At 37.4% G+C, this 141,489-nt stretch overlaps 1 protein-coding gene across 2 annotated transcripts; it reads right to left on the bottom strand.

Annotated features, from left to right (window-relative positions):
- Positions 1 to 19,834: 19,834 nt before the first annotated feature.
- On the bottom strand, positions 19,835 to 91,214 carry LOC307113843 (cadherin-10; the record flags this gene model as incomplete). Of its 2 annotated transcripts, none has more annotated exons than XM_079795801.1 (11): positions 19,835 to 20,325; positions 22,890 to 23,141; positions 24,570 to 24,678; positions 30,837 to 30,958; positions 36,202 to 36,338; positions 40,463 to 40,716; positions 42,083 to 42,270; positions 60,457 to 60,624; positions 61,067 to 61,186; positions 62,394 to 62,688; positions 90,984 to 91,214. In XM_079795801.1, the coding sequence occupies 11 exons, from the start codon at positions 91,212 to 91,214 to the stop codon at positions 19,835 to 19,837; spliced, it is 2,367 nt and encodes a 788-aa protein (XP_079651927.1). The 2 variants fall into 2 exon arrangements, with proteins under 2 accessions (XP_079651927.1, XP_079651928.1); XM_079795802.1 differs by having other exon boundaries at positions 19,835 to 20,319.
- Between the last annotated feature and the right edge of the window lie 50,275 nt (positions 91,215 to 141,489).

The following is a 141,489-nucleotide window of genomic DNA, read 5'->3' as shown; positions in this document are numbered from 1 at the left end:
ATTTAGAAAAAAAACACTTTGCAGCAACATCTAGACTGGTATTTGAGCAAGCAGCTGGGCACCATAGCCTAGATAAGTGGACACTATAATTACCATCACAGTAGGGTCCATGCAACCTAGATTGAGTCTGGGTCAATGATAATCTGTGAAATGTCCTAGAGCCAGTGGAAGGTGAGCTTGGCATTCTAGCCCCTGGATATCTGACTCCATACTCAGCATGTGTCACCCACATGCCACACCATCTCCTAATAGAAGTAGATATGGAGAAGAGAGGATCCCTGTGAGAGCTATATCTGCTGGTGTGAATGAGAAAGAAGAGTGTACGTGAACTTGTCTCCTATAGTCTGTTTTGAATGAACGAGTGGCTGGTAGAGAAATTCTGAAAAAGAATGATTGTGGAGGATGAACAAATGGTATATTTTGGATCAGGTAAATTTAATCATGCAAGACATTCAGCAAAGATCAACATGCTACCTACCCCCTGAGTGAAAATCTTTGATGAAATAATAATCTTTGTTTCTTGCCTCCTTCCTTTTCAAATATCACCCCTGCAGTGTGAAAAGTCTTTCCACATTTATCCACTCATAACACTTAACTTCTCCCCCAAGTTGAGATGGTGAAGTGTCTTGCTTTTGAAGCCTCTGTGAGTTTCCAGGACACACTTTAAATTGTCACACTCCACAGTGATCTCCTTGAGAGGAGGGCGCAGTTAACCAAGGGCCTGGTTACCAGAACTGGGCAATATATTTTTGCTGAATGAAGATCCATCTCCCTCATTTTATTAATGTAAATATACACAGGGTTGGTCAGGAGTATAAACTATTATGACAGATTTATGGATCTTTTTAACTAGCCAGCTTAAGTCTGAAACGATAGGTGGACTACTATGTAAAACAGAGCTGACTTTGTAAAATGTTGTCCCTGGACTCATTGACTCCAAATTACATATCATTCTTAAGCCTATATATTCAGATGGTTAGATAGGCTAGGAAAAAAAATGCTATTAATACATGCCAATGCTAATTATTATGTAACTTGAACTAAGTCTAAAAATAATTAAAGTGGGAAAAGAATCAGTATGTATTACATTACTGAATGAATTCTGCTTTATAGAAGATTTTATTTTACCTTATATTGAAATAGAAAAACAAATTAGCCTTTGGTATTTCCCTTTATGGGGGGCATCTAACCCATGTGTTTTTTCATTTGATTTCTTTAATTCGGAAAAATCAGGTGACTCTCTAATATTTTCATGTAGTTATATAATACTAGAGGCACGGTGCATGAAATTTGTGCATGCAGGGGAGGTCCCCTCAGCCCAGCCTGAATCCTCTCGCAATCCAGGGCCCCTTGGGGGGTGTCCGACTGCTGGAGGTTGGACATCCCTCTCACAATTTGGGACCATTGGCTCATAACCGCTCACCTGCCTGCCTGCCTAATTGCCCCTAACCACTCTGCCTGCCTGCCTGATTGCCCCTAACCACCTCTGCCTCAGCCCCTGCACCTGGAACCCAGGCTTGCCTCCTCCAACCAGCCACAGGCCACCAGGACCCGGGCTTCCTTCCCTCTGGCCGGCCACAGGCACCCAGGAACCTGGGCAGCTTCACCCAGGCAGGCACCAGGGACCCTGGGTGGCTTCACCCGAGCCCCAGCTTTGTCAGGAAAGATGTCTAGAATGATGTCTGGAAGTCATCCAGTCATTCCGGTCTAATTAGCATATTACCCTTTTATTAGTATAGATTGTTTTATAATTCAAAATTTTATGATCAAATTAGAGGCTAGGTGCACGAAATTCATGCACGGAGGGGGGTCTCTCTGTCTGGCCTGCACCCTCTAGCAATCCAGGACCCCTCAGGGGATGTCCGACTGCCGGTTTAGTCGGACATCCCTCTCCTAATCCGGTACTGCTGGCTCCTAATCACTCACTTGCCTGGCTGCCTAATTACCCCTAACCACTCTGCCTTCCTGCCTGACCACCCCTAACCGCCTCTGCCTCAGCCCCCGCCATGGCGGCTTCATCCAGAAGGATGTTGAGAATAACTTCCGGAAGGTCTTTTGGCTGTCCAGTCTAATTAGCATACTATGCTTTTATTATATAGACTAGAGGCATGGTGCACGAAATTCATGCACGGGGGCGGGGGAGTGTCCCTCAGTCCAGCCTGCACCCTCTCCAATCTGGGACCCCTGGAGGGATGTCCAACTGCCCGTTTAGGCCCGATCCCACTAAACGGGCAGTCGGACATCCTTCTCACAATCCAGGACTGCTGGCTCCCAACTGCTTGCCTGCCTGCCTTCCTGATTGCCCCTAACCACTTCTGCCTGCCAGCCTGATCACCCCCTAACCACTCCCATGCCATCCTGATTGATGTCTAACTGCTCCCCTGCCAGCCTGTTTGCTCCCAACTTCCCTCCTCTGCTGGCCTGGTCACCCCTAACTGTTCTCCCCTGCAGGGTTGATCGCCTCCAACTGCCCTCCCTTGCAGGCCTGGTCCCTCTCAACTGCCCTCCCTTGCAGGCCTGGTGCCTCCCAACTGCCCTCCCCTGCTGGCCATCTTGTGGTGACCATCTTGTGGTGGCCATCTTGTGTCCACATGGGGGCAGGATCTTTGACCACATGGGGGCAGCAATATTGTGCGTTGGAGTGATGATCAATCTGCATATTACTCTTTTATTAGATAGGATAGAGGCCTGGTGCACGGGTGGGGGCCAGCTGGTTTGCCCTGAAGGGTGTCCCAGATCAGGGTGGGGGTTCCCTTGGGGTGTGGGGTGGCCTGAGAGAGAGGCCTGTGGTGGTTTGCAGGCCAACCACACCCCCTGGCGACCCAAGCGGAGGCCCTGGTATCTGGAATTTATTTACCTTCTACAATTGAAACTTTGTAGCCTTGAGTGGTGGCTTAGGCTGGCCAGGGCAGGCGGAAAGCTTGGCTTCTTCTATCGCCTTGGAAACCCAAGCCTCCATCCTACTTTCTCCATGGCTGTAACCATCTTGGTTGGGTTAATTTTCATGCTCGCTCTGATTGGCTTATGGGCATGGCTTGTGGGTGTGGCTTGTGGGTGTAGTAGAGTTAGGGTCAATTTGCATATTACTCTTTTATTAGGTAGGATAATGAATTTCAATTAATAACTAAAATTTAGTTGATTATGGCAACTTTAGAAGTACATACTCTACTCTAACTCTATAGTACATGAATTTTCTCTGAAGGAAGACAAAGTCCACATGAAAACTGATTCTTATATTCATGCTTAAGGCCCTGAAATTCCACCTGCCTCTGTGGCATTGGGCCACATCACGAGGAGGTCAGATTCTTTCAGGGGTACATAGGTGTCCAGCAAAATTGTGCTTTGCAGCTTGCATACTCAGTAAACCCACGAATGACTGAATGCAATATGTCTCCTCCCAGGTAGAGCCACTTTCTTAATCATGTTTATATCTGTACTAGAGGCCTGATGCAGGAAATTTGTGCATGGGGGAGGGGATCCCTCAGCCCAGTCTGCCCCCTCTCCAATCCAGGACCCCTTGGGGGATGTCTGACTGCCTCTCGCAATCTGAGACTGCTGGCTCCTAACCGTTCTCCTGCCTGCCTGCCTGATCACCCCTAACCACTCTGCCTGCCTGCCTGATTGGCCCTAACTGCTCCCCTGCTGGCCTGATTGCCCCTAACCACCTCTACCTCGCCCCACACCCAGGACCCAAGATTCCCTTCTCCAGCCAGTTGCAGGCACCCAGGGCCTGGGCTGTCTTCACCTGGGCTGCAGCCACAGGTGCCCAGACCCAGGGGCGTGTGGCTTGTCTCTCTCCCGGACCGCAGCCTGGCTGGATCCCATTCCTCTCTCGCGAGCTCATTTGTGCCTGGCTGGACCCCTTTTCTCTCTCCCCAGTGTTGAGTGTCTGAGCCATTACAGTGTAAGGGCTTGAGGGTGTGACAACCATTTGCATATTAGCTCTTTATTATATAGGATATGGTTTCAGGCCAAAAATAAATGGATAAGCAGTGCCTTTGAGCAATGAAGACACATTGGGTGTATGCATAGGATTATCTCCTATAAAGGCTTTAAATTTGAATAATGTTGGCATATAAAACTCCATAAAAGAGCCCAACCAGGGGTGGCTCAGCAGTTGAGCTTTGACCCAGGAACCAAGAGTCACCGGTTTGATTCCCAGTCAGGGAACATGCCCAGGTTGTGGGCTCAATCCCCAGGAGGGGGTGTTCAGGAGCCAGTGGATCAATGATTCTCTCTCATAATTGATGTATCTATCTCTCTCTCCATCTCCCTTATTCTCTCTGAAATTAATAAAAACATACTTTAAAAAATAAAAAAAATAAATTCCAAGAAAGAGTGATAGAATGCTCACTAACTTTCATTAAAAAATCAATTGTAAATAATAAAAATGCACAGATATGCATTTATTAAACTAGTTACATTTGACCTAATCTGTTGTTCTAGATAAAATGTTTTGTTATTCTCCTATTCTTTCACTGATTCATTGTGTAGCATGAGTATTCTTGATTTTAAACCTTTAAGTAAACATAGAATTGCTAATCCAATAACAGTCTGTGAAATACAAATTATAATCTATTCAGATCACAACTCACATTTTTTCTATTATATCAAGTTGCCTGGATAAATTACAATTTATAATTAAGTTATTTTACCCACTTAATCCTAAACATGTTTCTTTTATTAATTTATCTTATTTTTAATATGCATGTGGGTATTTGGATTAGCATGCCTTATTCTGAATCCCCTGTTAGTTTTAAAACTTCAGGAGATTAGTGTTAGCATCTAGGAGAATGATCTCAAAGAGTGTTTCCAAGAAATATCCCAGATCCAGCCCCTTCTCCCTGTCTCAGCTACAGTCTTGGGCATTTTAACATGCCTTACATACTTTGTTGACAATGCCCTCATTTCTTTCTCTCTTGTATTTTCATAACATCACTCAACAAGCATTTAGTGAGTGCCCACTAGATGTCAGACAATCTCCTAATAATTTCAAAAGAACATTCTTCCCTGATAATGTCATATATGTGGGAGAAACGGGGCAAAAAAGAACACAGTGACAAAGAAGAAGTAATTTTCTATTTGCTCTTTGAAAATCATATTGAAATAGTCTACTTCCTGAACACTTCCCAATTGAAGCAGATTTTATAATTAATTTTATTTTAACACTTTTTTTTTTCAACGGTCTGAGAAACAAATTAGCACAGTAAGGTAATTGCTCTTTTAAAGATTCATTTTTCGGAGTTGCATTGTTTCTACAGAATAAACTATTTTGAAGAATTTTGTACATAATATTTTTATTCATTTATTCATAAAACATTGTTGAAATATATACTACACGGTGGATCTCATGAACAATTTCTGTGAAGAAGACACAAATAAAAATGGTGCCCATCTTCAAGGAATTTATACTTAGCAAGAGGTAAATTAATATCAAAATCATATTCAGAAATGCAAGTTGGAATATGAATTCCACATACTCAATAGGTAAAGACAGAATTTAGGTGACAATATAAAACTTAATACTCCATTGTACTTTTGGTTAATTTTCACATAAAAAATCAATGACATGAACAAGATTTTATTAATTTTAATTAAGCATATGTAGTCTTAAAATGCTCAGATTCAAGAAAATTTTGTTGAGTGTGCTAATATTGTATTGCAAAGAAAGTCCATTTCTTTCTCTTATTCAATCAATGTTAATTTGACAATATTTAGGCACGCTCCTAACTGAAAAGGCACCTCAAAAAACTAAAAGGTGCCTGGCTGATGTGGGTAAATGGTTGAGTATCCTCCTATGAATCAGGAGGTTGCGGTTTGATTCCAGGTCAGGGCACATGCCTGGGTTGCGCAGATATCAAATGTGAAGAAACCACTTCTGGAACACGGACAACAGATAATTGCTGCAAACGTGGGCAGAAGATTGGAGCGTGCCAGGTTGAGTCCATGCACGCAAGACGCAGCATTGGACTTGGGAACATTTGTTGTCAAGGAGACTAATGGGGAGCATAGATTTGAAACAGTTAGACCACTTGAGTTCCTCCAATTTCTGCTCAGAATCAGCACTAGTGGCACTTCATCTTGAGCTGGAGCAGGGAGTGTCAGCCCTGAGAATGAAGACACAGAGACATGTTCTTGGGAGCTAATTATAACCAGGAGCGAGGGAGCAGCTCATATCCCCAAGAAACAATCCTGGTATGGACCTCTCGGTGCTGGCGGTACATTCTGTCCATTTTATACCACATTGGGGAACAGACCACAGGAAATTAGAAGTGGAATAGGATTTAATAGTAATGATGATGATAATAACAGTTTAAACAAGTCACCCAAATATTGGAAAACACTTTTGCACTGAGACAAAAGCAACAAACTAAACCAGGAGAATTAAACAGAATGAAGATAGAAAATAGGAGATTTTAGAATGAATATAATCTAAAAATCTTCAGAAAGATCTCTCTCGATATTGCAGGTATAAAAAGAATCAACCAACAACATTGGAGATTGAATTTTTATTTTCAAAATAATGTAAATTTCCATTATGGTAGCATATTGTATCAGTTAAAATAACGGTCTCCTTTTAATGGAGAAAATGAATATGTTCCTTTATAAACTAGTTGTCTTTAACTTAGTTTCTTTATTTTTTAAGATTTTTGCATTGATTTTTTTTTTTTTTTTTTTTTTTTTTTTTTAGAGAGAGAGAGGAAGGGAGAGTGATATCTATTGAGAGAGGACATAAATTGGCTGCCTCCTGCACGCCCGCCCCCCATTGAAATTGGATGCCTCAATACCCCAAATACTCAGACTTAGAGGGGATTTTAGAAAGAGTTTGGCCTTTGCTATGTTGTTGTATATTTAAAAATTTCAAAGCACTTACATAATTTAATTTGTAATATAGATGCTGTGTGCTGGTGACTGATAAAGAAAAATTACTAGTCTTGTTAAATACAGGAGTGGTTAGAGCATAGATTCAGGTGTTAAATTTACAGTGTCAAATCTTATTGTACAATTATCCATGTGGCCTTGGGTACTTCCCTCACTGAGATGTTATGGGAATTAAATGAGTCCACATATATGAATGACTTAGATAATGTGTTCAAAATTCAAAATCAATGGTGTAATTTACTGCATTAACAGAATAAAGAATAAAATCAATATTATCATCTTCATGAATGTGGGAAAAGCATTTGCCAAATTCAAAACCTAGTCACGATAAACACCTTCAGTGACCTAGGTCTACAAGCTAACATCCTTAATATGATAAATGATATCCATGAAAAAGCAATAGCTCACATAATACTTAGTGGATGCAACAGAAACTGAGAAACACAGCAGCGATGAAAATGTACTATAGGTTAATTAGTGTGGGGATTATACTTGCATATGTCAGCAGTGGTGAAGGTGGTCTCTGCAGAGATAACCTCTGGCCAGAGACAGTACTCTGCGCCCCCAGCTCTGGTCAAGCTTTTAGGAATGAATTCGAACAAGAGACTACAAATGGCAGCAAAAGCAGACAAGGATTTATTTGTGGGAAAGAGATACACGCAGAGAGGACCTGAGCAGGCCAGTCAAAACCGAACCGAGTGCCCTGAGCCGGCAGCTCAGATGCCTGAGACCAAACGAGTGCCCCAATATTCTGGAGTGTAGAGGATGTATACCCCTAGGCTGGAGTGCCCCTAGGCAAGGAGCGAGTCATCCCCTCCTTCATGTCTCAAAAAAATGTATCTTTAAGTTATAAGGCTCCTTCATCTAGATCTCCTGCCATGGGTTAGACTACATCCCGGAGGGCTCTGCATCTCTCCTGCTCACATGGGGGCCTGCCACCTCCATTGTCTAGTTTCAGTTTGTCGTGTCTCACACTTCAGGCCCCAGCTGCCTCTCCCAGCCTCTCCCAGATCATTTTTTTAAATCTGCTTACACATATATTTGGTAAAACCCAAAATGTGGGAGTGGACAAGAAGCCACCCAATAACGATAGAGGACAGGCTCAGGAAATGATGTTATTTGTGTCTTTGTTCCTTTGCAAAATTGACCAAGAGTAAACTTAGCCTATTTGTTGGCTCACTGAAGACAAGAAAGCATAGCCAATGCCATATAACAAAGAATAGGAGCTCTCTGGAGCCCGTTTGGATAAGTAGGTACCAGCAATGAGTAAAGTAAGTATGTCTGTGTGTTCCCTCCAGTTACTCCCAATCTACCTACCAGCATGCACCATTTTCACGCTGCTTGTCAATTACAACAGACAATTGCAGTCTATGGGTTATGTAGTACCTGGAATAGCAGTGATGATAAATTATCATCCCTCACTGACAGGGTGTTTTCCAGTTTGTTAGACATCTTATTTGTAGTTCACAAAACCATTTAGTGGGCCGCAATGAGTGTGCTTAAGTAAAATGAAAGTGAATTGAAACAGCAAGTGTATCACATGAGTGACCATGAGTATTTTTTTTCATGAAATATTTATGTTTTACTTTTCAAATGTGTGTGTGTATGTTTTTTAAAAATATATTTTTGTTGATTTTTTACAGAGAGGAAGGGAGAAGGATAGAGAGTTAGAAACATTGATGAGAGAGAAACATCAATCAGCTGCCTCCTGCACACCTCCTACTGGGGATGTGCCCGCAACCAAGGTACATGCCCTTCACCGGAATTGAACCTGGGACCTTTCAGTCCGCAGGCTGACGCTCTATCCACTGAGCCCAACCGGTCAGGGCAATGTGTGTGTATGTTAATTTGACTTGTGTAAAATGTTTACCGCATAAGAACACAGATGTTGGTCTGTTTTGCTCAATCTTGATACCCAGAAAGTCAGATTGCATCAATACCTGGTATTTTATAGGCACTCAATGAACATTTTTTTTAGTAAATACAAGTATTGCTACTTTATTAAAATATTTTATGAAAATATGTTTTCCATAGTAAATTGCAATAAAACAAAAGTTTCAAAATAGTGCTGTAATTTTAATTAAAAGAACACAAGACAGGGCTTACCCTTGTACCCCTCTTCTAGCTCCAGTTAGGTATTATTAGCTAAAGAAAAATCCACGAACATTAGAAATGAACACATGAGTAAGAAAGACAATCACAGTGAAAGATGCTGAGGAAAGTAAGCCACCAATAAAAAAAACAAAAAAAACACAGAAGTAACATGTGTGCATGTCTATGTGTGCGGGTGTGTGCATGTATTTGTGTGTATAATATTAAAAAAAGTAAAAAGAGAATATTCAAAATATGAAACGGGAACAAAAAGCAATTTAGAAATAAAAAGCAATTAAAGGTATTAAGCATAAAAGTACAGTTGTTGAGTGATCATCTAGTTCAAAGCCCTCTTATTCAAAGAGGAAATTGTGACTGGAAACTGAGATGGGAAATAATTGTGGCATGATCTTTTGATTAACATATGAAAATAGGAATTTGCATATGGCATTTTGTTTTGCCTTTTTGCTACTTCTGATATATTTTAATGATAGCAATTCTTTTTAGTTCTAAAGAAACATATTTGCTTTCCTAAATAATTTTAGTTTTACTGTAGCCAGTCTCAACAAGTACTTAGATGTTAAATAAATAAAAGGTGACAGTAGCCCAGCCAGTATGCTCAGTGGTTAAGCATCAACCCAGGAACCAGGAGGCCACCAGTTCAATTCCCCGTTAGGGCATATGCCACATGCCCGGGTTGTGGGCTCAATTCCCACTAAGGGGCATATAGGAGGCAGCCTATTGATGATGTTTCTCTCTCATTGAGCTTTCTATCTCTCTCTCCCTCTCCCTTCCTCTCTCTCTAAAAAAGCAATAAAAAAACATATATTTTTAAAGTGACAGTACAGTAGGTTTTATCACATTAAAGCCCCTGCTAAAATCCATCTTTACTAGCACTGTGCATTATTGAGAAATAGGAAAATGTTAGCCCTTTAGTGGTAAAGAATGATACACAAGAGAACTTTGGCTCTGAAGGAAATAGTGTTTGCTTGAATCTGATTCTCTCCCCATATTCTCCCCCAAACGCATAAGAGCAATGAGTAATGAAACACACACACACACACACACACACACACACACACACACACCATTCCTTGTAGTATTCTAAGAAACAGAATACTACAAAAATGTTATTACCTGTAATTAGAGATATAGTTGGAGTTCTTAAAGAAAACAAAACAAACAGAGTGAATATATAAAGCTATGATGCAAAAAAAAAAAAAAAAAAAAGCTTTAGAAATTATTTTTTAAAACCTTAAATAAATCTATTGAAATTGTCCACCATGGACCACGATGGGTTGAGTCTTGCTTGTAGTGGACCACAAGGGAATGCCCTTGAGCTGGAAATTGCTTACTCATTCTCTCCCAGGTGGGAACTCTACCTCCTAGAATACTAGATCTAACTATCCTCCAGAGATGCCATACTTGCTAGCAGAAGGCCCATATTACATCAGACCTTAGGGGAGTGACAGCACTCACTGATTGGGAATACAGCATGGGGACACCACAGCTCTAGTCAAAGTGGTGGCAAATAGTTGCCCTCTTTGCTTCCAAACAAAGGCTCCCAGGTGGGAACATGCGCCCTAGAAGACAGATCCTGTTCAAAAGGGCTAAATTGGTTTAATCGGACCGCTGCTGCCCTCTGTTGGAACTGGTAGGTACACAACCACCATCACTGATACTTTCTCTGGAGTCCTGCTAGCTGCTCCTTCCAGAAATGCTGGATGCTACCTTGTAACTTCCTTCTTCTTTTTTTAAAAAAATATATTTTATTGATTTTTTACAGAGAGGAAGGGAGAAGGATAGAGAGTTAGAAACATCGATGAGAGAGAAACATTGATCAGCTGCCTCCTGCACACCTCCTACTGGGGATGTGCCTGCAACCAAGGTAACATGCCCTTGACCAGAATCAAACCTGGGACCTTTCAGTTAGCAGGCCGACGCTCTAGCCACTGAGCCAAACCGATTAGGGCTGTAACTTCCTTCTTGACCAAGTGTGTGCTCATCTCCTTTGGCCGACCAGATTTAAATCAAGCTACCCATTTCACCTCCCAAATTGTTCATTCGTGGGCTCCAGAACATGGAACCTTGTGGAATTTCCTCCTTGATTATCAGCTCCAAGCAGCCAGACTTAGAGACCCAATGGTCTACTCAAAGATATTGTCCTCAAGCTTTTAAACAATAAGTTGTCCCCACAAATGGATAGATATTTTACCCCAAGCTTTAATATTACTTAATTGCTGGTCCTTGGGTCTTCAAATCCCCCACACCAACCACCAGTCTCTTCCAAGGACACCCTTGCTAGGATACCCAAATGCACCCAAAAGGGAGCCCGCACTCCTTTGACATTAGAGAGAACAGAATCCACATCCTCTCCCCAGATAAATGCTCCCTTGACCATTTTGATATGTTTTTTAATCATCTCGCCATCTTCCACACTTGCAACCAGATAGAGGGTGGATTATGCAATGTGACCCACGTATATTAGAGAGTTTGAGGAGACAAGCCCCTACCAAATTGCTTAGAGATAAGAATTATACAGATTGTATTGGCCCAGGCAATGGCCCATACTAGTTGTAAAGCTAAGGACAAATTAAAAGGTTCATTCTCCATAATAACTCTGTTAGTAGAAATCGCCTCACTATCATTACTCCCAAAGATATCAAGATTTCTTATTTTATCTTTATCAATAGTAGGTTTGGCTTTAAGAGCACTAATCTTAGAGCTGTGTCCATTATGTCAAAAGAATAGAAACTTGGGCAATTTTATGTAATTCTTAGTTGTATTTTATTAATATGTAATATGGAGATAATAAAAGTACTCGCCTCACAGAGTCTTCGTGACAATTAAATGTGTTAGTATATGTAAGACACTGAACAATCCCTGGCATAAAATGACCACATACATTTTAATTACTATCATCATCATCATCATCATCATCATCATCATCATCTTTATCATATTGTTACTACTATCATAAATTAGCTACAACCTTATAATTCCATGTATAAGTTTCCTAAGAACTCACATTAAAGGTATTGTTAATCATGACATTTTCTGTCCTTCAGTTTACCATGTAAAAGATGCATGATTATTTTTTTAGTAATTTGGAGAATAACCTTTGTGTCTGTTTTATTCTGACTTTTCACTAACATTGAAAAATTTATACCAATGATTATCAAGCACAAAATTAATTGTGTTCAGTATTCTACATTAGTAATGCACTGAGATTTTAGCTTCACAGATAGAAAAATTGAGATAATATGGTTATCTTTAAGTCACTTAAATTATTCACTTTGACAATAAATAAACCAAACATTGGATTTTACTTTTTCTATTTCTGGCTCAAAAATAAGGTTCATAGAAGAGTGCATCAAATGTGCATTTCCTTCTGTCACCTCCATGCTGTCTGTTCAGGCTATCACTTTTGGAAAGATGATGTAAGAAAGTTTCAATATACAGCTGGCATAATTGCGCATAGCTGCTGTCAAGAATTCCTAGGCAGACACCGTCATCTTAAAAGGTTACTGTGACATTTCTAGAATATGCTTTTTCAAATATGAATGAAACATGTTGCCTTTTTGGTTGAGGGTAGGGAAGGCATGGATTCTGACATTTTCCACAGTGCCAAAATTAGAAAACAAAGTATTAGAATGCCAAGATTAATCAATCACTCAACAAGTATTTATGTAATACCTACTTAGGTGTCCAATATGTTGTTTAGAACTAGAATTTTATTAAGTCTAAGTGTTTAACCAAATGTAACCTAAAATTCAAAGAGTTGCTTTAATATAAATTGCACAGATCTGCCAAGAGAATGTTCCACATGCTGGAACTACTTAAGTACCTATGCCCTTTTGAGTGAATATTTCCTATGCTCAGTTATTACAAATGTAGACTCATATTCTGCCTATAATAAAATTTAACTCTTTAAAGAAAAAGAAATTTACAAGTTATATAATTAAGACATATACATATATCAAATCATTATGTTGTATATTTTAAACCTGTGGAATGTTTTATGGCAGATATCTTAATAAAATTAGAAAAATATATTTTCAAACAAATAATAACTTTCTAATGTTTGCATCATCTCTTGTAAAAAAAAAAAAAAAAAAAAAAGGAGAATATGCCAGAGTCCATCACTAAGTTTGGCTGTTTTACAAAGATACATTGACATGAGCAAAATCATTTAGGAGAGATTTATTTTAAGCTATATTATTGTGGAGATAATGGAAATAAACATAAATTGTAGCACAGTGGCATGGATTTTACACGTTGATAAAAAGAAATTCATTTAAAATCCTTTTGAATGTAAAAGAAGAGAGGGAAAGATCATGACAAGAGTCTTAGGAATGCTGCTAAATATTTCACACTGTGTAGGAGGTTTGTTCAGATAAATGTGGGAATTAAGTTGTGCTGTCCTTCCTGTGGTGTTGTAAATGTCATGTTCCAAATTCAGGAAAATTTCACAGCTGGAAAAGACTTTTTGCATGCTGACTACTAGTTTTCTATTATGCTCTTGTTGATCATTAATCCTTCCCTAAATACATCCTTTAATAAAGAATGTCCATTGTGCTACTTTATACATATGCTACAATAATCCCATTTATAGTAATAGTAGGTAATAAGGTTGTACAGAGTATCTATATTTTGCTTTTTTGTTTTGTTTTTGTTTACTAATTAAAATTGTGAAAAGTCCCCTTTCACCTCTTCTTGTGCTTAGTTGATTTCCAGATCTAAAATTGAAATATAGAGTCAATCATGGAGGTAAATACTGTTTTTAAAACCTTAAAGAAATAATGAGAATATCAGAAAAATTGGATGCAAATTGTAGTATGTATAATAAATGTTTGAGTGAACTAGATAATATATGTAGTTTGGCTGACTTTTTTTGAAAAAAATACTATATTTGTAGCCTTAAAGAAATAACGAAAGTGCTTTGATATATATATATATATATATATATATATATATATATATATATCAAAGCACTTTCGTTATTTCTTTTATATATATATATATATATATATATATATATATATATATATATATATACCTAATAAAAGAGTAACATGCTAATTGACCATACCTTCGTGATGCCAATCAGCCAATCAGGAGTGAGTATGCAAATTAACCCAACAAAGATGGCCAGTTAATTTGCATACACAGGCGCCAAGCGGCTGTGGGGCGGGGTGGGACTCTTGAGTCGCCATGGTGACGATGCAGGTGTTCTGCACCACCCCAGCCGCTCTGGGCCTCTGGGAAGCATGGGAAGGTAGAAAGGCGGGTCCGGGCCAGAGTGGAAAGGCGGCTCCAGCCAGAGTGAAGGCGGTGACGGCAGCCAGGGGAAGGAAGGCCCATTCTTGCATGAATCTTCCTGCATCGGGCCTCTAGTGTGTGTGTGTATATATATATATATATATATATATATATATATACATATGTGTATATATATATACACACACATATATATGTGTGTATATATACATGTATATATATACATATATGTATACATATATATGTAATTTTTAATTTTTAAACCATAAAAATTTACCTTTGGCTCTAAGTAAGTACCTTGTCTCATTCACATCAATTCTCTCAGCTCCTTTTATTGGTTTTGATGTGGGTTTGTGGTTCAAGGTTTGTCTAGAGTCCACCTTTAGGTAAATTTGAAGGCTGTCCTCTTTGCATATCCTGTATAATAAAAGGCTAATATTCAAATTGTCCCCTTGACCAGAAGTTCAACTGGGAGTTTTACCAGGGGGTGGGGCTGGCCAGCCAACCACCTGTGGCCCCTCCCCCTGGCTGGCCACGCCCCAGATTGACCCCCACCCCTGATCCGGGGTAAGGCCGGTCCACCAACTGCCCAGCCTGGGCCAGCCGGACTCCACCCATGTATGAATTCGTGCACTGGGCCTCTAGTTAATAATAATCTCAACAAATGAGATTCCTTTAAGATAATCAGTAAAATACAAATCTAACGTTTTATACACAGTAATTATGGCATGTAGAAAACAAACAAAAAATATAAGAAATAAATTGAAAAACTGAACATCAGAGTTTTCTTTTGGGGCAATCTGGTCTTCTCTTCCATCATAATCTTCCTCAAAACTTTCCCTGATCAATACTCCCTTTATCTGACCCTTTTATAGCATTATTTAGGTCCCAAAATCATGACCCCAGAACTCAACCACACCAGAACAAAACCCAAAAAGGCTCCCTACAGCATTTATTTTATTTTATGTAAATTTCAACTGTCATAATCTCTGGCACATTGCAAATAACCCAAACACATTTTCAATATAGCTTCATTTAAAATAATGTTTTGACTTTCTCAGATTTGTGTGTTTTTTAAGATTTATCTCTACTCTTCTAAAACAATTGACCAAAATAATTGTTAGCTAAATAACAACTAGATGAATGTTCATTTATCCTGTACTTGCCCTGAAGAAAAAGGTTTCCCAGAAATTGATTTAAAAAATAATCACTAAGATATATCCTATAATTTTGAGTAGTTTACAATCAAATGGAAGTAGAAATATCATATGCATATAATATGTATATACACATATATATTTAAAATTAAGCATAATATATGATAAATCCAAAGATATAATATTAATTGAAGTTTCTAATAAATGTCTATTGAGTACCTAAATAGATAGACATAATTCTGTTTATTGGGCATTACAATGAACAAAATTGACAAAATATATGCTCTCATGAAATTTACAGCCTGTTTGATGGAGACAGAAAATAATAATTGTAAGTCAAAAACATGTTGAAAAGTGGTACTGTTAGGGAGCAAAATGCAGTCTAAGAGCATGGGGAAGTCTAGGGAAATACTATAACTCTAAGTAGGGTGGACAGGGTAGACTTCTATTAAAAATAGCATTTGATAAAGAACTTGAAGGAAGTAAGGCCACATGCTGGAGAAAGGGATGGTCAATGTAAACAAATGAGGGCAGAAAGGAACAGTAATGAGCCAGAGGCTGGAGCCCAGTAAACAACTCGCAGAAGAGGTCAAATGAGTATGGAAAGACTTTAAGGACATTCTAAGGATTTTGTCTTCTATCCTGAGTAAAATGAGAAAGGAATAGCATTTAAAACCAGGGGACAATCAAATGAGAAATTCATTTTGAAAATATTTATTTGACCTCAATGCTGATAGTGGAGGGTAAGTGAGGCAAGGGGACAGGAGAGAGACCAGTTAAAGAAGTTAATTGCTCCTAATTAGGGAGGAAAAAAAAGTACTGTATCAATGTCTTGGGCCAGGGAATGGAAATGGTGAGAAGTAGAGAGATTCTGTGTTTAATTTTTAAATGAAACAAATCTAACTTCTCAGATGTAGGATTTGCAAGAAGAAGTAGGATCCAGAACAAGTCTTGGACTTGAACACAGCTTTGGAAGAAAAGGGGAAATACTGGGCTCTCTAGTGTGCTCTGATCAAAATAAACGACTAGGTGCTACTATTCTACACTATTGACAACCTGCAGGCTGACCTGGTGATTAAAGTGGAAGCCTGAACCCTCTCTGTGGGCCAATACTGCACTCTTTCAAAGCACTGAACGGTCCAGCAGATTGGCCAGGGGATAAAAGGAGATCAAGAGCCTACTTTATTTCAACCTTAGGGACAGGCTGCAATTCTAGCAGATCTGGAGATGTGAGTCTGGGAGGTTCCCTTTATGGCCACCAATAGCTGCCGCTTGCCCAAGCAGTCCTGCAGCGCCACCCAGTGGTGCCCTCCCAAGTCCACACACAAGGCAGCAGGTGGTGGTAAGTCAGTGCCAGGCAACAGATGGGCATCAGGGTGCGTGGTCGCTGGTGAAGGCATTGCATATAGACACTTAGGTAAATGTATTGGTAAGTGAACCCAGATAGTAGATATACCGAATTCTTAATCCTAAATTATAAGTTTATTTTAGACTATTCTATATATCTAATTACTCATAGTGTATATGTTGAAGTCTAACCAAAAATATCTGGAACTCTTGCATTTGTGTGACAGTATCCACTTGACATACCAGTATATAAAGAAACCTCAGCCTAAAAGGACAAATTTATAATTACGTAAATTTTCCTTAATATTGTGTTGAAACTAGAACCATTGAAAATTGAGTAACTTAATCATCATTTCTACTGACCAAAGGTTTATAAATCATTTTATTCACTTATCTGAATATTTAAAACATACAAAAGGATGAGAATAATTTTTGTGTTTAAAAAGTAATAATAATGAAAGTTAGATGATTTGTTATAATTTCTGAGTGTTTTTATAACAATTTTGCCCTTTTTTTCATTTTTCCTAATAAGGAATTACATACTTATATATAATTTATTATTATATCTGTAGGGCTTAGAACACCCTTTGAATTTTATGATAGAAGCTCAAAATATCTGATGAAAAGGAATAAATGGATGAATACATAAAAAGGTCCACAGTGGTCTGATGAATTCAATAACATGACACAGAGATAGTTTCCCCACTTCCCATATGAAAGGAAAAAAATTGGACATAGAATAATCTACATATTGGACATTTCTTTGGGAGAACATCATGTAAGAAAGACTATTGAGGAAGTTTAAGCAGGTCATTCATTACAGGCATACTTTTTTTAATTTCAGGGTCTCTATGAAATTAATTATATACTACCTTCATTAAAAAATATATTAGGTACTTGTTACTGAGGACAGTTTCAGTATATTACAAAATGATTTCCATACAATGTAATTGTAATATTATGAAGTAAGTCTGCTAATCAATCTCCTTAAGGAGAATTTTTGGAATCATGGTTTGGACAGTGACAGAGATAATTTCTACAATTCATGAAATTTCTAAAAATGAATGACAAATAAAATAAATAACAGAGTAAGTTAATGTCAGTGTGAATTATATGATGATAATTAAGATATTCAAATAAGAGCTTTAATTACTGACATCTAATATCAATTAAAATAGCTAATGCTGGAAACATAAAAACTAATTTTCAATCAAATGAGTATGATATTTTGAATCATAACTAATGTGAAATGCTCATAATATATACCCTCTTTCATCTTTTTCATTTTTTGCTGACTTTATTTGAATGGATACTACTAGGATATTGAGGGTTTTATATTCCTTCAGTTCAGTATATAGAATCAAACCTTTATTTTTCCTTAAAGTTTGAACTTTTTACAGCCAGCCTTCTGGGTACATAAACAGGTTCTTAGAATATAGGAAATAAACCAACTTAGGCTTTATTATGATCTAAAGTGCCGCTTAGACTTAAAGTGTGACTGTAATAGGTTTTCTTTCATAATTAGATTACTATGCAAACTCACACGTCTATAGTCAGATGGATGTGTGCGTTTTCAGCCTGGAAGTTAGGAGAAAGAAAATCATTCAAGGAGATGGAAATAATTAATTCTGCATTAAGGATATGTCAATATTGCACTCTGACTCACTCCAGAAGCATAGCATTCTCACTAATTAGAGAGAACACGAATCCTTGGTATTGTTTACAATATACTTAGCAGGAATGAGACTTCTTAATGCGACTTCTTAGTGTAGGTCCAGCAAAGTGGTCCCAAATGATTTATAAATAAACTTATTTGGAGCTTGTGAAAGGAGGGATAAGTTAGAATCCGTTGGCCTTAAGATCTCAGGATCTCTGAATAATTGACTGCCAGTTTGGCTTTTGTTGTTGTTATTGTTTGCTTTGTATTAAATCATTCATTGACACAAAAATAGACTTTTTTGCAAGTAAATAAATATGCAATGTATTTTTGAAAATTTTATATAATTGCAATGCTCTATCTTACTGGAATATTCAGCATTATTACTCTCATCACTAGGCATTTTCAAAGTCACCATGGGAGGTGAATATATTTTCCATTAAAGGATTATTTCAGTCTGAAACCCATCTGAACTCTATTGCCTATGAATCTCAACAGCAAAAATGTCATACAAAAATAAATGTTTTAATCTTTCAGACATTATTTTAGTGGATAAGTACAAAACAAAGTAACTGCATTGCTGTCATTTTGGAATATTTAGCATAAGGATGTCCATGTTCTAAATTTGCTTACATGGGAATTTTTTAAATGGTCTAAAAATGATTATTACTTTTAATTCACATATTGTGGCATAACAAAACTCAATGGAAAAAGGATCCTTACATACATTGTATTAATTTGATCAGAGCTCAAAACAGCAAGGATAATGACTTTGTGTTCTTACCTGTGTTCCATGTAATTTTGTACCAAGATATTTAGCCCCTGGGAAACCTTTTCTTCCTAGGGAAAAAAGAAGCTGGAGACAATGTAGTTGTAAAAACTGGTTTATTTTTTAAAAATAAATACAAAAATATAAATATAAAACATTAGCAGATAGAATTTGATGAAATGAAATTGCACAAACGTTTTGTATACCAGGTTGCATATCACACCTACTAACACCACATGTACATTTAATTTAATGTACAGAACAGGATATACCTTGAAATTTGTCTTCACCTCTTTTAAAAGCTTCATTTGCAAGGGCAGGGCATGTATCTAACAGAAGCGGCTTGTTTGTGAGGTTGCTTAAGGGAGAACTATCCTGTTCACGGTTCTGAAATTATCTTTTATTTCTAAAATGGACACCACTGAATTTCCATAGCTTTGGCTCTTGGAAGTGATTAAATAAAATGCCGTATATATTCCATGAGACATCCTACAGGAAAGAATTAATGTGATTAACGAACAAATTTAAAAAGTAAATGGGGGAAAATTGTGCTGAGTGGCCGGAAAATTCTCCTGGATGTCAAATATTGTGAAGTGGAGACGGTGTTGGCCGAGTGACTTCCTCTCGTTGGAACAGAAGAGATACCCTAGGTTAGGAGTCTTTGTCGCTTTCCCCGCCACCATACATCTCTGCCAGCTTATTGAACCGAGGGCCCCACTCCCGGAGGAAATCATAGTTTTGGTCTCCATCCGTGGTACCTGATTCCAAGGAACTCAGAGATTCCGCCACGGAATCGTTCCCTTCGTAGGCATAGGTTGCAAGTGAGTCGTAGGGAGGCGCGGTGGGGTCGAGATCATGCTCTTTCAGCCTTTCATTAATGAAATCCCGGACATCCGTGTTATCTGGCGCGGTGGGAGTCCTTCGGGGTATGAATAAAGTCTCCGGAATAATATCCCGCCGCAGCTTCTTTTCCTCGATGGCTGCGGGGTTCCTCAGGGTGCCGATATCAAAGGCCTGGGTGTCCTCCTCTCCGCCCCCCTCGTCGTTATAGCTCACGATGTTGTCTCTGATGTCTTCTTTAGACAAGATCAGAGGTTCTTTTTTCCGCTGTCTTTTCAGAGCGGCAAACAGTACTACTATAACTGGGAGAGAGAAAAAAAGATACATTAAAGATCCACCTATAAAGAAAGAATGGTAGGAATAAAAAGGAGTTTAAGTAATGGATTTTCCAGGACAGGTTAGAATTTAAGATTAATTTTGTACTTTTGATCAATTTTTTTTGTGTGTGTGTGGGGGGGTAATTGACAGATTTAGCTAGGATAGGTAGAGTTTAATTGTCTAACTTATTTTTAAAACAATTTCCCAAATACAGTGGCTTATTTTATTTTTCTAAGAACTGTTTAAAGATAGTTCTTGATTGTAGAGGCATTATTTATACTTTGCATTATATAGTGACATAGATGTTATATTTCTAAAATTGACACAAATTAAATTCAGCTTAAAATGAAACAATTAAGAAGGGCAAAAATATGTCCACGTTTTTCACATCCTTATACATTATAAAAAAGGCAGCATTGCCCGGCCAGTGTGGCTCAGTAGTTGAGCATCGATCCATGAACCAGAAGGTCATGGTTCGAATCCCAGTCAGGGCACATGCCTGGGGTTGTGGGCTTGATCCCCAGTAGGGGGCATGCAGGAGGCAGCCAATTGATGATTCTCCCTCATCACTGAAGTTTCTCTCTCTCTCTCTCTCTCTCTCTCTCTCTCTCTCTCTTTCCTCTCTCTGAAACCAATAAAAACATTTTTTTTTTTTTAAGGCAGCATTTTTCACAAGAAACGGAGTACTGGTTTCTGTTAAATAGCTTTACTGATGGATTTGCATAGATTTTTTTCTAACATTGTAAAAAAAGACCTTAATTACTAGGAGGGGGGCGGGGAATGGCCACATTACTTAGACATCATTAGTTTAGAAATTATGAAGTTTTCCATGGAAATATGTATCACACATGAGATAAAAAATAATTGTTGGATCACATGATGGCAAAGAGAGAATTAATATATTGAATTAACTACAAAAACCTTGGCTAGATGCATCTTAAGTGTAGTCCACAAGTAGAAATGTGTATCACTCAATGTGTATCCCTAATTCCAGAACAAGGTATGAATAATAATAATAATTTAAATCATAATAGTAATAATGGCATAAAAGTAGAATATAGATAATATCAAATTCCATCTGGTTGTATTAGTTTCCCATCCTCAATTTGGTCATGATCTTTTAAAATGAAGATTTGAAGAAACAGAGGTAAATTCAATTAGATGAGGAAAGGAAGGATACATATGTTACCAGGCATATGTATGAAGAAATATCTTTGATTTTGGCTTCTTATAACAAAGATTTAAAGAATATGGAATTTATTAGTTATGAATTGAATGCGTCCTCTCCAAATGCATTTTAAAGCCTAAATCCTCAATGTGATGGGATTTGGAGGTGGGGTGTTTGGGAGGTAACTGAGTCACAGGAGTGAAGCCCTCATGGGTGGGATTAAACACAGACGAGATCATTGCTATCTGCCAGTGCCTTGAACTTGGATTTCAGTCTTCAGAACTGTGAGGACTAAATTTCTGTGATTTAAGCTATCAGTCTGCGGTGTTTTGTTATAGCAGTCCAAACTGACAAAGACAATTAGACAATTATATTATTTTTGAAGTGGTATTAAGTTATATTTTCTCTTGTTGACATAGAATGGTCAGACTACTTGCCTTTAAGCTTATGTAAAAGGGCAAACAAGAGACTTTTCTAATGCAACAAAAAAGAAAAACTTAATCCATTGATAAACGTTTTTGACCTTCAAAGTGATTAAAAAATTAGGACACTTCCTGGAGAACAAAAATATTTATTCTTCAAGTTTGAGAGAAACTATGACATTTATTTTGCCTAAATTTATGCATTCATACACACACATAAATTTTGATTTAAAAATTTTAAACTTCAGGTTGTTTATCAACCAAATAATCTTACCCAGCCAAAAAAGAAAAAAAAAAAAGAAAAAAAAAGGTTCTAATAATGAGGATAACGAAACTTACTAAGATTGGCTCCAAAATCCAACTTCATTTCACTGCTTCTTAAAACATCAGATACAGTGTTTTTGATTAGGGACACAGAAATACTCACATAGTTTTCAGATAATGCAATTACAGAGTAATTTAAACCTGATTGTTAATTCAAAAGCAGTTAAAAATCAATTTGCTTTAGGTTATAAAATCCAGTATCGTTTTTTTATGGACAAGTGAACCAGGTAAAAAGGACTATTTGAACATTATTTCAGTGAAAAGGTAAGATAGTGAGACCCCCATCCAGCCATTAAAAAAAAAAAAAAGTGGAAATAAACTTTAGATGTACTGAAAAATTATACATAGAGTGACTAACCACTAGCCTTGCCTTGGTTCAGCCACTCAGAAACTGTGTAACCTTAGAAAACGTTTTGAACATCTCTAATTTTCAGTTTCATTATTTAAAAAAAAACCAAAAAAACAAAGGACGGTGATAACTCTGATCAGATAACATATATTAATGTAAGCAACATTCCATGGGTAATTCCTATCTAAAACATTGGGGTTAGTTTGGGGAATGTATTTTAATAGCAACATTGCTTGCTTGCAGGTATATTAAAGCAAGCAGTCGCATTTCCCTGCAGCCTCTTACCCAGCAGGATGATGATGCAGAGCAGGATGGCGACCAGGGCGCCGGTGCTGAGGCCGGCGGGGAGCAGCAGGGCTTCGGCGCTGCAGGACTGCATGTTGCCCTGGCCGTCGCATGCGCACACGCGGATGGTCAGCGTGCCCGTGCTGCTCTGAATTGGGTAATCATTGTCGGATATCACCACCGGCAAGAGATAGGTGCTTATTTCATGTCTATTGAATCCATTTTTTCTGGTTAAAATTCTGGCAGTATTATCTAAAGTAAATGTTAAAATATTACAAAATGACTTGGAACAGTAAAAACAGATCGTCCTAATCACCATGGTTTTGACATATAAATAAACCAGTGTTTACGGGAAATATAAAACTAACATCAATTTCCCTATAAATTGTATACAATGCAATTAAAATACAGATAAGATAAAGTAGATAGCTTGAGGAATCCAACACTATGATTGTCAATATATTAGATTTTCAACTAATGCTCAGATGTTTTCAAAACGGTGTATTTTTGTAAGTGAATCATTTATCAAGACTACATAGATAATAGCATAGTTTTCAGAAACAAATATTATGCATACCAAGCAAACAAGAAATCTTAGTAAATGTTTCTTACTTACAAATGAGCATATGTGTCTACACACACACACACATACACACACACACACACACACACACACACAACACATTAATGCAATACTCATACAGAAATAAGATTGGGTAAAATTTCAGAGCAGTTGCATTTTTAAAATTAATAATGTAGTCAATAAGTTTATGAGTATGAGTCCCAATCAATATTTTTCAATTTTGTTTTCCACCCATTAAAATGAATATGCTACATAACTCAAAATATTGGTGTAGCTCAAAGACAATTGATGTCTAGTGTCTAATAGAAAAAGTAAGTAGTGGGATGCTGGCCTTTCTTAAATCCCTCCCTTTTCCTGTAATTAGTTTGACAGACTTATGAAAGAAAGAAAAGTTCTAATTACATACTTGTTTAGACTGGACCAATTGCCATACATATTCTCAAAAAAAAAGCTGTACAACTTTTTTTGTAAAAATAGTAACCATTAGCATATCCTCTTCTTCTAAAATGTTTCTAACGTTTTTGAGAATGCAAAAAATAATTTCAGTATTTTTGACCACAGAGACATTATAAAATTCACGTGTCATGCAGGAGAATAGTATATCTTGCTCTTGCAATTACACTTTTGCATTCAATCCCTTCACAATGCCAGGCTGGTGTGACTCAGTGGTTGAGCATTGGCCTATAAACCAGGAGGTCATGGTTCGACTCCTGGTCAGGGCTCTATTAACATATGAGATGTGCAGGAGGAAGCTGATCAATGACAACTTAATGTTATTTCTCTTTCTTCTCACTCCTCTTGTTGTGTCCTGCCCTTTTTATTAAGGGAACTGATTACTTCCAGTCTTTCTATTGTTTTCAAGATTTAATATTTTAATTAAGACTCATATAGAGACTTTTTCACATATTTCATTTGTATAAAATTTAAGAGAGTAAGGAAATTACCATAGCATTTCATTAAATATCTGATAAAAACAAAATTTTGTAATCCAGGTCAATAAGCTAATACATCATGTATATGGTTACTGTTACTTTGGGTGAAATTTTTTGTTAATGTCACCCTAAATCACAATGAACACATTATGTTCTACAATTTACCTTCATTGTCCTGTACTGTGAAGTTTGGATTGACAGCAGCTAAACTGAAGAAAAATTTCTGTCCACCTAAAGGGTCGTCTTTGTCTACTGCACTAATAGTCTGTATGAGCTGCAAAAAAAGAGAAAAATGCATATTTCTCAAACTTCCATGTGTATTATATGCCTTATACTACATAATTTTTGATATCCAATTTTGTCTAAAATATTTTAAAGACAATTGACTTTCTCATGCATTTGTCTTTATTTGAATTATTTCATCATTTTTATTATTATTTTGATTTTTAACAAAGTCTCTATCTTTTTTCTCTCTCCCTCTTTCTCTCAAATTTTCTTAAGTATTATCCATTCTTTCAAAATAACATATGGTAATATTATATTCTTGGCAATGTTATTAATTTAGACATAGGATTTGAAGTATGTAGGTTATTTCATATATATTTAAACATTGATCTGGAAGGATATATCTAATGTAGTAACATATTTTAAAATTTATTTTGATTATGACTTTCCTCCTCATCAAAGTAAAGCAAAAGCTATTAAAAATGTAGAGAATTTATAGACAACAGATACATACTTTTTAAAAAAAAAGAAACACAAACATTTTATTATCTACTTTAACAATAACAGTTCACTACATCTGTACTGTCCATAATATTGTATATTTTTAAAATCCAACATATACATACTATGGGAAATGGTTATTTTATAAGGGTCAACTCTGGTTTTTCTGCTATAAGAGACAACAAAAGAAGCTACTTGCTAACAAAGTAGAAAATTTTCCACCTTAAATTACGATCAGATCATTGCTTTGAACATGATTTATACTAAAAAGTAGATGAGGAAAAATTGACATAAATGAAATAACATATCAAGAAATATAGTAGATGAATAAAAAGTCACTAAGATTAATAGGTTAACACACAGAAAATGTGAAAGTAGAGCTAATGATCTTTTAAAATGAAAACTATGATGTCTCACATTTATGGACCAAAATAATATATTTTGGAGAAAAGAAAAACAGCCACATTTTTACATGTATCTGTAAGAAATTGTAAACATTTACTTAAGAATTCTAAATTAAAATGTATTCTTGTAATAAAAGATAGTAGCATTGTAGATTTTAAAACCAGTGGTTCACTGGTACATCTTCATTAAATGCTATGAAGGAAATAAGTGAAGCTCATATTAACAACACAAATAAGATAGAATCACATGTCAGAAATCTATATCAAATTACAATATATTTTTATGACCCCAATACTTCTCTATGGCAGATGGAATCACTTACTTCCTTTTCACAATTATTTTTTCCTTTGCGACACAACTTGGCTTCTAGTGTCCAACTTCTCCATATCCAGCATTTACTTTCAAATCTAGTCCTCCTTTACTTTACCAGTCATACATTAAAAAAATCACAATATTTTGTTTTGGTATATTACCATAAAGTATTGTGATAGAAATCAGAAGTTGGCAACAAGAAGTAGGTAAAACTATTTTCTGTTTCTCTATCTAACACTCACTACTTTATTTCTACTGATGATAAATTCATTTTGATCCACTTTCAAAAAACGAGGTTGCCACAATTAGAGGAAAAATTCTAATGATGTCTAGTATTCATTTTAAGCACTTGAAAAATAGACACAGATAAGTCTCTTATATTTTATGTCCTTACCGGTTATATAACTTGTTTATATTTTCACTGGGCTATCCTATCTAATAAAAGAGTAATATGCAAATTGACCATCACTCCAACACACAAGATGGCTGCCCCCATGTGATCAAAGATGGCTTCCCTCATGTGGACACAAGATGGCCACCACAAGATGGCCAGCAGGGGAGGAGGCTGGCAGAGGAGGGAAGTTGGGGGCGACTGGGCCTGCAGGGAAGGTCAGTTGTGGGGGATCCAGGCCTGCAGGGGAGAGCAGTTGGGGGAGATCAGGACTGCAGGGGAGGGCAGTTAGGGGCAAACAGGCTGGCAGGGGAGCAGTTAGGCATCAATCAGGCTGGCAGGGGAGTGGTTAGGGGGTGATCAGGCTGGCAGGCAGAATCAGTTAGGGGCAATCAGGAAGGCAGGCAGGAGAGCAGTTGGGAGCCAGCAGTACGGTAGGATCGGGCCTAAATGGGCAGTCAGACATCCCTCAAGGGGTCCCAGATTGGAGAGGGTGCAGGCTGGGCTGAGGGCTGAGGGACACCCCCCCGTGCACGAATTTCATGCACCGGGCCTCTAGTTCTAAAATAACCTTAAATCAACTTGCAAGGTGTTGAAGTGATCAAACTATAATGGAGTGTGGGATGATGAATGGATTTTAAGATGTTTAAAGTTAGAAAACTGATCACTAAATTTTAATGCGGAAAGACTGATAGTTTTGTTATCTGTGGAACTGGGATTCTTGGGGTGCCACTGGAATGAGAAGCTCTTGAGGCCCCCATGGAGATATTGTAGAAAGCTTTATTTCTAAGGAATTACACCCCTGAATTTCCAAGGTCTCATTTCCCTCAGGTCCACCATAGAAGTATAGCTGTGGCTTCAGCAGAACTACATCAAAACCAGTGTCTTGAGTTTCCACTCCGTGTTGGAGCAAGGTCTAGTCCAGCATCTGACTAGGTTAGTTTGTGTTCCCCACTGCAGTCCATCAGTCCATTGCTTGTGGGGTCTGCATGGCCGTGGGTCATGGGCAAGTGCAAGAGAGCCACAAGCGCGCCAACGGCCAAGAGCCACACAGAGTCTAGGGGGTTATTTTGGGGGCTTTCATTGGCCCTGCCCCCTCTAGCCAATGATCTGTTTCCAGGTATGACTGACAGGCATTTTCCCTGCATCCCCAACTTCACTGCACATGCGTCTATCTTCCCCTTTGTCCAGTCCCTTCCCCCAGTGATCTGCAGGGAATGTGCAGGTGGTTCCCCGAGGAGTGTGAAATTGCAGCTTCCTGGTGAAGCTGCCCAAATGGCCATGCTTATAATGTCTGGCCTCCCTTTGCCCTTTTGTTATTATTAATAACAAGCTAATTACAATGGTATCAATTTCTGTTGATGGGAAAAAAAACCTCCCTTTGTTCTAGTATAAAGACACTTTTTCAGTTGTTAGGGAAGTAACTAAACATTGTTTAAACTATATATGTATGATATTTTGGGTTTGAGAGGGCCTGGCATTTAGATACTATGGATGGGTAATATAAGCAGCACTCCTCCCTTGGAATTCTCCTATGAGATTGAAATGCTATTTCCTTCACATAGAGATTAAAAATTGTTCAAATATGTTTAACTGAATGAAATTGTGAGGAAAAATTATAAAAAAAGAAAAGCAGCAGGTCCTCTCTTCTCCTCTTCTCCTAAGGTTCCTACTCTCTCTGAGATGGAAAATCAAGTGGTCTAGTTCAGAAAAAAAGAAGGGAATATTAATGCTACATCAATGAGCAATATCATTTCCCAGGCTGGAGGGGGTTAGGTATTCTCTACCCTTACAGCAAAGAATAGGCAAGAAAGTGGCTGCAGGTGGCAATTAGCCTTATTTTTGTCTTCTCATTTTGTTCAAACAATAAATGAATGGAATTATATCCCATGTTGTTGTTCCAAATGCTCCTCTTAAGGAACACTTAGTTTAGAGGAGTATTGAGTGGATTGAAATACTCCATAAATACAGAAGTCCTAACATAGCTCTTACTTCTTTGGAAGAGAAAAGACAAAGTTAACAAATGAATTTCAAGAAAGGATCAGTGAAGAAGGACTTTACCAAATAACCACTTTGATTTTTCCAGGCTGGGATGTCATAACTTAGAATTCCATCATTGGATATTTAACAGTTTAGTTTAAGCAACAATTTTTAAGCCTATGCGACCAAAAAGACATCTGATAAACTGGTGTTATTAAAAACTAGAGGCCCAGTGCACAATTAAATCATGCGCGTGTTGGGTCCCCTAGGCCTAACCTGCCATCAGGTCCATGTCTGCCGCCCCGCGAAGCCTCGCATGCTCCGTGGACGCTGCCGACAGCCCGCGACACTCCAGAAGTCCCTCCCACCACAGCTGCTGCAGGACCCAGAAGTCTGGCCCACTGCAGCCGCTGTGGGACCCATCAATGCACCTCCTGGTGAGTACTGTAGTTGGTCGAGATGCTGTGACGGCAGCATGACCACAGGTCTTTTATGATATAGACTAGAGGCCCAGTGCATGAAAATTCTGCACTCGGGGGGTCTCTCAGCCCAGCCTACATGCTCTCACAATCCGGAACCCCTCAGGTAAGGTCCAGTCCCATCACAGCATGGCTCTGGTTCCCCGGGCCTGCGGGCCAAGGGGGGGAGGGACCCAGAGGCCAGTCCGATAGCAGCATGGCTCCCTTCCCACAGCTCCCTCCCACCGCCGCGCTGCAGACGGCCAGGGCCCACAGCTCCCTCCTGCCACCGTGGGCAGCTGGGACCCAGGACTGACTCCCACCATGGGCTGCTGGGACCCAGGACTGACTTCCGCCACACCAGCCGGAACCCTAGCCTGGTGTTCGGTCATCCATCTGGACGTTTAGGTTGTGACGGACCTTGGCTCTTTATATATTAGGATAACTGCCATGAGCCCTGGCCGGTGTGGCTCAGTTGGTTGGGTGTCATCCCATGCACCAACAGGTTGCCAGTTCAATTTCTGGTTGGGGCACCTATCAGGATTGTGGGTTCAAACCCCAGTAGGGTGTGTGTAGGAGGCAGCTGACTGATGTTTCAGTCCCACATCGATGTTTCTCTCTCTGTGTCAACTGTCCCTTTCTATCCATCTCTCTAAAAATCAATTGTAAAAAATCTTAAAAATAGAACAATATAAATAACTTCTATGAGAGACTATTGCACATGCAGCCAATTAGACAAAATTTATTAATCATGTTCCTGTCATGTGCATAAAAATTGGCTAACTTACTTTTTATTAAAGTCATCTTCGATTTGATTATATTTTCCTTCTGTATACAAATTGCTTTTTAAAAGTCTGAAAATATAACGTCACTGAGCTAGATAAAGTTAAAAAATGAAAAAAGAAAACATAAGGAAAATAAACAACCACAATCTCTCGATCTGTATAGTTTGAATACATTTGTAAATAAGTATTTATAATGAATCAAATATTCTGAAAAGATATCTCTTGAAAATCAAATAAAATAACCATAGAGGAAGCAATGTATGCAGCAATTACAAAGTGGGTATTTTATCTATTAGAGAAAAAGCTTCAACTTATATCATGCTGAGCCTGGCAAGCAGAGAACTATTTGGAATGTATTTTTAGGGCACACACTGTTTCATTAAGAAGTAGGTCGGAAGTAGCTAAGTCACTTAAATATTTCAAATTAAACATTTCCATAATACTTTCAAATTAAAAAAAATGAATCATATTGAACAAATTTTAGCATTTCAAACAATAGACAGGCGATTGAATTCCTGTTACAATCTTCAGAAGGAAGTATCTCAGTTATTCCACAAAGTAATTTACATAAAAAATATAACAATGGCATTGATGTCTATAAAGAGCATCAGATGATGTCAAAACACCATACAGTTTTATCATGGCTTCTCTTTCTTTAGTGAAACAAATTTGACTCCCAATTATTTATAACATGCAGCTTCCTTCTGTGAAGCTAGCACTTAAACCAATTAAGAGCATTTCTTCCAGCCATATACGCTGGAGCTTTTCAAAGAACAAAATGAGTCCACTGAGGACAAGGCATAAAGAGTTATAAACAAAGCTGATGCAGGAAGAATGTTTTAAAGGGTGAAAACGAAGTCATTAAGCAGTTTATGTGTTGTTATAATGATGAAATGCAAGTGTAAAGGTAAGGAGAAAATTCCACAGCCCCACTTCAAAACCATGTTTGCAGACATTGGGAAAAGTTGATGAAATGTTTTGCCAATCCCATGCATTTGTCTGTGTTTTTCCCAACATTTATTCCCCATCTCTCTATCAGTTATCAATATTTATCTAATGGAACAGCAGAGTTTTTCCTTTGTTTGCTTTTTAATCTTTTTTTTTGTTTTTGAACTTTTAAGAATCTAAAGTTATTTATTCTTACACTTTAACTTTTGTGGCAACGATAACATCTTATATACATTAGAAATTTACTGTTATTTATAACATCTTCAACCTTAAAAACATCAGCATTTGTTTGTTTTTAATTGTATTACTGGCACTTTAAATGAGTGTTTTTTATCTCCACTTTCTCATTCCTCTCAAGATTGGGAAAAGAAAACATTTAATCATGCCGTTAAAAATCTTCCTATGCTTAAACCCTGGGATTACTCACCTGTCCTGGTCTGGCATTTTCACATACAAAAGTGTCATAGAAGACAGCAAATTGTGGGGCATTGTCATTAACATCCAAGATTCTCACAAAAACAGCTACACGGGTCATCTCTTTGGGATTGTCTAGAAAAGGGAAAGAAAACATTTGTTTAGAAAGACACAGTTTGCATTAGATTTATTTATATAAGCATCTGTGGATACTAAGTGCTCACACACAAATAAGCATCGTGGCAATTCTACTAACATAATGAGCAAATGCAATAAAGACAATTACTAAGAGCCTAATTATATAGTCATGAATTCAGTTATTATTGGGCTCAAGTGTACTATTATTTTGGGAAATATTTTTAAAAGCACAATGCAGTGTAATTGAGTTCATATTATATTTGTGGCTTGCCATCCAAATATATATATCAAGAACAAATATTTAATAAAGCTTTATTAGACATCATTATATTACTTAATCTTTCCTGATTTTTTTCCTGATTTTTTTTTTAGTTCAAGAAGCAGTTTCTAATAAATTAGTAACTCCCCCAAAGTTATTAACTCCTAAGTGGTAGCTGTTACATTACAACTTACCTGTCTACTTTTATCACTAAAATGTATTCCAATAGCTACTCTCAACTCTCCTTTTGAAAATTTCGATATATAGCTACTAATTTTACAAATTAGATAGAAATTTACAATGAAATTTATTTTATTAATATAATTATTACCAGTACTGTTTCAACAATCTAGGCACAATTCTGTATAACAAAATTAGCTCGGTAGTAACATACAGTATTGTAATTATTATTATTTTGCTACAAATGCTAAAATCAAGAGCATCAACATTTTCACATAAGAAACATGCATTTGAAAATTGTTCCAAAAAATTTAAAAAATAGAATTTTACAATAGAAATGTCTATTAAGCTTAGCCTTGGTTAATAACCTAATATCAATCATAATTACATTATCTTCACTATAGATTTTTCCTAGGTACTTGTACTGATATCTGAGAGCGTTTTGACATTTTAAATTCAGGTTATATTCATCAGCCTTCATGATATCAAAATCTCAGTCTTTGGATATGGTTCAAATTCTGTGTGAACTTTGGTGAACTCAAGCTGAAGATCAGTATAAAAGGAGAAAGGAGATAATTAGCTTAAAACAAAGCAAAACAAACATGCAAAGAGCAGATGAGCTGAGGGACAGCAGCAATCTTATTTAATGGCCTCTACCAACACGCATTATGAGCGAAATTTATCTGACTTTCTAATTTTATTTAAATAATTTTTAGGTACAAGGGTAAATATATTGTCACAGGCAAATAGGGAGTGTGTCACTATTCAAAAGAATGTATTTCTTCTTCCTTCTCTCCATGTAATTATAATGTTGCTAAAATAAAGAGATCAGCACTTTTAAAAATTATTGGGTAAGAACTGATTACTCAGCAGGGACATTTACAAGGCTGAAATAGTATGAAGGCAGGCAGGCAGAATGCTAAGTCCATGTTGAAGTTTATGTACTTTTCCTTCTTATTTCAAGAGAACTTTTCAAAGGCCTGCCCTCTTTAACACGCAGTCTAACCTCAGTCTTCTTAACCCATATGTGTTCAGTTCTCAGGTTCTGGTTTCATCTAATCTATTGCTGCATATTTTACTTCTCATTGTGTCGGGTGATTAAAGAGTTCAGATCCTGGGGCCCAACAGAGAGTTGCTTTGATTCCCATGTCCACCACTCATTTTCTGTGTGACCCTGGTTAATTTATTCCATCTCTCTAATGCCTCAGTTGACTCAACATGAATCAAAATAGAACTTCTAGTAGAGTTTTTTTAAAAAATTAGATGAGTTAATGCATGAAACTTCTGATCAGAGTTTCAGTTTTTTGGTATTGACTATTATTATTAAGATCATCTCTATTATCACAGTCATATCTTCTTCATTTCCTTACATTACTTAAGAACTTATATTCTTTCTCCATACAAAGCATCCACACAATAAAACCAGTTAAATAGCTTTCCTACAATTCATGTGGGTCTGAAGAGGGGAAAAATGAAGAGAGGAGAAAAATGCTTTTCCACTACTTTCCACCCTCTCCTGCTTCTAGACCATTTGTTAACACCCAGAGGCACAGGGCTCACCTGCACATGAATGCTCAACTCCCTAAAGTTTCTTGGAGAAGAATGGGAAGGGGTGATTCTTCCATGTTTTCTAGAACATGCTCGTTAAACTACTTACATAGTTAGTGGGCATAGGAATATTTTTCTTTCAAAGTCTTGACCTAAAAATAAGTCTTTTGTGGGTAGCAATTCACTTTCTAACTATGCCACAGAGTCTAGAGAAAGAGACAGTCTCATATCTAAAAAGCTGCACTATTATGTCAGTTTCCTCTCTAACAATGCAGGTGTGGACAAAGGTAGCTTTACAGTTGCCATACAAATAAGTCACACAATAATTAATTAATAAAAAAAATACAGGGATAAACTCGGTGTTCTATGTGCTCACAACTGTGAGCCTACTTTCCCCACCCCCTGGAGGTAGAGATTCTTTGGGCTTTTTACAAATAACTCAAGGCTTTTCCAATGAAAAGCTAAATCCACAGGGGGAAAATGTGCTTTGTAAAGCCTCAAGCCTGCAGTCGCCTATTCTAAAAAACAGTGCTTGCACTGATCCTCTTACTGGCGTATGCTGCAGCCTATGTATAAGTAAAAGTATAAAGCATTCCGAGGAGGCAGCACACTGAAGAGTAGTGGCATGTATTTACCACCTGAGTCTTTCAGTCATCAAGGCAAAGTCTGTTGTAGCAAGACTGTATCAGCAGTCAAGAATCTTAAAATTATGTCCAAAGATGAATCTGTGCCTATGTGTCCACAGGCTTTTCCATACCTCTCAGAAGGGGAAATCAAGTCATTATCGAGAAATCTCAGGCTTTAGAGAGATTTTTTCTATCTGTTTAGGGCAAGACTTTCCACTAATAAGGAACTTGGTATAGGTAAGAAGTCAGTCCTTCAGCATAAATTTTGCTCCACTGTCCTCAGAATATATTGCAATGATTATAGTTAAAATTTCTATAAGATTTAGTAATTTTAACTATAATCATTGCAATATATTGATGGAGGAACTCATGGGTCTCTACAGTGATGTGTCCTACGATCCCTGATTGTGACCTTAATTTTAGGATTTTTATTCTTCACATGGCAACTAAAATGTTTGTTTTTTTTTTTTTAAAGAAAAAGCAGGTAAGTTATTCATGGTATACTGCACTAAATAATTACCTGAAGTAGCACTTGCCATATGATGGGATATACTGCTGGGACTGCAGAATTAAACGGTTACAGGAAGGGCCTGAAAACACATTGGTAAGAAGTACATTTATATGTCATTCTGCCCTGCTTAGGGCTTGGTGTATGACACGGTTACCATAAACCCAGTGTTTAAAATCTAGTGAAAGCAATTTCCTGTGCGCTGTTTCCCTCTTACCCTCATTCCCATTAATAACCGGAACAGCATAATGGGCCTTTGACTACTTGTGGTTTGGCAGGTAGACATTCCCAGCAGTTTCTCCATAGATTGATTCATTTAAGGGAAAGAAATAAGTTTAGTTTTTAAAAAGAAGAACATAATTGGCTTAGCCTTTTACAGAATCATAATTACTTCAACTAGCTTTGGAAGTTAAATTTCTCAAAGTATCTGAAATGGAAAATGCAATTTCTAGCTCACTGGCATGAAGAAGGATCCTGAAGCAACAGAGAGACAAACAAACATGGATCTACAATGACCAGATTGAATCCTATCAGGCGCTTCTAACCATGGAGTCATGGAGACAAATATAGAAATAAAAGTTTTCTTTAAAGAAAAACTAAAAAATCAACACACACACACACACACACACACACACACACACACACTTCTGTTAGCCTTAAAAGGAGCAGCCATTTATAACTCACTTTGGAAACAATGGATCATTATGTTAACCCATATTTCTGAGCCAGATTCAAGGAGGGAGCTGAATCTATTATCTTGATGTTTTGTACTCATTGCTGATGATCTATCTGGCCTAGTTCCACGTTTCTGAGACACTTGGTATTCAGCCCCAAGGTTCTGCCTTCCAAATCCTGGAACGGATATTTAAAATACCTTGACCTTGGTATGTGTTTGTGGATTCAGCGTGCTATTTCAGATATGGAATTTATAGGCTCAATATTTTACACTGATTAGGACCCTCATTAGTGTGGCTTTTGAAGAAGTTAAGGTGTTGCTCTCTTCCATGTACATCATAGTACAGGAATCAGAAACCATGAGCAGGTTTGCATGTGTGGACAGAGCTGGTTTCATGGGCATGCACAATTGTTCAGGGTCTCACACTCAGAAGGGCCACAAACTTGTTTTAATGCTCTGCTGTTTCCATGTTTAATTTCTTAATATTTTTTTTATTTTTTAAATTACTTTAGAGTGAGAGGAAAGATATATATAGAGAAACATTAATCGGTTCCCTCCTGCACATGCCCGACCCGGGATGGAACCTGTAACCTGTATATGTGCCCTGACCAGGAATTGAACCTGCAACCTTTTGGTGTACAGAACAACGCTCCAACCAACTGAGCCACAGGGGCCAGGGGAAATTTCTTAATCATTTTTAACAAGAGGTCTGACAGTTTCATTTTATAACAGGCTCCCCAAATTATGTAGCCAGTCCTGTATATGGGCAAGAATTTTTGCTCTTAGAGACAGATGTGGTTTTGAAACCTGGCTCTGCCTGCTATTATTGGATGAAATTTTGTAAATTTGGTTAAAGAATTAAGTATTTGATCTAGAAACAAAATGACTGGTTTAAAATCCCAGTTTTACTACTCTGGCATTAGGCAAGTTACTAAAACCCTTGGAAATGTATTTCCTTCTCTGCTGAATAAGGTCAACAAAAATAGTAAGAGAAAATTAATTTAAAATTCTTAGACTAATACCCGGCACAGAGTGTTTGTTAGTATTATTACAATTGCTTTGGTGTCCTTATTTGTAAAAGAAAAGTGATAGTATCTACCTGCATGTTTGTTGTTAAAATTAAATTATATACATCCAACATCTAGCACAGATTCTAATTCATAGTATGCATGAAACACATCAAATACATATTATTTCCCCAACAGAGACTATCATTAGTTCCCAATTATAGATTTTTAGTTAGTTAATATAAAATGCCAATTTATCTAGACCCACAGCTATTATTATATGTAAAAATGATTGACAAAATTATAGGCATTCAGAAACTTTTTAAAAACTTAGATTAAAATATAAATCATGTTTGTAACAAAAATAAATTATGTTCAATATGAAATTGAAACTAAAAATATATATTAAATATTGTACCCATAAAATTTATCTTACTGATTTCAGCAGCTATAATGGTAAGATTGTGCCATTGAGATAGTTCACGGTCAAGTGGCTTTGATATATAAAGGGATCCATTTCCAGAATGTATATTGAAGATCCTGTCAAGGTCAGTATGACGATCCAAGGAAAATCTGAACATAGAGGGCCAAGAAAAATAGGTGGCAGTGTTATTGATGGTTTGTAGGATAAAATGGTAAAATGCAAAGACACACATGTAGGGATATATAATAATTTGAGGAATGTACATAGTATTGATCTAGAACACAGATTATTTTATCAATTTAACACACACACACACACACACACACACACCTCTTCCCAATGCATGCATTGGCAAATTGTTCTGCATTCTAGTTCTATTCTTCTAAATTTTGTTATTATCATTATCTATTTGCATATTCAACTGGCCTTGAGGTATTTTCTGACAAAGCAGCTGGTATTGCATATGGTAACATTATCAACTGACTTTACCTAGTTATTGAGAATTCTGTTGAGGAATTATCATAAGGAGCCAATGCAACAGATCATTCCCAGAAGCAAAATCATTTTCTTAGTCAGAAAATTGGAGACAATATTAGTTTCCTCACAGTAGTAGTTCAACAATTTATGATGTTGTGTTTTTTGTGGTTTTTTTTCTAGTTCATGGTCTGATTACCTATGTAGCTTCAGTTTCTTGACCAAATGTATCATTGAAAGATGTATATATATGAATCAGAGATGTTTTGAAAACAGAGAAGTTTGGGATAGAAGTTTTTTATACATTTATATCAAATGAAGCCTTAGTATATGTATTCTGCAAATTGATTAAAGGCACTGTGTTGGATATCATTCTAGAGCCAAAGAGCAGGTTTATCAATCAGGTTGATGTACTTTGGATAATTGCATTATTTTTTTGGTTTGTAGGTCAAGGTTTCAAACAGCTTTACCGCTCATCAGTTGCTGCCACTTCACAAACGTAGTGGCTTACAAATATTTCATAGTTCTTGAATTAACAAGCATAATCCCTGAGTTATATTTGATACTGCATATTTAAAAAAGGCAAAACAAAGATGACAAGACCAGGAGTAATATTGAGTTATGGTATATCTTTTCCTACACCATTACTGTCATTTATTTTAAGGAAAAAGTTAATGAAATATTGTTTTAAAGTGTGTTCTGTAAGTAATAATACAAATAATTAAATGGTGCCATAAAACTCATCCCTCGTAGTGTCTCAAAATTGTATAATATTTACCCAAATCAATGAAAATGTATTTAAATCAGTTCTAAATAGAACATACCAGTAATTTATAAATCTCCTTAGTAAACTCTAGCTTTTTTCTATTAACATAATATGAATTCAGTTTCATATTCAAACTACACATCATACCACTTACAAATAAAGCAAAGCATTGTATCACTTTATCTGGAATAATTCACAAATTCTATCCCAAGTTGACAAAATTCTTTTACTTCTGAAAGACAACATACATTACATCTTCCTTGGAATGTTCCATTATTATCTGAAGTAGAATCTATTTGCCCTCACCTATCACAAAGTACCTTTCACCACTCATCCCTGCCATTTACCACACTGCAGTAGGAATTCATTTCATCTCACATCTCATACAGGAAATCAAACATGAAAACACCACGCATCTTACTTGGCATCTAGTGGGCACTGAGTGAATGTTATTTCTCATACTAAGTCATCTTCCTTAACAGACTAAGAACTCCTTGAGAAAGACATTAATATCTGATATGGTGATCCAAAAATATTAGTTGCATTCTTTGGCATAAATGGCAAATTATAGGGTTCCTTACTTCTATAGAAATATGACATGAAGTTGCAATATGTAAATCAATATAAAACATCATTTTGTTCACCAAATCTATGAATGCATATTTTGTCTTATTTTTTGTAATTTAGTTTAAAGGAATAATGACAAAATTTAGAGGGCTATGTAAAATTATCTTGACGATACAGAGACCCTGATTCTCCTTCAAACTAGATATAATTATATTTTTCAATTACCTATTGGCAAATTGTGTGTTCATTTTCCTTTTCCTTTTTAAAACCATTTTCAAAACACATTTTAAGTAGATCCTGTGATTATTGCTTCAAGATCCACAATATATGACAATTTATAACATATTCAATATTATTCATCCTGTAATTACATTGCATTAATATAGCTACTTTATTTCTTTAAAAATACTTTTAACCTCAATGGTCTTTCAAGGATGTTCACATTTTGAACATGCATTTTCTAAATCATGGTGGCATAAATTCACATTTTGAACATGCATTTTCAAGGATGTTCACATTTTGAACATGCATTTTCTAAATCATGGTGTCATAAATTAAAATATATAACAACCTTCATGGTATAGACTCTGTCATTAATAATCAGTTATTAATTCTATTGCACATAGGATACATAAATGGATTCTTTTCTCCTGGTCCTAATACTTGCATCCTGGTTAAATATTTTATTTTTTTGTTTCAAAAATCCACAGCCATATTTTGACATAAAAATAATTATCAGTCAACAAGAGGATGAAAAATCCATTTCATTGTGTGGAGAAATCTCTTTATGTTTGCCAGTTAACAATGCAACTAGATTTAAATTGAACTCTCTTAAAATATTATATTTCTGGTTTTTTAAAGGTCATTTTAAAATCAGGAACATAGAGCACAGCCTGTTAAAGTCATTTGGGAGCTATGCCAAGAAAATGCTGGGTAAGTATTTAAAGAGGAAGATTAAATGTGTACATTGGTTATTTAAAAGTTTCAAAGGGAAAAAAATTAAAAATGCAGCCATTTCAATGAAGATAAATGGATTGGAGAAGAGGCATTTATGGGAAGGTGATGCTGGCAGATGGGAGCGCTACATGATTACTATGTACATGTTTCTTCTGACAATATGTAACCTGAGATGCTGTATGTGAATAGAAGAAAATATTTGGCTAAAATTATATAAATCAAATAGTAATGTTAATATATAAAGTATGTCTTCACTGAAGATTTGCAGAGACAGGTGGCACATAAAATCAGAGGCTCAAGGACAACAGGGGGGTGGGGGCATTTGTGGGGAGGGGTGTGGGATTGGAATGGGGGGATGAGGACAAATATGTGATACCTTAATCAATAAAGAAATTAAAATAAATAAATAAATAAATAAATAAATAAATAAATAAAATCAGAGGCTCTCTCGATTGCACTGCTGCAAACTTAGAAGACAGAGGACAGTGCACGTGGAAACCACCAGCCATGTGAACTCCTGCGTGATGGGTCCGCATGGAACAAGGGGCAAGCAAAATCTGCCTGCTGAGAATTAGGGAAACACAGGAAGTCCAAAATACATGACAGACTAACAGTTTAAAGTGAACAGTCATTTTAATGCTGAGTGTTATATATAGACATCTGTACTTCTCTAAAATGATACAAAACATAGTGAAAACTTTGAGTCTTTCATATTTTTCTGCATTTATCATGTCTCATATGTTTTCCGGCTGCCATTTACTCTTATCTTCCTAGAATGTTCTAATATTTGTCGATGAAGCCAAACAACAACCAAAAACACTTCTGCTTTGATGGCAGGAGTATGGGGGAATTTCTAACACCACAATGTAACAGCATTGAAACACTGCTATAATTATATATATATATATTTAAATATATTTTATTGATTTTTTACAGAGAGGAAGTGAGAGTTAGAAACATCGATGAGAGAGAAACATCAATCAGTTGCCTCCTGCACACCCCCTACTGGGGATGTGTCTGCAACCAAGATACATGCCCTTGACCAGAATTTAACCTTAACCTGGGACCCTTGAGTCTGCAGGTCGACGCTCTATCCACTGAGCCAAACTGGTTAGGGCTATAATGATATTTTTAAGTGTTACTGCTCCTCTCAATTTCACATATTCTTTAAGATTTTGAAAGCACAAATAACGTGATTTAGTTGCATTGTAAATGTACAGATGAAATAGAAAAATTGTGCCCTTTTTCTATACCAAGGATCAGAGCAACAAATACCTTATAGAGACAAGCAGATGATACAAGACATGTTTTGGTCTCAAGGGCATGATTAGAACTGAAGGGAACTATGAAAGTTGTGCATGCCCTGCCCCAAAACAGAGACAACTTTATGTACAACTTATTGAGAGGCCCTCTTATCTTTCAGTGCATTAAATGCTTTCAATAGAACTTCATGACCTCTATATTTACTTCAGTTCTGTTCCTGTTCGTCTTAAACATACACATAATTACCTAATGGCGCTAGAAGTCGAATCTGGGTCCCTTGCCATTACAGTCCCAATGATTGTGCCCACTTCGATATCTTCATGAACCTCAAACAGATAGGAGGATCTGCTAAAAACGGGAGGCTCGTCCACATCTTCTATAGAGATTTTGACAATCGTTGTATCTTTAAACGGTCCTAGGTAATAAAATCGTGGATCCACGTGGGTATTTTCTGCTTCCACCTTCAGAGTGTAAAGTCTTCGGCTCTCATAGTCAAGTGGCTGTTTAATAAAAATAAACCATAAAATTCGAGTGAGGGAAAATGGAGTAGATGTTCCTTCCAAGTTACAGTATGATTTTTAAAGCATGATTGAATTCTAAGCTGTCCATTAACTGTCAATAAATAAAAGTCATTTAAATATATTAACATATCAATAGGATTCAATTTTACTTTTTAATATATTCAATGTGTGTTACCTTAGAGCATAGGAAAATGAAATTTTAAATCTTGGAAAAATTAGAAAGGATTAAACCTAAGGTGGTGACAAAATTGGGCTGAAAGATTGTGTGTGTGTGGGGGGGGGGCGGGGGGAGGGTTGAGGTGTTGGCCATTGCTAATTTTTTCTAAGAAAAAATTCAGTTATCTTTTTAAATTTATGTAGTGATATTTCTATTCAGTTTAATGGGCTCCTGGTACTTTAAGAAATTTTGAAGACTAATATAAAACTTTCAACAGTTATATGAGATTCCACCTGCATGACTATTACTTCCCAGTCATGAAAAGTAACAAGAAAGTTGCTTTCCGCTTTGCTATTACTGTCCATTTAAAAGTGGTTGTGTACCTTGGGCTGTGCAATAGAATGTCAGGGTAGTTTTGCGATTAACCAGTGCTAAGGTGGTCACTTTATGCATAGAGTGCTTAGGATGTTACATTGAATCTAAATTTTATTGTGTCTTATTTTTTCTTATAATGATGGTATGGACTCTAATAAAACAACAACAACTAGTTACCTTTAAACCATATTAATAAACATATTTTGGCAGAAAAGTTTAATTTATGTAGCAGATGGGAAAATGTGAACAACTAAATTATCCTCCAATCCATGCTATTTATTTTTATTAGCAGCTAATTATTACTGCATACATCTGGATAGAAGGTATGCTACTTTTTGTTCCTCTAACTGTGATAATATATTGAAATCACTAGCTAGTAACTGTTTTATTTAAGAAAATGTTATTATGGAAGGCTTTTATTAATGTGGCTCAGAAATATAACCACACACACAGGATGAGGCAGAAATAATATTACAGTTGTGACTATGTGAAACTCAGAGTTTATTCTTGTATTACTATTTATTAATTATTGTGTTATTTCCCCATATGAACAACTGTAAACCTACTTTTGCCCCACCCTGTATATTAACATGGCTTGTAAATTTTATGAAATCTCAGGTTTCTTGTTTCATTAAAAAAAATTTGGTCAAAATGTCCAAGGTCTTTGGCTTTATGTTTCTCAGACTATGCACAATATAAATTACACTTAAACATGATGGTGAGATTTCTGAATGGATAATGCATGAGTGGAGACTACATATTGAAATCTCTACTTTCTACGGTCGGGTGTTTATGTATGCTGATGGTGTGCACCTTTTTCACAGTTATGATGCCTTCCTGTGTGTCCTTCTCAGTTATGATGTCAAACATGTCAGTCCCATCACCATCAATAATTCGGTATTCAACTTCAGCATTTTTTCCAGTGTCAGCATCAGTTGCTTTTACACTTCCAACAGCTGTGCCAACTGGGGAGGATTCAAGTACTCGAAGATGGATGGTGTCTGCAAAGAATAAAGAAAATGAGAGAAAGAGAGAGAGAGAGAGAGAGAGAGAGAGAGAGAAAGGGGTTTCTCAATAGAATATTCAAAGGTACATGTGTTATGAGAGAACATTATAAATCTTAAACACAGCATGATGTTAACTGATTAATAAGTTGAATACACATAATAAAATTATATTAAATTAAAGTCTAAGGACAGAAAAGTAGAACTGTGGGGTATTTGTTCATGCATATTATGAATAGCGAGTACCAACCTCTAATCATATTAGCAATTTGTCTTTTTTTGCATTGGCAAAAATAACTAGACATCAGCTTTGAGTGAAGATATGTACATATGTGTGTTTATGTAGTTATAACAAACTACAGAATAAGCAGTGAATGTTTGTTAGTTGTTGTTCCTCTGTTGTATTTAGTTACATACTACTCAGCTTGCTGGCAGCAGAACATTACAAAATTCCAAGAAATAAACCATAATCAGGAAAAATCCTGGTTCTTTATTATTTCTATTTGTGACAGAAGAAACAAAGGTTACTCTGTGGGAGAAATACAAAGTGCCCTTCACAGTATCAATATAAAAACACTAAATTGTGACAAACTCCCCTACATTCCAGAGCAAAACAAGAATTTATCTAGATGAAACCGGTTTGGCTCAGTGGATAGAGCGTCGGTCTGCGGACTGAAAGGTCCCAGGTTCGATTCCGGTCAAGGGCATGTACATTGGTTGCGGGCACATCCCCAGTAGGGGTTGTGCAGGAGGCAGCTGGTTGATGTTTCTCTCTCATTGGGGTTTCTAGCTCTCTATCCCTCTCCCTTCCTCTCTGTAAAAAATTAATAAAATATATTTTAAAAAAAAGAATTTATCTAATCCCCTCTTGCATATAGATGTGTTTCCAGCTTGAACAACCTCTACTGCTAATGAGATTTATATTTTAGCTCTTGATCTTGAACTATGTTACTGACAGATTAATAGACCTGAAGCACCTCTGATTATAGCAGCTTCTTGCTCATAAGCCTTAAGCAATTCTCCTTAATATACATAATAAAGTCCAGAATGCTTAAATACGCAGGCTCTGGCCTGAGTATATCTTTTTTAATGTATTTTTTCCTTCATCACATCCAAGAAAGGTTTTCTTCAAACTGGACTTTTCTAAGTGTTCTTGTCAAAACTTGATTTCCTACATCCCCCTTTACATTTTTTGCATGCTACTTCCCTCATGTAAAATCACCACCCACCCCCCGCCCATTACCTGCATAATGCAATTAAACAAACCTGATAAAATGGCACTGTTATTGGCTGAGTGTTTGGGGCCCTCAAAATTTATATGTTGAACCTTGATTCCCTAGATTGTGCGTGCAGGGTTTTTATACACATCATTCACACCTTCTGTACTATGTTTATTTACTTTGCTACACATTCCATTTATTTATGATGTATTTGGTGTGGTTGATCACTTATTGGAAAATAAAACATTGATGTGGCTGTATTTCACATATACTCTAGATTTGAGACTAGAGAATCATGGTACTGCAGATTTTAACATAAACCAGATTTTACAAGATACTGATGCCAAAATTTCTGGTTGGGTCTCAATTTGTTGTCTTACAAAATTGAAGAATTTTTGAACAGTGAGTATATTAAAAAATTGTAGTAAAGGTAGTAAATCTTGTTTCATATATGCAAATATGTCAAAATGCCAAAAAGGAAGGTAACTATTTGTATTAGAAATAAGAAATCTAATTATGTCTTTGATATAAAAAAGTAAATAACAGTAAGTTATTTTCTATTAATATGTTAATTGATCTTTGCTTTAGAATTAAAATATCTGTATCTTTCAAAAGGAATTTAGAGTGCTATGATTTATAATAATAGTATTTAAAACTTTTCAGTGTAAGAGAAAATCTTATACTGTAATAGAAGTATTTCAGTAGGAAGACTATGATACTAGAACCGATTACAACCTGTTCTTGTAAATCAGCTGTACATTTTGTTTTAATTGTTGTCACTCAGAAAGGCTTAGAATCCCACTTCAATAGCATGAATCAAAACCCTGATGCCTTGTAATTAATAGTGTTTTTCTATAACATAAACCAAGTCTTTTTAGAGATTTGTTCTTTCTAAATTTGAGGAATGAAAAGGAAATTGAGATCAGGATTTTTTGAGAGAGAAATTAGGTGCTCTATCAGAGATTGATTGAATCATAAGAAGTACAAAGAAACCAATCTTCTTGCCTCTACTGGTCAGCAGTTTGAAACTTGATCATTTATAAGATCATTTAGTTGATTAGAATACGTTAAGTTAGACTTGGTTTCTGGCAGTGCAAGCTAGATAATTCAGTTCAGCTTTATAGCTTGAAAACAGTTCTGTGGATCATAGATAGAGACAGAGATGCAAGGTATTAAAAATAAGTACAAACTCCAAATTAAAAAGAAAGGAGAACCCAGAGACACAGACAGAGAGAGAGAGAACAAAAGAAAAAAAGGAAACATTTCATTGTTTAATTAACTAGATATCACTCTATTGTCTCTGAGAATTTGTTCTCCCACTTTTTATTTTTAGCTTGGACTTTTTTGGACTCTACTTATATTTTTAGGCACATGCTTAAATTCTGAAAATCTGCCTGCTTATTATAGTTCTGGCCAAGGATCCAAACTTATCACTTCAGACTACCTTCATCCCAAAGTTTATTTCATTTTCATTGGAGTAAGCTTTATCCATGTTAATTTCCAGTACCTTCTGAGACTCAACCAGGGAAGTGATGATGCTACTTTGGTTCATATGTACTTTATAAGCCTAAAGTGTAGAACAGTTCTCTTCCTCAGTAATTTGTTGGAAGGGACACACACACACACATACACACACAGCAGTTGAGTTGTGTGTGTTAATATATGCATATCCATATATTTAATTTCCCCAGAAACATTAATAAACGTGTTTTCAAAGTATCCATAATTTCCAGAAAAGCCATGATTGATCCATTCATCAAAATAATATAGATTTAGTTCTTTTATTAAGTAATTTAAAAATCTGTATTATAACTATACTAGAAGCCTGATGCATGAAGATTCGTGATAGAATGGGCTTTCCTTTCCCTGTCTGCCAGCACTGCCTTTCCACTCCAGCCCAGCCCCTTTCCATCAGGCCCCAGAGCCACCTCTTTCTGCTCCGGCCCCGCCTTCCCACGCTGCCCAGAGGCCCTGAGAGACCGGGGGAGGGGGGGTGGGTCAGAACGCCTGCATCATTGCCATGGCGATGATGCAAGCGCCCCACCCACCCCATCACTCGGTTGTATGCAAATTAACCGCCATCTTTGTTGGGGTAATTTGCATATAACTCCTGATTGGCTGGTGGCGTAGCAGAGGTATGGTCAATTTACATGTTTGTCTATTATTAGGTAAGATATGTTGTATACACATCTACAATACACACATTCATGATTGTTTTGATTGTATGGTAACTTTAGTAATTAATCTATTCAACACATATTTATTCAGTGCCCAAGATACATAATTCAAGAATGCTTTCTCTGGAATTACGTTTATGCTCACATACCAATTTGGTGACAAGATTTATTGGGTCTATCTATTTTAAAGTTAAAAAGTACATTTCTATATTTTAAACGGATGAAAGAGCTACTTTTACTTATTTCCAAGACTAGTCTGTTGAAGACAACCATCCTACTTTGTCAAGCAAAATGCAATTACTTTAATTAAGAGCCTGCAAGGGTGTTTACTGTGTAGGGCAAGCAGCAGGGGGGTATCCAGAAAGGAGACGAATTGCTATGCACACACTGACAAAGGGAAAGTAGTGCCTGTCACCCACCTTAGTTTTTATCTTACAGTTGATGGAGCTTTAATTATGTGGTGTGCTTGCCGTTTTCCTATCAACTCCAATTTACAGTTATTTTAAATCCATTCCCAGGTGTCAGAATGAATCATCTGCTTCTCTTGTAATGCTTAGGGCAGATAAATATTTCTTCCTGATGACTATGTCTTTAGTTTGGTTATCAACGTAAGTACAAAGGCATAAATATGAGGAGGAGGAGAGAGGTAACTGCCATTTCTGTGAAACGTGCGGAAAGTTATATTTAGAAGTAAACGTCTAAAAAAAAAGTAATATTGCAACAGCTTCCAGGGCCTGGACAAAATACATGGCTCTTTAAATAAGTGCACTTGGAGACTGCTGCTGACAACTTCACGCGTCGGACTTTTCATTAAAATTTTTATTTTTGAATAAAAAATTTCAAACAATTTTGATATCTTTTAGGCCATTTAGGAATCAAGACTAAGTATTCCAGATCACCTGTTCTAGCCAAAATTTTATCAATAGGACCTTTTCACTTCAATGTTAAAAACACTGCAGATTTAGTACCAGAACTAAAAGTAATTGATTGCTCAATGTAAGAGGCTTCGGAGGAAAAACATGATAGGCTTCGTGAGAGATGGGAGAGGGTGAGTTCCTCAGGAAGACAAAAGAGATGCCAGGAAACATCAGAGAGGGCAACAAGGGCAATGCCAGGTTTGAGGTTGGCTACAAATAACTGCCCTTTTGTTTTACTGACAAACAACAATGAGGTTCAAAGGGAGATAATGTGTCTTTTTCCTTTGTTCCTGCCCTTGTTTCTATCCACATTTGCATAAGAAGCCTGCTTTTCCAGAGTTGAGATTTAAAAAAAAAAATCAAAAACAAACAAAAAAAACACACATATATGAATCAACACAGTAATTTAACATTAGTTTAATTTTTTAATTTGTTTTATGTGTAATCTTATTGTAACATCGCTATGCTGCATAATAATCTCAAACAACACTTGCTTTAAGAAAAATGACACAATTATGCACGTTTATAAAGCATTCCATTGTATAATGTTTAAAATATGTTTTTTAATGAGCTTAACAGGAAGACATTAAAAACAAGATAAAGCTCCTTGGAGGGAACTGGGAGTAGTTAAGGAAATTATGCAACGCTAAATGGGCATTTAGGAGAAAGGAGAGGAGAGCTCAAAGTCACACCGGAGACTGACAGCGGAGGAGGCTCTGGAACTGAAGACTCTCACCGGAGAAGACGGAAACCTCAATTTGTGAGCAGGGGAGACGTGATCACCAACTTAGCTTTGGGCGTTTAATTTAAATTAGAGCAAAACGAGATGCTGCACTATGTCTCAGTGTCCTGTTCGTGCCACTGAGGGAAGTGACAAACCAAAGCTTCTAGAAAAGCTGCCACTGGTCCCCAGAGCCTAGGGGATCCATCCCAGTATATTTCTTTGAAATTGTCTCCAAGTTGATTGGCTTCCATGGATACACACAATTGCAATGTGTAGAAACATAACAAGTGCATAGACTTGGGGGAGGTTAACATAACCTTAAATTAGTCATTCATAAACATATTACGATGTATCAGGTACTCAATCTGTTTGCAATGTGTCTCCAAGCAGGCATCGTGAAGACCGTAAAAGCAGTCTAATTGAGTCTAACCATATTTGCACAGCTAGCTTTTATATCTATATATCTCTATCTACCCAGGGTTGGTTTATTTCCAAAGTTTGTTCCAGAGGAAGATATACACATAGAAACTTTTGAATCCCATTATTCAAAATGCCCAGTAGTCTAGTCTAAGGCAGCTTCCCACTAGAATAACTGGACAGTCCCAAGTGGATTTTTATATAATTTCCATGCAACTCTATTTCTCTAAGGGAATTTTACAAGGTGGGGTAAAAAGTAGGTCAACAGTTGTGAGTATGCCAAACAGAGTTTATCATTTTATTATAGTTTATTGATTATTGTATGATTTTCCATACAAACAGCTGTAAACCTAGTTTGCCCCACCCTGTATATTTCATCACCCTGGTGAGATTGTATATTTCCCCAGTTACGTCACTCTAAACATTTAGCCTGATATCATACATGTCTGTTTTCACTTACATGTCTCGTGTGCACCTCATTTCACGATCTAGACATTTAAACCCCACTACCTTTCCGCAGGCATCTCAATTCAAAATGTTCAAGTCAAACTGAAATCCCTGTCTCTCTCTCTTCATACAAGCATTCCTGGTAGAAAGCTAGAAAGTATCTTTTGCTCTCCTCTCTCCCTCAAACCTTTTGTTGACCTAATTACGATGCCTTGTGTATCATCCACTTAAGTATTTCTCAAATCCCTGCTCTCCTCAGCATTAGTGCAGACTCTTTCAACTCCTGCTCTCCCGATCCAAGCAGTGTGCGGGTCAGAATAACTAGCTGTTGCCAGAATACTTAGTCAAAAAGAAGAAACATGCCTTGTCTCTCTTAAAAATGGTTCCTTAGATAATATATGTGGCACTTTATGTTTGTATCCCACGCATGTCATGATGCCAACACTGCCTACATTTCCATCCTCACCACTCCCCACCCCTGCTTCAAACCCTGGGGTCCAGCTGTACCAAGTTGCACACATTTCCCAGAATGCCGCCTTTGTTCATCCTCTCCTCCCAAAAAACATACTCTCCCTTCATGCGCCTTGCTGCCTCCCTGGAAAACTCTCAAATAATTTTGTTTTTTTCCTGATCTCCCTGAACTGAAAAGCTTATCATTTTATGATATGGGTTTTAATTGATAATTTTAGCACATATATTATTGCATCAGTCTCCATTTATATGTGTGTACATACGTTTATCTATACTTATAATAGGGTAATATGCCAATTGGTCTGGATGCCTTCATGTAACGACCAATCAGCAGGAGGGTGGGGCAGCGAGCTACAAGTGATGCAGAGCTACAGGAGGGTGGGGCAGCAAGCTACAAGTGATGCAGAGCTACAGGAGGGTGGGGCAGCAAGCTACATTCGGCGGAGAGCTACGAGTGTGGCAGTGGGTGGAGCAGCCAGCTGAGGCAAGCAGCAGCTAGCTACTTACAAACGGATTTGTGCGCAGGGCCACTAGTATACATATGTGCACACATATATTTACGCATAATATATACACAACCTATATCTAAATATAAAAAAAACAAACACAAGTAAAATAAAAGACAATGCATGTGAGAGAAACTAACAACTACAATGTAACAAATTAAAGGTGAGTGTGTGTGTGTGTGTGAGAGAGAGAGAAAGAGAGAGAGAGAGAAAGAGAGAGAGAGAGAGAGAAAGACAGGTTGTGTCTGCATAACTTTTCAAAATCCAAACCACTTATGGATGTATCCTGTATTTTATTTCTTACTTTAAGATTATTAGTTTACTATTATTTCCTAGCATAGTTCCTGTCATGTATTAGGGCTTCAGTCAATGTTTAATGTATCAGGGAATGCTTTAATAAAATTATTTATTGCTAATTCTTACAAATTACAGGCATTGAAACCATGGCAAAAAATCCTCCTGATATTTGAGGGTATTTTGATGGTTACAGTAAAAATCATAGCTATATGAAACAATATGAATTACAGAACAGTACTTTTCAATACATCGATTTTTTTCCTAGTTATAAAAAAGGGAAAAGGAGACATTTTTAATTTAAGTTCCTGCTTTTCATGCTAAAGCATCTTCCTTGGGAAATACCTGACTGTTGCCCTAGCTTAAATGTGCTTGATAATTTTGAAATATGCAGATAAGCCTGGGGCTCACATTACCTCGGAATCCCTGCTGAGGAGAGGTTGACTCTATTTACAGAGTGAAAATCGGGACTTATTAAATCAGATCTCTCTTGTACTAGACAGGGATTAAGGTAGTCTCACAACTCACTGAATGTACGTGTCTTAAATCCCTATGTATATCATTTAGACATTTTCTTGAAAAAACCTTTTCTCATGCAAATTTGTTTATTTATATGCCCAAACTTGTTTACTTAAATGATCCCAGCAAAGAAGGCAGTTGTGTTTGGTCCTGAGGTATTGTAAAAGCACCAACCAGCCAAGGTTTGATTTTCCTGTGTTTGTATCAAAATTCAGACAGCCCTGCCAGTGTGGCTAAGTTGTTTGGAGCATTGGCCACACACCAAGAGGTGTCCAGTTCGATTCCTGGTCAGGGCGCATGTGGGAGGCAACTGATGGATATTTCTCACATCTCTCTCTCTCTCTCTCTCTCTCTCTCTCTCTCTTTCTCTCTCTCCCTTCTGCTCTCTAAAATGAATTTTAAAAAATGAATAGACATTTTAAGAATTTAGTATGCCCACCTGAAGTTGTTCCTATAATACATATGTACAAGTAATGAATCATGAAATTAACTAACTTTGATGCACCAATTTCTTTCTTGGTGTGATGGTCAGAAGTACAGATTTTTGAGGCAAAGCAACTGAGTCCCCAACCTTTTATTTATTTCCTACTTTTAAACCATGAACAAGTGACTTAAGTTTCTCTGATTCAATTTTTTAAATTTTAACTAACAAAAATATATCTACTTCATACAAATGTTGTGAAAGTTAAATTAATTAATATTTGTATTATATTTTATAGTGTTTAATATGTACTGTAACACTGTTTTATTTTATTTATATTTAGGCAAACTATAAAATCCATATTTATGTAATTTAAAGCACTAAATAAAGTTAGTAGCCAATCAAGGTAACTCACATAAAAGAAACAAACATATATATGAAATATCTTTTAAGCTCTGAGTGATTCTGGAATAGCTCACTTTTGCTTCTGAATGGCTGTAGTTATGTATAATCTTCAGAGATAATTTGGTGCAAAAATGTAAAGACATGATATGAAAATACTAAGGAAATTGGGATCTGAGTTAATGTATCTGCACACCCAAAACATCCCATCATCTATTTTTTATCTTAATAAAAATTTGCCTAAAAGTAATTCTGTATTACTTCAATCAAATGGTAAAGAACTGATTTTTTATACTATTCTCAATAACTGAAAAAATATATAGTAGACAGCAATATATTTATTCTTTTGAGTGTACTTGGGGTAGATCTGGAAGCTTAACAATAAATATCATATCAAATTCATATAAATTTCCCTGGCTGGCATAGTTCAGGGGTTGAGCATCAACCTATGAACCTGGAAGTCATGGTTTGATTCTGGTCAAGGCAAATGCCTGCGTTGTGGACTCAGTCCCCAGTAGGGGGAGTGCAGGAGGCAACCGATCAATGATTCTCTCTCATCACTGATGTTTCTATCTCTCTCTCCCTCTCCCTTACTCTCTGAAATCAATAATATATATATATATATATATATATATATATATATATATATATATATATATATATACTAGATGCTCAGTTCATGAATTTGTGCACCAGTGGGGTCCCTTGGCCTGGACTATGGGATTGGGCCGAAACCAGCTCTCTGACATCCCATGAAGGGTCTCAGATTGCAAGAGGGCACAGGCCAAGCCAAGGGACCCCACCGGTGCACTATCAGGGCTGGGGAGGGATGCAGGAGGTTGGCCAGCCGGGGAGGGCTCCAGGGCGTGTCCAGCCTGTCTTGCTCAGTCCTGATCTGCTGGAACCCAGCAGCAAGCTAACCTACCAGTCGTACTGTCTGCCCCCTGGTGGTCAGTGCACATCATAGTAACTGGTTGACCGGTCAACTATCTGCCCCCTGGTGGTCAGTGCACATTATAGCGAGTGGTTTAGCATCCTTAGCATATCATTAGCATATTACACTTTGATTGGTTGAACAGATGACCAGACAACTGAACACTTAGCATATTAGGCTTTTATTATATAGGATATACATTCTTATAAATTTGATATTACCTAATACAATCTATCCTAGAACACATTTTGAGATGGGCAAAGATAAATAAATACAAATATGATTGTCAATCAATCATATATTTTGTCTGCAATTCATATATTTTCCCCCTCATAAAGGCTCAGCTCAGCTGACATTATATAAGTGTACTTATTACTTGACCCTGACTGCCACTTGTCCACCTAAGCTGTGTGTGAACATGTCTGTGACAATGTTAATAGATCAGGGACATGATTCTGAGAGCTTTGTTTCTCAGGAGCCCATATCAACTATTAAAAAAAATGAGAAAATTAATCGACTCTCTTTGTCATCTGTCTCTGTGATAGGATGTGTTGGAAAGCAGCTACTGTATTTTCCGGTGTATAAGACGACTGGGCGTATAAGATTTTCCTGGGTTAAAAAGTCGTTTTATACGCTGGAAAATACGGTAGTCCAATATATCTAATCCATTATATATAATCCCATTAATATAGTCCAATATACCGTATTTTCCAGCGTATAAAACGACTTTTTAACCCAGGAAAATCTTATATGCCCAGTCGTCTTATACGCCGGAAAGTATGGTAAATGTGAATAAAGAGCTGTGGTCTCCTTGAACTACGTTCTAGAATTGTCTCATTTGTGGGTTGGGCCTTTTGTCCTGGGTGTAAGCTGCTTACTCTTCTTCCTTCTTGAGTCCTGGTAAAATATTGCCCCATCCAAGAACTAGAGCCAAGTCCTAGGCACCAGCTGGCTGGCTGGGACACTGACCATCTGCTTTTGTAAACTCTTTTTCTCTAGACCTGGACTTCCTTTCTGATATCTATTGTTTGTTTGTATGTGGGTTTGCTTGTTTAATAGATTTGAGAGTCTTATCACAGCATTATATGCTCTATTAAGGCAAAGATGCTCGGACTAGCCTGCTAGCCTGGCTTCTGCAGATGAGATGACCTTTAATCACTGCATCTGATCTGGATGAAAATCAGTACCTTACTTTTTTTCCAGAAATGCTTAAAAAAAAAAAGCCATTTGGGCACAAATCCTGTTATCCAGTTGGTTTTGCCAAACCCTACAATGATCAGGTTCCAGTAATTTAACATTTTATAACTTTTGCCACGAAGACTATTTTTGTTTCTGATTTTAGAGGAAGAAGGAAGAAAATGAAAATGAGGTGAATGAGACAAATATCCAAGAAGGAGTACCAGGTGGTTAGATTTAAGGTAAGGGACTAGAAAGTTTTTTCTATCTTAGGACAATGAAATACATCAAAATTCAGGGACCATTGGATGTTCGTCTGGTTGGAGAGCAGGGAAATTTGCCTTGGACTCCTCATGCATAGAAGCACTCATTTGTTCAAACATGGTAAGTGCATTCATTTTTTTGGCTTCTAAGTTTATAGGCCTCTCTAGACTATTAAGGTACTTTTATTTACTCTTTGGTTGGCCATACAAGAATAACAACATGGCCTCATAGCGAGGGAAACAATAATCTTGGAAACATGACACACATTCCTTCAAAAGGAGAGGGGAAGGGGAGGAAATCCATGTATGGAGAACTTATGATATGTTATAATTACTAACGAATACATTTTATTATTTTTTTATTTTTAAATACATTTTATTGATTTCAGAGAGGAAGTAAGAGGGAGAGAGAGAGATGGAAACATCAATGATGAGAGAGAATAATTGATCGGCTGCCTCCTGCATGCCCCCTACTGGGGATTGAGCCCACAATCCAGTCATGTGCCCTGACCAGAAATCGAACCTGTGAGCTCCTGCTTCATAGGTCGACCCCCAACCATTGAGCCACGCCGATTGGGCTGAATACATTTTATATATGAAATCATGTCTCTTATTTGTAACCCTATGAGACAAAAACTGCATATGTAGCAACTGAGGTCTAGAGAAGATAAATTGCCTACTTTTATGCATTTTCAGTTTCTGAAATCATTCAGGCTTCCTTAGAGTATTATCCTGTATTCATTCTTCTTAAAATAACACCCCTGCCATTCTCTAGTCATGTTCCCTGCTTTATGTCCTTCACAGCACTTACCACCCTGCTAGACCTCATAAATACATTTTGGTTATCACTTTTTGTCTACACCTTCAATGGGTAGCTCAGGTCCTTGCTGGCCACTGTAGCCTAATTCCTGCTTAAAGCCTGGGACATAGGAGGCTCTCAAAATTATCCAGATGAGAGGATTAGAAAACTGTGGTACATCTACACAATGGAATACTACGCTGCTATAAAAAAGAAGGAATTCTTACCATTTGCAATAGCATGGATGGAACTAGAGAGCATTATGCTAAGCGAAATAAGTCAGTCAGAGAAAGATAAATATCACATGATCTCACTCATTTGTGGAATATAATGAACAACATAAACTGACGAATAAAAATAGAATCAGAGACATAGAAGCATCAAACGGACTGTCTAACCTATGAGGGAAGGCGGTGGGTGAAGGGGAAAGAGACCAACCGAAGGACTTGTATGCATGCATATGAGCATAACCAATAGACACAGACAATAGCGGGATGAGGCATGTGCTGGGGGGTGAGAGTGGCTGGGGAGAGGTCAATGGGGAAAAAAGGAGATTCATGTAATATTTTAAACAATAAAGAATTTAGTTTCAAAAACAATTATCTAGTGACCCATCCCTACTTCAGAACTCCCTCTACTCCTTTTCTATTCTATTTTCATGTACATCTCAGCTTCTTAACGGATAGAGATTATTTGTTCAGTCCTCTTTCTGACTTTCTTTTATTCCTCAACTTGTTATCCTCCAGCTTCTTCCAAAATGATTCCAACTAAAACTAACTGGGAAAGATCATTCACAACTGCCCGCATTATGTCAATTCCAATAGCTGCTTCCCGGTGCTCATTGTATTGTATCTTCTGTCCTTTCCATCCCGTTATTCTCTTTATTATTAGAATTATCAAATTACAAAAATATATAAAAATAGAAACTACAGAAAAGCAATCATTAAAGTCATCTACTATTTCATCATCAAAGGTAATCATTATGATCACTTTGAAGCACGTTCCTCTTTTTCCTGTGCAGAATATGCCCATTGATAAATAGGTAACTTTGCTAATTTCCAACTTGATGACCTCTCCTTCTCTTCCTATTCTTCTGGCTTATAGTAGGTATAAGCATAGTTTTAAGAAAGGATTTAGGTCAAGTGATAGGTTCTCCAAAAATAGCTTCCACTATAAAAGGCACTCAGTCCCCCAACCCCCACCCCCGATATTCGGACCAGTGCTGCTCCTCTGTACGCCCATTACACTGTGCATAGTTCCATGATCACACTTGTCATTCATATTCAAACACCCTCCTAGACAGTGACCCACCCGTAACCAGGAATCAAGAATTATTCATCTTCATATGATTCACTGGAAATAAAGTGCTTGCCCCTGGAGGGTAAGCAACAGATTTTGTTTCCTTGTTGTTTTTAAAATTAAATTATAGCACTTGAAGTAACTCAGGATTTTGAAATAATTTCAGCAGAGATCTCTTTTTTTTTGAGTGAAAAATGTATACCTAGCGAAAAGGCAGAAAATACTTTTGGAACTCAGTTTTCAGGTGTACCCCTAACTTTGAGTCCATTGCCTTTATTTTAGAACCATACTATGGTGCACGTGTCATATTAACGTTCGCCTCTAAAACCACAAAATCCTCATGATAACTTAGATCGGGCACACAGTTAGGTTTGTTAATACTAATGAGATTGTACAATTGTCAATGTTCCTGTGAGTTTCTCACATACTAGTCCCTCCACTTGGAGAAAGTGCCCATCTCTTTGAATGGCTAGATCTATTTTATCTTAAAGTATTTTGATGAAATAGTACCTCTTCAATAAGACATTTCCTTAGCTTACCCCCCTACTATCACACACACATTCTTCCTTTATCCAGAACTGAGCCAATACCTTGTATGTATACAGTGTCTCTATTTATGTATGATCTGCCTCCCATGCTTTAATGAAACATATCATAGGGACAAAATAAAACAGTGGGTGTTTTAGGCAAAATTCATACATCTAGCTTCTAAAGTAGCATTCTCGATAAATGTTGTTAGATAAAAGAGTTCATGATTTCACTTGAACAGCTCCTCATATAACATATCAGAGTTTCTCACTCTTGGCACTATTCACATTTGAGGCCCAGTAATTCTTCGTTTTGTGAATTCTAAGGACATTTGCAGTATTTCTGGCTTACACCCACTAGATGCCAGTAGTACCCACCAATTCAGAGAAGCAAAAATGTCTCAAGACATGGTAAAACGTTCTCTGGAAGGCAAACAAGAGAAGGATTGTTATAGATCCATGCAATAAAATTAGCTAAACAATGAAGGCGGAAATACAGTGTTTGCTCCTGGAAGGTAAGCAATAGATTTTCTGAGTTTTCTTCTGCCCTTTTGCCTTCCAAATGACAGATTTTTATCCTCCACAGATGTAGCATATTGGGAAATGTTGAATTTGGATCAAACAATGTACATGGAAGTTTAAGTTCTGACACCACTTTTATAACATTGAGTAATAATAATAACAGATCAGTACTTGCCAAATCAACATTACCGAGTACGTGAATACACTAGTGACAGTCACTGAGTCCAGTTCTTCAGAGACATTCAATTATTTCATTTTATAGCACTTCATGGAATATGCATTGCTACTTCGTTTTCCTTAACTGGCCAAGGTGAAAAAGGTACTGGGTGGAGAAGACAGCATTGGGACTCACACAGGATGACTCTATAGTCTGCTCCTAAGCTGTCCCAGTTCACAGCCACTAGCCAAGCCACCAGGCCTCATGTAGCTATTGACTGGAAATGTGCTAAGTCTGAATTGAGACTTGATTTAACTAGAAAATACTCGATATAAGGGTTTCAAAGGAACATGGGAGAAAATAATGTAAAATGTCTGAATAGGTTTTACATTGATGATATGTTTAAAGGATAACATTGGGTTAATAAAATATATCCTATGTAATAAAAGGGTAATATGCAGATTGACCCTAACATTGGAATGACTGGTAACGACCGGTCGCTATGATGCACACTGACCACCAGGGGGCAGACGCTCAGCACAGGAGCTGCCCTCTGGTGGTCAGTGCGCTCCCACAGGGGGAGCTCCGTTCATCCACAAGCCAGGCAGATGGCTGCGAGTGCAGCAGTGGTGGCAGGTGCCTCTCCCACCTCCTCAGCAGCGCTAAGGATGTCCAACTGCCAGCTTAGGCCCGCTCTCCCAGGGAGCAGGTGTAAGCTAGCAGGTGGACATCCCCCAAGGGATCCCGGACTGCGAGAGGATATAGGCCGGGCTAGGGACTCCTCCGAGTGCACACATTTAAATGCACTGGGGCTCTAGGGATTAAATACATGTCCTCTGATTTAATTTTTAAAATATGGCTGACAGAAAATGTAAAATGACATATGTAGCACACATTCTTGGTTTGCAATATATTTCTATGAAGCAACACCGATTTGTTTTCTTTATCATCTCTACTTGGAACCTCCTTTACTTTTGTACATTGGGTATAAGAAAAATATCAATGGGTCTATACAAGTTAGTTGTGAGATTTCAGTGATGTTCCATTTGAAAGGCTTCATAAACTGTAGAAGCCTCTCCAAACTTTGGCTAGTTAATGCAATGACATTAGAAGATAAAAACTAGCCATAGCTGGTTTTGCTCAGTGGATAGAGCATCAGCCTGCGGACTGAAGGGTCCCAGGTTCGATTCCAGTCAAAGGCACATGCCCTGGTTGTGGGCTCGATCCCCAGTAGGGAGTGTGCAAGAGGCAGCCAATCAATGATTCTCTCTCATCATTGATGTTCCTATCTCTCTCTCCCTCTCCTTTCCTCTCTGAATTCAATAAAAATATTTTTTTTAAAAAAGTTAAAAACTAGTGTTTTGGGTGTTAGATGACTTAAATTATCAAGTAACAATCTGAATGCCATTACTGAGTGTTTCCAATAGTAACATATTCATTGAAGAAAAGACAATTGAGAAAATAAATTTCAAAAATTATGTTTCCATCTATGATTAAAAAGTAATGAGACAAGATACAGGATACTCTAAAATTTCTCTAAATGAATTGATTTGTACGTCTGGAGTTGGACATTGATGTCAACCACCTCTGCCATTAGCTGCAATGCAGCCCTTACTGTCTCATTTGTAGAATGGAGGTCATAATACTCACCTGAATGAGTTGGTATGATTACATAAAGTAGATCAGTAAGTAAATTGGTATGGGATCCAATAAAAATGCTATTGAAAAAATATGTTATACTTTATTATTATTAACATTATTATTATTTCAGGGCTTGTATGATATGCCTACCAGATACCAATCATAAATTCTGACTTAAAAGAAAACAATTATTGCCCTAACCAGTTTGGCTCAGTGGATAGAGTGTTGGCCTGCGGACTGAAGGGTCCCAGGTTCGATTCTGGTCAAGGGCATGTACCTTGGTTGCGGGTACATTCCCAGTAGGGGGTGTGCAGGAGTCAGCTGATCAATGTTTCTCTCTCATAGATGTTTCTAACTCTCTACCCCTCTCCCTTCCTCTCTGTAAAACATCAATAAAATATATTTTAAATAAAAGAAAACAATTATTGAATTAATAAAGATGTTATAACACATACAAGTATTTTCTTCAGGCATTATTAACTTTCAAATGTTCATTTTTATTTAATTAGAATCTTTAATTTGCTTATTGAATGCACCATTTTCTAATGGACTGCCTTAAAGACACATGTGTATACATGTTCCTCTTCACTTAAAATATAGTACTCCTTTTAATGGTCAGTTACTATTATTTTTAAATATTTTAAAATTGATTTTAGAGAGAAAAAGGAAAGGAGAGAGAGAGATAAAAACATCAATGAGAGACAGATGCCTCTTGCGCGCCCCCTACTGGGGATTGAGCTTGCAACCCTGGCAGGTTCCCTGACCGGGAATTGAACTGGTGAACTCTTGGTTCATGGGTTGATACTAAACCACTGAGCAACACTGGCCAGGCTGGTCAGTTATTATTAATAAGATATTTTTCAGAAATATTTTTGATCATTGTAGAATACACAATTTGACAGTTTTTTGTTTTTTGTTTTTTCCTTCTGAACTTGTCTGGCCATTATTCTGGTGACAGGCTTGTACTAAAGGACAATCAGAAATAAATATAAAATGTGAAATTTAAATTTTATGTAACTAGGCACCTCTTTAGACCTATTCTGAAAGAACTATACAGGATTATAATTGGTTTCCTATTCCCTGTCAATGTTAAATGTAACTTGGAGCTGAAACCTGATTATTTAAAAACAGTATAAGTAAACACCCTCCTCCCTATATTTTGGGCCAGACACTACAATAGCAGACCTGACTGTCATGTACCTGAAATAGCTTACAAAAGAATCATCACAAATACATAAGCATATGATCAGTCTGCCCAATACAATTCTACTTGAATTTCATATTTCCACAAATGTGATTTAAAAAAAAACCCACAACTCAATTCCAATCATGCACTATCAATTATCAAAGTTAGAGAAAAATAGTACAGAAAAGAGGAAAAATGCTTTTAAAGAGCCAAAATAATACAGTGAATCCTTAGACTATAATCGTTCTGTACAATGGACGTTAGTGTAAAAATATAAATATCACAAGAAGCTGTACTTTAAAACTTTATCACAAAGGGTCACCTAAAATTAGGGGATCAATTCAGAAGTTAATACACAGTAAATGCTAAAAATTAAGTACATAGATCTTACTAAAGCCTCCATTTTTATGCGACATTTCTAACAATGCAGAATCTCATCTTGAGTATAGGACCTTTTAGACGGGCAGGAAATTGGCTAAGTATTGGCAGTGTCCATTGAGGCCTAATAAACATCATCTCTACTTGCAGGTCTACCAAATTTGTATAAGACAAGAGAATAAAACCTGTGTTATAATGTCAGAAGCTAATGATTCTTAAACCATTCATGACCTATTCTGAGAATTTGAAGGTTAATTCTATAACACAAAATAAATCTATAAATAGATAGGAATACAAAATGTTTTATTTATGATTGCCATTCCAAATGCAGAGAGATTAAATGCAAATCTGACACAGTAATATCCAAATGCAAATCTGATTAGTGCTCCCTATGTAGCCCTTTCTAATATGTCAAATTAGATTTTTTATTGAAAAAAAAAAAGTACCCTCAAGTTAGCATCCTCCTTATTAAATTCTAAGTGGAAATAAACAGACTTGTTGTAGAATTATCTCTTACTTTGTTGCCCAATAAAACATTATTTTCTTTTTGCTAACTGGAAGAAATAGTTTTAGATTACAATTATAGATGAAGAGTATATATTATATATATATATTTATATATATATATATATATATATATATATATATATATATAGAGAGAGAGAGAGAGAGAGAGAGAGAGAGAGAGAGAGAGAGAGAGAATGAGAATTTGTGGGGGTTTTTTCTGATCTTTTTTTTTTACTCTAAAGCTTCTACCCTGCAGAAAGACCATTAAAGGCAGCTTACTCTGGGGGAAGCGAGGTGGATTGTCATTGACATCTGTCAGTGTGATGTTCACCGTGGTGGTCCCCGATAAGCCTCCCATCTGGCCGCCCATGTCCTTGGCCTGGATAACCACTTGATATTGCTCCCTGTTTTCTCTGTTCATGTTTGGCAAAGCAGTCCTGATGATACCTTGAAGAAAATATAAAAACATTTGTTACCTTCACTGAAATCTCAATTTTTTGTTGATTAAGCTCACAAAGTGTATGTCCAAACTGGTGACTTTTAAAAGACAAAATATGTTTTTGCTATTAATTTTTATTGTCTAGAAATTGTAAAAGTGATCCAATGCAGATATTTTACAATGTGTGTCATCTTCCTAATTCTTAAAGCGTACCATATGCACTGGATAATGTCCTAAACCCATGTCACGCAAACCCATACGTAAAGACAGGTATCTTTTCATTAGCTCGCTCAATCATTACGAACTTGGGAGTTTGTAAATCTCAAAGTGTGGCATCATCACTCTGCTGGGAGTATTCATGTTCATGTTTGTTCTTATTTTCACGCCTTTTTTCTACTTGTAAAGATCTGAAAGACTATTAAATTAACGAACCAATTCATGGTTCCTGACCTGTTTCGGGCTCCACAGAGAAATACGGCTGCCCTTGGAGGATGCTGTAAATGACTCTGGCGCTGTTTCCGTAGGAAGGGTCATCGGCATCTGTAGCTGTGACTTGCACCACAGAAGTACCTGAAGTATCCAAATTCAGCTTAGTTCTGCACAGTACCAGAAGGAGGAGCAAAAGCACTGGTTTTCATGGAAGACTTGAATGATTTTTGGCTTTAATCATGACCTCTTAAAAAAACATGTATTGATAATTTACATGAACATCGTACCTAGAGTTAAGTCTGAGTTCAGCTACATGTTTATGTAGCCAACAAGTTTATTTTTATGCATGCAGTAGATACTGATAGAGTGTATCGGAGTTTTTAAAAATGCAGTCACTTTACAAATGCCCAGGTTTGATACTTAAAGTCATTTTCTCATAATAGATTTGTTTGATGTAAAGGGCATATCTAATCACAAAGGAGTAAGTATGCTCCTTTCCCCCTCTTCACTAATTAACTATAAAAATAATTAACATCTGCTCTAGAATACAATTTTATGAATAGATTAAAATTTAAATTTAGAAGCAATCCAAGATGATCCCAAGCTCCATGAACTATTAAAAGCTTTCTCATAAAGTTCAAGATATTTAAAAGGGCTTTATAATAAGGCAATGGACAAAAGTCCTTGGGATTTAGTGAAGTAAATATTAAATAGTAATCCCAGAACAATGCTTTTGAGAAATGAAGAGTTCAAACTTTGCTATAACAACTGTTACAATTTTTTTCCAATTGTTTTATCAATTTATATAACTTGTCCAACATTTGAAAAATGAATCTATTTTACTAAATCCAAACATATATCTCTAAAACTGTTTTCATATGTTGAATTTTTTATAATCCTCTATTCATAAAAAATGAATGTGGTCTATGTAAAATAATTGGATGATCTCATTAACACCATCATTTATATTGTCAAGATAATCCAGACAAACTCAAGGCAAATGACTAGAGTATATATGCAGAGACTCTTTTTATATTTATGTTCTAAATGTACTTATATTTAGTGTCAAAATATCACACAGCTATTATCCAAATTCATGTGACAATTATATTTTAATAGTTTTCTACTAAGTTGAATGGTATTTTTTTGGCTGTTTGAGGAAAGTGTCCACTTATTTGTATTGTAAGATTTACAAATACAAAAACTCCTGTCCTAAGTGAGGGTATTATGTATGCATTTTTAGTAGGAGTCAATGGTGATTTCAATTAAGTGGTCATCATGTTTTGAGAATTTCTTGATTTTTTTAATACTTTTTGCAAAACACCATAAATGTTTTAAATAAACTTACCTACGACAGACATTTCGGGAACACTAGCTGTATAAATTTCCTCTGGGAAGGTTGGCTCATTGTCATTGATATCATGGATCTTGATCACAAACTCAGACTCTGGTTCTACTGGCCTCAGAGTTCTTCTGTTAATAGCTTGTGCACGTAGCGTATAAAAGGCCTTTTCTTCCCGATCAATTCTTCTTGTGGCATGAATGTCACCTGTTTTCTCATCAATAATAAAAAGAGTACCAGCTCCATCTCCAGATAAAATATATTTGAGTGATCCATCTCCTTTATCTTGGTCTGAATGAAGCTAGGAAGAATGAAAAAAGAGCATATCCATGATAATGTCTAAAGGTACGTAATGTTGAAAGAATTCAAAGAAAGTTTCTTATATCCCATCACTGAATAATGGGGTCAGTTATCTGAGTTTTTGAAACGAGAGTTGAGCCCGGCTAGTGTGGCTCCTTGGTTGAGTGTCAACCTAAGAACCAAGAGGTCGCTGGTCCGTTTCCTGGCCGCGGAACATGCCTGGCTTAGAGGTGCATATAGCAGTGGGTGAATCTGGCCTTAAGGTGGCAGACCTGGAAAAGAGATCCTCCTTGGACCAAGAAGCAAGCGCTGGGATGTTTGAGTAGGGAAAAACGGGTCCCAAGAATCTCAAGTACAGTCTAAAAAAGGACATACAGGTTCCAGTTGTATATATCCATTTGCTCCCATGGAATTCTTACCCTGAGGGGAGGGGCTCGCCATGGAAGGAATAGAGCATGGCTTTGTAAAACACAAGAAATATAAATTTCTCTTTTTTAAAAAATATATTTTATTGATTTTTTACAGAGAGGAAGGGAAAGGGATAGAGAGTTAGAAACATCGATGAGAGAGAAACATTGATCAGCCACCTCCTGCACACTCCACACTGGGTATGTGCCCACAACCAAGGTACATGCCCTTGACCGGAATCGAACCTAGGACTCTTGAGTCTGCAGGCCGACGACGCTCTATCCACTGAGCCAAACCGGTTAGGGCTATAAATTTCTCTTTAGTTATACCATCTGATCAATAAACATTTTCTATGTTAAGATCACAGTTTGATTATTTGCAATAAATGAGTATACTTTTTAAATTTTTTATTTTTATCAGATAAGAAATATAAAAACAATATGTAGATTATCTAAATTTCTATAAAGCATTTATAATAATTTAGACATCATTGTGGATGTGTTTTTTAAATATTCATATAAAATGTAGTACTAATTCAGAATAGGCACACTGACATGCAGCTTAGAGAATTAAAAATTGGAGATTATATTTTTCAATCATGCAAAAAATTATAGAGACATATTTACATAAATAGGTTTGAATTTTGCTCTTTAGTGACATATCAACATGCATTTTGATCTAATTACATGTGAAAATATTAAGCTAATTATTTTCTCTTTAAAATAGAATTTTGCTTCTTTATTTGAAAGTTTCATTAATGGGAGATTGTAAATGAACGTAACTGTAAAATCATTTTATGTGAATATCAAAACTGTTTACCTTAAATAAATATTTTGAGCCACACATATGCCTAATACAGTGGTCAGCAAACTGCGGCTCGCGAGTCACATGCGGCTCTTTGGCCCCTTCCACAAAATACCACGTGCGGGTGCGCACGTACAGTGCGATTGAAACTTCATGGCCCTTGCGCAGAAGTCGGTTTTCGGCTCTCAAAAGAAATTTCAATCGTTGTACTGTTGATATTTGGCTCTGTTGACTAATGAGTTTGCTGACCACTGGCCTAATATATTGTATTACTAGTATTGTTGGGTCTACAAAAGCAGTCTGCTTTTTGGCTAATAGTTTGCAGTAATTAGCACTTAGCCATCAAATTTGGATCAGACTCCATTTTTTTTATTTCTGGAAAATTACTCATTATTACAGGCCTAATGGATAAAGTAAACCCCAAATTGATATATACTTTGGAGGAAAAGACGTCAGGTGACACTTTTTATGGCATCTTTTACTATTCATAAGCAACAAAGCAGGGTTGAGAAACTCAAGGAACACCTGCTTTTAACTAAAAAGCTCTTAGAAGTAACTAATGACTGCGTTGTCCAGAGAAACACTTTCAAAAAGTCAAAAGATTGATGCTTTTTAGTAACTGAAATTGCACGTAGTTGCCGGGCAACTTTCCAATTATACAGATGTGAAACACTGGGTAATTTTCCAAATGGCAGGCATAAGCATTGCATATTTCTTACTCTGTTTGGGAATCAACATAATTCAAGAAAAGATTATTGATGTTATCAATTATTTGATCAGATAAATTTGTGGTTTGTAGTAGACAGGTATAAGGTTTACTGTCTAATCTTCCAACAATTTTAATTTGAGAAATATTTATTTACTCTCATAAGAATCAGGTACTTCTAAAAGTAAAGCACCAATTCCATATTAGTGTTATGGAAGGTTCAAACACTGCATGTAATGGAAATTCACAGGACAACCCATAAACTAGCCCACAGAAATGAGTGTTTTCTTAAGTATATAACACTTACGTTACTTGATAAAGAATGAGAAGAGGTTTAAACTTGGGAATTTTCTTGCATTTTACACCTCCTGGGAAATACCAGATGAATATAGAACATAGATTCAGAGTAGAGAGGGTATAAGGCAAGATGGGAATCATTAACACCAGTTCTGTTATTTTATTCAGTTAGTCATGCAAAAAAGTTGCTAGTACTGGTGAGATTTTAATTTTAATAATGCTCCATTTTGGACTATGAATCACAGCAGGATTTTTGCTTTCACTTATACTACAGAGAGTGGAAATTAAATTTCCCATCCTGGGAGTTTCTGTTGGATTAGAAAATTGAACATGGTATTAGGGAATAAAAAAGATGAGGATTGGAAGTTGGACTGTGGTTTTGAGAATCAGAAATAAGAGGATTTCAACCTCCTCATAATTAAGAGAAAGAAATTAGACTTGTGAATTTATACCTTTTGGCCTAAAGATCTAGACTTAAAATAAAATTCTCTTGCACCATTAGAGCGTACATAAAAGAAAAGTGAATTTTCATTTTTGTAAATATATTTTTATTGATTTTAGAAAGGAAGGAAGAAGGAGAGAGAGATAGAAACATCAATGATGAGAGAGAATCATTGATTGGCTGCCTCCTGCACACCCCACACTGGGATTCTAGCCCACAACCAAGGGCATATGGCCTAACCAGGAATCTAACCATGACCTCCTGGTTCATCGTTGCCGCTCAACCACTTAGCCACGCCAGTAGGCTAAAAAGTAAATTTTCTTAAAATGGGAAACAGCTGATCACTAACACTAGAATAAAGGGCCAAAGTAACCATGTTTGGGGGCTTACCATTAGCATATGTTTATCAAAATCTTCTTTAAATAAACATATTTGAGAACTGGACAGTAAAGAAACAACAGATACTATAATAATGCTGAGAGGTGCATTTCTAGACCTGAGATTTGGGGAGTTGCTCCCTCCTGTAGATGAACAGTGGGAGACAAGAACTAACAATAACATTGATATTGATATTGATGATTTCCTAACAGTTAAAGCAAAAGAGCAATGCACAAGTTTTTTTTTATCACAGTTCCCTGCCTAAGCCCCCCTCTTCTTTTTAAGTTGCTTTTTATTACTTTAATTACTTCTTCCCTGGTATTGTCTCTCTCCCTCATGTGGGTTTATTTTACATTTCAACTTATTTACTAAGTAATATCAGATGAATGTTAATACTAAAAACTGTAGCTTTCTTGTTGCTCTTCACTTTTATATTTGAACTAGAGTCCCAGTGCACAAGATTCATGCACTGGTGGGCGGGGTCCCTCAGCCTGGCCTGCACCCTCTCGCAGTCAGGGACCCCTCGGGGGATGTCCGCCTGCCAGCTTAGGCCTGATCCTGCCCTCCCCTGGGGATTGGGCCTAAGCCCGCAGTCAGACATCCCTCTTGCAGTCCAGGACCCCTCGCTCCTTACCGCCCACCTGCAGCAGAGGCAGGAGAGGCTCCTGCCACTGCCACTGTGCTCACCAGCCATGAGCCTGGCTTCTGGCTGAGCAGTGCTCCCCCTGTGGGAGCGCATTGACCACCAGCGGGGGGATCTCTTGCATTGATCGTCTGGCACCTGGTGGTCAGTGCATGTCATAGAGACCAGTCATTCTACCGTTCAGTCGATTTGCAGATTAGGCTTTTATTATATAGGATGTTAGTTATCAATACTTGGATTTATTAAACATTTAACTGAATAAAATCAGTTGTTTCTATTACTGAGAGGTGGGATTATGGATTATGTGTCAAATACCTTACAGCATCTGCTTTGAAATAACTTCTATATTGATTTGACCTTGTGCTATTTTATTATGTGAGGCATTAAGTTTTCTTTAAATGGAGAAAAAATGTCAGATTATTGAGGCTTTAGTTCCTCAGTAACACCTGTTCTTCGGTGTGAAACATTTGTGCCACAAATCTTTAAGAAGAATTTTATGTTAATGCTGACCTTTTCTTTCCTTGAGGAAAACCTATTAAAAATTCACAACCTGCTATGTTCCTTGTAAATTCACAAGCAGATAAAGGACATGGCAAGATACATGACAATTAATGAAAATAGAACAACTGGTGCTGGGCTGCACATTTAAAAGTCATTTTCCTGATTTAACTTTTTTATTTAGATGTGGTTAATTATAACTCACTGCTTATACTGAGCAGTTTCATAATTAAAGCTGAACAACCCATTGAATTTAAAGGCATATTTTGAGTGCAGATAATTTAATGAAATCTGATCATTTGAAATGTGGCATGCTTCTGATAATTTTACATTTCATGCATAACATTCATCTTAAGATAATTTGTCTACAATTTTGTAAGGTAAAAGTGGTCTTGTGGCAATATATAGTTTAAGGCTGTCTTTATTTTATTTTTTTTTACTAGAGGCCTGGTGCACAAAATTTGTGCACGGGTAGGGTCCTTCAGCCTGGCCAGCGATCAGGGCCGATCAGGTTCCCCACCTCCCCGGTACTTTCTTCCCTCGCTCCCTCAGCACCCCGCCGCCACTGCTGGTCACCCACCACGTTCCACGCCAAGCCCTGGTGGTCAGCACATGTCATAGTGAGTGAGAAAACTCCCATTCTCCCAGTTGAACTCCTGAGGGGACACTTTGCATATTAGCAATATATATATATATATATATATTTGGACTAAAAGAAGAAACTGAGATCCAATCGATTTTTTATCTTATCGAATTAAAGTAAGATTACACTTCAGGATAGGTACTATGTTGGTGCAAACTTTACCTCTTAATATCAGTTCACTTTTATTTTTCAGTTCCTCACATTAAATGAGAAACTATGATGATATATTTATGAAGTACAGGAAAATTATGTAATTTGTTACCAAAAGGATAATCCATAAAAAATGTGATATTTTCACTCTTCATTTAAAGAAAAATGAAGAACAAGTTTTAAAAAGTGAATAAATATCTATCAATTCTGTCTGTAAAACTTTGTTACTAGTTCAGAAAAACTTATATTGTGTGAGATTCTTTCTCACTCACAGATATTGATGCCTTTTGGATATTGGTAACTGTTGGTATTTGGTTATATTTAAAAAATGGGTGGACCTGGAGATTACTATGCTAAGTGAAATAAGCCAGTCAGAGAAAGAGAAACATATGATCTGACTTATAGGTGGAATCTAATGAACAAAATAAACTGACAAACAAAATAGAAACAGGCATTGATACATGGAACAGATGACAGCTGTCAGAGGGGAGAAAGGAGGGGAGGACTGAATAAAAGAAGCTGACATGATTGGTCAAAGAACATATATGCAAAGCCCTTGGGCACAGACAACAGTGCAGTGATGGCCAGAGGGAAGCGGGGAGGGGGCGGATGCTGGGTGGAGGTGGGCAAAGAGTAGGAAAATGGGGACATCTGCAATAGTGTCAACAATAATAATAAAGTGAGAAAAACTGGGAAATTTTTGAAAAATTAGAATTATATTAGTAAGATTACATTGTGATTAAATGGTTGGGCTAGCTCTTTGAAGGATCAATTTTGATGAATGCATCACAATGACTGTAACATTCATTCTCCAATTTAACAACTTCTATTTTTGTGTGTGTTCATTAACTTTAAAAAGTCTAGAAATTGTTAGATTTGCTAATGCATGGTTATAATTTTATGCCTGCTGTTCTTCCAAATAGCCAATAAATTCTATATTTGTTTTCTTTTTAAAAATCCAGATTGTGGCAAATATGCTATGCTATTCTGGTAGCATCCTCATTAGCATTTTGCTCTTTCTGCTCTAGTGACTAAGATAATATCAGATGTGAAAGAAGGAATTCAATGAAATAACTTTAAATTTACAACCTATGGTCCCTAGGCCTGGCCTGTGACCAGGGCCATCTTCTCTGGCTGCTGGCAGCCAGCCCTGTAAAATAAATAAATAAATAAATAAATAAATAAATAAATAAATAAATAAATAAATAAATAATAAATACATTTACAACCAATAAGACATTTTAGAGAAGACGGCCCAGTGTCAGGAAGCAGCTGAAAACATAATAAAGCATGTAAACACAGTCTGGTCAGAAATAAATAAGTAGTTACTCATTTTGTTGAGCCTGGGAGGAAAAGGGGGAAAAAGGTGGGAAATCTTGAAATGGAGTATATGAAACTTACAGAGAAGACTGAACATTATTTTAATATTGATAATATAGAAAAATATAAATGAAGTTTTATGAACCCAAATGAAACCATTACTTTCCATCAAAAATAGAAATGAGAAATAAAGGTTAACAATGGAATGGATTGTAAAAATATGTATGATCATTTTAAAATAACCCACATATATAATTTATTATTTTTATTTTTAACTTTATTTTTATTTTTGACACTGTTATAGATGTCCCCATTTTCCTCTCCTTTGCCCACCTCCACCCAGTCCCTGACCTCCTTCCTTCTGGCCAACAACAAATATATAATTTAGACTGATAAATACTTTCCCAAACACTTTCTTTCTGGGGCCAGAGGAAAGCACAGAGGATGAAACAATGGATGGACAATGATGTCTACATGGCTTGGTGTCTGGCATAAAAAATAAGTGATTTATTTTCCACATTTGAGAGGGTTCTCTAAAGATCTCCTCCAAAAGAAAAAAACCCTAGTGAGGTCTGGGTTCAATAACTTGCGATTCCTCTTCCCATCTGGTCTCCTAAGAGTGCAACCAGTTGAAAATGGGCCTTGTTTCAAGGGCCACCCTGACTGGTGAGTCCAATCTGGGATGGTCCTAAAGTACTGGGGGCTCTCCATGAAGACATTAGGGATTACTCAAGACCCTATAACAGGTCAGATTCATTTTCTTTGTCTATAAAATTCAAGAAATCTCCTGCTAAACTACTGCTGACTTACACCTTGCAGTGTCTTAAGAAGGGTACATTTCTTTGCTACTACTGTAAAGATACCGATATTATATTGAAGACATTTAAGTTTTGCATAGACATACATTTTACAGGACATTATCTGCCTCAAGACTTTAAATGCCATGTATAATATACAGTAGAAACATTCTTTCTAATAATTAATTTATCATTTCTAGAGAGAGTTATTGGAACATATTTTACAGAAGGTCGATATACTTCTAGAAGCCTGGTATCTTCCTTCTTACAGTTTTGAAAATCACTGAATTAAAAAAAAAATATCTTGAGGTGTGCAAATGACATTGAACATTGTATACCCATTTTCCCTCACAACTTCAAGGAGTCTTCTTAAGCATCTTGGATTTAAAATATAGGAATATATCTATAAATGCATGTCTCAAAATGTAAGTAAATGCAAAATATTTAAAACCAAGAGATTTATTTTCATTAATAAGATAAAAGAAATTAGAGAAAAAAATAACAAATGATCACCCCTTTCCTCTGGGCTACAGCGGCAGCTGAGAACCTTTGCTCCTTCCTTTTTGCTCTTAAAGGTACGGTGATAGGAAATGTAAGAGGAGAGAGGGCTAGGGATAGGTATTTACTGAAGGAGTTTACTTAAATAAGTATTTCTTGAACTAGACTGAACTAAGATAAACTAAATTGAAAAGAATATGGTATTTTAGGACTTAGATGTTTTAAAGATTTTTGCTTCAGAGGCAAAATATCTTGGGTTTCTAAGGCTTGTAAAGGTGCTTTTATCTTGAAAGCTATAGAGTAACAAGTACCTAATTGGATGTTCAAAGGAGAAGGACCAGGCAGCTGCATGTTCTTTCTAGGGGTTATGGTCAAGGAGGAGAAAAATTAAAAGAAGTTTGGAACTTAACATTTATTGTTATTTTTAAGGCACTGAATGAAATGATAATCTAAAAAGGGATAGGAACCACTACCCTAGAAAATTTTCACATTTGTGTGTCTATGTGTAAAATACAATGTTTATGTGATATCAAGGGATTCAATAATCCTCTGAAATATAGCCATAGTCCACTAAATTTAAAAAAAAATCCTGCCCAAACCGGTTTGGCTCAGTGGATAGAGCATCAGCCTGCGGACTGAAAGGTCCCAGGTTCGCTTCCGGTCAAGGGCACATACCTTGGTTGCTGGCACATCCCCAGTAGGGGGCGTGCAAGAGGCAGCTGATCGATGTTTCTCTCTCATGGATGTTTCTAACAATCTCTCTCTCCCTTCCTCTCTGTAAAAAATCAATAAAATATATTTTTAAAAAAAAGAATCCTTAGTCTAGTTTAACTTTCTATGTTTTACAGTCTGGTCAGAAATAAATAACTAAATAAATCAAGTAAATGTCCTAGTTAAGAAAGGAGATTGTGGAGATGGTTGCCCTAGCTGCTTTGGCTTGGTGTATAGAATGTCAGCCTGAAGACTGCAGGGTCCCCTGATCAATGCTGGTCAAGGGCACATGCTCAAGTTGTGGGCTCAATCCCCAGAAGGGGGCATGCAGGAGGCAGCCAATCAATGATTCTCTCTCATCATTGATGTTTCTCTCTCTCTCTCTCTCTCTCTCTCTCTCTCTCTCTCTCTCTCTCTCTTCTCTCTCCCTTCCTGAAATAAATAAAAATCTATTAACCATAATGGAGATTGTTCATTTGGCTGATACATTCATAACTTCATCAAATTATAAAACCTATTCCACAAATTTACCAGAAAATATCATGCCTCTATAACTTGTATCCTTCCACATTAAGTTGATGTACCCACCCTATAAATTCTTACTCTTCTATCAAATTCCTCTTTATGCCTTGTATCCTATATGAAGCCCATTTTCACTCTTTTGAAATGCTAACTTGACCTCTCTTCCCTTCCTAATTTGTTTTTAAATCATAGAATTCTAATTTGTGTGTTTGTATGAATATGCATATATGCACCTAATTTTAAACACCCATACAAATTTTGAACTATTATTTTTATATCTTTATGGAGCTACAAATATATTTATTTTGAGGATAATAAATATTCTATTCTTTTGGACTCCGAACATTTCATAGTACACACACAGAATTAATTATTTATTTGTAGGAGGGATGGACATAAAAAAGTCAAATGCCACAGACATGAGAAATAAAGAGTTCATTTTGTGCTACTTATTTTAAAAGGCTGAACATTCTGGATGGAGTAAAATTGAATTAGAAGTCCATAATAAAAAGTGGGGATTGGTCACTCTATATTATAAATATAAATGTACATAAAAATAATTCTTCATATTGAAAAAGACTTGGCTGCAAGTTAGATAGAAATTTCAGTAAACTCTGAGATTGAATCAGTGAAATATGATCTCTACATGAATTACTGGGATACAAATTTAATTTTTTTAGTAGTAGCTAGGGATAGAAATGTGAATCTAAATTTGTCCCTGAAACTATATGATAAGTCATTATAGACATCTGTGTTTTATCATCCTATATAATAAAGATGTAATAATGACCAACCATGTAACAACCAGATCACGGATCAGCAGGAGGGTGGGGCAGCGAGCTACAAGCGGGCAACAGAGAGCTACAGGAGGGAACAGGGAAGCAACCTATGAGGGGAGGGGGTGGGGGCGAGCAGAGGGAGCTACAGGAGGGCAGGGCAGCAGGCGAAGAGCTACAGGAGGGCAGCAGCAAGCTACTGGCTACAAGCGGGCGACGGAGAGCTACAGGAGAAGGCAGGGCAGCAAGCTATGAGGTGGGGCAAGGGGAGCTACAGGAGGGCGGCAGCGAGCTACTGGCACACAGATTTGTGCGCAGGGGGCTACTAGTAGTTAATAATAACAGGACAACATTCCCACCAACAAAATATAAAACAAATAGATTACAAAAAACACACAAACAAACAAAAAACCCCACACATATTGCCAAAGACAAATCAGTATGCAAATCACGAGAATTGAATGGAGTAAAGCCTGAGAGGAGAGCATTGTATAAAGGAGAACTGTGGATTGCCAGATGTTTTTTCCCCAGGGAAATTTGCTTTTCTGGGCCTGGACTTGGCGCTAATGAGCTGTGATTGTCCCAAGAAGAAGGTACTTGTGGCATAAGAAGAAATGAGGGTGGGTGGAGGTAGGCAAAGGGTGGGGGGAAAAGAGCTCGCCTGCAATTTTGTCAATAGGTTTTCTATTAGAAGCGTATTAGGCCTTCTGGACTTATCCTTGACTGTTTTATTCGTATCACCCCCTTTTAACATTGGCTTTGACTATTTATCATGTGAAATAAAATACACGTTTCAAATTATTCTTTTTATAAAAATGTCCTACATTTTTCCACTTCCTTAGAAATTTTAATTTAATTATTCTAAAGTTCTTTACTCCCTGTGACTTATTTCTTGTTACTCCAGAGAGGGATGCTCTATTTATTTAATGAGGTTCTTCTTTTTTCGTGCTGTGGGATTTTCTAAAATGTTAGTGACATTTTGCGATTCTTTTACATTTGTGTAAAAGGTTCATTAGAGTCCGAAATGACTTTTCTCCTTCCTTACAAGCTTGACCAATAAGTGAGCCTGAGGACTGCATGCTTTTCAAATAGGATTGTCAAGCAGACCCTAAGTAGTGCATTATGGCAGCTGCTAGGTGGGCTTGCTACACTTCCATAGATTTGGCCACTAAAGACACAATGAACACAAATAGATTGAGATGGTTTACTAGGCTCAGCAGAGAAGACATCCAAAGCTTCAGGTTTGTGTAAGTTTCCCTTGCTCCCCAAGTCCCCAAGGGAGTGAGGTAGCATCACAGATCAACTGTGAAGGTGAGTTGGTGTCACAGCTCAGGAAACCCCACGGGAATTTCTAGCATTACCTTTATTCTCCAGATGTAAGCAAACCGGCATGGGGATTCCACCATCCTGGAATGCCCCTGGGTAGCCGGCCAGTTTCTATGTGTCCTATCCTGGAATGTAAATTAATCTAAGCAAATTGGGTGTGTTAATACCTAGAAGTGAAAAAAAAAAGTGAGAAATTTATGAAAAGTTGTCTTCTAACAAGAATAGAATATGTCTATTGGAATCGAGAACTTCAAAATAAGTTGCACACATGGGAAATGGGGAGGTAAAGTGGTCCCATGTCCACAAGAATGCACAGATACTGGTATTAGGAATACTCCATTTGAGAGCCATAATCTTTTCCAGGAAGATATGGGATTGAATGTTTTGCTTGTGATATTAATAGAGATGTAAGAGGGGAGGTAGGTAAGAGAAGCCAATCTACACAGCTAATTGTGGAGGAGAAATCGAACAAAATAACCAATGAGTCAAAAATAAAGTTGAAATGAATACTAACTTTCATTTCAGCTTTTCCTATTCTACTCTCATTGTCTACTTCAGTTCTGGTTGGTGTAGCTAATAAAGTCTTCATAATATTTTTTTTTAATCTGAATTCTCAGATTGTTCACAAAAATATTTTTATATGTCCTCTGACATATCGGAAATAATTTTAAATTTAAATCTCAAGATTTTTTCATATTTCTTTTTAAATATCATAACTCTAAACTATATTTAAAGTTACTGTTTGCAAGTTAGGCCACCTCATTTCCTTTGTCTAAATTCTACGAAGAAAATATTGATGTGGATAACTGGTGGTGACATGACAAGGGGGATAGATAGTTTTCAGTGTTGTTAGTACTATATTCTACAATTTGAAAACATATAAAAGTGGGGTTATTGAAATCAATTCCTGTATTTATTTTTTATTTACTTTTTACACTTCAATTTAGATACTTCCTATTTACCACTGTTATCACCTTGACAAATTCCTAAATTATAATTTTTTGGAGTTTTCTGCATTGTTTGTACTTTGACTTTATTGCTAAGTACAAAAGGCTTGATATATTTATTCTTTTTTAATCCCCTTAAAATTATTCTCATTGTCCTTTTTTCTCATTTTTAAATTATACCCATTCTGTTTTTAATAAAGTAAAACCAATTGCGAGTTGAAAAAAAATAGTTCAATATATTTCCATATAATTTCATGCTTAATTTCATTCATGATCCTCTTCACATAAAAATAAAGACAACACACCATTAAAATTCAATAGCTTAATTTCATTTTTCAGCTAAGTTGTTTCTTGCATTCTTTAGTCATTAGTCAAGGGCGAAGAAAATGAGATGAATTTCCATTCAGTTAAAAAAAGAAAAAAAATGAGGTTGTCAATAACTTTCTCTGACTATAAGAATAAATAACTACTTCAGCTTCTGCAGCCACTGATGATATTCCAACTAAACCCTCCCTGCTGAATTTAACAATTACTTAAACTATGCTATAATCCCTAAACAAAATGAGATGAATAAAATGGACTGAAGATACGACTAATGATACATATCAGTTTTCTCAGGCAAAAATTGAATTTAATTGTTAACTCCTTTGAGAAATCATTACAGAAATTGTATATATTTCCTTAAAACTTCTAACCATTCCCCAAACTCAAGGTTTTTTAGAAAAGGCACAGCATATAAAAGTAAATTACTTTGAGCCTATTATAATTTCATGTGATATTAAGCAAAATAAGCATAGGAAAAAGAAAAAGACAATGTTTTTTTAATAGAGAGTAAAGTATGTTATAAACCAAATATCACTTAAGTGTTGAAAATCTGTAAGACTATCAGAAAGTAATGTTGAAAATTACTTAAGATTTGGGGCAAAGTTCTGTAACTGAAGATGTTTAATACAAAGCTCTTACATTTTATCATTTCAGAATATTTGGCTATACAGAAATTACATATATAAATTACATCAATAAATTTGTTTAGCTTTTCATTATTATAAGTTATTATTTGGATTCTGAATTTTACAGAACATTTAGAATTTAAAATATTCTTATAAACTATTATTTATATTTTGCAAGCAAGAACACTATGATACAATGATTATAAGAAATTAAGTAAAGTAATAATCTATTGGAATGGAAGTTTCTAAAACCATAATTAGTCTGGAAAACTAATTTGGAAAACTATATTTTTATTTTAGATGACCACAAGATTTTTCATATTTAAAATCTTGAGTTTATATGGAAAACTCTAATCCCTGAAGGGATTAAACAATCTATATTTTATAGGCCAGATTTCAGTTAGTATACAGCTTTGGACCAGAGATGAATTAAATGTATAGCATATTTTCCATGTTTTAAAGTGTGACTTTTTAATATTTTGGTATTTTCATGTCATTGTTGATTTTTTTATCTCTAACTTTGTGAACATTTGACTATCTTTTGCCTTTAACGTAACATTTTTTGGATGATTTTACTTAGATAACACGAGATCCCAGCTGCTTACCCTTTTAAAAGGCAGATGTTCTTACTTTCTGTTGATTAAAAATAAGGTAATGATGTTTCATTTGGAAATATGTTCAATTCTATGTGTGTTATGTGAGTGTAAGTGTGTGTGTGTGTTTCAATATCCTATGCATTTCCATTGGCTTACAGGTTTTGGCATAAGAAACAGGCCAGTAGGAAAATATGTTGAGAAAGAAGTCCAACCACCAACATAGCACATAATCAACATGTAATTATTATCTATGTGGCCACTTCCACTTCTGAGTGTTTCCTTTAGATTCCTCTTTGCATTTACATAATTAAAACTGCATTGAAATAAATGAGCTTTTTGTTAGAAGCTGTTGTGTTTTTCTATTGATATGCACCCTAAATTGTAATAATGCTGTGCATTTAGATGGGGCTTGATAAGAGTTTTAAAAGTTTGCACATTCATCATCTACTTTTTTTTTGTACTCTACTTTTTTTAAAAATATATTTTATTGATTTTTCACAGAGAGGAAGGGAGAGAGATAGAGAGTTAGAAACATCGATGAGAGAGAAACATCGATCAGCTGCCTCCTGCACACCCCCTACTGGGGATGTGCCCGCAACCAAGGCACATGCCCTTGACCGGAATCGAACCTGGGACCCTTCAGTCCACAGGCTGACGCTCCATCCACTGAGCCAAACCGGTTTCGGTCATCATCTACTTTTGATTTCCAAAATTACAACATGCATGAATAGATGCCATTATTTCCTTTAAAAATATGGAAACTAAGACTGATAGGTTAGGTCATAGTTTCAAAGAATTTGGCTGCTAAGTTGAAACTTCAGGGTTCTTTATAAAAGATTGTCAGCATCTTAAGAGTAAAGGAATTTCAGGTTGAAATGTATTGCTGATAGATTTGTGCATTCAATAAGAGTACTACCCACAAACATAAAATGCAATAAAGAAAAGTTGTGCTTTCTCTGTGATGTTTTACTAATATGCTAGAATACTATAGTGAAATAACTCAAGTTCCTGATAATATAGTACTAAGTTTGAATTCTAGCTGTATAATAATTTAAGAGCTATGTAACTCGATATAATAGCTAGCTTTTCTAAGCTTCAGTTTCCTTTTGGTAAAGTAGGAATAGCAATCTTTGTATTGCAACGTTGTTGTGTAAATCATAGCATCTATAGTGCCTAGCAATAACTGGCATACACTATACCCTCAACTAATATTACTTTTATTACTTAACGTTTAAAAGGGTTATATATATTCCACTTTTATTTAGTGCTAATATTATGCTTACATATATTAGTAGTAAAGATAATATAAATGACATAATACTTATGGAATTTGAAAATAGACATTTCAGGGGATTAACATAAATTTCATACTATACATTAGTTACTTCAGAAATATATGCTTGGTACAGATTAACATTTGATCAAAATGGATCACAGACCTAAATATAAAATGCAAAACTAAAATCTCATGGAAGATAGCATAGAAAAAAACCTAGAGTAAACCTTGGGTATGCAAATTGCATTTTAGATACAAAATCACAGGCATGATCCATGAAAGAAAGAATTGATAAACTAGACTTCATTAAAAGCAAAATTTCCTGCTTTGCAAAAGACAATATAAAGAGAATGAGAAAATAGAACAAAGAAGAAACAAAATATTTATAAAGAGAATGATAGAGGACTGTTACCCAAAATGTACCAACAACTCTTAAAACCAACGATAAGAAGACCTTAAGAGATAACTTGCCAAGTAAAATACACAAAAGGTAAATAAGGACATGAAGAGACCCTCTACATCATTTGTCTACATCAGGAAAATTCAAATTAAAATAACTATGAGTTACCACCACACACCTATTCGAATGCCCCAAATCCAGAACATGGACAACACTCTTGCTGGCAAAAATGTGGAACAATAAGAACTCTCATTCATTGCTAGTGGGAATGCAAATAGTGCTGTCACTTGAAAGACAGTTTGGAGGTTTCTTACAAAACTAAACATTCTTTTACCAATACTGCTCCTTGGAATTTACCCAACGGAGTTGAAAGCACTTGTGTCCACACAGTAACCTACACTTGTGTGTTTATAGCAGCTGTATTTCAGAGGTGGGCAAATGAGTTTTACAGGTGTGTGTAGGTGAAACAGTTTATTCTTGTATTATTGCTTATTAATTATTGTATTATTTATTTGTATTACAATGGTAAAGTTATTTTTGACCACCCCTGTATAATTGTTAAAGCTTGGAAGCAACTCAGATGTCCTTCCATAGGTGAATGTATAAATAAAATGGTGCACTCAGACAATAAAATATTATTTTTAGCTAAGAAAAATGAACCAGGAAGCCATAAAATAGTCTTAAATACATATTACTAAGTGAAAGAAGCCGATCTGAAAAAGGCTATATAATATTAGATTCTAACTATGTAACACTCTGGGAAAGGCAAAACTATTGGGAAAAGTAAAAAGACCGTGATTGGCAGGGATTGGGGGTTGGAAGGAAGAGATTGATAGGTGGACCACAGAGGATTTAGGGCAGTGAAAATGCTCTGTAAGATAACATAATGATGAGTACCTATCAGTATACGATTTTTGAAACTACAGACTATACAATATCAATGTTAACCCTAATGCAAGCATGGACTCTGGGTGATTATAATGTGTCAATGTAGCTTCATGAGTTCTAACAGTTTTACCATGTTATTCAGTGATGTTGATAATATACATGTCCCAGAGTAGGGAGTATGCAGAAAATATCTTTACCTTTCCTTCAATATTACTGTGAAACTAAAACTGCTTTAAACAATAAAGTCTTAAATCAAATAAGTAAATAAATAAGCAATAAATAATTCTATGAGAAAATTATGAAGATAAAGTTCAGTGGGAAGAGAAAAAAGACAATACTATCTATACTTCTAGCAGTGTTACAGAGAGTTTACTCTGAATTTAATTTAAGGTTAATTGGTAACCACATTCAAACAATCCATCAGTACTAACCTTATTGCATTCTTCTTTTCCTTTATCTCACTGGGCGCAATTTATATTATAAAGAAGCCAAGGGACAATGACTATAGTAATTAATTAAAAACAAGGATTCAGAACTTTAGGGAAGGCCCGGATCATGTATCTGTTCCTACTATGTACCAAGTATAGGAATTTAAAATACACCAACCAAAATAAACAAGCAAAATGTTGGGCTCTTATGGTTGACCAATTGAATCAAAGTCTTTCTGAGTAGGGCAGCTAAGTGGTTGTTGTTTTGTTTCTAATTTGGTAGAGAATATAATGAAATACTGTGCAACAGTTAAATTCAACACTATAGTATAAAAATAATATAAATCTTCAAAATGCATATGGTATTAATAAGAAAAAAAAAGATGAATGGAATTACTTTAGCAAAATAACATTCATGAAAATTTAAGTATATATAATTACACTAAAGGCCCAGTGCACAAAAATTGTGCATGGGGGGTGGGTTCCCTCAGCCCGGCCTGCACCCTCTCCAATCTGCGACCCCTCAGGGGATGTTCAACTGCCTCTCACAATCCGGGACCGCTGACTCCTAACCGTTCGCCTGCCTGCCTGCCTGATTGCCCCTAACCTCTCTGCTTGCCTGCCTGATTGCCCCTAACCACCTCTGCCTGCCTGCCTGATCGCCCCTAACTGCTCCCCTGCTGGCCTGATTGCCCCTAACTGCCTCTGCCTTGTCCTGCACCTGGGACCCAGGATTCCCTCCCTCTGGCTGGCTATAGGCACCCAGGACCCAGGCCGGCTTCGCCTGGAGCAGAGCCGCAGGCGCCCAGGACCATGGGGCGGGTGTCTTGTCCTTCTCCCAGGGCACAGGCTCAGGTGCAGCTACTGGCGGCCAGGACTGCGGGGCAGGTGACTTATCCCTCTCCCGGGCCACACTCTGGCTCGTCCCCATTCCTCTCTCGTGAGCTCATTTGTGCCTGGCTGGTCCCCATTCCTCTCTCCCCAGTGTTGAATGTCTGAGCCACTACGGTGTGAGGGTGTGACAACCATTTGCATATTAGCTCTTTATTATATAGGATAAATATACAAAATTTTATAAGAAAACACACTTTATGTAAATTATACCTCAATAATTTAAAAATACTTTTCTTGAAGAGATTTATAGAGAAAGGTTAAATAAGTAAAGTGAAATCTTTCTTTTTTTTCTGAATGTAGTGCTCTTTTTGTTTATCTTTTTATTTTATTAGCTATGTCAATATAGAAATACTAAATGTAAAGAATTTAAAAGTGTTTCAAATTTAATCTCATCTGCTGCTCTGTTTTTAGGTCTGTTGAAACCAAAACCCCAAGGGATTAAATGATTTGCCAGTAATCATACTGATGATTATGGCAGATCATGGGATTCAACACATCTCATAACATACTGTTCAGTGAAAAAATCTACAAGAGTATTAGTCATAATTGTATTTTTTTTTGTTGTTGTTGTTTTGTTATAAACTACTGCAAAACATTATTTGCTACTTATTCTACACTAGAGGCCCCAAGCACAAAATTCATGCACCGATAGGTTCCCTAGGCCTTGCCGGCGATCAGGGCCAACTGGAGCCTTCTGGCTGCTGGCTGAGGCCTCCCTTCCTCTGCCAGTGGTTGAACTCCCGCGGGGAGACTTTGCATATTAGCCTTTTATATATAGACTAGAGGCCTGGTACATGAAATTCATGCATTGGGGGGTGTCCCTCAGCCCAGCCTGCACCCTCTCCAATCTGGGACCCCTTGAGGGATGTCCAAACACCCATTAGGCAGTTGGACATCCCTCTCACAATCCAGGACTGCTGGCACCCAACTGTCCTCCCCTGCAGGCCTGGTTCCCCCCACAACTGCCCTCCCCTTCAGGCCTGGGTCCCCCCCAACTGCCCTCCCCTGCAGGCCTTGTCACCCCCTACTGTCCTCCCCTGCTGGCCTTGTCATCCCCAACTGCTCTCCCCTGCTGGCCTGGTCCCCCTCAACTGCCCTCCTCTGCCGGCCCGGTAACCCCTAACTGCCCTCCCTGCTTGCCTGATTTCCCACAACTGACCTCCCCTACAGGCCTGGTCCCCTCCAACTGCCCTCCCCTACAGGCCTGGTCCCCCCCCAACTGCCCTCCCTTGCAGGCCTGGTCCCCCCCAACTGCCCTCCCTTGCAGGCCTGGTCCCCCCCAACTGCCCTCCCTTGCTGGCCTGGTCTCCCCCAACTGCCCTCCTGTGCTGGCCTGGTCACTCCTAACTTCCCACAACTGCCCTCCCCTGCAGGCCATCTTGTGGTGGCCATCTTGTGGCAGCTATCTTGTGTCCACATGGTGGCAGCCATCTTTGACCACATGGGGACGGCCATCTTGTGTCTTTGTGTGATGGTCAATTTGCATATTACTCTTTTATTAGATAGGATAGATAATTTGTGGTTAATATTATATATGGTGTAGAAAGGCATAATGATTTCTCTGTAAGGTCAAAACAAAAGTTCCCATTCTCATTATTTCCACTTAAAATAATACCGAAGATCCTAATTGTTGCAATCCAATCTAATAAAAGGGTAATATGCAAATTAACCATCACTACGTGACAAAAATGGCAGTGCCCATGGCCACAAGATGGCGGCCCCCAGGCCTCTTAGTCCCGAGCCCCAGCGGAGTCCTCAAGTCTGCCCAGCTGTGGCAGTCCAGGGTGTCTAGCTGAGAGGCGTCCGCCCCACACACAGCAATCCCTGCCCAGTGGCAGCAGTCCGGGGTGTCCGGCTGGCCGCACCCGAGTCGCGCGCGATCCGGGGTGAAGCGGGCCATGGGGCTTGAGGCCAGGGTGTCAGGCCGGCAGCGCAGTGCACCACCAATGCACGATCTTCAGGCCAGGGAAGGCACCCACTGGGCTATCCGCAGCCAGGCTGAGATGGCAGCCTGGGCAGGGGTCTCAGCCTGGCTGGGCTGAGGCGGCAGCCTTGGGCTGGGGTCTCAGCCTGGCCAGGGCCTGAACCCCTCCAGCAGTGGCAGCCTGGGGTCTCAACCATTGAGTCACACCAGCCAGGCAGATATGGAGGAATCTTAAATGTTTCTTTTTTTATAATATATATTTTATTGATTTTTTATAGAGAGGAAGGGAAAGGGATAGAGAGCTAGAAACATCAATGAGAAAGAAACATTGATCAACTGCCTCCTGCAAACTCCCGACTGAGTATGTGCCCCCAACCAAGGTACATGCCCTTGACCAGAATCGAACCTAGGACCCTTGATTCTGCAGGCCAATGCTCCATCCACTGAGCCAAACCAGTTAGGACTGTCCAATATGCTAAAGAAAAAACCCTATCTAATAAAGAGGGAATATGCAAGGGAGGGCATTTGGGGGTGACCGGGGTGTCAGGGGAGGGCAGTTAGGCATCGATAGGGCTGGCAGGGGAGTGGTTAGGGGGTGATCAGGCTGGCAGGCAGAGCAGTTAGGAGCAATCAGGAACGCAGGCAGGTGAGTAGTTGGGAACCAGCAGTCCTAGATTGTGAAAGGGATGTCTGACTGCCTGTTTAGGCCCGATCCCATGGATCGGGCCTAAACAGGCAGTCAGACATCCCCCAAGGGGTCCCAGATTGGAGAGGGTGCAGGTTGGGCTGAGAGACACCCCTCCCCCTCCGTGCACAAATTTTGTGCACCGGGCCTCTAGTTAGTAAATAAAAATGTAATCACAGGTACACTAATTTAAAGGGCAAAATAAGCTCTTTTTAAAAATGTAATCACAAACTTATAAAAAATTGAGACAACTTAACTACTTGAGAATAAGTTGTCACCTTGATGGACTATCATTCCTGAGTTCATTAGCCTGTATTTCCTTATCAACAAGTGGATTGTTTTACACAATCTCAAATCATCTATCAAAATTATTAATGTAATATTGATATTATGATATAATTCTTAGGCTCCATTTAAATTTCACCAATTTTTCCAATAATAGTCTATGTAGTAAAAGTATCCAGATTAATAATACTTTGCATTTAGGTGTTAGTTCATTTGAGTATCTTTGTGGCTAGAATAGTTAGTCTTTCCTTAACCTGATAATTTGAATAAATTCAATAATTGCAGATGAGTAGTTTTGTACTATGTTTCCCTTAACTGCATTTCTACTTTTAGTTTTTATTATAAACAACTTTAAAACACTTTTTTAAAAATTAGGCTTGTTATAAAATAAAATATGTAAAATAGAAATTATACAGAAAAACATTCATGTATTGAATGTGTTACCTCCATAAAGGAATATTGGACATAGAGAATGTAATCTTAATTTGCATTTAAAAATCATTCAACATGAAATAATTTAAAACAAACATTCCAATTTTAAAATGCGGCTCTGTGGTTGAGCATTGACCTATAAACCAGGAGGTCACAGTTTGATTTCAGTCAGGACATATGCCCTGGTTGCGGGCTAGATCCCCAGTAGAAGGTTTGCAGAAGGCAGCCAAATCGATGATTCTCTCTCATCATGTATGTGTCTATCTTTCTCTCCCTCTTTTGAAAATCAATAAAAACGTATTTTTTTTAAATAGGCAAAGAACTTGAATAGACTTTTCATAAAAAATGAACTACAAGAAGCCAATAAACATATGAAAAAAACCACTCAACCTCACTTGTCCTTACCAGGAATGATATCACATTAGGATGTCTATTATCAACAAAATAAAACAAAACCAAAAAAATAAGTGTTGGCAAGAATGTGGAGAAATTAGAAACCTTTTGTATTGCTGGTGAAATGTAAAATGGTGCAGCCACTCTGGAAAACAGTATGGTGGTTTCGCAAAAGAATGAATATGGAATTATTATAACACAGGAATTCCATATATGGATATACACACAAGAGAATTGAAAGCAAGGACTTGAACATACATTTGTACAACAATGGCCACTGCACCATTATTCACAATAGCCAAAAAGTAATAATAAAACAAATGTCCATTGACAGATGAATGCATAAACAAATACAGTATACATGTACCATACAGTATTATTCAGCCTTAAATGGGAATGGATTCCTGATATATACTGCAACATGAATGAACTTTGAAAAGATTATGTTAAGTTAAATAAGCCAGACCAAAAAGGGACAAGTATTATGAGTTTTCACAAATATGAAGTACCTAGAATCGGCAAATTCTTAGAGGCAGAAAATAGAATAGTAATTTATAGGGGCTCGGGAGAGGGAGTGAAAGAAAGCTTTTGCTCTGTGGGTACAGTTTCAGTTTGGGATGAAAATGCTCTAGAGATGGTACTACTGGTTGCACTGTAAAGTCCATGTACTTAATGCCATTGAGTATACACTGAAAAATAGTTAAATTGGTAAATTATATATATATATATATATATATATATATATATATATATATATATATATATATAAAACTACAGTAATGAAAAAATAATTTTAGGAACTTTATTAGCATATTGATTTTAATATATATGATGTGTAAAGCCTTTTATACTATGCTAAAATAAATGCAATAGATGCATGCATACCTCTAGAGACCCACTGAGATATTTTGAAAATGATTTCCACTGTCAACAGATTTCTCTCAGAACCATTAATGTATTTTCTAAAATAATTTGTGCAAATTTGTTATTTCAAATAGTTTCATATGTTTTCTTAATTTAAATAGTTCAATTTTTACAAACTTTTAGTAGACTTGGTAAATTTATTTCAAATATATATGTATTTTTTGAATTGTTATATTTTTCAGGTGAGATGCTATTGTCTATGTGTGTGTCTGTTTGAGCAAGTGTATTTTCCTTGAGATTTATTTTTTCCAAAAATATTACATTTTTTCTATTCAACTGGTAATTCATTATTTTCTTAGAAATATTATTTTTGTAAGAACTTTTTCAGATGATTTTAAAAGTGATAAAATATTTCTATTCAATCTTGTTTGAAATGAAAACAATCAGGTTAACATAATTATCTGTGGTTTGTGTATAGATTTGCCAGCTCCAGTTTGGCCTGGAAGGACAGAGAGAATGTTGCTCCAGCGGGGTGAAATCCCCTCCATGGACTGCCTCAACTTCTCAGAGCTGTCTCACTCCAGGTCAGCATTTCTGAGGGAAACCCATATCAGAAATATGATGGAGCTAAAGGTGTAAGGGTCTAGACCACTAGACGACTAGATATTCTGGTAGAATATCTAAGCTCCAGAGAACCCATGAGTTGAGCTTAGGCCATAGGACTTGCATCACTGACCCAAATTCTTACATCTTCCTTCCACAGGTGTTTATAAGTCCCTAATATATATTCTGAAAGACTGCTTCTTGTGACACCTAACATATAGACTTTTGCTTGTCATCTGACTACTGCAAATAATTTATACTTGTAAAATGTTTTCTGCATTTCTGTCTAATCAGATCTCAAGATCTAAAACCTGTCTCCAGCCCTATCAGGGTTGGCTCAGCAGATAGAGTTTCTGCCTGTGGACTGAAGGGTCCCAGGTTCGATTCAGGTCAAGGGCACCCACCTAGGTTGCAGGCTAGATACCCGGCCCTGGTCTTGGGTGAATGCAGGATGCAACCAATCAATGTATCTCTCTCATCATTGATGTTTCTATCTCTCTCCTTCTTCCATTCTCTCTGAAATCAATACAAAATATATATTTAAAATTCTTAAAAGACCTGTCTCCAGAATATCTGGATAATATATGCTTATGATTATTTTGGGCTTCATATTTTTAATCTGATTTGCGTTGGCAACATTTAAGTTTTACCAATTAGTAACGATGTACTTTTGTGAATGCTTTAAAATCATTTTGACTTCCAAAGGCAGTTTTGACCTGGCTAGATTCTTTGTAATGTGAGATGAGCAATGTAGTAATTAGTGTTTGCTGGTTTTGAAGTTCTGCTGGTTTATTACTTATTTTAATAAAGATTTGTTCCTGATAGCTTTATTCGACATTTGATCTGAAGAAAGAAAAGAAATAGTGCCCATTAACTCATTCATTCTTTCTTTTCGGAGTTGCATATTATTGAAAATGGAGTTTTGCCTTATTAAATATCCAATTTCAACGTTTTGAGAGAAAACTAATCCTCTCTCACTTTACTGTGGCATCCATCATAATCAGCATCTCAATAGTCAGTTATGGATTGTATATAAAGGATAAACACATTAATTGATAATTGATATGGTTCAGTGCATTTAATAGTGAAATTCATGACGAACCTTGAAGACTGTATAGACAATGGGAAAACTTTTAAACTAGATTTTTTTAACAGGAGGTAAGAAGTAAAAAAAAAAAAAAAAACAGCTTCAATTAAACAAAGAAGAGATTGATTCATATTAAAAGGCCACAGAGATCAGCCATAATAAAATGCCTCAAAGAAAAATATAAATGAGAAAACTGTGACAGGAAAATAAATTAATTTAAGTCTCAGGTCAAGAAAGCATTATTATTCAGTTTTGAGTCAGTATAAGAATAATGAAATAGTTAAGAAATTCCATGAGAACTCTAGTTAAGATAGAAGGGGGATAGATTACAAAATTTTATTGAGTATTTACATACAATATGCCAGAAAACATACTTATGTATCCATAAATTATTATAGTCAATTTCAGCAATATATTCATAAAAGAAATGCTAATTTACAGTGGTAAATTGGCAAATTATTAACAACTAGCTCTCCAGAGGCAGGATTCCAAATTTGTGTGTCTGCCAATTCCTATGCTATAACTATCACACCAAACTCAATTTTAAAACTATCACCATGGCATCAACTGGCATGAAAACATCATGAAAAGCTAACAATGAACTTTTATAAGCCCAGCAGGCTACAGTATACCAATACTGCCATGTCTAGTTTAAAAAGACAGTAATAAAAATCATAAATACAGGAAAGGGTAGACTCAAATTTATGTTTTTTAAAAACTCAGACTTTTACTAAGCCAGTTCAGAAAACAAAACAAAAAGTTGTCTGCATGGCCATTGCAAATGTTATCCTAGAGCTCTGGTTTGGCCAGCTACAACATTTATTTGGAGCTTAAAAGGATCTAAGAAACCCAATGGCAGAGCTAGAGGAATGAAGTCCATCATCCTGTGGACATCCAGAAAAGAGCCTTACCAGTTTGAAACTTGTCTCACAACTCTCAGTTTAAAAATACCATACCTAGAGAGAAAGTATCCTTCTTCCTATTTTTTAAAACAAAGGATCTTAGGAGATCAAGAAAAAACAAAAACAAAACAAAAAAAAACAACCCAGCAGCCCAGGTTTGAAAAAAACCAAGTGATGACTTAAGGCTACCTATATGCAGTGAATTTTAAAAGAGCAGGAGGAAAATACACTAAGAGAGGATATCTGGAGTTGAGGATCTAAAAAAAAGTTGGCCGAATTCAATGTGACAAAATACTTGGTATTACATAGAAAGAAAAATCAACACCATCTTATTTAGAAAAAAGGAAATGGTTACATGGCTGGTGGCAGAAGTAAAGAGCACCGGTTTTAGTACACACATGGCAGGGTAAAATGAGTCACACAGGAGAGTCGTATTTGCAGGAAGCTATGTTGGCATGAGACTATAGGAGATGAGAAATCTACATTTTGAACTGTCCTAGAGCTTCTAATTTGAGTTGGCCGCAAGAATTAAAATCAAACAAAAATCTTGCCTCTATTCACACCATATTCACATCTAGATCACATCACATTTACACATAGAGTGGGTTCTTGTCTTCCACTCTTCTCTCTACCTATTGCCTGGACAGTACAAAACTGGACTCAGACAAAACTTGTATTCAATGAGCGGATAAATAGGTACAATCATACACTCAACATAATCACATTAAAAAAAAAAAAATATATATATATATATATATATATGAGAACACTTTGATTTAATAGATGAGAAATGAAGGCAAGAAGATACTTGATTTAACCACTGACAGAATATTAATGGCAAAAACAAGGTTACATCCTAGATCTTCTGATTGGCAGTTATATTCTTTTCTCTAACTTACCCTCTGCTTTAACTGAATGAGAAGTAAGGTGTTTTATTTTTCCTTTGCTTTAATAGCTTAAGCAGAAATTAGTTTTTATCTGATAAATTATATGCCATTCATTCTTTATAGGATTAGATAGGCAAATTTTTTGGCTAATCCTTATTATTTTCCCGTCTTCATGCATATGCTTTTTAGTATCATTCTTACTCCACCAGTGTAAGTGTCTCCACTGTCTCTATTCTGAGCCCAATATACATTTCTCACTACAATGGGTGTCTATCACCATCTTCCTATGTCCAGTAATTGGGGCACACATTACTCCTATGTCTAAACTAACCTAGAGACATTGGATCACATCAATATTCCATGGATGTAAAAATTGGAAGTAAAACTTCTAAAAGAAGGATGAATGTAATAAGTGCATTAGAAGTAATATTGGAAAGAATATCTGGGGAATTTTTAATTTTTTATACTTCATAAAGAAAATATGTCTTAGCCACAACTTATAATCATTACAACATATGTTTATTGAAATAATCTATATTGCATATTGCCTTTTTGGCATATATAAATTTATGTTGATATCTAAAATAAAATTTTAATTGTATAAGATATTAATGCTATATAAATAATTAATAAGTAGTTGATATATATGTGTATATTACACTATAGATAAGAAAATTTTTAAATAGCTACTTCAAAGGTCATGACATAAAATATAAAAGGGATTTGAAATATAAACTAAAAATGACACTATGTACATTAGAAGCAAACTCAGAGCTACAACATCTAATATTTTTGTTAATCTAGTAGTTTTGCATATACTGTACAGAAAAGAACTGGCAATCACATTTCATGAATTCTTTAGCCCTGTTGTCATGAAAGAGTTTTCTGATTTGCTTTTATAAAGCAGAGTACAGAAGATATTAAAATGGAAAAAATCTGAAGTATACAACAGCTTTAATTGCACATAGTGATTTAAAATTCTAGATTAGTTTTCCCTACCAAGAGCCAAGTGGTGTCAGATGGCTCTGGGAATTCAATTCAATAGAAATCAGGTCAATTCAATCAACTAAATAAGAAGGTCTACTATAACAGCTAGAAACAAAGAGCAATAGAAAGTTCTTGATTTCATTGTGTTCATATTCTTTGAGGAGAGAATAAATAAAACTATATATGAAGTAGCTTGAATATCATGAGAGAGTGCATAAGATAAGGATAATCCAATTTATCAACATTTATTAAATCCTCATTAAGGACTAGATGAAGAAAAATAGATGTGAAAAAGCAAATGACTGCTATGGTTCAGGTTTCTATTATATTTTCATGTGGTTGGTTTCATAAACTAAAACTTGCCTATTGCAGCAATCCTAAACTTTACCTTAGCCCTCTGATCTTGGGCATTCAATCAGATGAAGACTGTGATAAGTCACTTCTACATGATTTCTGGTAATATTGCTTAGGTCACTGTTTCTTTTTTTCCTCCTAATACTCAATGTGACATTTAACCTTTAATATCATCATTCCCATATTGCCAGACACTTTAAAAAAGACTGAAATATTGAAACATGAAAAAAAAAATGTATCAAAGTGTTTTAAAATCAAAGAACATATATTCTCTAAAAATAGTTTTTCTTACTACAAAAACTTTTAGCACACTTTTAATTATTTGAATGAAGCTATTAATGTTTGGGTTAATGCAAAAGTCACCAACACATGTATCTACCTAATAAAAGAGTAACATGCTAATTGACTGTACCTTCGTGATGCCCACCAGCCAATCAGGAGTGAGTATGTAAATTAACCCAACAAAGATGGTGGGTTAATTTGCATATGTAGGCGCCGAGTGGCTGGGGATGGGGCAGGACCACCCCAGCTGCTCCGGGCCTCTGGGCAGCGTGGGAAGGTGGAAAGGCAGCTCTGGCCAGAGCGAAGGCGGTGCCGGCAGCCAGGGGAAGGAAGGCCCATTCTTGCACAAATCTTCATGTATCGGGCCTCTAGTCTATTATAATTTTATAGTGTTTACATGTGATGTATTAACATGTGATTATATATGTTTTCCTTCTGTTGTTGTGTTTAACTTCTTAGTTTTCTTTGACATATTTTCATAGACTGTCCATAAAAATAATAACCCTAACTATTACAGTGAATTCTTTCTGAAGACATTATATAACTTGTATTAGATTTAGATAGTGCCAAGAAAAAAGATTGAAAATTAATACAATCTAGTGTATAAAAGCAGTTATTGTTACAGTACTTGTATGTCACATTTCTCATTCCATTCCCAACCACATCTAATTTTCCTCATTAACTTTTTTAATTAAACAGAATGATAATCCATCTTTGTCTACAACATATTACAATAAGTAAACTAGTGTTGCCCCTTCCTATATATTTTCATTTATAGAATTGTATCTATTTTGAGACTTAGGAAAAATAAATAGCACATATCTGAAATAAGTTTTCTTATAAATATGAAATTTTTGGGCCTTAGGTTATATTTTTAATGACAGTTGCTTTCTCATTCTGTAGAATGTTAAACAACTTTTAAACATGTCCTTTCTTCCTTACTGAATTCAACAGGAATGCAAGCTACATATGTTTTATATTATTTATATGCTTTGTCACTTTAATGACTATACTGACACAATTTTGTCACTGTCATTGATTTCTAGCTATGAATTCTAAAATTGCAATTTTCAGTACTGCTTTAATCCATAAGGTAGTGGACAGATTTCCAGGAAATGAATTCCTTTATCATGTTATATTCATTCTTTCCATAGTATTTTAAATTACAATTTATATTCTAGAAACTAAATTTGCTTTGCTAATACTTAGAGAATCAAATTTATGAGAATGAAGCTCTTGATGACCTTCAAATTTTCTTTACTAAGACACATAAGGAAAAAATGTAAATATTTGCAATTTCAATAGAAACTTACCTTTCCTACATATTGATAATCAGATCCTGTATATTCTTCCAGCAAGAAAAACTGATTCCACATCCAACCACGTTTTTGACGATGCAGAATTTTGCCATCACTTCTAGGTATGCGTGGACCTAAAATCCGTTGCTCAGGCACAGGAGTCCTTCTGAACATTATCTCTGGAGAGCAGAAGTGTGGCAAGCATACCCAGAGTAGAAACAGTAGCAAAAATCGATCTAATGTCATAGTTCACTTCTTGAAAATTCCCAGCGTGGATGAAGAAAAAGCAATCTTACTTTATTGGGTTGAATTTTACTGTGTTTCAGCTGGTTTCCAACATTTCATCAATGTTTTGTACATGTTTCCAAAAGCTTCAAATAAACAAACAAACAAAAAAGTCAGTTGACAACATTATGAATGTTACCTGTCGGTTTAAAGTTATTGTGACAAAGATAAATGGATAATAGCAACCAAAATATTTATTTCCCTTTTTACATAAAAGAATGATTAATTTGAGAAACATTGCTAGTCTAGTAACATGTCTACAATTTAAGAAAATAAAATAGTAAGTGATTTCTTTCAAACATTTCCTAAAGATGGAACACATTAAGCTTTATGTCTTTTTCTGTTTTTGTACTTTAACAGTTTTCAGGAATTATAATCTCTATATAGAGTAGAGATGTAGTTAATTTTGGATGTCAATATTTCCAGAGCAATTTAACATAGATTAAAACATTAAAAACAAAATGTTGATATAAATAAACTATAGGAAACATGCAACTGTTCTGCAATGCAATTGTTTGTAAATGGTTTTTAAACAGCAAACAGCGTCACCCTGTCTTCTAATTTAATCCTGCTCAAATGTTAAAGTAAGGTGAAAAACAAAACAAAAACAAAGTAGGAGTGCCTTCGGCTTAAGACCTCTCCTCTGCTCCCATAGGCTGGTCTGTGGAACACCTAGAGTTAACTAAAATAGAAAAAAAATCACTACTACAGCAAATCAGTTTGTAACATAATGAACACTAGAAGAATATAATCATGTTGCTATGTTTGGAAAATTTGTCCACTTCTAACCACACCCACTGCTACTCTGCAGGTCTCAAACTCCATGATGCCCCTGATTGCTCTCCACCTCCCTTCCTGCATTTATTTTCTCAACAAAAATCCCAGGTACTTCTTTTACAATGCCAGTCCAGCATGTTACATCTCTGCACAAAATACTCCAATGGCTGTTCATCTCACTTTGATTAAAACCCAACATCTGACAAGGACCTACAATTCTGTACTTTGTTTCATGACTTCTGGTCACTTCTCTGACCTCATGTTCTACTCTAATCCCCTGCACTAGTCCCCAAGATTTGGCCTTTCTAGCCACAGTGTTCTTTTCACTTCACCCTGCAACTCATGTCATATGCTTCCCTCCTCAACCAGGACCTTTCCACTTGTTTGTTCCCTCTTCCTGGAATGCTTTTTTCTGTAGATATTAACTTCAGTAGAACAGTTGTTTTCTGCAGAAATCTCTTAAACCACCACTAATATGTCATATATACCAATATATTGCATGTGCTTTATTTACTTATTATGTATATAGACTGTCTTCCTGCTATAATCCCAGGAAGAAAGGGAATTTGGCTCTTTGCTACTGTTTTCACTGTGCCTAGAACAGAATATTGTGCCTAGTACATCCTAAAAAAGAGGGAATATGCTAATTGACCCTCATGCCATTGCAAAGATGGTGGCACCCACAGCCAATAAGGAGGGAATATGCTAATTGACTTCCACGCCCTCAAAGATGGCGGCACCCACAGCCAACAAGGAGGGAATATGTTACTTGACTGTCACGCCCTCAAAGATGGCGGTGCCCACAGCCAATAAGGAGGGAATATGCTAATTGACTGCCATGCCCTCAAAGATGGCGGTGCCCACAGCCACAAGATGGCGGCACCCAGTTCCCTCAGCCCTGCCAGGGCGGCAAGCATGCAGCACGGCCAGGCCCACCCCCAGTCCCCTCAGCTCCCCAGCCCCCCAGGGCCGGCCCAAGGCACAGGCAAACCTCGGATAGCGGCTACCCAGCCACCCAGGGCCACCCAAAGCTCAGATAACCAGGGCCGGCCGAGGATTGCACTGCCGGCAGTGGCAGCAGCAGAGGTGTGATGGGGCATCACATTCCCCTGATCACCAGGTCACCTCCTGCCCCTGAGAGCTCCTGGACTGTGAGAGGGGGCAGGCCGGGCTGAGGGACCCCCCCTCCAGTGCATGAATTTTCATGCACCAGGCCTAGTTATCAATAAACCCTTTGATCGAATGAATGAATGAATGACTTATAAGTTGATTCAAACATCCAAGTACTATACGTCCTCTATGTAGTTATGTCTCAACATTTATGAATTGAAATACATATTTTAAAATTTTAACTATTTAATTTTATTCTTCATTTATATTATTATTTGAATATTACTTTTTATTTTAAAACTAGAGGCCTGGTGCACAAAATTCATGCATGGGTGGGGGGTCCCTCAACCTGACCTGCACCCTCTCCAATACTGGAGCCCTGTGGGATCAGGCCTCAACTGACAGTTGGACATCCCTCTCGCAATCCGGGACCTCTGGCTCCTAACCGCTCACTTGCCTGCCTGCCCTAACCACTCTGCCTGCCTGCCTGATCCCCCTAACTGCCCTCCCCTGCCAACCTGATCCCCTTAACTGCCCTCCCCTAGCGACCTGGTCACCCATATTAACTTTTTTTTTTTTTAATCTTATCCCCCTCACACACAATTTGTATTTGACTTCCTTATTGGCTTCTCCCTCACATACAATTTTTCTCTCTCCTTTATGTAACACTTTTTCCTACTGACTCATCATTTATAAACTTTTCTTTCCTCCTTATTTCCTACTTCTGTTCCATCATCCTTCTTCCCTTCTTTCTCCTACCTTCCCTCCCTGCCCACATTCCTTCTTTCCTTTATCTTTACCCCTCCCTCCCTCCCCTTTTCCTTCCTTTCCACCTTAATTTTTTCTTCACTTCCTCCCTCGGACCTGCTTTGTTCCCTCCCCCATTCTTCCTTCTTCCCATTTTCCTTTTAAGCTCTACCGGCTCCCCCTTAAAACTTTTCTTCCCTCCCTCTTTCTCTCTCATCCCACCTTTCCCATACATTCTTCTCTACTTACTTCCAGTTTTAATATCTCTCTATCTATTTGCCTAATTATTCACTATCAGTTATCTTTTTTCTTTTCTGACTCCTACTTTTAAAATCTGTCCCCAGTACACAACTATACTTCATTTTCATTATAGCTCCTACAACTCACTCATACATCCTCTTTCCTTTTTTAACTCTGCTCTCTACTGACTCCTTTATAAAGTTCTTCCCTCCCTCCCTTCTTAAAGCTTCCATTCGGGGGGTGTTAACCCCCAGCCTAGGGCTCAGCCCCAGCCAGGTGTTCGCTGCCCCCCATTCCCCAGCCTCCCCACCACCGTCCTCCTCCCATTCCCTGCCCAGGACGCCCAGCCCAGCGAGGGTGGCCGAGGCCTGCACAGCCTGGGCGCTGCTGCTGCTGCGAAGCAGGAGCACCTCTGCCCAGAAGACCTCGACCATCCACCACTCCGACCTGGACCCGTGGGTGCCTGCCCGCCAACAGCCCGCGCCGGAGGGCCACTGCCCTCCTCCCAAGTCTGGGGAAGGCTCCTGCCCTGCCCCTCGCCAGGCGCACCTGCTCCCCCCGCCCACCGTTGCCACCCTCTCCCGCGTGCAGCCCCGAGTTCCCTTCCGTTTTTCATTTCTGCATCTCTTTCTTGTTCCCTTTCTGTATTTCTGTTTCTCCTCTTGGCCTGTCTGCATGTAGGCCTGCCTTCCTCTTCCTCTCCTTTCTTATCCCCTCCTATTGTATCCTATCCTACCCCAGGCTTTGCAGCTGCCTGAGCAGAGGGTGGGGACGCAGCCTGCTGATCTGGTTGTGATGTTACGCTGTAACAGATAATTTGCATATTTCTCTATTATTAGTATAGATTTTCAATTTGTTGTTTGTTGTTTTGTTTTCTGTTTGGCATGAATTTTATTTCAGGATAACATAAAATACGTTATATAAAGTGGTTTGGGGACCAAAAGGATTGTGTTCTACTTCTCTAATATAACAATGCGTTCTCAGTGTTCCAGCATTGACATTTATGCTTTGATCCACAATGATTTGTAAGCAATCTGTTTACTTTTATTGTTTTATTATTAAGAAGATTTAAAGGTTAATGCAAACATGCTTAGAAATAAGATTCATGGTAAAGCAGTATTTCTCTTGAGTGCATTAAATGGCAGTGGAGCTCTCCACAGCATGTGGAGATTACAACGTGACAGATGTAAACTGCATTAAAACACATCCTGTAATGCCCTACTCGGGGCAGAGACATTTTCTGATGCATAAAATGGTTTTATATCACAAAGTACTGATGCTACAGAAATTCAAATTGATTGGATTATAAGTAATAGGAACATTTACCAAAATGATGTTTGTCTTTTAAAATGCCTTTTCAGGACATGTTAGATCTTATTTTCTATAAACTTATACTGTTCCCTAAGAGTTAGAGGAGAGTTTGTGTAATTTAGGGTAACTTCTCTTTTGAAAACTTTAAAAGTTGTTGAAGCAAAAGTCATCCTTATTTCATCTCTTTTTTTTTACTTTTGAAAATATTTGCCAGAAATTATTATACCTGTGATCATTTTCAGTACAATTATAACATTTCCTGTTATTTTAGAAGCTTAAGTCCAATATTTTGGCAATTAGTAGTTGGAAACTGTATTAATAAAAGTTGTTAGTAAATAATTGGCACTCCACATATGCATGGAATCTTTTCTCCATTATTGTTCTTGTTTCTATTATTTATAATCAAGTTCTTGAAGGCTCTATAGTAAAATACATTACTTGATACTTATTTAAGATAATCAAAATATCCTTAAAATATATTTGACATAAATATTATTTGATAAAATCTTTTCAAACAATAGCAAGATTAAATAAATGTGAAAAAAGCAAAATGTTTTTAATTTTGATTAAACTGACTTATGAAGTGTGTTTTTTTTTTTATAGATTGGGCCAAAGAGGTCAATAAGATTTTCTCATAGGTTTCCTTTTAGAAATGTTTTTAATAAGTTTTTTTTATTGTTACTATTACAGATCTCCTCCATTTTCTCCTCCTTTGCCCACCTCTACCCTGTCCCCACCCCTCTCCACTCTAGCCTTCACCACACTGCTGTCTATGTCTATGGGCTATGCATATAGGTCCTTTGTTTAATCTCCTCACCTTCTTTCATCCAGTTCTCACAACCCTTCCCCTGTGCCATCTGTCAGTCTGTTCCATGTATCCATGCCTCTGGTTCTACTCTGTAAGTCAGGTTATTTTGTTCATTAGAATCCACAAATGAGTGAGATCTACATTTAGGTTAATGGTCCTTTGTGAATCAAGTTTGGCATATGTTACTCTGTATGATCAGAAAGTTCTTGTCTTACTTATGAATAACCAATTGCTCCAGCACCATTTGCTGAAAGCCCATCCTTTCTTCACTGAATTGTCTTTGTGCCTTTGTCAAAAATTTCAGACTTTCTTATATCCATCTATTTGTCTATACTATCAATAGCCCACTGTCTTGATTATTATAATTTAAATTTCTTAAAATCAGATAATGTTAGGCCTCCAAATTTGATCTTCCTATACAATTTTTTGTTTATTTTAGTTCTTTTGCGTTTTCAATTTAATTTTTATGATCATCTTGCAATCTTAATATATAAAAAGGTAATATGCAAATTAGGCTGGGACGCTCTAACGGGATGACTGGACAGGAGGAGGTTGCGCGCGCAGGTGAGGTCCGGAGTGGAGACAGAGACAGAGACAGGGGAGCCTGCTCGAGCCGGCGTGGCAGCTCTGGTAGCCCAGAGTGGACACAGGCAGGGGGACAGGGGGAGGCCTGGAGCAGATGTCAGGCATGGGTCTCAGCTGCCCATGGTGCCAGTCAGGTGTGGGTCCTGGCTGCCCGCAGCGGTGGTCTGGCCTGACTCATGCGGCGGCCTGGCACTGCTTGAGTCAGGCCTGGGTCCCAGCCTCCCACGGCATTGGTCCGACCTGACACCTGAGGTGACCTGCAGGGTGCCTCCTCGCACGGCGGGAGGTGGGGCACCTCCTCATGTGATTTCAATCACGTGCTGGGCCTCTAGTTTATATATAAAGGCCTGTGGGGATTTTGATTGGGAATGCATGCATTATTGAGTTCACAGTAATGGTGTATAGATTTTAGTATACAAGTCTTGCTGAACTATTTTGGATCCAGAAGAGATGAGAAGACTCAGGATAAACTATTGCTCCCAAGATTGGGGTGGGGCTCAACATTGTGCGATTTACCTACAGGAGCTTGACCTGGTTTCCACAGCAAATACCTGAGAAAAATCCCCTTGTGCTTATTTCAACAAGGGGGAGGGAAAAGAAAACATTTTTAAATAATCAGATCACTCTGATCTTAACTGGCCTGCCTCAGAAGAAACTAGTTAACCAGAGCCTAACATGCTGGAGAATTACCATAGCCCAACTGACCTGGGCAAAAGGAAATATCCACTTCAGCCAGCCCCCTCTGGCCAGCCAGTCCCTAGTAAGGAGGGGAAAAACTGAGAAACACTTGTTAGTTTCACAGTCCAGAGGCAAAGGATCATTAAAAGACAGCTGTATTAACCATAGGCTGTAGAATGCTTCCCCTGCCCCACACCTAACCCTCACTTTACTAAGGACTATTGCAGCAGTTGCATTTCCCAGTACATCATGTCTGGAGATTAGAAAGAAAAGAAAAGAAAAGAAAAGAAAAGAGAAGAGAAGAGAAGAGAAGAGAAGAGAAGAGAAGAGAAGAGAAGAGAAGAGAAGAGAAGAGAAGAGAAGAGAAGAGAAAAGAAAATTATAAGGCACACCAAAAGGCAAAATGCACAACTGAGGAGGCGGAGTAAGCATCAGAACCAGACATAATAGGGATATGGGAATTATCACACTGGGAATTTAAAAAAAACTAATATGCTAAGGATTCTAATGAATAAAGTAGACAGCATGCAAGAACAGATGGGCACTGTAAGCAGAGAAATGGAAATGCTGAACTAAAAAGAAATGCCAGTGAGAAAACAATATAGAGGAAGTGAGGAATGCCTGTGATAGGCTCATTAGCAAGTGCGTAGACATGGCTGAGGAAGGAATCTCTGGGTGAGAGGATATATCAGTAGAACTCTCAAGAGCCTATACATTCATCCTTATACATGAGTCCAAACCCACAGAATGTACAACTCCAAGAGTGAACCCTAAGGTTAACTATGGATTTTGGGTGGTTATGATGTGTTAATGTAGGTTCCTCTTGTCTTTGTTTTTGTTTCCTAATTCTAATAAGTGATGTTGATAACTAATTAGTATGTTCACATACTAATTTTATTATATAGGAAGCCTATGCCTATGTAGGCACTGGGTGTACAGAAGAGCTCTGTACTTTCTCATTTTCTTAGAAACCTAAAAGTACTCTAAAAAAGGAACAATTGATCAACATACACAAAATAAAGAAATAAAAATAAGAAATTATGTGAAACAAACCAATAATTAATTTGCCCTATGTGAATGATTCTCTCTGGTAATGGTTTGTAGCTAGAAGACTGTTAATGAACCTTTTCAAAACATGGCTCCTATATTATTAATAGCACAAATAATAACTCTTCCAGTAATCTGACTCAAAGTACAAATCATCTTTGATACTTCCATTTAACCAAGTACCTCTTACATTGTCAGTCAATATATTCCCTTGCTTTTTTTTTCTTTTCTTTTCTTCTTGGCTCTCAGCTCTTTTTTTCCTAGTATATGTGTCACTACACTCTTTTAAATCATTATTGTTTCATGCAAAAGACTGTAAAGTATCAACCAATGGGTTTTTGCAACCTTAATCTTTCTTATTTAAAATATATTCTACAGGGTATTAGCTAAATTAATTTTCTAAAACCCATTTCATCAAAACCCAAATCAATTAAAATTTTTAAACATGTCTACTACTGGGAAGATAACATCTGAACTTTTATTTCATTGCAGCATCTAATTTTTTTAATTATTCTATATTATTTCCAATTTTTAATTTAATTTCAAGCCTGGCATGTAATTTTTTATGTGTATAAACTACTTTCCCATTAATATATAATTCTAAATCATGTCTAGGTGATTATACTTTATTGAATTTCCCTCACTAGTGGATAGCACATTGTTATGTACATATAGCTGTCAGTAAACATTTCTTTAAGTAATTAAGTAATTAGTATATTTACAAAAAAAATCCTTATGAATAGATTTGCTTACTTACAGTGAAAAAAATCAAACCTAAATCTTACTGGTAGAGTATGACAAATATTATTTAAGGGAGATTAGTTGTTTGAAATTGTAAACAGAGTTATAATTAGAAAGAATCACGTGAGTTGAGACTACAATTAAAATATTTCCTGGAATAAAAATACAAAAAATTAATAATATTCTATAATGTTATTTCCAGTTAATAAATTTCATTTTCAAGAAATCCTTTCAAAGTCACATTTTCTTACTTTAGGCTCAAAAGTAATTTAGCATGAATACTACATAAAGTTTAAGAATTATTAAACCACTAGAGTAAGGTGATCAGATTTTAACATTGGTAAAGCAGGACACCATTGACCGGGCGGCGGGGGTGGGGTGGGGGGGAGGGTGTTCTTGATTAAAAATTTGGTCTATATGGAGCAACAAAAATTTTCATAGAATGCAAAAATAGTATTGTAATATATTTTTTTAAATTTCAACATAAGTACAATTTACAAATATAATAAATAAAAAATTATGTATAGTATTATTTTATTCTTTGGCATATTTCTCATTTGAGTGAATTTTTTTTAGTAAATTGCTGTCGTTGTTTAAAAGGTCATGAATTTGCCATAATGTAAGTCGTAAGTGTCACTTTCAAGGCCGGCGCTAGACTTTTTGCTGCCACTATAAAATATAAATAATACGAGTACTGTCTGCTAAATTCAAGAAAATGTATGTATTTATGAAATAAATAAATAAATTACTTACCTAAATTATCTGAATAGCTGATTTGTAATGACATCACTTGTTTAACTAGCTTACTAGCACGCAGTAAGATGTGTATCGTCTGAGAGACAGTTACAAAATGTTTTCGTCGTTGCCAATCCCAAAAAATGCCATTGTTCATTAAGTCCAAACAATGGTGGTCGAATTCTAACAACTGATCAACAATGCGAACTTTGATAAGCAGTTCTCGATAATCAGTTCTCAACAATTATTTGTTATTATTAAAGTTTAACATTATAAAATTAACAAAAATAATATAAAACTCATATCCTGGCTAAATAGCCACATGGCTGCTGAAAACCATATATTCCCTTCCCGTTCTCCCGCCGTTCCCTAGCTTGTCGTGCATTCTTTCCAAAATTCGGGACTTTTTTAAAACGCTGCGGGACGCGGGACAAATTGTTAGAAATCGGGACTGTCCCGCCAAAAGCGGGACATCTGGTCACCTTACACTAGAGGCCTGGTGCACAAATTCATGTGGGTAGGGTCCCTAGGCCTGGCCAGCAATCAGAGCTGATCTGTGGGGCAACTGGCGGGGTGATCGGGGGGCGGGGGGGTGGTCCCCACTGCACCAGCCTTTGCTGGCCTAGGGCCCGTGGGCTGGGGGCAGTTCCTGCATTGAGCATCTGCCCCCCGGTGGTCAGAGTGTGTCATAGCGACCAGTCATTCCACCTGTCATTCCACCGTTCAGTCCACCATTCAGTGGATTTGCATATTAGGCTTTTATTATATAGGATCCCTCAACATTCTACATTCCTGTATTCTCTTTAAACCAGTGCTTTCAAACTTTATTATATATTCACAACTCCTGGGGCTCTTTTTAAATGTTCTCATTCCCTAAGCCTGGGGTGGGGTCCAAAATTCTGCATTTCTTTCTAACTAGCTCTCCTGCAATGCCTATGAGGCTGGAACCACATACTTTGAATAGCAAAGCTGTAAACCTCTCTAATCCTAAAACATCTTCAGAATATGTTTATACCATTTTCCTGTTTAGTGCCTCACAACTCAGGTATGTAGCTTATTACACTGATGGGAAAATAAGATATAAGTTGACTACTGTGAAAGAACAAAATGTTTAATTTCTGAATAATCAGGCTTTTTTCAGAATTTTGTTTTTAACCAGATGAGTCTTTCTAAGTCAAGTCTGCCCACATTATATCAATGATTCTACTGCTTCTACTATAAACTGTATTTTCCTTTATATGCAAATTTTAAAGCATTTGTCTCACTTAATCTTATTTTATTTTTACAGTCATAGTGATTTCATTATTCTTCTGAAATACTTATCACAACAATTGCTTTTTTCCATAACATACTAATTTTATTATATAGGAAGCTAAGGGAAATAAATCACGAAATATAATATAATAGGCATGTTGACATATCTCAATTATTAATTAAGTCTCCACACATCACAGGTGATCAATTAAGCTACAATCCATCCTTGGCTAATAAAAGGAATTAATCATTCTTTAGTCAGTTGATTATGTTGATTAAGATCTTAATGTACTTGCTTTTTTTCTTTAATTTTATCATTTATAATCATAATAGAAAATACTAATGATTATTGCAATCCAATCCAAGCCTCTATGGATGAACAATTTTAATCCTTTTAGAGTTTCATAGCACCAATACAGTCTAATGAAATTTCAACAGTGAGAAATAAAGGTACATTTTTCAGGTGTGTTTATACAATTAAAATGAGCCAGTGCATACTAAATACTTTCTTTTATGCGCTGATAGCATTTTATGCATCTTGTATAAAGCACTATGTGACATAATTGAATCAAAGCATTCCACTAAGGACTCAGATAATGTGAGTCCATATGCTTGATTATATTTTCCAAGAGTTCATTACACACTACCTACTGTGCTCTAATCTCATAGAAAATATATAATTCCACATTTAATATTTATCACTCTATGTTAAGTATGCATTTGCATATGAATTACTGTTTAGGCTCTAAATTTGAATTAGGGTCTTACATATTATATCCAAAGTTACTAATATTGGGGTTTGTTCATTGTGTTCAGTGAATATTTTTTGAACTGGATTGAATATTGTTATTTCTTCTAAATATTTCCCTTGGAAGGATGTTTGATTCCTTTCCCTAGGAAAGCACAACAAACATGTCAAGGACCATTTACCCCATTAGATGCTTATATCCTATTTATATAAAACATCACAGAACTCACACAAGGCGTTAGTCAAACTGGCAATCTATAGAGCATTGTTGACTAAAATACAAAACAACAGAGGTTTGCTAGTTACAGATATGAGTTAGATATTATTGCTAAGATCGTTACCAATGTAGAGAGAACTGCAAGAAGAATCTGATCCTGGCTATTCGTCTCAGATTAAAATTCCCCTCCAAGCAAAATCATTTGAAATTAATTTTATTCTCCAGGAATGTGACCCGTACAGAGACCAGCAATGTATTTCTGCAGATATACTACGTGCTAACATCTTAACGAGATAATTTGCAAAAACCAAATATAACCCATATAAATGTGGGGTGGTGGGTGGATAAAGCATATGGCAGTGTGAAAGAAAAGCATTTGTGAGAGAGACACAGAGCTTGGCGTTACCATTTTCTGTAAGATTCTGCTAATGGGCTCAAGAATGGCACCCGAGTGTTCTTCTGACTCTCTCAGCAGCCTTTTTAAACTTCGGCAGTGAGTGTGACAGTCCCAAATGTAACTTGATCCACGATCAAGTTAGCAGTGCTAATATAGCTGTGACATTACACCTGCTGTTCCTGGAAGTCTCATTCTACTGTAGCTCAGATTTATTTCATTATGTGGAAATTGGTAGAAAGAATTCTCTCAACGAGAATGCTCTCCTAACTTAAAGATGCTAGAATGAAAGCCATCTAGTACCCTATTTCCTTTAATCCAGGAATTGAACTACTTCTGGAAAATCAATGAATGAAGAGATGGGGAGAGAGTGCTTGGGAGTTTTATTACTTATCCCTACCAAGGTTGTGGTGTCATTTCTCATTTAATGTATTAGTATACTAGTATTCAAAGTTACTTCTAGAAAGACATTCTGGGTATATACTAATAAATGGTGTGTTAACAATACACTCTAGAGTGTCCACCATGTGAGTGTGCAGAAAATGGACTAAATTGGAATTAATTGTATTGCAAAGTGTGTTGTTACTATTATACCCAAAAGGGCAAAAATATACACGACACTCAATTGTGAAAAATACCAAAGGTATAAACATGGATATATTATAGACCACTAAAAACCTACTTAAAAGTATAAATATAGTTATTACATGAGAATAAGCACAGTAATCATTAAACATCTTAGTCACATGCATTTATGAGATGGTCAAACTTAAATAAAAGAATATTTTATCAGCAGTAATTTTTAATTCTAATTATTCTTCAATATTCGCACAATTCTAAGAAGCCCATTTTTAGATAGCCAGTATTATCTCTATGTGAAACCCATCACCTAAAAAAGGATTAATTCCTAAACTATGTATCTGCAGCTGAGATATAAAACTGGAATAGCATTGTGTTAGCTAAATTTCATTTTTTTTTATGGCAGAAAGGGACTGGATTTAACTTATTTTCCATGCTTGGCTCAATGCTAAACAGCACCTTCATCAGTTTTCACCAGCACTAAAAAGACAATACAAGCTTTATTTCTTTATTTTCTAATATTTATTTTTTTCAATTCTTAAAGGTTATAATAGCTAAGTATAGACTCTAGATTCTAAATCATGCTTCTATTGTAAATACTAGGAGGAGTAGGCTATATAATAATATGAACTACTTGTACATTGTGTGTGTGAGATTTTCTCAATGGAGTGCATTTAGAGTTTCCATTCTCTAGATGGGGTTGCGTTGTTCTCTCAGCAATGAGTGTGGAACAGTCTCGTGCCACACATTTTGTTCTACAAAATCTTTCAAATGTGAACAAAACTGAAATTATTCTTGATATCTAGGATTAAACAGTGTGGATGAAAACATGGGTGGCCTGCGAAATCTTTTTGGAGGAAATCACGCCCTAGATAACACACAGGTAAGAGAAAATAGATTGCAAAGATATGAAGGAGGTAAACTGAGGTATGGCCATAGGATGGGATTGTGTTCCTTGAGTTGGAATAATAGATCATGAGTATTTAATGGGTCATAAACAGGGGGAAAATGTGCAAAGCTCAAGGGGACAATAAGGAGCATATGTTTTCACAAATGGAAATAATTTCACTTTGATCGTATGACACACTCTAAGATGACTAAGCTCAAACTCAAATTTAGGCCCAGGCCTGTTACAATGCAGAATCCAAATCATCTAACCTTTCAGCCACAATTTTCTGTCTTAGCCAGAGCTGCGTTATGACTTTTATGGGCCCTGGGCAGTTTGTCTCTGTGACTTTTTCCCTTGATAAACACAATAGGAAATGTATCTTGTAACTGCATTTATATAACAACACATATTAATATTATATATTAAAGCATTGTCTTTGATCTCAAAGCTCATCTATTTCCTCTGATTTTTAAAGAAACTAAAACATTTTCATGGGCCCCTCCCTTAAAGCATCGAGGGCCCTAAGCTTGGTGCCTACTCTGCCTAATGGAGAAATTAGCCCTGACCTTAGCAGCAAACACATGTTCAAGTACTTTTGAACTGAGCTTCAGAAATAAACGTTTTATCCTATAACTTAATCCAAACAGTTAAGAAAACAGTGTCAAGAGTAATTTAGGTGATGTGCTTAGTCTCAAACTGTGTCATAACCAGAAATATAACTCAGGTCACTGTTCTGAAATGTCCTGCATAATTTAATAAGGAATCAATGTTATCATGGTTAAAACTCACACGTTAATGCTCTTATCTAGAAGACATCCTGGCTAACTTCCAGTTTGCTGAGCACAAAGATGAAGCGGGAGATTTCTTACATGCAGGAAGTGTCTGAACTGGAGGCCAAGCACGTGTTTGGACACCCATAGTAAGGTTTTGAATATATTTAACAAAAATGTGTTTCTATATAAAACATTAATGAAAATGTGTTTAGGCATGTAAATGCCACAGATAGCTTTGGATTTGAAACATATCATTGACATGTTGAATTTTAAGTATAAATCTGTTATTCAAATCCTACTGAGAACAAAGATCTTGTAGCGAATTTTTCTGTTTTGAGAATTGTGTCATTGGAGGCAAAGTTTGAAGTGTTTAAGGTTGTAAATTAGCTAATAAAAATGGATTTGAACAATCCCCTTAGAACGTATGATTACATTTACTGGCTTCTGCCCCCTATCTTCACTAACTTCATACCCGATCCTCTCCCCAACTGTCAATCCCCCACTACGCCTCTTGGAATTCAAATCCAGCTTTCACATTACCAAGTTTTGGGAAGGATGCAGAGCTAATGAATCTTCTACACCTTGCTGGTGCAAATGCAACATAGTATTGCCACTTTAGAAATCAAACTGCAATTACTTAAAATGTCCAGCATGCCCTTATTTAATATTACATTCCCATCCTAGATATTTGTCCAGGAGAAATAAAAACATTTACTCACATAAAACCATATGTACATAGTTATATGCACACTATTCACTATCATCAAAAATTGGAAACAACCCCAATGTCCTCAAATGAGTAAATTAACCAACAAGCTTTGATACATTCATATAGTGGCATGTCCCTTATCTATAAAATCTAAGAACTATTCTACTGATATATGCAGCAACATGGATGAATCACAAATGCATTATGCTCAGTAGAAGGAACCCTACTCAAAAATCATAAATAGTGTATGTATCCATTTATATGACATTCTTAAAAGGGTAAAAGTCTAGGGATACAAAACACAACAGATTAGCGGTTACCAGGGCCTATTCACCACAAAATGATGTGAGGGAACTCTTGGGGGAGAGGGGAATGTTTTCCACTTTATATGTTATTGTGGTTAGGAGACTATACACTTGTCAAAATTCATAGAATTTTACGCTAGAAAAGACAAACTTACTTTATGTAGATTATACCTTCACACAAATGGCCAACGGGTACATGAAAATATACTGAACATCACTAATCATCAAAGAAATGCAAAACAAAACCACAATGAGATATCACCTTACACCTGTCAGGATACCTATTATAGAAGGATGAATGCCATTTTTTAAAAAGGATATTTACCTTCCTAGCACTTTCCTTTATCAAATATTAAATATTTGAATAATTAAAAGCATTTTAAAGTGTGCTTTTATAAATTATTGAGAAACTAAAGACTAAAAATGTGTATTTCTATAAATTATTGAGGAAAAAATCTACCACATACTATTTATAAATCTAAATATACAATACCCAAAAAAGGTTTATCATTTTGAAATTTTATGCATTCCAATGGATCCTTTATTCAACTCTGAGACATTGGTGTTCCAAAGGAAAACATGCCCTAAATTACATGCCCAGTATTGTGTCCTGTTATTCTGTAATTCTAGCTACTTCTAAGTTGTCAAAACAACAGGCTAAAACTAACACCTAATGGTGTGCCAAATATCTTGTTCGGGAAAAAAAAAAAAAACGTACTCTCATCAGAACTTTATATCCTCAGCTTGGCCTGGACACTTGCAGTGCAGAAAACAGGGCCTCGGTGGAATGGTGCATAAAATGTTAAGGCCCAGCAAGCCCGTGCCTGCTTGGGGGAGTGTGCAATTTAATAAAGTGTTCATTGTTGTCAGCACGCTGGCTCATCACACTCGTGTTGATGTGGAAGCCTGACGCCCAGAGACTCTGCTAATTAGATGACGGAAGTAAGATTACATTTTCCCTTAGAGAAAGACACAAAGGTGTGAAAGATATTCTCAAAGGGGTTTAGACATACAAGTTTCTGATGGAAGAGAACAAAAATAGGGAAGGGTACACTTTAGGGAAAGCCAACTAGGGAAACAAACTCAACAGAGTTCTACTGCTTGCAAGAACAAGAGTTATGAAAGACCCCAGCAGGCTTCTCTTGTTCCCACTCTATTAACACACAGATTTTGAACATAAAATGCAAAAAGAAGTAATATTTTTATGACTTACATGCTAAGCTCTCTAATAGTCCTTTGTAAAATCACTGAGTAATTAGAGCTATGACTTAAGAATTCCAAATATTGTATTTTACATTTTAGTGCCTAGGAATGTCCATTAGTTACACTTTTTGAAATGATATCTAAAAAGTCCAATGAATGATTTTATAAAAGAAGTTGAATTATGTATCATTCACAGAGCTATGAAGGATTTTTCATGAGATCATACAAATGAAAGTTTTGTTCATATTTAAGCGAAAGCAAATATTCTGTGATTTTCACTGAAGTGTTTTATTAAAACTTTAAATATTTTATCACCTAGCCTGACTTAAATATTAAAGATTATCTGGTGATAATATATTCACTGAATATTGTCCTAAAGGAATTTTATATTCTGAAGCAAACTTTCTGTTTTTACTATTATTATTATTATTAGCTGCCTGACAATGTTTTGAATCCTGTTTGCTACTGAAATAACCTTGACAAGAACATATATGTAATACCTTAATCAATAAATAAAATAAAATAAAAATAAAGAGAAAGGACACTAAATAGTGTATCTGATACAAGGTTTTGAATTTTTAAAAAATAACATAGATATCTCCTACAAAATTAAACAGGCTGAAAACAGAATGGTCACATTTTAAACCAGTGGTAATGAGAAAAGGTATGGAGCAGTAATGCATTCTGTCAGAAACTGAGCCATCGCTCTTGAAGTTTCTTTCTCTATATGTCAACACAATAAGTGTTACTCTTTAATTGCTTGATTCACAATCACGTGCTCCACAATGACATTTTGGACAGTGACAGACCTTATATATGACAATGTCCCATAAGATTAGAATGGAGCTGAAAAATTCCTATCATTTGGTGATGTCAGAGCAATGCATTACTCACATGTTTGTGGTAATGGTGGTGTAAACAAACCTATTGTGCTGGTAGTTGTATAAAAGTAGAGCACATACAAGTATGTTCAGAACATAATGCTTGATACTGGTAATAAATGACTATGTTACTGGTTTATGTATTTACTATACTATACTTTTTATTGTGATTTCATTTATTTATTATTTTTTTTTAATTTATTGTTATTTTAGAACTAGAGGCCCATTGCACGATATTCGTGCAAGAATAGGCCTTCCTTCCCCTGGCTTCACTCCCAGCTGCCTGGGAGCCAGCACATCCCTGCTCCTGGCCCAACCGGGAGCCAGCAAGTCCTAGCTTCTTTCTGGAGCACCGCTCCTGTAGCTCCGTCCGCTGCCCCCCTTCCCCTCATAGCAGGCATCACATTGCTCCTTGCCTGCATATGCAAATTAACCTCCATCTTTGTTGGGTTAATTTGCATACTCACTCTGATTGGCTGTGGGCATAGCGGAGTGATGGTTAATTTGCATGTTTCTCTTTTATTAGGTAAGATGCATTCTTTTTAACTATCCTCCTCTCTAATAAAATGGTAATATGCAAATTAACCATCACTCCAATACATAAGCCATGCCCACCAGCCAAGCCACGCCCACCAGCCAATCAGGGCGAGTATGCAAATTAACCCCAATCCAAGATGGCTACAGCCAGAGAGAGCAAGGTTTCCCAGGTAACAGAGGAAGCCAAGCTTTCCATAGCCGTTGCAGGCCTAAGCCTCCACTCAAGCTACAAAGTTTCAATTATAGAAGGTAAACAAATTCAAACAAATGGCTGCAGAATGGAGCTTGAGAGAGGAGGCCAGGGTTGCCGGCGGCAACAGGGGAAGCAAAGCTTTCCGCACACCCTGGCCGGGCCCACCAGCTTAAGGCAACAAAGTTTCAATTGTAGAAGGTGAATTAACTGCCACAGAAATGGCTGCCGCCCCAGGCTACAAAGTTTCAATTGTAGAAGGAAAATAAATTCCAGATACCAGGGCCTCCCCTTGAGTTTCCAGGGGGCATGGCCAGCCTGCAAACCACCACAGGCCCCTCGCTCAGGCCACCCCACACCCCAAGGGAACCCCACCCTGATCAGGGACACCCTTCAGGGCAAACCAGCTGGCCCCCACCCCTGTACCAGGCCTCTATCCTATCTAATAAAAGAGTAATATACAGATTGATCATCACTGCAACACTCAATATAGCTGCCCCCATGTGGTCAAAGATCCTGCCCCCATGTGGACACAAGATGGCCACCACAAGATGGCTAGCAGGGGAGGGCAGTTGGGAGGCACCCGGCCTGCAAGGGAGGGCAGTTGGAGGTGATCAACCCTGCAGGAGAGGGCAGTTAGGGATGACCAGGCTGGCAGAGGAGGGAAGTTGGGGGCAAACAGGCTGGCAGGGGAGCAGTTAAGCATCAACCAGGCTGGCAGCGGAGTGGTTAGGGGGTGATCACGCTGGCAGGCAGAAGCGGTTAGGGGCAATCAGGAAGGCAGGCAGGCAAGCAGTTGGGAGCCAGCAGTCCTGGATTGTGAGAGGGATGTCCCAGATTGGAGAGGGTACAGGCTGGGCTGAGGGACAACCCCCTGCCATGCACGAATTTCGTGCACTGGGCTTCTAGTTAAAATATATTTACTGTACATAGTAAGCCTTGTTACACCGGCTGCAAGTTCATACATCTGATGTTACTGCAAGTTTTGAATGCACCATTTCCTCTTAAGCTTGATTTTAATCTCATGTTGTTCTGCATAGCAAATGCTGCACAGGCTTATAGTTTAAGAGCAACAGGCTATCCCCTACAGTGCAGGCATGTTTATCATCTCATCTGCCTGGTGTGGCTCAGTGGTTGAGCATCAACTTATGAACCAGGAATTCACGTTTCAATTCCCAGTCAGGTCACATGCCTGGGTTTGGGCTCGATCCCCAGTGTGGGGTATGCAGAAGGCAGTCAATCAATAATTCTCTCATCATTGATGTTTCTATTTCTCTCTCCCTCTCTCTTCCTCTCTGAGAGCAATAAAAATCTATTTTAAAAAATAAAATAAAAAGCTTACCATCTCATCACTTAATCCATTCAATGAACAACTATTTAATACATAGTAAAAAGCAGATACTATAATATGTAATTTAAAATTTAAAGGTACAACACTTCTAAATAAGCTTAAAATTCAACAGGGAGAAATATTAACATTATAAACTGAAGAAGTAGAATTTTTAAAGATATTAAAATCTGTGTATTTAAAAAACTTCCCTTGATACATTTTGCTCATTGTTGTACCTCAATTGATTTAACATTATGTTTGGGTTGGAAGATTGGGTGTTAGGATCTAAGAGTGTGTATAGAATAAAGTTGTGATTACTTGGCACTGAGTTTCCCCAATTGTATTTTATTTAATACATTTGTAGAAGAAATGCCTTAAGCATCAGTAATTGTTGAATTTGTAAAGCTTTAATAAGAACCTCAGTATGAAGAGAACTAAGGATAAAATGTGGAATTCCAACCCCACTGGAAAGGTGGAACGGCTGTGAGTTCTGAAAAAGGGCTCTCAGGGAAAAAGATAGAATGAAAATGGCTTCTGGCACTTTTTTTCTCTTCTATGGCTCTAGTCAACATCCTTGAGGCTTGGCTGAAGGGTGGGGAGGAAAGTTAGAGGCACAAACTGAATGGTAGACAGAAATGGCTGATGAGTATGTCTGGGGGAGTTGTTGGAGGATAGCGTCACATGGTCCCATACATTTGATCATGTCTGAGAAAGCCACTCATGAACCAGAACAAACATTAGAAGAAAGAGAGAAAAAGACAAGTTTGTCTGACTTTAGCAGCAGATTACAACAGGACACTTCTAGAAAATGTAACTAATGTAAATGGCTAGTTATTAATAATAGGAAAGGAGCAAAATGGGAAGGCCAGACATAGGCATGTCATTTTGGCATCATCACCAGGAAGCTGCAACTTTGCATATCCCAGGGATCCGACAAAGGGAAGATAGACACATGCCCAGTAAAGTTGAGGTGATTAGGGAAGGTTCCTGCCAATCATAACTAGAGACAGAGGTCATTGACCAGAATGAGTGTGGCCACTGCAAAGGATCAAAGATTTGGAAATACATAATTCCCTAAACAAAGGAATTTTCTCTCTTGTTGCTCAAGTGGCTCTTGGCTCTTGGCTCTCTTGAGGCTGCCCATATGACCCATGGCCAGGCAGACCCCATAGGCGATGGACTGATGAACTGCAGCAGGGAAACACAAGCTAAGCCAGCCTGATGCTGGACCGGACCCAGCTCCAACATGGAAATAAATTTTAGCTCTAGCAAAATTTCTTGTATGACTGGACTAAAGAAAGGGGACTTCTTCGGAAACCTAGGGGTATAATCCCACATAAATAAAGATTTCTACTATATCTCATCCTCCTATGTGGCTTCCAGCAATTCTTATTGCAGCAGTACCACAAGAATCCTACTCCCACTAGCAAACAGGGGAGATGAGCCCCTAACCTATCCTATAACATATACACACAGAAACTCCATTTCTTTACCATGAACCGTTCTTCTTACTGTTCATCCAGTCCCTTCCTTAATCACCAAGCCCTTAAGACATCAGATTCTGGTCAGGATAAAAATGTCTTAACAAAACCTCAGATCTGTTGACTACAGAAACAGAGTTTTGCTAAAACCAAAGATAACATCTTGACTTCAGCTGTGTTTCAGACCCAGGCCTATGAAAGCTGAAGGACTCTTAACACCACACCCTCAGGAAACCAGACAGAACAAAGACATGGCTGTTATCAGGACCTGATACAATGATTAACTACACCCTACCCTGGCCCCAACCAATCAGTACAGCCCACAACCCCAACTCCTTTAATTACATGATTAATGATTTCTCCCCTATATAACCCATCCCCTGGAAGCCATGGGGAAGCTAGGTCTTGGACAGTAGCTTACCTGGGAACTCCGGGCTTGGTGCCATTTCCTCAAATAATACACCTTATTTTCTTGGAGTCCAACTCCTTTATCCTTTTGATTGGGCTTCAATGTGTTCAGGCAAACAGACCTCTTTAGTCCAGTTCCAAAAGTATTAAGCACAACATCAGAGGCCAGCACAACTTTGAGGGTATCTACCAAAATGATAACCCCTCAAAAGCATATGATGTAATTTTTTAGGTACTAGAGACTTACAACAGAGACCAACAGGAATCTAAGAGACCAGGTGCCACCACCACTAAGCCATGTGAGCTTCCCTGCAATGTTTTGGTCTCTCCTTTTCCCTGCTGGATCTCTCCCTGTAAACACATTCCCCAACTTGTCTTGAGTCATCCTCACTACTGCTGACTATCTACTAATTTCTCAGGTCAGCCTGCTTTGCCTCCATGGTCAGGTGCCCATCAGAATCACTGATCAAGCTATTCCCTGCCACTCAGATATCTGTTCACTTCTTTCTATATCAGTTCCAGAATTCAAACAATAACATCTGGTAGTCATTACAGTGCAACACAGGAGTGCAGAGCAGAGGAGTATGGAGGGGAACACAGAAAATGTTTTCAGCATATTTTATGGGGTTCTGGATCCAGAAATATGCCAGATTAACACACACACACTTGACATTTTTAGCTAGTTGATACTTGCCTGTAGAGCCTAATTTTATCTTGAGACAGTTCTGGAAAATTAACTTTCATATATGACTAATTATAATATGCCAAACACTGAGCAAGGTACTTTCACAAAATGCTAATTCTTCAAATACTGTGAATTAGATTTCTAATTATATAAATGGGAAAAATCAGGCAGAGAATCCTTAAGATGCATGCATTAGCTATAGAATATAATATCATGTTAAATTGGTTCTTAAATGTAAATTGAATTCTTTAATCTTAATTTCAATAAACAGTAGTTTTATAGTCCCTTTAAAATTTGTATTGACTAGGGTCATCTGTATTTTTACTTCCATTATGCTAATTGTATTTGATTAAATTTAGAGATAGATGTTTAAATATTAATGTGTTTTTCGTATTATAAATATGAATGTTTGGCCTCTATTTCAAAAAAACACCTATGAATAAAACATTACATTTCCTCTGAATGGCAATGTTAAGTAGCTCTACCAAATGGAATTATGATCCCTAAATATGGAAATTATATAGTGATTTAATTTATTTCTGGTGAAATCTTCATACTAACATTAATAAATATTTCCTGCAATATTCTCCTCCTTAGCATTTTACTTTCCTCAGTTCAAATTCTCAAGAAGATTTTAAGTGCCTTGTTCTTCTGCACTTTTGGAGGGGAGGTGGGTGATGGGAAATGATGAAGAGGTAAAGAAACGAAAACTAACAGGTGAGAGTGCTGAAAATAAAAGGGATGATGCCCTTTAATTGATCTTCTAAGAGTATAACAATTGCTCCTTTGTTGTCACTGAAGGATGAACAATCAATATATAGTGAAAGAAAATAGAAACAAAAAGACCTCTAGAGGCAGGGCCAACATTAGCTGAGTGCCTATAAGCCAGATATATTTCTATATAGCTTAAATACTCTTTCTCATCTTAGATTAGTTACTGTTCCGGGAAAGGATTATTTATTGCTTAGTTTTTTTATCCTTAGGAACTAGAATGGATCCTGGTATGTGTTGTCATTCAATAGATTCTTGGAAAGTAACACATTTTTCCCTCACAAGATACCCACAAGTAGATGATATTAGGTATTAATCCCATTTATTTGATAAATCATTAAAGGCTGAGAAGTTAAGTAATACGTTCAATGCAATATAGCTAGTAAGTTATTAAACTAGAAATCTAGGTCTTTCTCTTTCCTGTTTAGCATATGCTCTTTTAACAATAGACTTTTCATAACTTAATAAAACAGCAAAAACACATAGCTATAGGGGAGAAAATAAAACAAGATCACTAGAAATTTTTTTTTTTAATTCCTGTCTCCTATTTTTCAGAGTAGACTTCTATTAATAACTAGAGCCCCAGTGCATGAAATTTGTGCATGGGGGGGGGGGGGGGGCGTCCCTCAGCCCGGCCTGCACCCTCTCCAATCTGGGATCCCGCTTGCAATCCGGGACTGCTGGCTCCTAACCGCTCCCCTGCCGGCCTGGTCACCCCTAACCACCTCTGCCTCAGCCCCTGCCACTGTGGCTTTGTCTGGAGGGACATCTGGTCTAATCAGCATATTACCCTTTTATTAATATAGATGGTTACTGAGCAGTGCATTCTGGGGAACATGGGGAAGTGTCCCTATGACTCAGAGACCAGGTACTCGACAGGAAGCTGGGAGGTACGTTCTCACTCAGCAGAGGACGGGCCTTAGATCATGGGCGAGGCCTGGACTGTGTTTAGGTCTGAGGAGCCTCCCTCCTCCAGGCACCACTTGCTCAGTGGCCTCCCGCACACACCCTGACCCGGGTTCGAACCTGCAACCTTTCAATGTACAGGACGAAGTTCCAATCAATTGAGCTACCCGGCCAGGGCAGTTATTCTTGGCTTTTCTTTTCTTCTCGTTTACTTTTTAATTTTCTTTTATTTTTTACTCTTTTTATTAAATCTTTATTGTTGAATGGTTTACATAGGTCTCCTTTCCCCCCATTAACCTTTTCCAGCCTACTACCCTCCTCCCCCAGGCCCTCACCACCCTATTGTCTGTGTCCAGGGGTGATGAATATATGCACATAAGGCCATTGGTTGATCTCTTCCCACCCACCCACCCTCCCTCGCCTTCCCTCTGAGGTTCCACAGTCTGTTCTTGCGTCTGTGTCTCTGGGTCCATTTTTGTTCATCAGTGTATTTGGCTCATTAGGTGCTAAAAGTGCTCTGGTTGTGATCACTTGGGTTTTCTAAAGAGGCAGTCATATCACATACAAATCTTTTTTCTTTTTCCAAATGTTCTTGTGGACACATTGGGAATATAGATACCAGAAACAGAAGTCTGTGAATAAGTTGGGAATAGGATGCTTTTTCTTTTGTGACGTTGTGTACATGATCCTATGCTCCCGCTGTGTTGAGAACACTGAGTACTGTGGCTGCAGGGAGGCACTCATTGGCAACTCATCCACATAGAGCCATAGCCTCCCTCTCCATCAGCCACAGCTCCCAGGACAGATGCATGCACCCCTCAGGAGAGATGGGGGCACTTGGCCACCTCCCACAGGCTTGCCCCCTGTCATCACCTGGTGGGGCCCACCTTCTGCATATCACCCTCTTGTTCCTACTCCCAGGCCTTTCCATGCACTTCCTCTCACCCACCCCTCTCCCTCCTCCCGTCATGTCCGGAGCCCCAGGTGCTGTCCCTGCGAGGTGTGTGACACTCCCTACTGGACCATTTCATCTTATTCTTCCATGGCGTCCAGTGTTTTTTCTGCCTCGTTAACTTGGTTTGAATCTGAACGGAAATGGCTCCATCTTCTATTCCTTTTGTGTCCTTTCCATCCCTAAGTTAATGTCATGTCCTTAGTATGTGGCTATGAGATGTCTCTGTGACTGAGCTGGGAAAGCTTTCAAGTTTCTCTTTCCTTTTCTTTCATCTCAGGATAACTGAGCTCTGCAGTTTGTGTGGGACCAAGGGCCCTGGGAATGCAATGCTGAGCCCTCTGAACTCATTCTATTCTTTATTGTGTTATTTGATTGCTGGGGTTGAATTAAACACGAAAACAGAAGAAAATATACCCTTAGATATACAATCTGAGTTATTACCCGGAGTTTCCCGTGGGAGTTGACACTGAGGCATGAGGCACATGTATTTATTGGTCAGTTTCCTCAACTATGGAAGGAAGGTGGAACCTGCCCCTGGGATCCTTTGGAGGTTGGATATGATGCATCCAGACGGATTAACTGGCGGCTGGGAGAGTAAGATTGGAAGTCAACAGACACTTATTTCCTTTACCCGGACAGAGTTAGAAAAACACAGCTCCTTTTATCATAACACCAGGAAGGGCAATGCCTGTGGGAGGAGGTGCAGGGAACCAGGGCTGCCCCCTTACTCCTGCCCCGCCCTCCCTCCCTCCCTCCCTCCCTCCCTCCCTCCCTGCACTGACTCAGCTGCCTGGCTTGGCTCCGCCCCCATCACGGAACCACTCCACTCAGGCTCTGGCCCCGCCCATCCTGCAGGGAGGAGCATGCGCAGTTTCTTGCAGACAGGGAAGCAGCTGTGGAAGAGGGAGGTGGCGGTTTTTCCTGAGGAGGGTGTTTGTGCTTTAAAGCTGATGCTCTCTGTCCACCTCCCAGCAGTGAAGGCTGAGGGTCGCTGAAGTCCTTGCTGAAGTCTCTGCTCCGGAGCCTGTGCAGTGGAGGCGCCACGTCCCTTTCAGAAGAAACTGAGGATCCATTGGAGCCTGCTGGCTGGGGGGAGGCTTGTGCCCGCTCACCAGTCCCCAGTCCTGCTCCGCTGCCACCCAGCCTGGTTCCCCTAAGTTCCCCATTGGCCATCCAGTGATGGGAGCCTGGGGGCGGGGAGCGGGGAGGGACCTAGAGGTGCTCCATGCACTTCCTAGTGTTTGGTCATCCGTTCAGTCATTATGAACCCTGGCCTTTTATAATGTAGATTGTGGTAGGTACACATCTAAATGGTCCCCAACGATCCCTTTTTCCTGGCATTTACTCCCACATTAATCCATTCCTCTTGAAGGTGGGCTAGACTAGTGACTCGTTTCTGACCAACAGAGTACAGAAAAGGTTAAGGGTAAGATTTACTAGTTAAGTAGAAAGATTGTGAGTGACATCTTACTAGAGACGCTTGCCTTCCCTGTGTGCAGAATTACATGAACAAGTTGCCATGTTGAAAAGGGTCATGTGGAGAGGGGCTGACCCTGGCCCATGGCCAAGAACCATCAAGAAATTAAGGCTCTCAGTCCAAAAACCCACAAGGAACTGAATTCTGCCAACAAACATCTATTCATTTCCCCTTATGATACCTTGATTGTAACCTGTGAAAGATTCTAAAGTAGTGGGCCCAGATAAGTCATGTCTGAATTCATAACCCACAGCCACTGTATGACAATAAATACATGTGTTTTTGTTTGTTTGTTTGTTTTTATTGATTTCAGAGAGAGGGAGAGGGAGAGAGAGATAGAAAACCATTGGCTATCTCCTGCATTCACCCCCCCCCCGCCCCCCGGGGATCAAGCCTGCAACCCAGACATATGCCCTTGACCAGAATTGAACCTAGGACCCTTCAATCCGCAGGCCAACACTCTATCCACTGAGCCAAACCAGCTAGGGCTACATGTTGTTTTAAGCAGCTAAATTTTATAATAACTTTACATATTAATATATAACGAATACAATAATATGCAAACTAATTTTATAAAACGATAGTCTAGAAAAAACTATCAGTTTCTTATGATCATCTGAGTGTATATAGAAAAGGAACACGGGGTCCACTGGAAGAACAGCTCCTTAAATTATAATAAATGCCATAATCAATGTGGTTCCAATTGCAGTATGGTTTTCCAAAAGGAAAACTTTTAAAAAGTTTTAACTTTTTTTGTTGTAAACCCCATTTCTTTTCATCTTATCTCATCAATTCAAGAAGGCATTTTTTTCACATTTTGCTATCATTGAATGTAGAAAATGTCTTTCAATTAATGACAGTTGAATAAACTAAAGCTTGTTATTTTATTAACACAAAGTAGTGCTCAGACAACTTATGAACCACAATAACTTACAATTGTGTTCATGTTATACATTTTTATATTTTTTGTTCTATGATTTTAGAATAAAAAAAAACAAAACAGGCTTCTGAACACAGTGGTCCTTAGGAATTCTGAAGTCAAATTCTGAAGAAAATATATAGCCTGTAAATTTACACACATATTTCTTATAGCAATTCAAAAAATTATTTTCTCACTTGTTCAAATTTATTGGTGTGGTCCTAGGTAATCAATATAGTGAAATTGGTATGACACACATTGAACTCTGGGAATGTAGGGTTGTTTTTTAATCCATCAAGAAATGTATGTGATAATGACAGCCTCTGATGGAATGTTGCTATTATGCTTTTGAATCTTTTTTAAAGGATAATTGGATTTCTTTATCAGGAGTGTGCAGTACCCTATTTGCAAAGCATGAGGATATGCTCCTCCAAGAGATGTAACTCACACCTTCTGTTCCTGAGACAAAGTGCAAATAACTGGTTGTGGGTATCACAGTACTCATCTAGGATAATCCTAGAGCACTCCCATACAGAAAAAAAATGCTAAAAAAGTGCAGTGTAATGGTTTCTCTTCTACCCTTAATGGAGGTATTTGTTTCTTACAACCGAAAGCTAATTGAAATGCAAATCAGCAGGAGAGAATGGAGATGAAGAGTGATATCAGCATTGAACTGTTATTATTTCATGTTTTGTTGGACTACAGCTGGAGTTAGTAAAATACCTTAAAAAAACAAACTCGAGAAAATGTGTTTGTACTTTCTGCTGGTAATATGTCTGTAAGCAAGTATAAATAACTGGGTGGTCAAATAAGACTCATTTTCACAGCAGTATGATTCACTTTTTATAGGCTTCCTGGCAAAAAGATTAAATCATCTTTATTTTCTACGTGTTCTCTTTCTTTTCTGTATAGTAGCTTCCAAAATTTTGTTCATCATTTTCATTGTGTTCTTTGCTCCATTGTTTGGCTTGCAAGCATTCTCTTTACTGACAAAAAAAAATTTAAAAAAATATATTTTTTACTTACAATAAAAATGAAAGAATGTCCTTGGCAGCTGGTGAAGACATTCTCACTGTGACTGGAACAGTGTGGCTATGTAGAACATCCTGGGTATTGTCTCAAGCTTTAAATAAACTATTTTGGGGGTGAATAATTTATTGGACCATTAAAGAACTAGTCTCTTATGATGATACAATACACAGTAGAAGTGACATATTTTCACTGTGTTTTGATTAGAAAGACCTCCAGCTTGACCTGGTTTTCTGTTGTTCTCCCACCTCTACTAAAAACACCTGGGCTAAAGTATTCAGTAAATGGATGTTTGTTGAGTAAAGCATCTGTGTAATTGAAAAATGGCAAATGCAACCTTGAATCTGAGTAATTATCTGTTTGGAGAGATACATAAATAGCAAAGTGAACATTGCTTTGTAGGTAAAAATACGGAGTCAAGAAGATATGACTAAAGTCAGATCAGACAGCTAAGAAAGATAGTCTTATAATACTTAAAAAGGGTGTTTTCTGGTTCTATTGTATGGTCAGTGTTGCTATACAGCTACAACACAAACACGGTGGATCCGAAAGTGTTAAAAAATAATTACTTGCTATTGATAGGACAAATTCTGTGAGATCTAAGGATAGAGCACATCACTGCAATGAAAGTGCAAAATGGATTAGGAAAATGTAAATAACTATAAATGAAAGGCATGTTTAAATAATTGGACCTTGCATAACACAACATGCAATATATTCCCTTTCTAAAACCATAGAAAAAAGAAAAATACTGCTTATTTATATATATAAAAGGCTAATATGCTAAGTGTCCATCTGACCAGTCACTATGATGTGCACTGACCACCAAGGGGCAGATGCTCAACGCAGGAGCTGCCATGATGTGCACTGGCCATTTACAAATAAACGGCACCGTGGACCTGGCACCCACAAAGCAACACTCGGCTTTCCCCAAGTGGGACACAGGCCCCACCACAACCCCAGAGTGACACCCCACCAAATTGCAGCTGACACTGCCAAGAACGCATGGCACAAAATGCAACCCACAGCCCAGCCCAGCCCAGAAAAGGTGGATATGGGCACTGGGTAATGACGTCATATAGCAATGCTGGGCTTCCTCTTTCTACTGACTAGACTCCTTGGAGTTTCTTCAGCCCAGGAACATGACTTGCTTTATAGCCAGGAGCAAAATTTTACACTTTAATCAAATGTCAGTGAAGCATCTTCCTGTGCCTCATCTCATTTGTTCCTCACAGAAATCCTGGAGTAGGTAGATAGGAGACTCAGTGGAATCCTATTTTCATTTCATTAGCCAGAAAACAGAGATTTAGAAAGCTTAGGAACTTTGCCTGACTGAAAATAATCAAAAATGACTTCAGCTTTTCTCACTGTGCAGAATATAGTCAAATACTGCTGCAGTTAAATATTTTACCCTTTGTTTCCCTGCATGATCTACAATAATAATCTGCTTCATGTTGATATTTACTGCTGTGTTGCTGACAATTACCTGAAAGAGAAGTTGGGGTATTTCACTGGGCTGGAAAAAGTTTAGCTAAATCAGAAAATAGATCTAATTAAGCAAGTTTATTCTATATATATAAAAGGCTAAGTTGACTCGTGCATGTGTGATATATAGAAAGCTCTCACTAGTGCCAATCACATGCATGTGTTTCGATCTGTCATTGTTGATAGTGAATTTGGTTGACACTTCTATTATAGAGAAAGGGCAAATAAGATATTAAAATATTTATTCTAATTAATTTCCTTTCAATGTGCATGAATCTGTGCACTAGGCCACTAGTTGTCAAATAAAAACTAGAGCTTGAACCCTTTAAATGGTAGCCACACTTCCTCCTGATCATATGGTAACACAATTTAGACAATATTAATTTGAAACAGAAAAGTAAGAATCATCAAACTGTATTTCCTGGTCTGACTGTAGTTGAAGATGTGTATATCCAGATTTTAAATCTGAAATAATAAATGATTGACAAGTATTTGGCAAAGCACTCAATATGACATGTTAGAGCCTATTAGATAGGATAGGGATCAATCCCACCATACTTTCTTTGCCAGGGTCTTTCAGAACCTTCTCATTGTCAGGGATTCCATTCATTTTATTTTCCAGGTAAGGTAAACAGAGAACCAGGCACAACTATTAGGCTAATGGTCTCTACAATAATTCTCTCTCCCAACTAGTCTAAAATGTATGTGTGTGTGTGTGTGTGTGTGTGTGTGTATTTAAAGAGTCTAAAATGTATGTGTATATATATATATATATATATATATATATATATATATATATATGTGTATATATATGTGTGTGTATATATATATACACACACACATTACAGAGAAGAAGGGAGAGGGATGAGAGTTAGAAACATAGATGAGAGAGAAACATCGATCAGCTGCAAGCCCACTACTGGGAACCGAGCCCACAACCAAGGTACATGCCCCTAACTGGAATCGATCTAGGAACCCTTCAGTCCACGGCCCAACATTGTATCCACTGATCCAAACCAGTTAGGGCTGAGAATAGGGATTTTTTTTTTAATGTAGTCCCCCTCTGCTTTCCTAATGCCTAGAGCAGAAGCTGTTGAAGATGGGCAGACTTTGGCTTCAAACATCATGTCATTTCATCTACAGAAGTCAAGCATTTGGAGGCATTCACATGTTCTGATGAGGGTGGCCACCTTCCCAATCCATTAACATTCACTTAGAATGATGCTTTCTTTCATTTTTAATTAACTTGATTGATATATACTAAATATATTTTTGAAACTGCACATATTTAAGGTATACATTTTGATGAGTTTGGACATATGCATATACTCATGATATCATCACAACAAAAAAGATGATAACATATACATCATGTTCAAAAGATTTTTGCCTTCCCCTTGCTTTTGTGTGTATTGGGGTGGGGGTGGGAGGGCACAAAATACTTCCTGCATAGAAAGCTCTTTGCTCACATTTAACATATTTTACATTGTCAATTCTCAACTCAGAAATTTCTCTTTTTTTCCTTTTTTAAAAATATATTTTATTGATTTTTTACAAAGAGGAAGGGAGAGGGATAGAGAGTTAGAAACATCGATGAGAGAGAAACATCGATCAGCTGCCTCATGCACACCTCCTACTGGGGATGTGCCCACAACCAAGGTACATGCCCTTGACTGGAATCGAACCTGGGACCTTTCAGTCCACAGGCCGATGCTCTATCCACTGAGCCAAACCGGCTAGGGCGCAACTCAGAAATTTCTGACTGTCCTACATAAAACTAACCCTCAAAGACATTCTTGTTCATTTCACATCATTCATTTATTTCACACAGATTTTGTTATTTTTATTTATTGTTTAACTGGTTATCATCTATCCCTGAATACTCAATACAAATCCAAGAGACTAATGTTTACTAGTATTGCTCTTTGCTGCAGTCACAATAACAGAAAAATGTTTAGCACATTGGAGAACAATGTTCTGTTAGCAACAAATCAAATGAAACAAAGCTTTCTAAGACTAGGGAGCCTCCTTAAAACCTTTTATATTTATCATGGATAGCGCTTCTTCTGGTGACTATAATGTTCCAAACAATATAAAAGACTTCTCTAACTTTTATTTCATTTCCAAGAATCCAGTTTGGATTCTTATTTTCAAGCCTATCCATTAGACTGATAACTCTTTTAAAAAATGTTAAATATATTTCTTTATTGATTTCAGAGAGGAAGGGAGAAGGAGAGAGAAATAGAAACAACAATGATGAGAGAGAATCATTGATAGCCTGCCTCCTGCATGCCCCCTACTGGGGATCAAGCCCACAACGCAGGCATGTACCCTTGGCCAGAATCAAACCTGGGACCCTTCAGTCCACAGGCTGACGCTCTATCCACTGAGCCATGCAGGCTAGGGCAAGACTGATAACTCTTTACATTGCAAAGACCAAGTAACATTTAAATGTTTACTATTGTAAGTCATTAAAAGTTTATAATTTTGTGTTTGTTTCCAAAGGTAATGAGAATCAGAAATCTGGTTTTTAAGCAGTACATTTGGATTATGGTTAGTATATGATTTTCAAGATTTTTTTTTTTGCATCTTTAGAGAACACTGAATATGGGTTCTACACCTGGAGAGTTCTTAAATCTGGAAAACAAGATAAGAAAAGAAAGTACAAACTAAACAAATATAAAACATGGTGCCAATGATAGACGTAAAAGTAGGAGCTATCATTAGATTGCAATTATTCTGGAAAATCTGGACATAACTAATATTTTCCATTTTTTTTAAGTATTGTACAAGCAATTGTCCTCTTCTGTGAAAAGTTAGATGTAAAACAAAATTATATGTATTCTCCATAATCTTTTGGTAGGCATTCAAATGCTTTTATTGATCCCAAATAAACAGAAGTATTGAATTCATATATCTATTAGACCACTGGACTAAGGCCAGGTCTTGTGTTTCTCAATATGTGTATCAGCCAGTTCCACTTGGTGGCATTACTATTGACAGTACTTGTCCTCAGAGTGTATGCACTATCATTCCTGTAGCTTATGAATGGAATATATCTTAATTTTTTCAAAAAAACCTAAGCAAGATAGTGATTTTAGAAAAAAACAGCCTGGCCGGTGTTGCTCAGTGGTTAAGTGTTGACCTAAGAGCTGGGAGGTCATGGTTCAGTCATGGTTCAATTTCAGTCAGGGTACATGCCGCCGTTATGAGCTAGATCCCCAGTGGTGGGAGGGGGGTGTGCAGAAGGCACACAATCAATGATTTTTTTTCTCATCATTGATGTTTCTATCTCTCTCTCCCTCTCCCTTCCTCTCTGTAATCAACAAAAAATATTTTTAGAAAAAACACAAATCTCTCATTATTATGATTTGATTAAATTTAATACCTCATCATTTAATAACATATATCCCTTCAGTCAAAAATTTTTGCATGGTTATTATAAAAAAGAAAGGGCAAATTTAACCTCCTGCAAATTCATCAAGTTGTATTCATAGTACATTTATATCGGAGATTTTTAAGAACAGCATTATTGGCATTTTAGACTGGCTAATTCTTTGTTGGGAAGGCCATCCTGTTAAAGGTAGAATGTTCAGCAGCCTGGCCACTCTCCATCCAATGTCAGTAATGCCCCATGTAAACTTGAGAAAAACAAAAATTTATCCACATATTATCAAATGTTCAATGGGGGAATGGGAGCAAAATTGTCCCCAATCAAGATCCACAGAATTCTAACATCACCTAGAATTATATATATTCAGCTAAAAACTTAATTAAGTATGAAAGCCAATCTTACAACAAAAATATGTAAGTTTAAAGAGAAATGAAGACTGAAATTATGATCTGGCTAAAGTCCTGAAAAAGAGTAGGCATTAGCATATGCTTGTTTGCTAATTAATTCACATGCAAACTTAGAATGTAAGCCAAGTTTTTTATGAATATCATTCTGTTTTCTCATTTCTAAGCTATTTCCATAAAGCTTGAAGTTTAAAATGACCTTAGAGCTCATCTAATCCAAATCAGTAACTGTATAAATGCAATGAATGAGTCATCATAGAGCGAATTATTTCCCCAAAGGTTAATACTGGCATTAGCAGATCCAAAACATCAACACTTCAGACTCAATCTCACACCAAATTCCCTGAAACATACTCTGTACACTCAAGCATCCAAGTCTCCATCCTGCAACACACTGAACTGAAACTGAAGAAAATATTACAAAGCTCCTTTACACTAAAGTGTGCGATTGATAAGGCTTAGTAAGTTCTATTCTGTAATAATTGGCCAAGAGATTTGCTGGAAAAATTAGCACTTGAGGTATGTTGGTGAAGGTAGAGGCAAGAATGCTTGAGTTCAGAGGAGTTCATAAAGTCACCTTGCATTGCCTGGCTGGGTGTGGTTCAGTGGTTGTGTCACTCCATGAACCAAGAGTGTTGACCCATGAACCAGGGCAAGGGCTCAATCCCCAGTAGGCGGTGTGCAGGAGAAAGCCAATCAATGGTCCTCTCTCATCAATGTTTCTTCTCTCTATCCTTCTCCATTCCTCTCTCTGAAATCAATAAAAATATTTTAAAAAGGAGTCACTTTTTATAAGAAATAGTAGTGTCATATATCATTTTTAGAGTATTTATCCTGAGTCTCCCTAAGCATCTATTATTATTTTTACCTTGGTTTTCAATGGAATGCACTAACTCAACATATCTAAGAATGTCTTAATTTTTGGTTTGAAGACAATGATGATGATAAATTATCATTTCTGGTATTTTTTATGCTTTAGTGATCTTGGCTTATATGATTTTTTTTCAATACTCATAGTACTTCCCCAAATTAAAAAAAATAGTCAACATAATTTAAAACATGGAAAAATGAATATATTCAGCCAAATTTGCTTATGAAATTAGTTGAATATTTGAGATAAAATTAGATCCTCATAGTCTAGGGATGTCAACGTAAATTCCAAATGACTCATATGATCAATGTAAAAGGGTAATAATTGTTTAACTAGTGGCCCGGTGCACAGATTTGTGCACATTGAAAGGAAATTAACTAGAAGAAATATTTTAATATTGCTATTTGCCCTTTCTCTATAGTAGAAGTGTCAACCAAATTCATGATCAACAATGACAGATTGAAACACATGCTTGTGATTGGCACCAGTGAGAGCTTTCTATGTATCACACATGCATGAGTCAACTTAGCTTTTTATATATATAGAATAAACTTGCTTAAGTAGATCTGCTTTCTGATTTAGCTAAACTTTTTCCAGCCCAGTGAAGTACCCCAACTTCTCTTTCAGGTAATTGTCAGCAACACAGCAGTAAATATCAACAGGAAGCATATTATTATTATAGATCATGCAGGGAAACAAAGGGTAAAATATTTAACTGCAGCAGTGTTTGACTATATTCTGTGCAGTGAGAAAAGCTGAAGTCATTTTCAAGGTCCACCATTTCTTACTTCTGTTCAGTCAGGTCAAGTTTCTAAGCTTTCTAAATATCCGTTTTCCGGCTAATGAAAAGAAAATAGGATTCCACTGAGTTTCCTATCTACCCTCTCCAGGACTTCTGTGAGGATCAAATGAGATGAGGCATGGGAAAGCGCTTCACAGACATTTGGTTAAAGTGTAAAATGTTTCCACCTGGCTATAAAGCAAATCGTGTTCCTGGGCTGAAGAAATTCCAAGGAAGCTAGTTGCTAGGGTGAGGAAGCTGGGCGTTGCTACATGATATCATTACCCAGCGCCCACAGCGACCGTTTCTGGGCTGGGCTGGGCTGTGGGTCGCATTTTGTGTCATGGGTCTTGGCAGAGTCGGCTGCGATTTGGTGGGGTGTCACTCTGGGGTTGTGGAGGGGGCTATGTCCCACTTGCTGGAAGCAGAGTGTTACTTTGTCGGTACCAGGTCCACGGTGAAAATGGCCAGTGCATATCATGGTAGCTCCTGTGTTGAGCATCTGCCCCCTGGTGATCAGTGCATGTCATACTGACTGGTTAGATGAACACTTAGCATATTAGCCTTTTATATACATACTAGAGGCCCAGTGCATGATTGAATCATGCACGTGTAGGGTCCCCTACACGCTTTTGCTTTCCATCGCGGTGGAGCTTGGTGCCTGTCCGCTGGTGCACCAGGCCTTTCAGAAGCCTCCGGTGTGGTGGAGGCTTCTGAAAGTCCTGGTGCCTGAGCAGACAGGCACCCAGCTCCCCTGCTTTTGATGGTCCGCGGTGGGACGTGAGCTCGCTGCCCCAGAGGCCCCTTCTGTTCTGCAGCACAGCCATGGCGCAGATGCTGAGCTTGCGCCGCCACTGGCGAGGCGAGCTCAGCGTCCTGCCAGCCCAATCAGCCACCCCGGCCACCCCGAGTACCACCCCCTGCGCCTCCCTCTGGCCCAATTGTGGGCGTAGCAGAGTGATGGTAATTTACATATTACCATTTTATTAGGTAGGATATATATACATATATACATATACATACATATATATATATATATACATATACATATACATACATATATATATATATATATATATATATATATATATATATATATGAGTGTGTGTGTGTGTGTGTGTGTGTGTGTTTTCAGATCCTAAAATAAAAACAGTATAAAAGAAAAATAGCTAATCATAAATTAATGGAAGAGATTTCAAACAAATAATTAAATAATCATTTTTAAGTCATCATTTGCCCTTTCTGTTAGAATCACATGTCAGTACTCTACCATGTACTTCTAAGGAGAAAATCCTCCTGGTTGAAGTAATGACACCCCCACATCATCACTTCATTAACATTCATCTTGGTCATATAACTTGTTTAGGCCACAGACTGGGAGACTCAGGAGCAAGAGAATTACTAAGATTTTGTTTTGTTTACACAAAAACATTTAAAAATAGTTGATAAGTATAAGCTTCAACTTTATTTCCAAATATACATTAATTTCATACCAGAAAAAAGGTGATTTTGGTACTATTAGAGATACATTTGGAGAAAACAAAATACAGCAACTTAGGATTCTAATGAAATATAAATCAAAAAATAATTATAAAAATGTCATACCACAATGATAGATAATGACGTTTTCAAAAGTCTTTAAAGACTTTTAAAAGTTACTATAGATATTTGAAAAAAATACATGCAACATATATAATAAAGAATTTAAAACCTCTAAGGGACAGAGTACTTTCACAAATTAATTTAAAAAAAAACATGCAATGAGAAACAAAATGAAAAATAAAATTGAAAAAAATGAATGCCCAAAAGAAAGATAAGAATCACTGAATTACATACTTGTGATTATTTTTGCTAACAAGTTTTGTTTTAAATATCTTTCCAATTTATTGAATGACCTACTTTTATAATTCCTGAATCCCAAGGGATAATTCCAAAGCATAGATTTCTAAGCCTCCTTTGCAGTTAGAAAACCCACTATTGAATTTTGCCTCACACACTTGATGCATCAAAACCTGAAATGACAGAAATTGGTAGAAGTGGTTGCAGGCAAGCACTGGAATCCTTAGGACCATAGAAGAAATGTGGACTTTATTATTAGTCCTGGTAGAGCTGATGGCTCACAAACATCCAACTGAAGTTAAAAATAAAATTTTATCATAACATGGTCTGCAGTCGCAAAACAGCTCATTAAATTATGACGTATGGTAACCTAGAGTAAAATGCCCAGTGAGCACAAAGCGTTGTGGGATCGGATCGGGTGGCTGTTCTGAGAGAACAATCTAAATGGCATGACGAATGTGTGAACTGTGAAGGCAAATTGGTTGTATCAAACTGTACTGACAGCTTGAAGAAAACGAGTAACAAGCTCAAAGCCTTAAATTCTGGCTCAAGGCCCAGAGAGGAAACCACGGGATTTTATGACTGATGAAATAATTTTGTATCATCTACACCATAGACCTAAGGCAGAGGACTAAACTTAAAAGTTTGATCCTGACAATTATAAAATTTAAAAGTTGGTTGTATACCCGGACTCATTCCTACCACAGTATGAAAGCTAGTGAACTGATTGAGAACAAGTAAGATTCTGAACATGGGTGCTGGGAAATGAGAGAGGATCCAGATGTCTGAGTGCCCCACAAACTCCCAAACATCTTGATTGTTTGCAAAAGCACCCCTTCCTTCCAAGTCCAAGAAGGCCCTTTTTGCTTTTGTTTAAAATCCAATAACAAATTCATCTGAGACTTACCTTATAAGGGAAAACTATTCTTATTATGCCCATCCTCCACCACTTCTAATTATCTCCTGATCTAAATTAGAAGCAGAGTTCAACATGCCCCAGGGAGACAATTACAAACTCAAATTCTAGAAGAGATGATTAAGCAGGAAAACAGTGCATCGATTTTGGGATTTCTATCAGCAAAATCAGAAAATATACATGGAAAAAATTTTGAACGTACTAAACCAAGGATTGCAGAACACAATTTTATAATGCATCATGTATTAATATGATCATCTTTCTCATAAAGTTTAGAATTGCTGTATGAACCTCTGTGCATGATAATGGGTTTGCTTTGTTGCTTGGTTACCTAATTAAAATCTGGACTTAATGAAGACTCTGAGATGCCTAAAACTCTTTAATATTTTGTCTATAAAAATATTCATTTAATTAAGGAAATTAAAGTGGTTTTATTAGTAATTCATTCAAACTGTTCCTTACATGGCTTAAGAGAGGGTAAAAAAAATGCTTTCTAACCTGGGTATTGTGAAATACATGGATAATGGCACAGCAGTATCTTTCAAAAGTACTGTAGAGATTGTTCTCTGTTAACTAGGAATTTTGCAACTAAGAGATTTTGCAGTTAAAATAGGGTCACTTATTTCCATGGGCATGATGAGATCCTTGGGTGTTAAGACCAAATAATACTAATCAACCATCAGATGCAAGATGCAATTTCTGTAATTAACAGTGGTGGTGCAAGAGAGCGTTTTTCAGTCCCTACTTGGTCATAGAGTATCTAGGACTTACATAAATGCACAGCACCCTAAGGTCTACAATAATTATGTAAATGAAAAACCTTTTGGTTGGTCTGGCAGAAAAAAATGATGCTCCAACTACAAAGAGATCTGGCTCTTCAGCCAAAGTTAGTTGAATTCCTCAGATCTCAATTACTTCAAAGACTCAGAGTCCAGTTCATAATTAAATATTTGGGTACATCTGAGCGATAACCATGATAACAGGACAAATATCTTCTCTCTAGTATTTCTAAACAAGAGTTTGGATATGTTCTGGAACTAGGAGGACAGAAATAACTGCATATTTTGAGAACTTTGATAAATTTCAAGCTAAAGAAAATACCTAGGAAGACCCAAAATATTTTCTGATTCACTGACTAGATGGTGATTTATGAATATTAAAATAGATGCCTAATCTAATTTTGTAACTGAACCCAGGTTTGGCTACCTGCTGCAACCAACGCCAAACTTACGAGACAGGGGCTGATGAAAAGAAAAGACGTTTATTCAGATGTCGGCATATTGACAAGATCGGGACTTTTCCCGGTCCTCAAAAACCCATCTATTTTTTTTTTAATGTTTAAATTGATTTTAGAAAGAGGAAGGGAGAGAGAGAGAGACATACACACCCACAACCCAGGCATGTGCCCTGACCAGGAATTGAACCCGTGGTGTCTTGTTTCATGGGTCAACACTCAACCACTGAACCACAACAGCCAGGCCAGTTATGAAGACTTTTTAATGGTCACTTCAATAGGATTTATACTTTCTAGAAATTTGCCATTTGAATCCCTAAAGCTGTATTTTTGTACAAGTCAGATCTTGCACATTGGAACCACTAGGACATTTTGTGAGGGTTTTTAAATTTACCAATGGGCTTATTTAATAATATGGGTGTCATAGTTTTTATCTCTTATTTGAAGATTTTAAAATCATTTTTAATAGGAATAAATAAGGATGTAAACCTTTGACTATTTGAATCTTAAGTCTAAACCACAAATTTAATCCAGTGAATAGTTTAAAATCTGTAACTTCATTAATATAGTTCATGTGTCTGGTATATAATGCCAGATATTTTAAGTTAAATAATTTATGACTACATTTTTTTTTTCAAAATTTAGGATGCTCACACATAATTTATATTCTTTCAGAGAAGAGGGTCTAATTTATATCTTGCTAAAGTGTGCAAGAGGGTACTTAGAGTTACCCTTTCTGTGCTTCTGCCTTTTCAAATTAAAAATAATAAGTTAACATGTATAAATATTTAAGTATTAGGAAATTCATAACATTATTTTATATAATCTTACCAATTTTCATATTTTGAGTTATTTTTAAATTTGACTGTTTAATATCTTATTGAACAATCCTATAGAACACACTAAAACAATAACTGATAATCATCTAACTTATTAAACAAATGGTCCATTAACTAGTACTGGCCATTTTATAGAATCATAGAGGAGATAAAAAGATTATACTATACTAGAGACCTGGTGCACGACATTCGTGCACTTGGGTGGGGGTCCCTCAGCCTGGCCTGTGCCCTCTAGCAGTCCAGGAGCCCTCGGGGAGATGTCTGACTGAAGGCTTTGGCACGTTCCCTGTGAGGAGCGGGCCTAAGCTGGCAGTCAAACATCCTTAGCGCTGCCATGAGGCAGGAGAGGCTCCCGCCACCACCACTGCACCTGCCAGCCGTGAGCCCGGCTCAGGGCTTCTGGCTGAGCAGCACCCCCCCTCTGGGAGTGAATGGACCACCAGGGGGCAGCTCCTGAGTTGAGTGTCTGTACCCTCATGGTCAGTGCTCATCATAGCAACCTGTCGTTCTGCTGTTTGGTCAATTTGCATATTAGCCTTTTTTTATATAGGATAGTTATCTAATTAATGCTTGAACACTACAACAGTTTAATCAAATGTTTATTTATAATCACAAAACTCAGTATCTGCAGAAACACTTCGTTTTCTTTAATTGGACTTTCCTTTGTAGAGGTTATTTTATACTGAAATTAAGTAACATATAAGTATATAGAGACATTGCAGAGTGTCAGTAATAAATGTCCTATTTTCTTAATTATCCTCAATATGTTTTGAAAAGAATAATTACTTGATTACTTAATTTTGATTTAATTGCAAACTTCAAAGTCCTCTGTCAGTAAGATGGACCCAATACTTCATTGCAATCACTGTAAATCAATATAATCAGAATAAAATCAAGGCCAGAATTTAAAACATGCAGTTAATATAAATTTATAACTTTAATAAAAATATAAAGTTTAACAAAGAAAAAGGTTTCATGCTTGCTCATTTGTGCATAAAAGTAGTATAATCATTGTAATCCTATGTTTTTATCCACCTCTACATCCCACCCCACATCTAAGACAAAATATAAACTCAGTAAATGGTTAGGGATTGATTGACTACTCACTGAACATTAGAAAATACTTCCTTAAAAAAAGAAAAGAAAACAAACATATTGTAGCATGTTGCAACTTGGGACAGTTTTCACATATCCTGATGGCAACTTTAATACAGTATTAAAAATCAAAACTTTCATTTTTGTCTAAAATTAACAAGACTTATTTACGAATCAGTTAAAATAAGAAAAAAAAAACCTTGCATAAGATATAACATGTGATCGTGAGCTGTTTCTTCTCAAAATCTGCCCTTTGAATAAAGGAAGTTTTCTAACAATGAAGAAGCACATTAACACTGCGTTTAACATCATATAGATACAACTATTACTCTAGGTGCTTGGTAAGGACAGGACATATTCTTGTCAAAGTTGTACTTTTCTGACTTTTATATATTTTTTAGGGTTACTCTAAGCAACCAACTCTGAATATGCCAGTTATAAATTACCACATTTATGGGGAAAAGCAGGTGTTGTTTTTTTCCTCCTTTCATTGCCAATTTTGTAAGTGGGGCCTGTACCAGTCAGTATTCATATCAGACATAAAGAATGTTGACAGAAAGGCCCAGGCAAAATATACAAATCCTATAAAGCAGCAATCAATTTAGCTAAGTGACTAGCTCTGGACAGTTTGTTTCAACTTTTGAAGGTTTATGGAAAGCTCTTTTTAGGTTCATCTTATCATCAAGGTCTAGCTGCCAGCAAATATGCAAGGCATTTGGAACTATCAGCATTTGACTTAATATTTTAAGGTTGAAAGTGGATATATCTGCCAGCATGCAGCAAAGCAGTTTAATTCAGGAAGGAGCCTCCTTCATCAGCTATCAACTCAAGGACAGTCAGAGCAGTCAATTCAGGGAAGCTGCTCCCTAGAGTGTGTCTGTAAATGCTCTTGCCCCTCATCCCTAGCCCACAATACTGAAGGGGAAAGAAAAACAAGAAGTGATCAAGTCACCTTAGAATCTCGAAGACTGGTCACCATCTAGAAACTAACAGAATCCCCACATTTATTCAACTTTTCAACCAATACATGTGAGTTGAGAGGACAAGAAGCTAAACAAACCACTGTTCTCGCTAGTACAGAACTTACATTGGAAGGTTAAAACTATATATATAAAAGACTAATATGCAAAGTATCCCCTCAGGAGTTTGACCAGGAGACCGGGAATTTGATCGCTTTTTTATGACGTGCATTAACCACTAGGGGGGCGGTGTGGAATGAAAGGAGGCCCCGACCAGCAGCCAGCCGCCGCTAGGAACCCTACCTATGCATGAATTTTGTGCACTGGGCCTCTAGTAAACACAATAAAAAAGTAACACAGCAGAAACAAAACAAGCAAACTCAGTCTTCAAGAAGCTTGATTTCCTTGTGAGGATACCAATAATAAGCAGATGGAATAAGTAAAATATATAGAGAAGTGTTTAGGAAACACCAAAACTGGAAAATGGCAAAGGGAATGTTAAAGAATTTCTATTTTAAAGAGGGATGTCAGGTAAAGTCTTCCAGAAGGGGTCATGTTTGAGTAAAACCCTGAAGAAAAAGAGGGTGAACCTGACCTTGCAGATATATATGTACAATATATATGTAAAAATATATACCCATATGCATATATATATATATATATATACACACACACACACACACACACACACACACACATATATATATATATATATATATATATATATATCCTATCTAATAAAAGAGTAATATGCAAATTGACCATACCTCCACTACACCCACAATCCATGCCCACAAGCCACGCCCGCCAGCCAATCAGGAGCGAGTATGCAAATTAACCCAACCAAGATGGCTGCACCATGGAGAGCAGGAGGGAAGCTTGGGTTTCCCTGGCAATGGAGGAAGCCAAGCTTTCCACCTGCCCTTGCCGGCCTAGGCCTCCATTCAATGCTACAAAGTTTCAATTATATAAGATAAATAAATCCCAAAAACAATGATGGCAGTCACGGAGCTGGAGAGAGCAGGAGACTAGGGTTGCCTCCGGCAATGGAGGAAGCAAAGCTTCTGCAGCTCTGTCCAGCCTAGGCCTCCACCCCAGGCTACAAAGTTTCAATTATAGAAGATAAATAAATCCCAACAGAAGGCTACAAAGCTTCAATTGTAGAAGATAAATAAATCCCAGATACCAGGGCCCCCGCTTGGGTCGCTGGGGGGCATGGCCGGCCTGCAAACCACCAAAGGCCCCTCACTCAGGCCGCCCCACGCCCCAAGGGAACCCCTACCCTGATCCGGGACACCCTTCAGGGCAAACCAACTGGCCCCCATCCATGCACCAGGTCTCTATCCTATCTAATCCTATCTAATAAAAGAATAATATGCAGATTGACCATCACTCCAACACACAAGATGGTTGCCCCCATGTGGTCAAAGATCCTACCCCATGTGGACACAAGATGGCCAGCAGGGCAGGGCATTTGGGAGGGACCAGGCCTGCAAGGGAGGGCAGTTGTGGGTGACCAGGCCTGCAGGGGAGGGCAGTTAGGGGTGACCAGGCCTGCAGGGGAGGGCAGTTAGGGGCAAACAGGCTGGCAGGGGAGCAGTTAGGCATCAATAAGGCTGGCAGGGGAGTGGTTAGGGGGTGATCAGGCTGGCAGGCAGAAGCAGTTAGGGACAATCAGGAAGGCAGGCAGGTGAGCAGTTGGGAGCCAGCAGTCCTGGATTGTGAGAAGGATGTTCGACTGCACGTTTAGACCCGATCCCAGTAGGATTGGGCCTAAACGGGCAGTCGGATATCCCTCGAGGGGTTCCCAGATTGGAGAGGGTGCAGGCTGGGCTGAGGGACAACCCCCCCCCCCCGTGCACGAATTTCATGCACTGGGCCTCTAGTGTGTGTGTGTATACACACACACACACACACACACACACACACACACACACACACTAGATGGCCTCTAGTATATATTTACTAGAGGCCCGGTGCATGAAAATTCATGCACTGGAGGCCCGGTGCATGAAAATTTATGCACTGGAAGGGGGTTCCCTCAGCCTGGCCTGCCCCCTCTCACAGTCCAGGAGCCCTCAGGGGTGCGAGACGACCTGGCGATCAGGGGAAGGCGATGCCCCCATCACATCTCTGCTGCTGCCATTGCCAACAGTGCAAGCCTCAGACAGCCCTGGTTACCTGAGCCTCGGGCGGCCCTGGGCAGCTGGGCAGCAGCCATCAGAGGCTTGCCTGCTTCTTGGGTCAGCCCTGGGTCCAGCTGCACCACGTACTTGCCACCTCCCAGTGGAGCTATGGGCACTGCCATCTTTGTGACGGTGTGACGGTCAATTTGCATATTCCCTCTTTATTAGATAGGAGATTATATATATATATATATGAAAATCTTTCCATGCAGAAGGGACATTAAAATGCAAAGGCCTCACCCAAAGCAGGGGCATGGCAGGATGCTATATGATCAGTTAGAAACCAAAATAGCTGAAGGGTTGTAAGTCCTGGGACAGAGATGAGTTTACAGAGGGGATGGGGAACAGACAATAAAGAGGTCTTGCCAGTTCTTGCAAAGTCTTTGGCTTTTACACCAAGTGAGATGTGTGCACAGCAGAGAGACATAATTTCACTCACTTGGTGAGAATAGGTTGAGGTAGGGCAAGCAGGGAAACAAGGAGACCCATTTTAAGCTTCAGCCAGCATGAAGACTCTGGAAAATGTCAGTACACACTAAATCCCATGAGTTTCAGCTGACCTTTGACAAAATATATTCACTTGATGTGGTGAATGATTGCTAACCAAAATTTCTTAGCTTCTGAATATGGTGGGCAAGAGTGCACATGGCTGATCAAAATTATAACCAATACTTTACAAGGAGGGAGAAGATAGGAGCATGAGGAAAGAAGGAGCATTCTCATAGCTAGCTGTGTAAGATTCTAGAGCTCGGTTGATGCTAAAGACTCTGTACTAGAAGGATGCAGAATTTGAAATGCATCAGGATGGATGAGAATGTGCAGAATCAGAGATGTACTTTAGCCAAAGCACTCCAGCTGCTGATTAGAGAATGGGACACCATTCTAAACCTCTGTTAGTTTGGACATTATCAGATTCACTTTAAATATTCTCACATAAACTTTGGATACAGACTCTAGATGACTCCTCTTCAGGTCCCCAGAACTTAAAAATTCTAGCAGGACAGGAAGATGCATTTATTGGTGGTGGTAGTATGGCAGCTCTCAGAATTCGTGAAACACAAAACATTGCTTCATATATTTTAATCACAAAGTTATACATACAGTTCATTAGGGAAAAAATATGCTCTGATGTCAGATTTATATTGTACCCACATATCCTATCTAATAATAGAGTAATATGCAAATTGACCATACCTTCGCTACACCCACCAGCCACGCCCACCAGCCACGCCCACCAGGAAACCATCGTAGGGACGCTGGGGTGCGGCGGAGCCCAAGGCCAGGAAAGCCTCGGCGGAGGCTTTCCCGGCCTTGGGCACCAGCGGGGAGCCTGCACGGATCGCAGGCAACGAACAGGGGGTCGGCTCCTAAGATCCATAGCAGGGACGCTGGGTGCGGCGAGCCCAAGGCCGGGAAAGCCTCGGCTTTCCCGGCCTTGGGCACCAGCAGGGAGCCTGCACGGATCGCAGGAAACCACTGGGGGTCGGCTCCTAAGATCTGTAGCAGGGAGGCTGGGGTGCAGCAGAGCCCAAGGCCGCCGCCCGGGGCCAAGCCCCAACCCTGAAAGAAGGCAGAAGGCGGTGGCCACAGCCAAGGCCTGGGTCCCTGGTGCCGGCAGAAAACTGGTGCAGGCAGCCAGGTGAATGAAGGTCTATTGCACAAATCTTCGTGCAAACGGGCTGCTAGTTTAAAATAAAACCTATTCTTTAGAATCATTCTATTTTGTACAACTCAGAAATGATAGGAATCCTCCAGCTCAATTTTTCATTTCATAGAGAGGATTCTGAAACAAAATAAAGTTACGTGACTTGCCCTAGCCCTGTGGTCGGCAAACTCATTAGTCAACAGAGCCAAATATCAACAGTACAACGATTGAAATTTCTTTTGAGAGCCAAATTTTTTAAACTTAAACTTCTTCTAAATAGACTTCTAAACACACTTCTTCAAAATAGACTCGCCTAGGCCGTGGTATTTTGTGGAAGAGCCACACTCAAGGGGCCAAAGAGCCACATGTGGCTCACGAGCCGCAGTTTGCCGACCATGGCCCTTGCCAGTTTTGCTCAGCAGATAGTCAGCCTGCAGACCAAAGGGTCCTGTGTTGGATTCTGGTCAAGGGCACGCACCTACCTCAGTTGCAGGCTCCTCCCTGGCCCGGGCTCTGGTCAGGGACTAGTGCAGAAGGCAACCAATCGATGTGTTTCTCTCACATCAATATTTCTCTCTGTCTTTCCCACTCTCTCTAAAAATCAATGGAAAAATATCCTTGGGAGGGGATTAAAAAATAATAATAATAAAATAAAGTTATGCAACTTTTAAATTCGACCTTAGCGCTGGCATTTTCTAAGACATAGAAATGTAAGACAGCTTCAAAGAGTGCTGGGCTTGTCATGCTAAGTGTATGGAAAGGAGTAGAAAGAAAGGTATGCCTCCACCAGAAGTGTGCATTCTCTCACCTGTCCCGTGTGCCATGCAGGAAGAAGATACAGGCCACGTAAACAGAGTTACTGGATCAGGCAGCCTCCTGGTGCTCATTTGCAGCCAATTCCAAGCCAGCGGTTCCTGAAGATGCAGGCAGCCAGGCAGGCGCACTCCCCAGGGGCGTACTAGTTTTATTTAACAGTCCTGAACAGCTGCAGAGCACACAGCTAACGACCACTTGCGCATGCAAGTGTCTGATGATTGCAGATAAAATACGACACCCAATGAGGATACAGGTGATGACAATATACAACAGAACACATGTGTAGTGACAGTCCACAGCGTGTAAGTTCCATAACAGATTTTAAAAGCGAACTGTCATTGTCATGTGCATTCTTGTGGAATATTTCTTTCAAATCACGAATAATTTAAACAATAATAAAAATGATCTCTTTTCAATCATCTCAACCCTCCGTGAATGAAAAATGATACAAAGTTAGCAATAGATACTAGGAAAACCTCAAACACTGATTTTCAGATGGGTCGGGAGTTTTTCAATAGCATCTCAGGATTATCTGAACAAAAATATTTATGAAATGAAACGATCCTCTGGCCAGAGTATCTCTTATGTTGCAGAAAAGGAAAGCTATCAGAAACAAAGCAAGCAGAGAGCAATGCTGAATTTCAAATGCAATTGCAGGATGAGTTGTGCTTTGAAATAGACGCACATGTGTTTTTAGGGATTTGTCTCACCGCATGTGTCTTTTTTTTACATAACTGTCAACTATATCAGTGAAGAAAATGAAAAATGTATCACTCAAAGCTAGTTTTTTCACTTTCTGAACTGTACCTTATCTAGTGAGAAATGAAAGTTCTCTCTCACTTTTTTCCCTAAGAAATACATTTCTGTAACGTCTCTCCACTATCAAAGTGTAACAAACAACAAGTTGAAGGGAAAAACCAGACACAACCAGACACACACAAGGCAACCAATTTTTTGAGAACTCACTAGGTGCTCCAAGGTATAGTAGGGGACAAAAGCCTGGCCATCCAGAAGCAGTCTTCTGTTTTGAGAAAGGAACCACTTTTAGACTAAAAACACTCTCTCCTCTACATTGTTTCCTTTACAGCAGTATTACAATCAGCCATATTCAATATTTTTGTTATTTAGATTTGTATTGTCTGATCCCCACTCTGGAATGTAAATCCATGAGGTCATACATGTTGGTCTATTTTGTATGTGGATTTGCCCCACTACCTCAATCAATATTTAAATGCATCAATAAAAAATTACCAAATATTGCTGAAAAATTGTTTAATCAAATTGTGAGTAAACAACATAAACAAAGAGGAAGGAAAACTTAACTCTCTCTGAGGCATTTAAAGAAAGCTATAATGAGGTGACACAGACAGGGTATGGTGGTCAATAAGGTATGAGAAAGTTTCTATGTTAGTTTGTAAACTGCGTGGCTATTTCCATATTAATCACCACACAAAGATTTTTTTTTTCTAAATCATTTCATTATATTTCTTATCTCATTAACCACACCAAAAAGTATTCTATTTTTTATAATAATTTTGTAATTTCATTCCTGAGATCCTAGATTCATAAAGGAACTTGAAATTCAGCCCTCTTAAATGCCTAATTTTTATGAAAGCAAAATAAACTCGAGGTATTAGGCATGTGTTAAAGATCCCTGGGTTGGTGAAAAGGGCCAGGCTGGACCCATATTCCAAAATGCTCAGTCTTTCTATTATGAACGTCTATAAAGCACACACTCAATGTTCTCACACAATGCAGACTGCATTACCTCAAAGAAATATAATAAACCTAGACACTGCTCACAGAAAGACAACTAAACTCATTAAAGAAATAGAAGAGCTTTGTATAGGAAGACCTTAAAGATTAGAATCTTCAATCTGGAAACTCTGACATCTATTAAATCATGAAGAAGGTGGATAGTGTGAAAGCCAAGCTATCCTGAGACTTCAATTATACAAGGTTTAAGGGCACCCTTTGAAGTTTAAAAGAGATAAATTTAGGATAAATAATGGTAAATGACATACTACTTGATTTATTCGGTAGAGTGTTCATGGAAGTAACATGAGTGGAAAATAAGTTCATAAAAGATTTAGATTTAAATAAAACATAAAATAAATCAATTATAGACTATTTAAAAAAGTGGCCCAATATACCAATACTGCTTTTATCTTTTTCAAAGTACAGGACTCTCCTTGCTTTTTAGTTATATTTGAAGTGATGAAGCTTGAACATTTTCACACTAAAATTAAAGAACCAGGTGTCTTAGTAACATCGGCTCAACACAAGAGCTGATGTGGTGCAGTACTCGAACACAGCAAGTACTCAATAACTGCTGAATGAATGAATTTCTTGTAACCAAGATAAGTCTTCCATTTATGAAAGTGTGATTCGATTTACTGAACTCTCTATGGGGTGCATTCTTTTCAAGTGTTTTCATGAAATCTTCACATTTAACTGTAATATCAATAAGATTCTGGAAGATTACAAATATATATGAATTAAAATATATATAACAAATTCACAAAAATGAAAGCAAACCAAAGGCTAAGGCTATTTTTCTACCACATATGTACTCTAGATTTTGGTACTTGGAGAGCTTTATTTTTGAAGGCCCTACTCTCTTGATGTTAGAGATCTATAGAGTTTTCTCATATCATGAGGCCCATCACATTTTAAAATGTTAACCTTAGCTGGAAAATATCATCGCTATCTATTATTCACACCCAGTAATTATGGTTTTCAACATTTTTTACTAAATATTGAGGTCGCTTTAGATTCATCATGGGTGTTTATGTTGAATTATGCTCTCATATCATGATATTTCCTGCTACATTGGATGTGAATCATTTGCAGAATAATATTACTAAAAATATATGAAATAAGCATATGGGCTTGTACACATTTTTTTCTAAAATAATAAACATTTATGCTTACAATTAAACACAAAAAGTAATAATTGCAAACAAAAATCACAAAACTAATAGCACTCAAATTAATATAATTTTTATATACAGATTATTTTGGTTCACAAGAACTAAGTAGTGGATGAATATGAATATGGCCTGAGAATTAAAATGGCAATGCTTGAGATTAATACATACAAAGCAAAGCAAACTCTCTTCTCTATGTGTTAAGACTTTCAAATAATTCACATACTTCATTGTGACATTATTCGAAGCTCACTTAGCAAACACCCATAAGAGATATAATTCCACCCTCTGTTCTTTTTCCAAAACCTATGGAAGCATGAAAGTGACAATGATCACAATGGAAAAGTGGGTCCTAAAATAATGAGATTAATTGTTTCAAGATATATTTATTCACCTCCAATATATTAAATATATTCATATTACCACATGAAAGCTCACATTTTTCAAAGTTAATATAACCTGAATCAGGTTTCAGAAACCCAAGTTTATGTCATAACCTCAATAAGGCTTTCTAATAGTGAATTTTTAGGGAAATATATAATCCCATGACAATCAGAGCCACATAGGAAGAAATGTTATTGAATGTTTTCCGGGTCATAACTAGTAGTGTATTTGTGTGTACATGCACTTGACATATGAGTGGGTCACTTTACGTTATACAGATGAGTATAAGAGTTTGGAATCTTTCATGTGGCATATGGTCAATAGGCTTTATAATAATTATGAAGCCTTTTATTTAGTTTTTTTAAAGCTAATCCATATTTATAACACTTTCTAACAAAATTATGTATATACAATGAAAATGGTTCTCTAACTGTAGACACATGAACTCCTTAGCCTTGTAACCAGAGGCAACTATTGTGACTATTTTCCTAAGTGTACTTTAGAAATATTCTACGTACTTCCAAAAATATCATATATGCCTTATTTCCCCAAATAGGAGCATTAAAAAATAATGTTAGTAAATAATACTGAAATAATGACATAAAGTCTACTGAAGACTTTATGGCAACTTTTTTAGTTAGCTGTTTTAGTGATTTTTTCCTACCCACAATGCAAATCTTCCCTTCATCATGCATATATTTTGATAACTCAACTGTAGATATTATTAAAGCAGTGCTCAAAATATGGCACTGTTGTGTTTTTACATGATAAATCCTACTTATTTTTAGGCCAATTTTCTCTCATTGAAAAAAAATCAGACAATAATAAACAGAAATTGAATAAAAAAGAAAATAAGAGTAGAAAAAATAAATCGTACATTTTTTTTTCTACCAGCAATACATATATATCATTGTTTTACCTTGACTACAGAAAATTCATCAATTCAACATTTATTGAGTACTTGCTATGTGGTGCAGTTAAGAATAGAAAGCAGATACCATATTAGGAATTTGCATTCTGGCTCTCTCACTTTCTAGCT

The sequence above is a fragment of the Cnephaeus nilssonii genome (genome assembly GCF_951640355.1).
Source record: "Cnephaeus nilssonii genome assembly, chromosome: 2".
Taxonomy (NCBI): Eukaryota; Metazoa; Chordata; class Mammalia; order Chiroptera; family Vespertilionidae; genus Cnephaeus; species Cnephaeus nilssonii.
This window is presented reverse-complemented; position numbering and strand designations above follow the sequence as displayed.